Source organism: Aethalodelphis obliquidens, unplaced genomic scaffold (assembly GCF_003676395.1).
Source record: "Aethalodelphis obliquidens isolate GAN/ISIS:26980383/991018 unplaced genomic scaffold, ASM367639v1 scaffold7, whole genome shotgun sequence".
NCBI classification, from domain to species: domain Eukaryota; kingdom Metazoa; phylum Chordata; class Mammalia; order Artiodactyla; family Delphinidae; genus Aethalodelphis; species Aethalodelphis obliquidens.
The window spans coordinates 36,072,715-36,216,273 of record NW_020837951.1 but is presented as its reverse complement, the minus strand read 5'-3'; the positions used below and the strand labels follow the sequence as shown (position 1 = coordinate 36,216,273).

Sequence of the window (143,559 nt, the reverse complement as noted above, 5' to 3'; positions counted from 1 at the left end):
CTCCAGGGGAGTACCCTTCTGCCTGCAGGGGAGACCCTGACCCACCGGCCCAATTACATTTCCTCCTGTGGGTGTTTCAGGAGCCAGACTTGCGGTGGGATGAAGGTGTGGTCTCCCGGAAACTCAGAGCATCATTAGAAGCCCTTGGAGTACGTTGCATTCAACCCGATTGTACAGAACGGGGCAGGCCTTGCCCAGGATTACACAGTGAATTAGTGTCAGGGCAGGGACACAGATGCTGGTCCCCTGACCTCAGGCCAGGGCTCTTTCCAACCCCTAACAAGGCCCTCCCTGCAGCCTGGATGTGCTCATGGGCAGGAGTCCCCATGTCAGCTCGTTGGTGCTTTATGAGACATCTAACTGTGGGATGGGTGCTTTGGGGTTAATGGGAGGAGATGGAAGGAATAGGGAGTCGGTTGATTTTGCTGCTGAGTTTTAAACTTTATTTTCCATACAGGAAAGGAGGTGGCTGATAGATGGTACAGTGAAATAAAGAACTACAACTTTCAGCAGCCTGGCTTCACTTCCGGGACAGGTGAGTGACATGGTCACACCAGTGACCCGGCCCTGGGCTGGGTTGCAGTTTGGGTCTGACTTCAGAGAGGAACTAACCCTCTGAAAATCAATTATTTCTCTCCTGTTTCACCTCTTCCATATTTCTGTGGTTTGACTTTGCCCAGAGGGCAAAACCCTCTTTCCCCAACACCTCTCCCAACACACACACACACACACACACACACACACACACACACACACACACACCCCCTCCATCCAAGAGCACCCAAGCTGCCAATTCAAAGCTCTTCACCTGACTGGAGTGTGATAAGGAGGCTGTGGATTTCAAAGGTCGCTGAGTGTTTCTCTCCAGGAGTGATGCCTCAGCGCTTTTAACCTGTCATCCCGCTTCTGCTCCAGCCTGCTCCCCAGCAGCCAGAATATTCTAAGACCCTTTCTGCCCACGCTGCTCTCCTGCTTAAGCTGCCAGTGGCTTCCTGGGGCCGTTGAGAAAACGGCCAAGCTGCTGGCTCTTCTGGTCTGAGCTCCCTCCTCCCCCCACACCCTCACATCCTTCCTCTCTGCACCTCACTCCTCACAGCCTCCCAGGCATTCTCCCTTCACCTTTATACTCGAGTTTGTCATTCAGGAGAGCCTGGAATGCAGAAAGCTTGGATCTAGTCTCAGCTCTGGCACTATTAGTTGTGTGAACTAGGGTCGACTCCCTGTTCTTCCCTGTCCCCAAGGGAGAGGGACAAAGCGGAGGCCTCTATGGGACGTTCTGAGAGCCAGTATTTAGATGCAGGGAACTGGCCAGGGACCATCAGCCTTTGCATAGGCCTCCCCGGTGAGCAGTAAATGGTTAGCTTACTAAGCCCCGGGCAGCCGCTCCAAGCTCTGGGCTCCCCCCTGCCCCTCAGCAGCGATCACCAGGCTCCTGTCTTTCCTCAGGACCGACTCACATGCACCCGGGGCCCAGGATGGGTTGGAAGGGGCTGTGCATTTCTCTGACCAGAAGGCACCAGGGAAACTGGAAAGGGGGTTCTCTGTCCACCCCCCATTCCTCTGCCCCACCCCATCCCACCCATGGATGGAGCCACTTATGGCTTCTTACCCCCTGGAGGCTTCTTCAGAAGCAGGAAGTGACATGTTCTCAGAGCCAGTCACCGTTTCCTGTGGTTTGTGCTCACCCCTTTGGGCAGGGGTTCTTGCAGTCGTGTGGGGAGAGGTAGAAGCGTCTGCCCTGCGGGGCAGGACAAGGAGGCCACTGTCAGGCCCTGAGTGAGAATTGCTGGTTCTGTGGCAATTAGATTTGAGAGGTGAGGGAGGGAACAGTGACAACCTCCTACCAGTGATTAAGGACGTGTAGGCAGAACCTGGTCTTCTTTTCATAAAGATCAGTGTCCAGAAGACGTTTTATTTCACAGCGTCTGGACGTCCTTTTCCGTTGAGCAAGATTCTTGGGCAATCAGACATGTGTCAGAGCAAGTGATTGGCGTTGCTCGTGTGTGCACGCCACTTGACAGTGAAAAGCATCTCTGTCTCCATGGCCACGTAACCCTGCAACACCATTTGAAGGTGGGGCTTTATTCCACCCGTTTGCAGAAGAGAAACTGAGGCCCAGAAAGGGGAAGAGACTCCTGTTTACCTTCTATCCTCAATCTGATGCTTTTTACATGGCCCCTGCTCCAAGGTGGGAATCTCTCAAGTGTCAGAACTGGAGATGGGACTCAACTTTCCATGACCACTGGCCCACTGTGATCCTGTCTGTTGCCCCACATCTCCCAGCCCTAAAGAGGAAAACCCCAGAGCCTCCAGCCCCTATGCCATCCCAGGTGCCAGTGGACAATGCCTGGGTCACACAGAGCCTGATCCTCAGACAGGAGCACAGCTTTGGGTGGTGATATAAGCGGGGCTCGCAAGACCCTTAAAGATGCTCAGGCCCATCCCCCATGAGTCAGCCTCCCCCAGAGCTGCTTCTTGCTGCACCATGGTTCAGGGGTTCCCTGACCTGAGTCCATGTTGCAGGTGCAAAGGCCTTTGAAATATCCTATAATCTGTCCCTACCGCACCCCACCTGGGTCAAAGTCTTGTGATGAAGGACACAGTTCTATGCTTTGTGCTGAGCGGAGAAAAATAGCTTCCTGCAGTCCCTTTATGTTTTCTTTTAATGAGTAGGCTTTGTTTATTCTGAATAAATAATACTTTTATATGACACGAAATTTGCAAGCTGTATAAGGTGGAAAGTCTTCCTTCCGTTCCTGGCCTCCAGCGCTTTCCCTCCCAACCAGTAATACCAGTTTCTTGTGGCTCATTCTAGAGATGTTCTGAACCAGCAGTTGTGTAAATGCTCTCTTTTCCCTTTTTTATACTCTGGTGTCAGATAGATGATCCGTTTTGCACTTGCTTTGTCCTCACAGCAGCTTGGCAGAGATTGTTCCATATCAATACAGAAAGAGATTCCTCTTTCTTATGCATTATTCTCTTGCAAGGATGTACTGTAACTTACTCAACTTGTTTTTCAAATGCATATTCTAGGAAGTTTGGGTCCATAGCAGGAAAGAGGATGTGATCCCTTTAGGAAAAAAAAAGAAAAAGAAGGAAGCTGTTAGTAGTTTAGGGTTAGAAACCAGTGTGTATCTGATGGTTGCTAAGGAAGTTGTGTCCTTTAATTCATCTCTAAATACCCAGGCTTAATTATCTCTGCAGACAGAAACCTCTCCAGTCAGAAGAAGGATTACTTAGTCTCATCTATTTGGAATAGGCTTCCACGGGCATTCACACTGCTGGTGCGCATGTGGTATCTGTAATTATTTTCTTGGCAACCAGTGGATAAATGGCAGCTCTTCCTTGTCTGGGTGACAGAGAGAGTGGGTGGGTCAGTGGCCAAAGCATGTGGTCTCTTGGAGAAAAGCTTTGTATGAAAAAGGGCCTGAGCCTTAATGAAAAGACAGTCTAAGGGACTTCTCTGGCAGTCCAGTGGTTAAGACTCCATGCTTCCAATGCAAGGGGCTTGGGTTCAGTCCCTGGTTGGGGAACTAAGATCCCACATGCCTCATGGTGTGGCCAAATTAGAAAAAACAAAAGAGAAAAGAAGAAGAAGAAAAGACAACACAGTCTATAGAAGCAGTGACACCTGCTGACAGCCTGGAGATGGGAAAGAAATGTGACTCAAAAGTGTAAGGACCCAAAAAAAAAAAGTGTAAGGACCAAGGGTGAATTGGAAGGTAGTGTTTCTTCTTTTCTGAGGTGAGAATCAAAGTGTATTGAGCAGCAGTTAACACGAGGTTAAGGATAAGTGGTCAGGATGCATAATCGTACTTAGTGTTTGTTTTCTTTTAATTCTTGCTTTGATTGTATCGTATTAACCCTACTGATTAGTGTTTATGTTTGCTTATTTTCATAAAGAATTTAGTAAACTCAAATCTTTTAGGGATGTAGACAAAGAAATAAACTATACCTAAATTTCAAAATTATAAAAATGGAGTTCATTTATAGGGGGAAAAACACAATTTAATTAATGATGGTTTATTTAGTCCTTACCAAATACAAGACACAATGGGAAATACCAACTCTGTCTCTTCCCTGAATGGAAGAGTGTGGGTACCAGCCTGTCTCTTTCCTTCCTTCCTTTCTTCCTCTTTCTTTCTCTTTCTTTCTTTATTTTGTGGTGAAATACACTTAACATAAATTTACCGTTTTAACCATTTTTAAGCATACAGTTCAGTGGGATTAAGTACATTCATGTCGTTGTGCACTCATCACCCCCATCCATCTGCTGAACTTTTTCATCATCCCAAATTGAAACTCTAAACCCATTAAACAATAACTCTTATCCTTTCCTACCACCCCCAGCCCAAGCCTTGGTAACTACTATTCTACTTTCTGTCTCCATGAATTTGACTATTCTACCTATATAGGTAAGAATCCTACAATATTTATCCTTTTGTGTCTGGCTTATTTCACTTAGCATAATACCCTCAAGGTTCATCCATGTTGTAGCATATGTTGGAATTTTATTTCTTTTTTAAAGCTGAGTAATATTCCATTGTGTATACATACAACATTTTGTTTATCCATTCATCTGTCGACGGGCAGTTGTTTTCTTTCCCCCTTTTGGCTGTTGTAAATAATATTGCCATGAACACTGGTGTACAAATATTTGAGTTCTGCTTTCAGTTCTTTTGGGTGTATGCCTAGAAGTGGAATTACCAGATTATACGGTAATTCCGTATTTAATTATTTTAGGAACTGCCGTACTGTCTCCCACAGTGGCTGCACCATCTTACATTCCCATCAGCAAAGCAAAAGGGATCCAATTTCTCCCCATCCTCACCAACATTTGTTATTTGGTTTTGTTTTTTAAATAATTTCCATCTTAATAGGTATAAAGCAGTTGCCCTCTTTCTTTCCTAACCAGCCACTGGAAGCTTAGCTACTCTGATCACAATTTTCCTCCTTCCCTCTGTCTCTTCCTTTCTTCATCAGATATTAATTGGGCATCTACTATGTGCCAAGCCCAATGGTCAATAAGACAGATATGGTGCCTGCCCTCAAAGAGGAAATATAATATCTTTGGGGTTGTTTTCGAAAATGAATGCCATTCTGTGACATGGCGGTAAATATCCCATTGACCTGTCAAAGGATCTCTATGAGAAAGGTGCAAAGGATGAACTCCCAGTCTCTACTCCCAGGAGATGAGAATTTATGGTCATTGAGCAAAGAGTATGTTACAGCATCAGCTGTTTGACCCCAAAGCAGGAGGGGAGTTAGAAGCTAAGCTATGTTAGCAGTTTGAAAATACCAGTGAGTGAGGGGCAGGCAGCCTGAACAGTGAGAGAATGATGCTGGGAAGCTTTGGCAAGCCACAGAAGCACCTGGAGGGGCAGGCAGTAGCTTGAGAAGGAACTGGGCTATTTGGCTCAGAGCAGAGGGAACTGAAGGAGGCTCTAACTTGTGAAGGTCTCAAAGAGCTCAAACTGTAGAAAGCCTGCATTTCCAGTGGTGGCAGAACTTAGTCCAAGATGGTTCTTCCATATGCTTTTCATTCATTCACTCATGCATTCCATTCATTCATTCAACAAAGGTTTATTTTACATTTTCCATGTGTCAGGCTGTGCCAGGGCACTGCATGTACTTTGATGAATAGATCAATTTGGTTCCTGCCCACGTGGGGCTCATGGCCTAGTGAAGGAGCCAAACAATTAGCAAATAATCAGATACACCATTGCAAATGGTAAGAATGATACGAGGGGGAAAATGGTGCAATAAGACTCAGGGGAGGGAGGTGTTCAGGAAATAAGAGTGATTGTGAAAGGCCTTTCTGAAAAAGTGACTTTTTTTTTTTTTTTTGCGGTACGCGGGCCTCTCACTGTTGTGGCCACTCCCGTCGTGGAGCACAGGCTCCAGACGCGCAGGCTCAGTGGCCATGGCTCACGGGCCCAGCCGCTCCGCGGCATGTGGGATCCTCCCGGACCGGGGCACGAAGCCGTGTCCCCTGCATCGGCAGGCTGACTCCCAACCACTGCGCCACCAGGGAAGCCCCTGAAAAAGTGACATTTGGGCTGACACCTAAGGGACAAGAAAACGCTGGTCATCAGAAGAGCGTTGCATACAGCGGCCAGTGTGTGCAAAGGCTTTATAGTCAGAAATAACCGGATGTGTTCAAGGAATGGAAACGAGGCCACTGGGGCAAAGCATTCACTCTCGTTTTAGGTACGACTAAACAATGGAAGGATTTTTAAGCAGAGAAGTAAACAGATATGACTTATGTCTCAAAATGATCACTCTGGCTATGTCAGTGGAAAGTGAATTGAGGCAGCAAGGGTGGCTTCTGGAGAGCCAGGCGAAGGCTGTTGCAGTGGTCCCAAGTGAGAAAAGTTTGCGGTTGAGACCACAGTTTGGGGAGTGGATGGACTAGAGATGTATTTTGGAGTTAGATTCTTCAGGATTTTTTTTTTTTAACAGCTTTATTGGAGTATAATTGCTTTACAATGGTGTGTTAGTTTCTGCTTTATAACAAAGTGAATCAGTTATACATATACATACGTTCCCATATCTCTTCCCTCTTGCGTCTCCCTCCCTCCCACCGTCCCTATCCCACCCCTCTAGGCAGTCACAAAGCACCGAGCTGATCTCCCTGTGCTATGCGGCTGCTTCCCACTAGCTATCTGTTTTACGTTTGGTAGTGTATATATGTCCATGCCACTCTCTCACTTTGTCACAGCTTACCCTTCCGATTCTTCAGGATTGAATGATGGGTTGTTGTGAGGAAATGAGCAGGAGGGAGGAATACAGAGCCACCCTGAGGATTTTGTGCACAGAGGTACCAGACGTGGAAATGGGAGGGACCAAAATCAAGAGTGAGGTTTGGGCAGGTTAAATTTGAGAGGCCTGTGACTCACCCAAGTGGCAATGTCAAGTAAGTGGTTGTGTTTGGAACACAGAGGAGAGATTTGGGCTGGAGAAAGATATTTGGGAGCCAGGGAAAGATGAAATCGCCTGAAGAGTGCAAAAAGAAAAGATAAGAGAGCCCAGGATTGAGCCTTGGGAAATGCGGGTCCTCTGATATTCACAAGTGAGATAGAGGAGGAAGAGGAAGAGGCAGTGACATGGGAGGAATGCCAAGAGAGGAAACCAAAAGAGGAGAGTCCTTTGAAAAGCGGAGGAGTCGACTCCATTAATGTTCCTGAGATGTCAAGTAAGATGAAGGCAAAAGGTGACCATTGGGAAGGAACATGGAGATCATTGGTGACCTTGAAGAGTACAGTTCGGGGGGAGGGGTGGAAGCAGGTGCCGGGTAGGGTGGCATCCTAATTGTTGGGGTCTCTGGGCTTTGCCGTGATCTCTGGGAGACCATGAAACCTTTGGGCATCAGAGAGTGAGATGAGTAGGGTCTTTGTGGCTGACTGAGAGGACCCGATGCATTAGAAAATTGGTCAGTGTTTTGTGTCCCCTTCCTCTGATCGGTGGCTGAAGATCAAGCCTCTCACAGCATGGCAGGACGGCACAGGGGTTCAAGAGTCCCTTGCAACACCATTCTCCAGGCTTTGCTAACTAATCTGTTTCCCTCTCCCCATGACTGCTCCCCTACAGGACATTTCACTGCCATGGTATGGAAGAATACAAAGAAGATGGGAGTGGGGAAGGCATCTGCAGGTGATGGGTCCTCCTTCGTGGTGGCTAGATACTTCCCAGCAGGGAATGTCGTCAACCAGGGCTTCTTTGAAGAAAATGTCCTGCCTCCAAAGAAGTAATTTGGCCAATGTAACGGGCAGGTGGCAGACGTAAGAACTTGGATTTGTAGTGCCTAGAACAACAAAAACTCAGCTGTGTGTCTGTCCCTGTGGGTGTATGTGCTTGCTCGTGTGATGCTGTGAGTCTCTTGAGCGCACACTCGGTTTTACAGTTCTGCATGAATTCATTCTTACCAAAGAAATGAGCATATGAAGCCTTTACCTTGATGGTTCCCTAGACTACAATTATTTGGACTTTGGGGGGGGGAATCAATTTTTAAACTTTAAAAAATTTTTTTAAGCAAACTCCTTTTGTACCTTTCTTACTTATAATATCCATCCCTGGACTTTCTGTATTCCAAATGTTTGTGATGCTGAGAAAATGAAGTTCATTTTATGTGACCTTCATGCATTGTAATCTACTTTTGGTAGATATTTAAGAATATTAAACCCTCATTAAATGTGATACAAGATACAGCTTTAAACACATAAATATAAAGCAGCTTCCATCGGAAACACGGGGTAGGCAGGGGCTCCATTTCACAGAATTACTGAGATTTCTCCGTTGTAAGCCATGATGTCATCTGCACGCCTCCTGGAATTCTCTGGTGGGATTGCCAAAGAACAAATGGAGAAAAAAGCTTTACTTCCTTGCATTTTTCTACCTTCCACCGCCCCTTGCCCACCCACCACCCTCCCTTTTTTCTTAAAATCCACGGGCATTTCAGAGTTCAATACGCCCCCCAGCACCACCTTGGTTTCCAGGGAGCTGGGCTAGGCCTGCGATTCACCCATCCCCCACTCAGCCTGGTGGCCCAGGGCCTGTTCTGGGAGAAAGCCCCTCACACCGCCTGGGCTCTTGGCCAAGCAGCCTTGGAGGATGAAGTCAGTGAGCGTGGGGGTGAGGGTGAGCTCACTCAGGGCCCCCGGAGGAAGCCCTCCAGCCTCTGCCCTCCCCCCAGCACACAGGGTGGGAGCCCGGGGCGTGTTCCTGGCAGCTGTGGCTGCAGCTGTGTTGCTGCTCCCTCCAGGAATGTGTGACAGGCCCAAATGTTCCAGGAAGATGTCTCCCATGCGGGGGCTTAGCGTCGCTAATTTAGTTCTGTGTTTTGCCTCAAACTACACAAAGTCCTCTTGAATAACGACTTCACGTGGTCCATGTGGGAGGGACCAACCCAGGTGCCAAGCTGTGTGTCCCTGAAACTGTGGCATCTCCAGGTGGTGAGATAGGCAGGGCTGGGAGTCTGTGCAGGCCAGTCTTTGAAGGTCTCTGTGGCACTGTGAACACAGGCTCATTCTGTGCCCTTCATTTCACCCAGGGATATTGATAAAATCTTTTTTGTTTGTGTAATATCTTACTCCCATGTGATTCATGCCCGATTCTGTATCAGTGACTAAGGTAATCCATAACTCTGAGTTCCCATCTTAGGTAACTCAAGATTCTGAATACCTCCAACCTCTCCCCTGTAGACCGTGCTCCTTAGGTGGCTATGTTTTGAATCACGTGACCTACCATCACACAGCTGACTGGTCTAGAGTGGACATGTGATCCAAGGGCAGCCAATCCCTAGGCTGGCCATGGACTGGGAATTTGAGCCAAGAAATATGGAGTGAATTTACCAGTGGAACTGAAAAAATACGGATGCCATGAGTTTGAATTAAGGCCACGGCAAGCCAAAGCTATGTGCAAGCCCTGTTATGAGTTGGAAATATATAGAAGTGAGAAAGCCAGTTGTCAGAGGTATAAAACAGGTGGAAATACGGAAAGACTCTTCTTGACCTTTCTAGTTCCAGGCCAAATCTGTATCTTTAAAACATACCCTTCATTTTCTTCAGGGCTTCCCAACAAGTTGATATATCAGCTGATGGTCCCCAGAAGATTAGAATATTAGAGTCCCCTCCCTTAGGGAGTTTCCGTGAACAGAAAATGCTGAGCTGGGCAGGAAGCTGAGGATGGATGGAGTAAAGAGACCCAGCTGAGGGCCTTGAGATGAGGTCTTATTCTGGCCACACCTGGGCAGCTACCACGAACAACACAAACTTAATGACCAGTCATTGAATTTCCTGGGGCTCCTAGGGACACACTCTACCCAATACACACATACATAACAAGGTGGTGGACACTGGCAGGCTGCCAGCCTCTTTAGGCTGGAGTCTGTTTCCTCAGTTGGCTGGAGTAAGGAACAAGCTGACCAGGGGAGATTTCCAGGCTGAAGACAAGCCAGACAACAAAGCTGGCTGAGCGGGTGGGCACAAATCTAACTTCTTTAATGGATTTCTTAAAGATGGCAACTCCCACAAGTTCAACAGGAGAAGAAGACAAGCCAGATTGCCGGCTCTCCTTTGCAGCCAGAGGGCAGAGGAAGGAGCTGGGAACCCTGGCTCCCAGCCCTAGCTCTGCGAACTGAGTTGGACGAGCCCCTTCCCCCCTCTGGTCCCCAGTTTGTCCATCTGTACAAGGTCTGGCACATGGAGTTAAGTCTACTGGATGCTCTCAGGTCTCCATGACAGCCCATAAGCCCAACTTTCTTAACTGGAAGGAAGCATCTGATGAAAGACCTTCCCTCCATGGTGTTCTGGGACCTGAAACAAAAACAGAGGGGCATGGCCACCTCCTCCACCAAAGTGGGTGTGCGGACAAAGGAGTGGTGAAGCACCAGGGCCTGACCCTGGGTGGGCAGGCCTGGAAGCCAATGGGAGTGACAAGGGTCTGACAGCAGCACCAAGAGACCTCATCCTCCTCTGCCTGAGTCACCGCTGCCTCTCGCCGCCCCTCTCCAGAGATCAGAGCTGGAGAAGCAATTAAAGCTCAATTATCCTCACAGGGAGAGAACGGACCAGGTGGAACTCACCTCAGCCACACAGCTAGTCTGTGGAGGGGCTGAAAGCCAAGCTTTGTTCCTTTGGGGAAAACAGAAAGTCTTAGTCCTGTGCAGACACATATCTCCAGAGACTGAGTGCCTCTAACCCTGAAGACATCAAGGTGAACAAATTCAGCATTAAAAGGTAGGTACTTTAAAATAATTTTCGAATTAAGAAAAAGCCAGGTCTGGAATGAAAGGATGAGGGGGAGACAGTGAATGATAATGAGAACTTGACTACACGAGGGAGGGAAAGACCTGGCAGGCTCACATTCCCCAGGCTGCAATGGCAGTTTTCCTAGCAGGGACGCTAAGGACGGCCTGAGGGTCAGGACTGGGGCTCAGGGCCCAGGTTGGAGGAGATCAAGGACGCGGCCCGAGGCCAGGTCCTCGCTGCACGACCACGCCAAGGCCGCCAGGGTCTGCGTGTTGAGCCCCTTCCTGGGGGCCCCCAAAGGCTGGTCCGGGTGGGGCCCGCAGGAGCCAGCCCTCCTCCGTGGGAGGCTCCGACTGGTCCTTATCCCCTCCTGGGTACAGCCGCGCCTCGGGAACCCCGAGGGACCCACGCCCGCTCGGAGGCGGGGAGTGCAGTGGACGTGAGAGCTGGCCGAGCCCGCGAGCACCCCACCCCGCGGGGCGCCGAGGGGGACGCCCGGTCTGGATGGCTCCTCTCTGGCCGCCCGGCCCTGCGCCCGCAGTCTGGGGCTCAATGCCCCTTTCTGGAAAATGGGCACAGTTGTGTTTTGTGTTGATTGTAGGAGGCCCGGCTACAGGGAGGAGGGGGTGGGGGGCGGTGCGCCGCTCCCAGGCGGGAGATGACCCTCTAGCGCCACCGCGTGGCCGAGGGAGCGCATGGAGCCCGGCCGGAGCGGATGGGGATTGCAGACTTCCCAACCACTGCAAACTGGGAACCACCACAAGGGTTTTCGAAGGGAGCAGCCAGCCAGGGACGCCGGAGTTTGGCGAACTGGTGTAATATTAAAGTAATGGCGGCTAGCAACTATTGAAGGTTTGTTACGAGGCAAACACTGTGCTTAACACTTCTAGTCCTTTTCTCTTGTAAACTCGTATTAATCTTTTTTTTTAATTAATTAACTTATTTATTTTTGGCTGCGTTGGGTTTTCGTTGCTGTGCGCGGGCTTTCTCTAGTTGTGGTGAGCGGGGGGGGGGGGGGCTACTTTTTGTTGCGGTGCGCGGGCTTCTTATCGCGGTGGCTTCTCTTGTTGCGCAGCACGGAATCTAGGGTGCTCAGGCTCAATGGTTGTGGCGCACGGGCTTCGTTGCTCCGCGGCATGTGGGATCCTCCCGGACCAGGGCTCGAACCCGTGTCCCCTGCACTGGCAGACGGACCCTCAACCACTGCGCCACCAGGGAAGCCCTCTTATTAGTCTTTGAAGCGGGTACTATTATTATTCCCATCTCACAGAGGAGGAAACTGAGGTTTAGAGAGAAGTCCACACTTGATGGAGAGAGCAGACCCATCACAACCCCCAATATTTTACAAGCTAGAGACTTGGAAATGTGGAGAGAATGTCTCAGTTTTCGGTGGAACTGAAATAATCAGGGCTTTGAAGGCCCCCCCCCCCCAGTATGCAGCTTACTCCTGTGTCCCTGCTCCTGAGAGTGGCCTCTGCCTCTCCCTCTATTTTATAAAGAATGGTATCTGTAACCACAAAGGTCAGAAGCCAAAGGACAGAGCTTTTCTTCTCTGATATCCAGGAGCCTTAGCAGAGGAATGTGCTTTGGGGCTTGAGAATCAGAGACAGAGGAAAGCTGAGCATCCTGGAAGGGTGGGAAAAATCCTACATTACAGAAGGCCTGGGTTCCAGGCCCTGCTCTGCTTGCAACTGGCTATGTGATCTTGGGCAAGTCCCTTCTCTTCTCTGGGCCTCAGTTTCCCTCCTGTACAATGTACATTCTTCTAGATGATCTAATAATCCCTTTCCTTCCCCCCACCCCCGGCCTTCCTAACCCTCTCCACACCATCCCTGCCCAAACTGGCTCTGACATTCCGGAAGCAGCCCTGAACTGAGGTTGAAGGTCCCAGGTGGGAGTTGTGACCCATCTCTGAGTTTCCTCCTGAGTTCTCGGCCCTGACACTAGGCCCTCGCAGGGCATCTGGCCTTGGCAGCTCAGGGCCATCAGAGGGGAGAAAAGCCCTGTGCCTCTGAGAAAGGCCTCTGGGGGCCCTGCATTGTGATGACCTCATCCACTCTGTGACATCATCCTCTCTCCCACCCCCACTCCTCCCTGATCAACTGCTCTGCAAACAACCATCAGTCTGAATCCCAAAGGCCTGAGAAAGTCTGTTCTCCAGTACCTGCTGCAGATCTTCTGCCTCAGCCAGCAAGAGGCGCCATGAAATTGGAGTTCACCGAGAAAAACTACAACAGCTTCGTGCTTCAGAACCTGAACAAACAGAGAAAGCGCAAAGAGTACTGGGACATGGCCCTGACTGTGGACCACCATGTCTTCTTTGCACATCGCAACGTGCTGGCCGCGGTCTCTCCACTGGTGAAGAGTCTCATCTCCAACCACGACATGAAGACCACTGATGAGCTCTTTATCACCATTGACCCCAACTACCTGAGTCCGACCACGGTGGACCAGCTCCTGGACTACTTCTACAGCGGAAGGGTGGTAATCTCAGAGAAGAATGTGGAGGAGCTGCTTCGTGGGGCCCAGTATTTCAACACACCACGCCTTCGAATTCACTGCAGTGACTTCCTGATTAAGTCCATCCGCCGTGCCAACTGCTTGCGCTACCTCTTCTTGGCTGAGTTTTTTGAGCTCAAAGAGATATCAGACTTGGCCTACTCTGGCATTCGCGACAACTTCCACTACTGGGCCAGTCCTGAGGCCTCCATGCAGTTCATGCGCTGTCCACCTGTCATCTTCAGCCGCCTGCTCCGAGATGAAAACTTGCATGTGCTCAATGAGGACCAGGCTCTCAATGCACTCATCAATTGGGTATACTTCCAGAAGGATGAGCGGGAGAAGTATTTCAAGAAGTTCTTCAATTACATCAATCTTAATGCTGTCTCCAACAAGACGCTGATGTCTGCCAGCAACAAGCTGACGGGCATGGAGGACAGCTCAGCCCACGCAACCCTGATTGAGAGTGTCCTTGTGGACCGCAGGCAGGAGAGGCCAACCAGCCTGCTGAGCTACCAGCGGAAAGGGGCCCTGCTTGATTCAGTGGTCATCCTAGGTGGCCAAAAGGCCCACGGCAAGTTCAACGATGGAGTGTTTGCTTATATCATTCAGGAGAACCTGTGGTTGAAGCTCTCAGAAATGCCCTATCGGGCAGCAGCACTTAGTGCCACCTCTGCTGGTCGCTACATCTACATCTCTGGTGGTACCACTGAGCAGATTTCAGGGCTGAAGACGGCTTGGCGGTATGACATGGATGACAACTCCTGGACCAAGTTGCCCGACCTGCCAATTGGGCTTGTCTTCCACACCATGGTGACCTGCGGGGGGACAGTGTACTCAGTGGGTGGGAGCATTGCCCCAAGGAGGTATGTCTCTAACATCTATCGCTATGATGAGCGCAAGGAGGCCTGGTACCTGGCAGGGAAGATGAGCATCCCTATGGACGGCACAGCCGTGATCACCAAGGGTGACCGGAACCTGTACATTGTCACTGGGCGGTGCTTGGTTAAGGGCTACATCTCACGGGTCGGGGTGGTGGACTGCTTTGACACCAACTCTGGGGACGTGGTCCAGTGTATCACCTTCCCCATTGAGTTCAACCACCGGCCCCTGCTCTCTTTTCATCAGGACAACATCCTCTGCGTGTACAGCCACCGGCAGAGTGTGGAAATCAACCTGCAGAAGATAAAGGCCAACAAGACAACTACCTTAGTGCCTCTCTTGCCCAACAACTGCCCCTTGGATGTGTCCCATGCTATATGCTCCATTGGAGACAACAAGGTGTTTGTATGTGGAGGTGTCACCACAGCCAGTGATGTCCAGACAAAGGACTACACCATCAGTCCAAACGCCTACATGCTGGACCAAAACGCAGGTGAGTGGAAGACCCTGGCCCCCCCACCAGAGGCCCTGGACTGTCCTGCCTGCTGTCTAGCCAAGCTACCTTGCAAGATTCTTCAAAGGATTTAAATGGCTTTTTAAGTGGGAGAATAAGTAAATGCATTATTATTCACAATTTAATGAGAGCGAGAAAGAGAAGAAGATGGCCTGTTGGTTCCTTCTTAGTCTTTGTTTGGCCCTAAAGGTGGAGATGCTGGGCTACAGCTACCCCCAGTGGGGGGAAATTCACGGCCACTCTGTCACTGGAGGGATCCAAGCTGAGGCTGGAAGAGTCCCTGATGTGTGGGATCAAGGCATCTCCTGGGTAGTGGCTCCCAGTAGGTGGAAATTCAGGGCTACTCCGTCACTGGAGAGATCCAAGCAGAGACTGGAAGGGAATCCCTGGTGGGTGAGATTGAGGCATCTCCCAGGCACTGGCCAAGGTGATGTCTGGAAGGCCCCCTATTCTATACCCCTGTAGTCACCTTGCGGGCATCTGCTAGACTGACAGTTAAAGCATTTACTTAGAGTTGTGAAGCCTCAGACTCCTCCAACACTCATTTCCCTTGAGTCTGCCTAGGAAGGCAGGGGAGGGCCAATCTCAGGTCTGGGAGAGGAGCCTCCCGGACTGGGGAGAGGGAAGGCAATGTGAGCCAGGCTCAGGGATGCGGGCAAAGGGAGTGGGGTTGGGATGGGAGGGGAGGCAGGGTTACTTGGCTGTTGTGTTTGGCCACGCAGCTATGGTGTGTTTGTGTCTCATTTGTGGGAAAGTTGGGGGTTTACTTACAATTGTTTCCAGTAAACAAGGTTCATTGGGAACTTTCTCCAGGAATACAAGTTCTGAGGAGCTGGGGGTGGAAGAGAGGTGAGTAATGCGAGAGAAAAAGGAAACTGCATCTCTGTTGGAGAGAAGATTGGCAATAAGGTGACGGGATGAGAGACAGGATGGTGTAGCAGTTAGGGGTCTGGACACTGGGGACAGATGGCCTGGTTCAAATACCAGTTCCATCACTTACTGGGTAATCCTGGGAAAGCTATTGACATCTCTGTGCCTTAGTTCCCTTATCTGTAAAAGGGGGACAATAAGAGCGCCTACCTAACAGGGTGATGTGATGTGCAAAATGCCTAGGACAGTCCCTGGCATATATTAAAGTGCTGTGGGAGTACTTTTTAAAAAGAAAAAAAAGAGGAGTGAGGCAAGGGTCTAGGTTCTTGGGTCTTTATATTAAGTTAGGTTCCATAAAATGTTCTTTGAGACTCCCTACCTCAAAGTCTTAGTGAGGTCTCCTCAATTCTAACTCCCTCTTACCTTTCATTCGTGTACTTGCGTATAATCCTCAACAGTTTAGAAGAAACTGACTCAACGATGGACGTCCTCGAACACTATATATAATCCTCATTCACCCATTCACTCATTCATTCATGAATTTACTTGTCCACTCATCAAGTCACACACACACACAAACACACACACACACACCAGTCACTGAGGCCTCTCTGTGCAGGTCCCTGTGCCAGTGTGTATTACACTTACAGCATGGCTCATTTTGGACTCACTACATACATAAAGCCCCACAAAGCTAGTGGCGACTGTATTATACAGTGCAGGATACTTTACATATCCTCATGGTTCAAATCTGCTCCATCCCCTGCCTTTTCCCACTCAGTCCTACTCCACCTGCCTCGAAGCATCTTCCTGACTTCGCTGACAGGTGGCCTCCCTCTTCAAAGCCTACCCCTCTGCCCAAGTCTTACTTTCCTCCTTGCAGGCCAGGACCTTGGACGTCACAGCTGACACGCTCTCCCCTGGAACTTCTCCCACGTTTCTCACTTCTCCAATCCTGGGCAGCCCCCGCCTCTGCTCACTTCATTGCGTCCCCCAGCTGGAAGAACAAGGTCTTAGAGACCCACGCAGCTAAGCCCAGCTGCCCCGTCAGCACCCCAGCAGGCTTGGCTGACCCCAGAGTCACCTCTTATGACACCAGATGCCATTCCCTAGTGCTGATTCTCCAACCTTCTCTGGTGTCCTGGGGCCCGGCCCTTCCTTTCTCTTTCTTCTCAGCCACTTACCTCTCATTCTGCCACCAGAACTCCAAAGAAATAGAGGTCAAGTTACCTAGCACCATAAACAATCCGTTATCCCCCAGAGCTTCTGCTTCTTTTCTGCACCTCAGAGGAAGAGGTGTCCTTCCATGATTCAAAGCTGACCCCTCCCTGTCTCTCTTTTTTTTTAAAATAAATTTATTTATTTTAATTTTTATTTATTTATTTTTGGCTGCGTTGGGTCTTCGTTGCTGCGCGCGGGCTTTCTCTAGTTGCGGCGAGCAGGGACTACTCTTGTTGTGGTGCGCGGGCTTCTCATTGCGGTGGCTTCTCTTGTTGCGGAGCACGGGCTCTAGGCACGTGGGCTTCAGTAGTTGTGGCTCATGGGCTCAGTAGTTGTGCACGGGCTCAGTAGTTGTGGCGCACAGGCTTAGTTGCTCCGTGGCATGTGGGATCTTCCCGGACCAGGGCTCGAACCCATGTCCCCTGCATTGACAGGCGGATTCTTATACCACTACGCCACCAGGGAAGCCCCCCTCCCTGTCTCTCCATTCTGTGACCTCACAACTTTTCAGGCTCCCCAGTGCCCATCTCTCTCCACATCCCCTTCCTGATGTCTTCTCTTCATCTCGTAAAGGTTCTCCTAACAAGGTTCTCCTTCTCTGGAAACAAACCCTCCTCAGTTCTGAGGTCCGCCTCTTGCTATCTGTGCATATCTCTCCTCAGCTGAGCTTCCTAAATGTTGCTTCTGCTCTCTGGCTCCAGACCAATCTCTAACCCACTCAGTCTGGCTTCTGTTCCCACCATGCCACCAAACTGTCTCCTGATGACACTGTCCTCTGTCTTTTTCTCAGCATTCTTTCTTTTCCTTGCAGTACTGGACAGTATTGGGCACTCCCATCTGCAGCAGAATCACTAGAGTGCTTGCTAAAATGGGAGATGTTTAGCATAGTGGGATTATAATTTGATATATTAACCAATGTGGCCTTTCCTTCCTCCTTCCCACATTAAAATTAGAGCATGAGGCTGAAGCATCAGGGTTTATCACCTTGAGGAGGCTGACACAGCTGAATGTAGGAATCAGAGTCCAATTCTTTTGTTGCTAGGGGAACTTTAGCAATTCATAGCAGAGATTATGGTCTTGAAAGACATGACTTTTGTACTGCAATCCAGGTCTTCAAACTGGGGTACATGAAGTCTTTCCAAGGGAAATTCAGACATTCATAGTTTTAAGGGAATCAGTTTCCAGATCCTCAACTTTTTCCTAAAATTGATCTGAGAATACACCTATGGTGGAGATTTCATTCTAGCTCCCTTTTCCCATCTTCCCTTTCAAAATTATCTGTCAAACATTTTACATACACACACACAGAGCAAACTTTAACCATCCCAAATCTTCCCAGGATGCACTTCCCCGGATGCCACATAAGGGTATAAACTGGTGACAGTGAAGTGTCGGCAAAGACTCCTTTCATCAAGACACCAATATCCAAAGAAGGGTTTATTGTATTTTTCTGGCTTTTCTAGACAGTGTTTCTGCTAAGGTGTGAAATCTGGTGTTAGAAACTGGGGTATTTTGGTCCAAGTTGGGTTTTTCAGAAATGTTAAATAGCACAATGGTACGGTGACATATTTTTAAAAGTTTTATTGAGGTGTAATTCACATACTACAATTCACCCATTTAAAGTGTAGAATTCAATGGCTTTTATATATTCACAGAGTTGTACAATCATTGCCACAATCAATTTTAGAACATTTTCATTGCTCCAAAAAGAAACCTTGTACCCCTTACCTGTAACACTCCAACCCCCTCATTTTCCCAGCCCTAGGCAACCACTAACCTACTTTCTGTCTCTATGGATTAGCCTATTCTAGACATTTCATATAAAATACGACCTTTTTTCTAGCTCTCACTTAGCATAAGGTTTTCAAGGGTCATCCATGTTGTGGCATGTGCCAGTACTTCATTCCTTCTTACAGCTGAATACTATTCCATTGTGAGGTTATACCACATTTTATGTATCCGTTTATCAGTTAGTTGATGGACATTTGGGTTGTTTCCACTTCTTGGCTATAAGAGTAGTGCTCTATGAACATTTGTGTACAAGGTTTTGTGTTCACATATGTTTTCATTTCTCTTGGGTATATACATGGGAATAGAATTTTTAGATCAAATTTTAACTCTATGTTTAACCATTTGAGGAACTGCCAGACTGTTTCCCAGAGGAGCTGCATCATTTTACATTCCCACCTACAATGTATTAGGGTTCTAATTTTTTAGTGATTTTTTTTTTTTTTTTTGCGGTATGTGGGCCTCTCACTGTTGTGGCCTCTCCCGTTGTGGAGCACAGGCTCCGGGCGCACAGGCTCAGCGGCCATGGCTCACGGGCCCAGCCGTTCTGCGGCATGTGGGATCTTCCCGGACTGGGGCACGAACCCGTGTCCCCTGCATCGGCAGGCGGACTCTCAACCACTGCGCCACCAGGGAAGCCCTCACCAGCACTTTTTATTATCTGTCTTCCCAAATATAGTCATCCTAGTGGGAGAAAGTAACATCTCATTGTGGTTTTGATTTGTATTGCCCTGATGTCTAATGATGCTGGGTATCTTTTCAGGGGCTTATTTTTGATTACAGTTGTTTAATAACCTTGCCTCTTCTGTGCTCAACTGTTAGGAGAGAAAGTATTACTCTTGAGGAAGAGTTCTGTGAAGTCGAAACAAAGATAGCATGGCTCAGAAACATGACAGTTGTAGTGCATTATTTCATTCAGTCCACAGAATCATGACAAGTCTCTATGTATTATTTCATTCAGGCCACAGAATCATGACAAGTCTCTATGCCTTCCTACCTAGCCATCTATCTTAGAATATTTAAGATTTTAAAAAGTATGTTAGAAAATATCCACTACCAAGCATGTCCTCTCTGCATTTTCACCATTCTCAGTATTAAGAAAGCACTCCCATTCTCCTGGGTCCATTTGCATATTTGGTAGCATTTAAAGGATGACATAAAAAGTTCCACATTTACTTACTTTTTAAAAAAATTTTTTAAAAATTTATTATTTAATTAATTTATTTTGGGCTGCATTGGGTTTTCGTCGCTGTGCGCGGGCTTCTCATTGCGGTGGCTTCTCTTGTTGCAGGGCGGGCTCCAGGCACGCGGGCTTCAGTAGTTGTGGCTCATGGGCTCAATAATTGTGGCTCGCGGGCTCTACAGTGCGCTCAATAGTTGTGGCTTGCGGGCTCTACAGTGCAAGCTCTGTAGTTGTGGCACACGGGCTTAGTTGCTCCGTGGCATGTGGGATCTTTCCGGACCAGGGCTCGAACCCATGTCCCCTGCATTGGCAGGTGAATTCTTAACCACTGCACCACCAGGGAAGTCCCCCACGTTTACTTTCAAAAGAACAGTGTTACATCTTTGAGCAAAAGTAAATATATCAACTGTAAGTTAGAATGCTTATTGGGAATTCCTTGGCACTCCAGTGGTTAGGACTCCGCCCTTTCACTGCTGAGGGCCCGGGTTCAATCCCTGGTCGGTGAACTGAGATCCCTCAAGTGTGCAGCATGGCCAAAAAAATTACAATTAAAATTTAAAAAGTCAAAACAGTATTTGGGACTTCCCTAGTGGTCCAGTGGTTAAGACTCTGTGCTTCCACTGCCGGGGGCATGGGTCTGATCCCTGGTCGGGAAACTAAGATCCCACATGCCGTGCAGTGTGGCCAAAAATAAATTTAAAAAATTTTATTATTAGAATGCTTTGTTCAGACTTGTAAGAAACATTTAAAACCTTTTTTATTAGGGATATAACACACATAGAAAAGTGAATATACATAATTGTATAGCTTAACGAATTTCAATATCCATGTAACCACTATTGAGTTCAAGAAATAGAATATTGCCAATACCTCAAAAGTCTCCTATGTGGCCCCCTTCCTGATTATATCCCTTCTCTCCCCTCTGACCTTTATGATAATGCCTTCCTTGCTTTTCTATATAGTTTACCATCTAAGTAAGCCTTTCTAATAAACAGATTAGTTTAGCCTGTCCTTGAAGTTTACATAAGAGAATTGTACAGTGTGAATTATTTTGTGTCTGGCTTCTTTCAGTCAAATTGTTTTCACAGTTGATCCATGTTGTTATGTAGGTGTAGTTCTTCCCATCCCTCTTCTGTATAGTTTTCTGTCATATGAACGTATCCTTTCATTTATCCAGTTTCCTGTTGATGGACATCTGGGTTGTTTCCAGTTTGGACAATTACAGGCAATGCTATTCTTGTAAATGTATCTTGGTGCACGTGTACTCAAGTTCATCTGGGACATATACCTAGCAGTGGAATTGCTGTCTTCATTTCTAGATAATGCCAAACTATTTTGCAAAGTGATTGTGCCAATTTACATTGCCATCAGCAGTACATGAGAAGTCCTGTTGTTTCTACATGCTTGCCAGTACTTGGTATTGTCCAACTTTTATTATCGCCGATCAGATTATGAAGTATTATCTCCATGCAGTTTTAATTTGCATTCTCTTGATTGATAATTATAGGTTAAGCACCTTTTAATGTTTATTGGACATTTGGATTTCCTCTTTTGTGAAATCTTTGCTTTTTTCTATTTGGTTGACTATTTTCTCTTTTTGACTTGTTGGAATTCTTAATATATACTGGATATGAGTCCTTTACCAGTTTCAAATGTGGTAAATATCTTCTTCCACTCTGTGGCTTGCCCTTTCACTCATAATGGTATATTTTAATTTTAGTTAGTCTGATTTGTCTTTTCATTTTTAGTTACTGCTCGTGATACTTGAGGAAACCATTCTCTACCCAGAGGACACGAATATCCCATATGGATATATAATTGTCCCAGTACCAATTTTCCCACTTCTCTGCAGTGCCACCTTCGTTGTAAATCACATGTCCATACGTGGGTGGACATGCTTATGAGCTCTCTTATTCCATTAGTCTATCCGTCTGACCTTATGCCAATACCACAGCCTCCATTTCTATAGCTTTAACATATCCTATACAGTTTAGAATTCATTTGTCAAGATCCCCCCCAAAAAAACTTTTGGGATTTTGGTTGTGATTGCAATGAATTTACAGATCAATTTAGGAAATTTTCATATATTTAGAATATCAGTTTTTAAAATTCACGGACTTGGTATGTTTCCATTTTGGTGAGCCTTCTTTAATTCCTCTTAAAGTTTTATACTTTGTAGAGGTCTTACACAACTTTTGTTAGATTTATTCCTAGGTACTTGATGTTTTAAAATTAACAAATATTATTAAAATATATATAGTTATGTATATTATATTCTTTTAAAAATACATAGTATTCTTTTAAAAATCCATTTCCTCTTTTTATAGTCTATAGAAATACAGTTGATTTCTGTATATTCATTATGTATTTAGCAGATTGTAGGAGATGTGTAGATATTCTAGATGTGAGCCCTTTATCAGTTGTACATGTGGTAAATATCTTCTCTCCGCTCAATATGAATCACAGCTCTAAATGTAAAATGTAAAACTACAAAACTTCTGGAAGAAAACATGGACAAAATCTTTGTAACTGGGGGTTAAGCAAAGATTTCTTAAATATGACACCAAAAGCATGATCCATTTAAAAATTGGTAAATTGGACCTCATCAAAATGAAAAACTTTTGCTCTGGGAAAGGCACTGTTAAGGGGATGAAAAGACAAGCCACATATTGAAGAAAATATTTGCAAATCACCTATCTGGCAAAGGACTTGCATCCAGAATATAGAAAGAATTTGTAATAATTTATTTGGAGATATTTCCATAGTTTCCATATACACAGTTATATCATGTATAAATAATGACTTGGTTTTTTTTAAGGAAGTTCCCTCTATTCCAAGTTGCTAAAAGATTTTATTGTGATAGATGTTGAATTATCAAATATTTTTCTGAATCTATTGAAATGAGCATGTATTTTCCTTGTTTTAGGACAATTCACTTTTATTAATTTGTCAATGTAAAACCATCCATCCATTCATTCCTGGGATAAACCTAACTTGCCTATGACATATTACATATATATTTTTATATAAAATACAATATACATTTATATAATTATTAGCCTCAGTAATTATATAATTTCTTTAAAATATTACCAGATTCCATCCACTATATGTTCACTCAGGTTTTTATTTGTAAAGTTATCATATGGAGCTATTATAAACGGTATTTTCAATTTTTTAGTTTCTAATAATACACTGCTAGTACTATATAGAAATACAATTGATTTTTGTGTGTCGACCATATACCTTGCAACTTTGCTAAACTCACTTATTTTAGGAGTTTATTGGGTAGATTTCTTGAAATTTTCTATGTAGACAATCATGTCATCTACAAATAAGGACACACTTATTTCTTCCTCTCTAATCTGTATGCCTTTTATGTCTTTTTCTTGTCTTGCTGTGCTGGCTAGGACTTCCAGTACAATGTTGAATAGGAATGATGAGTGGGAACATCCTTGACTTATCCCTGATCCTAGGGGGAGAGCATTCAGTCTTTCACCATTAAATAGGTTTTTCATAGATGTCCTTTATCAGGCTGAGGAAGTTCTGCTCCATTCGTAGTTTGCTGAGATTTTATAAAAAATGAATGTTGAATTTTGTCAAATATTTTTTCTGTGTGAATTAATATAATTATGTGAGTTTTAGTCATTAGACTGTGAATGTGGTGGATTACAATGATTTATTTTGCAAATATTGAACCAGCTTTGCATCCTGGGATAAGCTACATTTTGTCATGATATATTGTTCTTTTTATATGTTGCTAGATTCAGTTTGCTAACATTCTGTAGGATTTTTGCATCTCTGTTCTTAGGAGATGTTGATCTACAGTTTTCTTTTCTTTTTTGGTACTACCTTTGTCTACTTTTGGCATCAGAGTAATGCTTGCCCCATAAAATGAGTTGGGAAGTGCTCCTTTTTCTCTCTCTCTCTTTTTAAAAACTTTTTATTGAAATATAGTTGATTTACGATATTGTGTATTTCTCTCTTTTTTCTTTCCCCTGGAGACATTGTGTAGAATTTGTCTTTTTTAAATATTTAGTTGAACTGGCCAGCAATGCCATCTGGTCTGGAGGTTTATTTTTATGAAAGGTTTTAAGCTACAAATTCAATTTCTTAGATAGTTATAGGACTATTTAGGGTATCTATGTCATCTTTGGTGAGTTTGAGTAGCTTATGGCTTTCAGGAATTTGTCCATTTCACTTAAATTGTCAAATTTATGTGCATGGAGTTGTTCATAATATTCTCTTATTATCCTTTTAATGTTTGCCAGGCCTTTCATTCTGTGACAGTGGTAGTTTATGTCCTCTATCTTTTCTTGCCAGTCTTGCGAGAGATTTATTGAATTTTTTCAAAGAGCCAGCTTTTAATTTCATTAATTTTCTATTTTTCAGTTTTCAGTTTTATGGGTTTATACTCTTATTATTTCTTTCTTTCTGCTTGCTTTGAGTTTATTTTGCTCTTCTTTTTCTAGTTTCTTAGGTGGAAACTTAGATTAGTTACTTGAGACCTCTCTTCTTTTCGAATATAAGCATTTAATACTATAAATTTCACTCTAAAAACTACATCCCACAAATTCTATATGTTGTATTTTCACTTATTCAGTTCAAAATATTTTCCAATTCCCCTTGAGACTTTGAGTTATTTAGAAGTGTGTTGTTTAATTTCCAAAGGTTTGCAATTTTCCTAATATCGCTCTGTTTGCGATATCTACATTAATTCCATTACAATCAGAGAACATACATTGTACTTTTTCCAACTATAATTGTGGATTTGTGTTTCTCCTTTCACTTCTGTCACTTTTTGCTTCATGTATTTTGAGATTGTTGTTGCTTTACATACGTATTTAGAATTGTAATGTTTTCTTGGTGAATTGATCCTTTTATCATTATGTAATATATGCCTTTATCCTTTGTAATTCTCCTTGCTTTGAGTCTACTTTGTCTGACATGAGTGTTTGCATGATATATCTTTTTTCATCATTTTATTTTGAATCTATCTATATTATTATATTTGAAGTGAGTTTCTTATAGGCAGAATACAATTGGTTCCTGTTCTGTTATTCGTTCTAACCACCTCTGGTTTTTTTTCCATTGGTGTGTTTAAAATACATTTAATGCAATTGATCGATACATTTGGATTTAGGTCTTTTTATTTTTTCCCCCTTTTCCCTCTTTCATTCATCTGCCTTCCTTTGGGTTATTTGAAAAATTTTTTAGTATCCCATCTTAATTTATTGTGTTTTGACTATATCTCTTTGTATAAAGGCTTTATGGTTGCTTTAGGGATTACAATGTACATACTGAACTTAGTAGTCTTTAAAATTTTTTTTTATTTTATATTGGAGTATGGTTGATTTATAATGCTGTGTTACTTTCAGGTGTACAGCAAAGTGATTCAGTTATACATATACATATATTTTATTCTTTTTCAGATTCTTTTCCCATTTAGGTTATTACATAATATTGAGTAGAGTTCCCTGTGCTATATAGTAGGTCCTTGTTGATTATCTGTTTTATATATAGTACTGTGTATATGTTAATCCCAAACTCCTTATTTATCCCTCCCTCCCACCTTTCCCAATAGTCTTTTTTAAATTAATACTTTCCTACTTCAAGTGGAATATAAAAACCTTACTGCCATATAGATCCTTTTACTTCCCTTCTTTATATTATAGTTGTCTTATATATTACACCTACAAACACTGAAAACCCCATCAGACACTGTTGTTTTTTTGCTTTCAAATATCAAGCATATTTTAAAAAACTCAAGAGAAAAATAATAATCTATTATATGTACCTAGATATTTATCATTTCTGTCACTCTTTCTTCATTCCTGATGTTTCAAGTTTCCTTTTGGTGTCATTTCCCTTTTCTCTGAAAAACTTTCATTAGCACTTCTTTTGGAACATGTCAGCTGGCCATGAATTCTCTTACTTTTCCTCCTGAGAATGACTTTATCTTTATGAAATCTTCATGAAATATTCACTGAAGGTGAAATATTCTCACTGGATATAAAATTCTAGCTTGATAGTTATTTTTTCCAAAAATGTTGTGCCACTTCCTCTGGCCTTCATGGTTTCTGATGAGAATTCAACATTCATTCAAATCATTGTTCCCTTTTCAGTAATGTGTTATTTTTGTCTGGCTGCTTTCAAGATTTTTTATTTTCTTTAGCTTTCAGCTGTTTTATCATGAGTCTAGATATAAATTTCTTTGGCTTTATTTTGTTTGGGATTCACTGAGCTTTTTGAATCTGTAGATTTATGTCTTTGCCAAATTTGGTGAGTTTTCAGCTCTTATTATTTCAAATATTTTTTCCAGCTCTGCACCCTTTCTCTTTCTAGGAGTCTGATGGAACGAATGTTGGACTTTTTGTTGTGGTTCCACAAGTCCCTGGGGCTCTTGTTAGCTTTTTTCTTTTTTTCCCTCACTGTTCAGACTAATATCTACTGATCAATCTTCATGTTCAATAACTCTTACCTCTGTCATCTCCATTTTGTTTTGGAGTCTATCCAGTGAGTTTTTAAGTTTGTTTTTAAAATCTTCCAGTTCAAACATTTCCATTTTGTTATTCTTTATATTTTCCATTTCTTTACTGAAACTTTCTAGTTTTCCATTTGTTCCAAGGGTGTTTACAGTTATTTGTTACAGCATTTTTATAATAGCTGATGTAAAGATTTTGTCAGATAATGACAATATCTAAGTCATCTTGGCATTGACATGTGTTGATTGACTTTTTATTTGTGAGTTGAGATTTTCCTGGTTATTCTTATGCCAAGTAATTCTAGATTGTATCATAAATATTTTGAATACCATGACATGAGACTTGAGTCTTATTTAAATCCTATGAAGAATGTTGATGTTTTTGTATTAGTATGCAATTGACCTAATTAGTTTCAGGACATAAGTTCCAACTGACCTGTTGTGAGCTGTGGTTAGGATTTCATTTCAATCTTCAAGGATTTTGCAGTGGTATTTGGATCTGTCCCATGTTTGCACAACCCAGTGGCCAGTCTGGGACCTGGATGATGGTAAATTCAGTTCTGTAAGTCTTTTATATGCCGACTAAGACCAGATCAACCAAACTACAGGTAAGGGCTGAGCCCAGGAATTTGTAAACAATTTTTTATGGTGTCACTCTCCCAAGCTCCTCACTCTCTATGATCTCCCTTGTACTCTTCAGTTCCCCAGGGTTACTCTTTTTGATTCGCCAGCCAGAGTAAAGTAAAAGCTAGAGCTTTACTTAGCCCACTCTGCCATGCATTTTCATAGCTGTGCCTATGTCTGCAGTCAAGTGGCAGAGGACCAGAGGATAAAAAATGGTGAGCTCGTTGCCAGTTCAGAGCTCCATATTTCGGTCTTCCCCAATTTGCCAGAGTCCTTTTCAGAGTCCTCAGATAGCTTCTGCTCCATTTATTCTGGCTAGGTTTTATAGCTGCATTCAGTGGGAAAGACCAAGAGGGATGTGCTTACTCCATCCTACTCCCACTCAGGGTCTTTTCAACTATATTCATGAATGACTTCGCCTATAATTTTCCTTTCTCTTACTGTCTTTGTTGGGTTTTGTATCAAGATTATGCTTCCCATAAAACGAGTTAAGAAGTGTATTCTCCTTTTTAAAATTCTCTGGAAGAATTTGTGAAGACTGGAATTTTCACTAATGAAGCCAAATGAAATTTTCTTTGAAGTGTTTTATTAAGATGTTTTTACTAGTTATAGGAATATTCAGTTCTATTTCTCCTCGTGTTATTTTTAAGTTGTATTTTCTAGGAATTTCTCTATTTCATTTACATTTTCAAATTTATTAACATACAATTGTCTGTATATACTTTTATGATCTTTATAATGTCTTTAGACTCTTCAGTGATCCTATTTTTATTCCTGATTTGAATTTTTAAAAAACTTTTGTCAGTCTCACATAGGTACCTTTATGACCTTGGATAGCCAGTAGTTTCTTAGATATTACCAAAAACATAAAGAACCATCATAAAAATTAAAAACTTTTGTGCCTCAAAGGACACCATCAAGAAAGTGAAAAGACACAAATGGAAAAAATATTTGAAAAGCACATATATGACAAGGAACCTGTATTAGAATATATAAGGAAGTCTTACAACTCAGTAATAAAAGGGAAAAAAAGCAATTTAAAGATGGGCAAAGGATCTGAATACGTTTCCTCAAAGAAGATACACACATAGCCAACATGCACATGAAAAGATGCTCAATATCATTAGCCATCAGTGAAATACAAATCAAAACCACAATGAGATGCCACTTCATACCCACTAGGATGGTTATAATAACTTAAAAAAAAAACAGATAAGAAATATTAGTGAGAATGTGGAAAAACTGGAACCCTCAGACAATGTTGGTGGGAATGTAAAATAGTACAACCACTTTGGAAAACAGTCTGGCAATTTCTCAAATGATTAAACATGCAGTTATCATATGACCCAGTAATATATATACTGGGTATACATACCCATTAATTTCATTCCTAGGTATACATACTCAAGAGAAATAAAAACATGTATGCACACAAAAACTTGTACATGAATGTTCATAGCAGTATCATACATAATAGTTAAGAAGTGGAAATAACCCAAATGCTCCACGCATAAATAAATAAATGTAGTATATCCATATAGTGGAATACTATTAAGCCATAAAAAGGCATGAAGTACTCACACATGCTATAACATGGATGAACCTTGAAAACATTATGCTAAATGAAAGAAGCCAGTCACAAAAGACCACATGTTGTATAATTCCATTTTTATGAAATGTCCACAATAGGCAACTCTACAGAGACAGAAAATAGAAAATTAGTTGTTGCCTAGAGCTGGGGGATTTGAGAGTAGTGAGAAGTGGAGACTGAAAGTACAAAGTTTCTTTTGGGGGGTAATAAAAAGGTTCTAAAATTGATAGTAGTGATATATGCACAGTTCTGTGACTATACTAAAAGCCACTGAATTGTATACTTTAAATGGGTTAATTGTATGGTATGTGAATTTTACCTCAATAAAGTTATTAAAAAGATACCATGCCTCTGTCTTGGTCATTCTTTCTTTCTTGGATTACTCACTCTGGGGGATGTCAACTTCTGTGTCATGAGCAAACTTTTGGAGAGGCCCATGTGGCAAGGAACTGACACTTCCTGACAACAGCCATGTGAGACAACCTCATGAGAGATGCCCCTCAGATTCCTGACCCTCAAAAACTATGTGAAATAATAAATGTTTGTTATTTTAAGGTACTAAATTCTAATTACACAATAGATAATACAAGCCCATCAAGATCTTTAAGACATGAAGTTCTAATAAAATTTTACTTTTTATATTTAGTAATTATTTATAAAATTTTCTGGTATATTTTGTTGCTTTGGTTAAATGTATACTACTAATAATGATGTCAATGCAAAACAAAATTTTAACATTCAGAGCCTTATGGTCATAGGATATTTTAAAATTAATTATATTACATATTTTTGTTACCAGGAAGTATGATAGGGGCAAGTGTTGGAATGGTAGTATGTATTATGGAGAAAAAGTAAGAATCTGAAATTTAATATTAATGAAAAGCTTTATCATTTTTTAATGGATTATGGTGAGTATCAAATCACTATGGTATTTAGATGCTACCAGATACATTTAAAAGAGCAATGCAACGATTTTATTTGAAAGGATCACTATTACAAGATATGAGAAATTATATCCCTTACAACTAATTAAGTTATGAAAAAAATTAGATGTCAATTTTAAAATGCACAAGAGGCATGTAGATTTTAAACAGTTCTTTTAGGGAGCGTTTTTGGTTTTTTTTCTTTTTATCTTGTTTGGAGTTCATGGTGATTCTCTTAAATCTGTGGTTTGATTTCCTTTACCAATTTTGGGAAATTCTTAGCCATTTTCTCTTCCAACATTGCTCCATTCTTTCTCTACTCTCCTTGCTGAATTTTTTTTAAATTAATTAATTTAGTTATTTATTTTTGGCTGTGTTGGGTCTTCGTTGCTGCGTGTGGGCTTTCTCTAGTTGTAGTGAGCGGGGGGCTACTCTTTGTTGTGGTGCGTGGGCTTCTCATTGTGGTGGCTTCTCTTGTTGTGGAGCACAGGCTCTAGGCGTGTGGGCTTCAGTGGGCGTGGCATGCGGGCTCAGTAATTGTGGTTCACGGGCTCTAGAGCACAGGCTCAGTAGTTGTGGCGCACGGGCTTAGTTGCTCTGCGGCATGTGGGATCTTCCCAGACCAGAGCTTGAACCTGTGTCCCATGCATTGGCAGGCAGATTCTTAACCACTGCACCACCAGGGAAGTCCTCTCCTTGTTAAAATTACATTATAAAACCTGTCCCTCATATCCCATGTTTTTTATGCTCTTTTCTGTGGTTTTCATCCTTTTGATTCTGTTTCTGCTTGGATATTTTTCTGCTCTGTCTTCTGGTTCACTAATTCTCTTTTCAGCTATGTCTAATCCACTATTAAACCTCTCCATTGAACTCTTAATATCAGATACTGTAAATTTTAGTTCTCAAAATTTTGAACTGCTGAAATTCTCATTATTTTAATTCCTTGAAGTCTTTAATCATAGCTAGTTTAAAGTCTAGGTCTGATAACTCCATTATCTGAATCCTCTGGAATTTCTATCGTATGCCTGTCCTTGAAAATATTTCTGAACATGTTTTGTCTTTTCGTGCTTATTTATTTTTGGATGAAATTTTCTTCTGTCAGAGAGAATTTACTCTTGCTTTTGGCAGGCAGCTCTAAGGTAAGGGCACTAGAAAGCCTGGATCGATTTTATTCAGTCAAGACCTTTTCCCCCTTTATTCCTAGTAGGTAGCCCTTTGGGGTCCCAACAAAAAGCCTGGTACATTTATCAGGGCCCCTTCTTCTTGGTAGGCCCTCAACTATTCAGCTTCTCAGCCTCTGCTTTTACAACTAACAGTCTCCTTGAGAGGAAAAATGGCTCCAAATGTTAGGCTCACTTTTCTTGGTTTCCCTTCCCTTCTAGAACTTTGGCCCACAATTCCTCACTGCTTTGGTAGTCCTCTGATGCCTTCAAAGAGATTTTTAAAACTTTTTGCCCAGATCTTCTAGCTGTTTTCAGCAGAAGAGTTGGCCCAGAACAACTTGCCCACCATTGCTGGAATTAGATCCTCCTCTCTCCTGAACTTCAGACTTAGATTTCCAATATCCTTTGGAATGTTTCCTGAATATCCCACAGGTCCCTCATGCTCAATATGTCCACACTGAACTCTTCATTTGCCTCATCTCCTTCCATTCCACACAACCGGCTTTTCCTGTTGTGGCTATTTCTGTTCATGGTTTCACAAGCTATAAAAGTTATCTGTGAATCTCCTTTCTCTCTCTGTGCCTCCTCTCTCTGCTATTACTTACAAGTATTATATTATGTATATTACCTCCATTATTTTCCTTCCACCTGAGCCCACTGCTGTTTCCTAGAATATCATCCTTGGCCCCCTGCATCTCCCTCCTGAACCCCTGCAGCAGTCTTTCCTAACTGTCCTCCCTGTTTTTAGAACCCTCTGCCATGCTAACTGCCTGAGCTGCCAGAAGATTCTTCCAGAACAGGGTTCTGACAGAGTCATTGGCCAGGTAAGATCCGTCAAAGGCTCCCCACAGCTTCTGCAAATGTAGTAATAATCCTCACCTGGGCTCTCAAGTGCTCCATGATTTGACTCCAACACACTTTCTTCAGCTGTATCCATTTACTTTCCTGATCTTCCATCACCTAGCCAAATCACTTCCCAGAGCACAGCCTGCCTTTCTTCCTCTCCATCATATATATCTCACAACCCTTCTCCTTTGAGATCCATCTCAAATGCCACTCCATTCCAGCAACAAATGTTTATTGAACACTTGCTATGTGCCAGGTATAATGCTAGACCCTAAGAATACAAAGATAAGTAAGGCATACATGGCCCCTGCCCTCACCCCAGCAGATCTACCTTCAATTATTCCTCTAGTAAGCCCTTCAGGCCCAGCCAAACTAATTTACTCTCTGTCCCCCAAACATGCCAAGCTATGAGAGATAGACACTGCACTTATCTCCCGTATGAAACTTTTCTAGGACTTCTCAACCAAATATGACTTGCCTCCCTTCCGTCTTTTCAGTTCTTGCTTGCTCACCACTGCCCTCTCCACACCCATACCACATCACCATTTGCACCTATCTTAGAGTAATTTGTGTGCATTTCTTACCACCCTTCTTCTGGATCAGATACTTTTTGGCTTTAGAGAGTAGGGTCTGTGTCTTAACCTCTCAACCAAGACCCATCAGACGTCACTGTGTGGCCCTTGGTCTGGCTCTGGCAGAGTGCTGAGGAAAGACCCTGCACAGTCCAATCTCTGCCTCTCCCTAGAACCAAGGGTTCTTCCCAGCTGTGTCACCCAGTACTTCCCTCTCCCCATCTCTCCCACTCCAGCCAGGAGCTCCCCTCCTTGTGTATACTTCTAGCCACCTTCTGGATATCACCTAAATCATCTTCTCTGTCTCCTGGCAATTACTGGAACTCCCCCAGAGAGCATAAACTAGTGGCTTTGGTGATTTCAGGTATGATTTATGATCTCATCCTTTCCCCCTGCAACTCTCCCAGTCCCTACCTCTTGTGGTAGGTAGGGACTTCCCATCAGTGCTCCCCAGATCATCGAAGTCCACATCACTGCCCTGCCTGGACCTTCATCATGCCATTCCTCAACTTCTTTCCCACAGCCTCTGTTCCCATCCATCCTGCACCCAGGGATCAGATTAACCTCCTAAGCAGCACTTTGATCAAAGCATTCCTTTTTCTGGAACCTTCCATAATTTCCTATTGCTAATAAGCCTCTTTAGCATGGACTGCATTCAAGACCCCAGCATATGTCTCCATATTTACCTTCAATTATTCCTCTACTTAAGCCCTTCAGGCCCAGCCAAACTAATTTACTCTCTGTCCCCCAGACATGCCAAGCTATGAAACCTTGCACAATTGTAACATTAGGGCGCCAGGAGTAACTCTTCTAAACCTTACCCAAATATCATAACTGAACTCCAAGCCACCTCCCCTGTGAAGTCATCCCTAAACGACGAGCTGATTTCCTCAATTTTGAGTGAATAAACACTTGCTGATTTTGCATGATGAGAGATGGTGCCCCCTCTAGCAAGTGACTCTCAGGACAGCTTCCCCAGAGTTAATGCGCTTGCCCCCGAGAGAATGCTCTCTGTCCCTCAGCTACTACTGCTGTGAGCAACCAAAAGTTGTCTTCCTTGGGCCCTCTCAGGGTAGTCCCCGTCCCTTATCCTCCTAACAGGGGCAGGATATATTGTTTCAAAGAGAAGAGGAATGTGAAACTACTTCATGCATTGTTGCCAATTTCTGTTAGGGATGAGTCCATTTATGTTAGGGATGAGCATTAAAACAAAAACAGGGGGGAAACTGAGTCAGGTGCAGGCCCTAAAATTTTAAATTTCTTAAATGATTTTCTTCAAAACTTTCCTACACTTCATACTTTAAACGACTTTAAAGGTAAATACATGCTTTAAGGAAGCAATTACCCTTTTGTGTCAACAAAGATTAGTGTATATTTTTAGGACCCACTTTCTTGTCCCTTGCTGACTACCTCTGGAGGCAACTTTGACCTCTGGCTGGTTCTTTTGGTTTGTTTCTGTTTTCGACTTTTTAGGGTGGTGGTGGTGAAGGAGAAAGGTCCTTCTTTTGGCCAGTGGATAAGCCCCTCCTCAACATGAGCACGAGAAACTGGAATCACTGCATTATCCTCCCTAGGGTGTAGACAAAATTAACTAGCCATGTTATTAACATGTCCCTGATTTAAAAGAAATACTGACAGCACTTTGTTTTCTAAGCAAGTTCCTGCTGTCCTTAGGTGGGAAGGGTGCGCACATATAAGATGTTGTGGCTAGTACCATTCGGGATTGCCCAGGAGACCAGGGTTTCCTCTTGGCCACTGACTCCCTGTGGGACTGACCCCTCATGGGGGCCTCAGCTTCCCTACGAACCCGATGATCCTTAAGGAATTTTTCAGCCCTAGAAACTTCTGTCGAGCTCTGAAAAGAGTACTGGCTGCAAAAGGGCTTTGTATAAGGAGATATATTCGCCTTTTTATAACAATACTATAGGGGAGAAATGTCAGAGTGTATTTGAATTGATTACATTTAAGTCAGGCGGCTCTAGGGGAGAAAACAACCCAGACTGGGTCAATGGGTTAACAAAAATTTTTTTAGAAAGCCAGTACACAGCCGTAAAAGGAGTCAGTTTTCCCAGTAATCCTGGGAGGGAGATAGTGCAGTATTCTTGTTCCCAGTTTACAAATGAGGAAACTGAGATTCAGAAAGCCTAAGTGGCTTGACTCTTCTGCAATCGGCCAATCATCGCCGCCCTAACTTCACCTCACTTCCCGGTTCAGAGTCCTCTGTGAGGTGGCGGTCCCGGGTCGGTCCAGCCACAAAGGCGGGTCAGGCAAAGCTACTTTAAGTCACGCAGCACTTCCGCCTGCCGGGGGCCGGCCGTCCTCGGCACCCTCCTCGCAGGTGTTTCCCGAGTCACGAGCTTCACTCGGGGGCCCAACCCTCCTCCGGCTGATTGGTTAGCTCTTGAACCACTTCTGTCCTCTGATTGGTTATTACCTTTTCGGCTCTCCAACAGAGCCCAGACCGACCGGATATTGGGGCAGGGTTTCCGCTTCCGTCTTCTCCCTCCTCCCGCTTGATATCCGTCGCCACCACAGCGGCCGCTGCCGGGCGCGGAGTTGGCTGGTCGGTTGGTGTGTCTCTCAACGTCGGTGACCGTGCTGTTGAACTGCCCGCCATGGCTGAGTTAGATCCATTCGGCGCCCACGCTAGCGGCCCCGCGCTGGGGAACGGAGTGGCCGGCGAAGAGGACCCTGCCGCGGCCTTTTTGGCGCAGCAGGAGAGCGAGATTGCGGGCATAGAGAACGACGAGGCCTTCGCTATCCTGGACGGCGGCGCCCACGGGCCCCAGCCGCACGGCGAGCCGCCGGGGGGTCCGGGTGAGTGCGGGCGCGTTCGGGGCGGGAGCACTTGTCCGGAAACTCGGCCCGGAGCGGGTCTGAGAAGCTCCGTGTAAGTCTTGTACCTCGCTGAGCGAGAGGTGAAGCAAAAAGGAAACGGGACCCCGGCTCAGTCATGCAGAAACGCAGGCTCGGCAAGCCTGGTCCGTTCTGTGAATGTGTTTGAGCGCTCCCGGGCACGGGCGGGGGAAAAAGTCAAGAAAATAGGATAAGCTGAGGAGCCCGAAGAAGCCCGTTCAATGCAGGTATCTTTCATTGAGCATTTGCTGTGCCTTGAGCCTGGCCTCAGAGGCACAGCCGCATTGGCGCACTTTGGCCAGACTTACAGGCCAGTCTGAGCCTAACACAGACCAGTTAGTAGGAAGGAAGGCCGGGAAAAAAAAAAAAAGAATCGTGGTATCGTTTTCGAGACAGAAACGAAAATGGCAATGCAGTTCAGTGTTTCAGCACTTAAGGTGTACAGAATGTTGGGGTGGGGGAAGGAGGAATGAATAGGGAACGCGAGAAAGATGGTTTAGCCCTGGAGAAACTGTGGCCAAAGAGGGCAAGAGTTTTACCGCTTGTGGAAGGTATCACTGCTAGGACTTCTGGAGCTCTCCTTCCTCTGGGAAGAGCTTTGGTAGGCAGTGTTGCCTAAGCAGAACCTGAGATTAGCCTGGATCGGTCTTCCATGAGGTGAAGGAAAAAAGTAGTGTGGCCTTTCCCCAGCCAAGCTCCAGCAAAAAAGAGAAAGCGAGCACGTGGCAGGCTGCCAGTCTGACTTCTGAATGCCTTACCTGTGTGCAGTGCTTTGGATTGTGGCGGTAGGAGGAAAGGATGAGTCTAAGAGACCTTTTTAATCGTATAGGGAAGTAGGAAATGAGCTAGAAGAAACGGGACGCGGCTTTTCATTTCTTTAAAAAACTTTCCAGCTAAGGGAGAACAAGGTACAGGTGGGACAGATAGAGGTGTTTATGCTACCCTAAACTCAGACCTTAAGGGGCCAGGCAGGTAACATAAATGAGAGAAACATGCGGGCTGTGAGGTAATAAGGAGTATTGGAGACTGCGGCTTTGGTGCACTAGAGTAGTGAGTGGTCTTCGTAAAACCGTTCGGACTCCGAAATCTCAAGTCTTCAGCCAAGCAGAACCTATTTGGGGAGTGGGGGTGGGGAGACCGCTAGTTTGCAGCCTGAATTTTTATACTACATCATGCTGCCTCCTGAGCAAATCAGTTGCCCAATAAGAATCTACAGGAGAATGGGTAGTATACCTGAAAATGCAATTTATAGCAAGCAGGTTGGGCTGAACTAGGCTGTGGCCGGAAAATGAATTTGGCTTTAGGTGATTAGGGTTTCTTTGTTGTTGTCGGGAGGTCTTCAGCATTTGCCTGAGAATGGTAATATTTTTAGATTCTTCGTTTATCTCACTCATTGAATAGAAGGAGAAAACTGAGTCCTGCAGAGAAACGACTTGCTTAAGAAAAAAGGGCAAGTTAATAGCTGAGCGCCAAGTCCCCCCACCTTAGACTGTGCCATAGTCTGTTGCAGTTGTTTAAGCAGGGGTGGCGTGGGATAAGAGATTGTCATTTCTGAAAGGCAGTTGTGGTTGCCCTGGGGAGGACAGTTGAGGGTATCAGGACTCATAGAAGACTGTCCTGATTGAAGGACAGTGTTGACTCTTGCTCACTGTTGTATCCCTGGTGTCTAGCAGGGTGTCCGGCACACAGTAGGTACAAAGGAATGTGCAAAAATGTCAGGTACAGGGGTCCTGTATAGAACCAGCAGATCTTGGTGATGGGAGGGGTAAAAGGGAAAGAATAGAGCTGGACACACAGATCCCTTCTGCATCAAGCTTTCAGCAAAGGGAAGGAAGGGATAATTGCTGACTTAGTTCCTAGGAAGGACTTTCTTAGTGAACTAAGCATTTAGTGACTTAAAGCCAGATCTCTGACAGTGTAGTTGAGGTTGGTAATAGTGCAGTGGTCAGAAAAAAAATAGTGCAATGCTCAGCACTTCCTTTGAGGATTAGAGCACTAGTTGGACACTTTATCTTCTTTCTTTTTCTCTTTTCTTCTCTCTCTCTAGGGGTTAAGATTCTGTGCTGTCCTAGACTGCTTGAATGTGAGTTTAGCTTTGTGGTCTCAGACAACTTACATACCCATCGCTGCCACTGCCCTGCCTCAGTTTTCTTCTCTGTAAAAGGTGCGGATACTCACCACACAGGATTGCTAGGATTATATTGGAGAGCACCCATAAAGTGCTTACACACAGAACCTGGTATGTTATGACTACACACAGTCCCTGCCTATTATTACTTGGGAGTGAGGTGAGAAAGGTGTTACAAAGCCTATAGGCTTTGGGGTGTGCTGAAGACACAGCTTTTACGAGGGAGCTCTGTATCTGATGTGTTACCGTACAGAGATATATAGGCAGGAGAGAGGAGAGAGGAACATACCTAAACTCTCCCAGCCTTGGGGAAGACTCCCATGGAGGAGGGGCTAGGCCTGAGCCTTGGATGGCGCCCTCAGTTGTTAGGACATCCGGAGAAGAACATTAGTTTAGAGGTGGGAGGTAACCAGCTGAGTGAAGTGGCTTGGGGATACTGAGTAAGAACAAACGGTCAGGAAAGAGGCAGCTCGAGTCTAGAGCCGAGGAAAAGCCCTCAATCATGAGGGCTGAGGATGGAGGAGGCTAAGAGAGGTGATTAAGGAGCTACTGAGAGAGTATGGCAGTGAGGCACTCATCAAAGGAAGAGAGGTACATAAAGGAAAGCTTTCTGGAGGTGGAGAGTAATTTTCTTGGTAGCAGAGGGAAGTTCGGGGAAATTGCATGCATGATCCTTAGTGATACTGCACATTTGCTGTGCCCCAGGTTCTCTGTGTACTTTCAGATCCATGCAGTAACTGCAGGCAGAGTGGTAGTGTCATCCTGTTTCAGGTGAGAACTGATGGTTGTGGAAGTTAAGCCAGGTTCCTAAAGTGGCAAGCTAATGCATGACTCCACAGGAATTCAGACCCAGGTCTGCTTGACTTCCATTGGTTGGGGAACATGGGAAGTTGAAGGTGGGTTTGGGATAAAGAGTCTTTCATCTCTGGAAACTTACTCTGGCCCTTGTTTGTGTCTGGAGTTCTAGAGATGCCCTAGAAAGTTTCCTTCTGGGGCATCAAGTTGGTTAGCTTAGTTGTCCTAATAAATCAAGGCCCTGCGTGGCCTTTCTTCTACATGTTTCTATAGCAACAGATGATCCTTTGATTTGAGCCAGTTGAATGTCAGTACAGTAGTACAGTAACTAATAAAAGCTCAAAGCACTTGCCAGTGAGTCTGGATGAGTCTTCAGACCTAAAGGACAGGCAACATGCGACTTAGAAAGAGCTATGGGATGAGAATTGCTTCTGATGTTGTGTCTGGGGTAGTGACCAAGGTCTCTCCTACTGACAGTGGCCCTGGGTTGAAATAAATATTAACTGGATAGTTGGTGTGTTAGTTGTAATATATTAACCAAAACGTAGGCCTGGCCAGACTAGCCATTGTAGGCCCGAAGATTTAAAATTATCTCACTTTTTAAAATAGTATTTACTTACTTATTTATGGCTGCGTTGGGTCTTCGTTGCTGCACATGGGCTTTCTCTAGTTGTGGTGAGCAGGGGCTACTCTTTGTTGCGGTGCACAGGCTTCTTATTGTGGTGGCTTCTCTTGTTGTGGAGCATGGGCTCTAGGCATGCGGGCTTCAGCAGTTGTGGCTCTCGGGCTCTAGAGCGCAGGCTCAGTAGTTGTGGCACATGGGCTTAGTTGCTCCGCAGCATGTGGGATCTTCCCGGACCAGGGCTCGAACCCGTGTCCCGTATCTCACTTTTTAAATTTTACTCAAAAAAAATAAATTCCAGGTGGATTAAAGAGAGGCTTTTTTTTTCTTTTTTAAGTACCAGAAGAAAAGTGAATGTTTATCTTAGAGTAGGAAAGGCCTTCATCATAAATGCAGACAGAGAAATCATAAAGGAAAAAAAACCTGATAGTGTCTCATACAAGTTAAGTAGTTCTAGGCATTAACTATTGTAAACCATACAAAAAGATAATGGGGAAAATATTTGCAATGTGAGAAAACAAATAATACAGAAAGAATACTTAGAAATCAAAAGATTGCAGAAAAATGGGCAAAACTCAGGCAGTTTAGTAAAGAAGAAAATCAAATGTCAGGTGATCACCTCACAGAAGACTGGCACAACAAAGCCACCTGAAGGTTTTTTTTCCTGCTATCAGATTAGCAAAAATTTTAAAACACGCTAAAACTCAGTCTCTAGTAGCAATGAAGGTCTGAAAAATGGGGCACTCGTGGCGATGCTGGAAATACAAATGGTGGACCAAAGGGAGCAAATGTCTGGTGTTTAGAGGTCTTTAGAATATATATTCTGTGATCCATCAGTTCTATGTCAAGAAATTTATTGCTGAGGAAGGATTGAATATGCCCCCTGCAAATACTTTTATTAGTTTTTTGCTAAATTTACATTTTCAAAACTTGATAGAATATTTTAAAAATGATAGGGATAGGTGGCACAGAAACAGCTTAAAGTAGAAAAAAGCCACTAACAAAAACTACAAGAAACTCATTTTTGTACTTTTATAAATAAAGCATAGGAGTAAAACAAGTAAGGAAATTAAGAAAAGTACGAGAAATATGTTGAAATGATTGATAGATAACCAGCAAGTGAAACATGGATCAGAGCTGTGATGGGTTGGTAAGTGCTTAGATCCTGTGGTTTGTCTTCATGCCTCAGGTTATCTGATGATCCTTCCTCTGACTTCTTGCTTGCCCAGGTATTGCACCACTTTTTAAATGCTGATTATCTCATGATACATGCATTTAATGTTTTTCTTATATATCTTAAACATAAAAAATAAATTTAAGAGTGAAAATACTGTCATTAGTTATCTGCCCCTTCAAGAACACCTTACTTACCTCTCAAGGAACCAACCCTACATGTATTTTAAGGTCGTTTGTGAAGTGCTGATACATACAGATTTGTTGTGAGGATTAAACTTAATGTATAGAAAGTGTTTAACATTGTGCCTGGCACATTGGAAGCAGTAAGTAGTAGGTGTTTTCATACTAAAAAAGTTGAGAATTTAATGATATATATGAATGGATTACTAAAAAGCATCTGTTATAGGAGTCATTTTGCGGGAAGAAATTTTATGTGTATGCATTAGATAAAGTAAAAAAATAGAAACCAATAGGCTGAGTAATGAAATTATGTGGCATTTTCTTCTGTCTCCATTTTCCTTTTTTTTAAAACAATGTTTTGGTATCAGGGAGGCATGCTGGGGAAATGAAAGTTTTCAGTACTCCCAAAGCTAAGAGGAGGGTAGTTGGGAGAAGCAAGAGAACGAGGTTGATTTGGAAAATAGGCGGTTCAAGTTGGGTTTAATTAGTTAGGAACCAAGAAAACTGGAGTGGTTTGATGAAATCTTTGCCTGTTCAAAGGAAAGAATGCGACTGAGAGCACCCTGCCTCTGGCTTCTAGGAAAACCTCTGATGTTTCTGAGGGCCTTGTGATGGTGGCCCACACTAGCTGCTCTGCATTCCTTTCACTACTTGGGTTCTTATATCTTTTAGGTTCATCTCTTTTCTCCTCTTCCCTCTCCCATCCCATGCAATAACATGGTCATCATAGTTTGAAAACAATTGGACAAAATACTGTAAGTCCTACATAGTAGGCAGTAAATACGGGTCAGCCAACAGATAGAGAATACGTAGAATATGTAGGTGGACGCTGCATTTTTATGGTGCCTGTATTGAAGCTTTTAAGGGGAGGCAGAGCAGCCACTCCAAAGGGCTGGTGTGCAGCCTGGTACAGGCTGTATCAGTGGCGGCTGTTGGGTCAGGGCATGGGTTAGAAACACATGCTTATTGGGCCAGTCAGGTAACTGAATTAGTGACACACAGAATGGGTTAAAAAAAAAAAAAATGGGGCTAGTGGGGACTGGCAAATTGTCCAGAGCATGCTGCACGTAAAGCCTGCCTTCATTTAGGAATGCAGGCCCAGTGTTGCCAGATCTTCTGTCTGCACACCCACACACACACACTGGGAATCCTGATTTTGTGAAATTTCCTGATTTAGTGCTTTGTATTTTAAATAAAATATGTTCAGCCTGTGGACCACCATTTTGAACTGTATGGATTGATAATCTCTGAGTCTTAGACATTTTTCATATTTCTGAGATGGACTTTCTCATTTAGCTCATGAACAATTAATTGTGCCAATAAGATCAGATTGTATACAATTTGAGTTTTTGTAACTTGCATCCTTGAAAACACTAATTTAATTTGGTATGCCCAAAGCTTACTGTTCTGGACTAATTCCAAGTAGACTAGAGGAATTAGTAAGAAGTCGCAAGTGTAGACCCTCAGGTGCCAAACCTGTTCTAGCCAAAGGATGGAGAGTCCTGACCCCAAGAAAGCACCTTGGTTTAAATATGAAGCTGCATATCTCTGCTCGCTGTGAAGGATTCCGGGCCACCCTTATCCTTTGCCTTCTTTAGAACTTTGATAGAGAAACTGTTGCTCTGTGAGGCTCTTCTGCCGGGCTTCTAAGTGTTATCTCTAAGCTAGAAGACAATTATCAAAAGCTTTTGGACAGATTTGTCCACATTTTGGTGAAGTCATTTGTGTAAGCACATCTTGATTTCATTAAATAGAAAGTTGTCCATTATTTATCTGGTACCTAGCACAGGGATAGTAACTTAGAGTACTTACAGCACTGTGTCATACTCTGTAACCCTTTGGCCCAGCATATGACCAGCCCTGATTGACAGATTGAAATCTTATGTCTTGCAGATGCTGTTGAAGGAATCATGAATGGCGAATACTACCAGGTACAGAGTACTCTGATTATGATGCATGATAGTGTTGAGAGTCTTCCTTTCCTGTGATTTGAATTGACTGACCTGGAAAGGATCCCACTCCTTTGACTTTCCTGGATGTATTAGTTACTGGTATGTTACCTGCCAAAGTGGAAGGATTTGAAGAGAGGTAACATTGATAGAGTAGTCTTTTAAAATGTGATTGACCTGACCCTAGTGTTACCAACTTTATTCTCAAGAAATGACCCTTCATGATGATGGCAGTGGTGGTGGCAGTGGCAGTGGTGGCTGATTTTTTTTTTTTTTTTTTTTTTTTTTTGCGGTACACGGGCCTCTCACCGTTGTGGCCTCTCCCGCAGCAGAGCACAGGCTCTGGACGCGCAGGCTCAGCGGCCATGGCTCACGGGCCTAGCCTCTCCACGGCATGTGGGATCTTCCTGGACCGGGGCACGAACCCGTGTCCCCTGCATCGGCAGGCAGACTCTCAACCACTGTGCCATTAGGGAAGCCCTGGTGGCTGATTTAAACACTGTGCCATGTAGTGTCAAGCACTGTTTATATTGAATTTTCTTTAATTCTCACAACAATCTGAGGGACCTGAACTATTGTTATTCCCATTTACAGATGAATAAACTGAGGCATACAGAGGTTAAACCAGGAGTCTAAAAGTAACAAAGGTAGTATGTGGTGGGGCAGCATTGGAACTTTTCAGCTTTTAGATTGTCTTGAGGGTGGGGGGTGGCTGGTATTTGTGACAACTACCATTATTTTCCCTCTGTATCACTGAGTTTTTGGTCACCAGCCCAACTTGCATTGGCTTAAATAGAGAGAATTCACTAGCTCATATAATTGAAAGAACTCTGAGATAGGCTAGGGGTCCTCGGACCTGGATTCCGACTCAGTTCCTCTAGGACTCTGGTTCTGCCAGCTGAGTGTGCAGTTTTATACTCTTTCACGGTGGCAGAATGGCTACAGCACTTCTGGGTCTCACATGTGCATGTCATACTATCTAGAACAACATGGAGGTTTCTCCCAGCCACTCAACAAAAGTCCTGTGTTTCCCTCTTGACCAGATGGAAGTAATCACTGTAGCCTGGGGAAATAGCGTGGTGCTTTGCTTCTGCCTGGGTTTCTGCCCACCCTTCAACCAGTTAACTGTCAGGAAGGATGAGATTAGTCTAATTGGTTTAAGCCAAAGGTGGACTAACTTTTGCTGTAAAGGACCAGATAGTAAACATTTTAAGCTTTGTGGGTCATAAGGTCTCTGTCAACCTATTCTGTTGCTGTAACATGAAGGCATCTGTAGACAGTATGTAAACGAATGGGCATAGCTCTGTTTCAGTAAAATTTAATTACAAAAACAGGTGGCTGAGCTGGCTATAGTTTCCAGTCCCTGGTTTAGAGCTTGGTCTTTAGAGTGAGATGGAATGGGGTTCAGTCCTGGCTTTATCCCTTACTAGCTGTGAATTTGGACATGTCATTTCTCTGCGCCTCAGTTTAATCCCCCAACTGCTGACATGGGAATAAAAATTTGACTTGTAAGGTGTTTGGGAGATAAAGCTTTTATGTGGCTGAAACATGGAAAGTACTAACAATAAGTTAGTTACTAATACTACTGTAAATAATTTTCTTTCCATTTTTGTTTATAGTCTGGTTAAGCTGGTAATATTCCCTAGTTCAGTAGGTGAGATAATTCTATAAAGATTAGATTCTTTTTGAATCTTTATCAATTTATTTATTAGCTTCCAAATCTTAACCACTATAAAGAACCTGTGTGTCTCCCTCCCCTCCCCATACGCTGTGACTCACATTGGCCTGCCTTTTTATTTTCTTTGGTGTGACTGTAGTAACTAGACATTTTCTTTTGGACTCTCTTTTTCCTAGAATTCACTATATTTTGATTAGGTGGTATGAAGTGTACTTTTCCCTGTATTGTATAATAACATTTAGAAGTGTCAGATTCTAGGCCTTGCCGTGCTGTGTATTTACCTTTGTTACTTTGAAGATATCACAATCTCTGTGTCAAGTAAGGAAAATAAAACTGATCACACTGTTTCCTAGTAAGTCCATTACTCACTTCCCCAGCTTTCCCATCTCCCACTCAAGTCCCATTTATTAACAGGATAAGAACTACTCAGGCTCCCTTGTGGATTGCAAGGATTGAGTGCATAATGTTGAAAGCTCCCTATTGGCACGTAAGGTGGTGGTGGTGCTCGTAAGGTAATCCTTTACATTTACCACAGCCATCAGTGTTGCACATAAACAGCGGTTCTAACTTGGGTGAAGCGCATTTCTGGGAGGAGGTTTTGGTACTGATAGAGCACAACTGTGTTTTGTGTTAAGGAGAGTAATGGGCCAACAGACAGCTATGCAGCTATTTCACAAGTGGATCGATTGCAGTCAGAGCCTGAAAGTATCCGTAAATGGAGAGAAGAGCAAACGGAACGCTTGGAAGCCCTTGGTAAGGAATCCCTTTCTGTCTTTGGGTATCTGTTTTCAGTGGAATAGTTGACCTTGACTCTACTTTTATCCCTTTTTAACATGAATTAGCCATAATGTTCTTGTACAGTTTTGGGGAAGGTATCTTTCCCAACAAGGTCACAAGGCCACCACATGGAGATGCTTAATCACAGGCCGCTGTGTGAGGATTCGGGCAGCCCGGAGAGCCACAGTGCATCTCTCCTCTCAGGAAGGGCAGAGTGGTGCTGTGGAAAGAGCCTTGGACTTGGAGTGAAAGACTGGGCTCCAGGCCCTGCGGTAACTTATCAGCTGTGGGCACTTGGTTGCTCAAACCTTACAGAATCTGTTTCATCTGTGAAGTAAGATCAGTGTTATTAACCCCAAGGGTAGTCTGAGATGGTATTTATGAGAGTGCTTTGTAAACCTGAAGGTATCATATCCATGTGAGGGACTGCACAGTCCATTTACCATTTGAAGGCTGGATTTAAAGTAATGCTTGAGAGGAAAATGTGAAAGATGTTAGGTAATATGTACAATTTGGTTTTCTTACCCTAATATTCCTGTAAGTTTTTACTTTTTATGGGTGAGGAAAGTGAGGATCAGAGGAAGAGTAAGTTTTTGGATCACCACGGCTATAAGTGGTGGAGTCAGAATTTCAGCTTAAGTCTGCTCTGCTTCAGAATCCATACCCATCCCTTCAGCCGCATTGCATTTAGTGTACGCCATCTTGAGGGGCAGGCTGAGCCTGAGAATCAGTGCTAGCCAGCCTGGCCTTTGCTGAAGAGCCTTCTCCATGGAGTGTCAGCTGTTGGTCAAGATCGGGAGAGACTTGGTATCTGTACATGTGGGTTGGAAAGGTGTGGCAGAGGTGGGGGGGGGGTGTTATCCAGAGGGTATTCTTTTCTCAATTTTTTATTAAAATTTCAGACACAGAATAGAGTAAAACAAACATGTGTGCCCCTTCCTCCAGATTCAGTAATGAACATTTTGCCATATTGGGTTGTCTTTGTATAAATGAGGCATGTATGTGTATGTTTTATACACTCAACATGTGCATACATTTATATGTGTATTGTGAATATACACATAATTTTTTTCCTGATTCACTTTAAGATATAGACACCACCACATACATCATGCCTAAATATTTTATTGTACAACTAGAAATAGCAACATGCTTCTATATTACCACAGTGTCAGCATTATTACTCCTTCTTGAGAATCGCTGAACTAGTGAAAACATGACTTAGATGGTGTAGAAATAGGAAAGGACACCTAGAAATAGGAAAGGAATTGACCCAGATAATACAGCCAATTAGTGTCTGTCCAGCCCAGTTTCTGTGGCTTTCAGAACAGAGGGCACACTTACGTTTAACCTTTACAGCAGTATCCAATAGTAGTTTCTTTGATGATGGAAATGTTCTATATCTGTGCTGTTCTGTATGGTAGCCACTAACTGTATGTGGCTATTATGTCTGAGAAACTGAGTTTTAAATTTTATTTAATTTTAATAAATTTAAATGGCCACATGAGGCTAGTAGCCACTGTACTGGATAGTGCAGCTTTAGAAAGATGAAGATAGGTATTCATGGTGCAGACAGCCTTGGTCCTTGCTTGTTCTTCTTTGAGCATCTCTTCTGAGTAGACTTAGAGGCAAGACTTAGCATGTATTAGTACTACTGGAGTCTTTTTCATGATGCAGAACCCAGCTTTATCTTTTCTCTTTCCCCAAAGTTTAGCAAAGTTGTCTTCTCCATGGAGGAGCATACACTTTGGTGTCTGGAAAAATATCATTTTCTTTTTCAGTTATCAAATTGGGCCCTTTGGGAATATTCCATGAAGTGCTATTTTCTTAACTCATGTTGCCTTCCTGAGGGAAGTCAAACATTTGGCCTCGCATTCCAGTAGAATCGAATTAAACTGGTCCGTGAATTAGGTGTTTCTGCAGTTTCACATTTTTCTGTTGCAAGAACTGTGAGAAAGTGCAAGATGCTAAAAATAGAGAAGCAATGTCCATGGTCTTAAGCTTAGCTGTGTGCTACGTTTTCCAATAATTTTCTGTGAACATTAATGCGTATGGCCAGAGAAGACAGCTGTCAGTGTACCCTGCTCTCTAAGAGGATTTTTCACCCTCTCCTCTCCCTTCTCCCTCCCAGATTCAGAGACGCTGTATTACAGCTTGGATCTTTGTTCCATCAAGCTAAGTGTTTAAGAATTCTAAATTCTTATTGCCAGTGTCACTTCATAAATTTATAAAAGAAGACGATTTAAAGGAACTATTTTATGCAGTAAAATGATCATTAGACTATACAGAAAGAAAATACTCTCCAATCAAAAAGTAATTCTTTGGAAGTAATTTCACAACTCCTGAAAAGGAGACCTTATTCTTTAAAGTTTTTTCAGTTTCTTGTCCGCAGGGCACCATCGGCCCACAGCATCTCTCCCTGCATCACAGCACCCTCCATTCCACATACACTTAATGCCATGGACAGACACACATCACAAGTTTACTGTGTATACTTGAGTCATCAGTGGAAAATTTGAGTGAAATAATTCTCCTCCTGAGCCAGTATGTCACCTTCTGATAAGTTAGATAACAGGGTAAAAAGTTCTTTATAATCTGAAAGTTTGCGGGAGTTTCTAGCTGCTACTAGGTTATTTCTAGTAGTTACAAAGTCTTCTGCAGGTTGTTACTACAAGACCTTTCTTGCAAAGGCCCTAAAATTGCCCCTGAATGCTTACTTTCTTCCCTTCAAGAAGTTGTTTGCTTTGTACTTTGCTCCTCAAGGACACTCATTACAGGTTGGGCTCTGGATCACTGATGCCCATCTGCTGGTCACACCTGTGACTGTTGCTGGGCCTGCCTCCCTTTCCGTCCCTCGTCCCTCTCTTTGGAGGCAGCACAGTGAAGTAAGAATGTGTGAGCTTTAGAGTCAGACCTGGGTGTGAATCTTGGCTCTGCCACTTATTATAACCTTTGGGAACGTTACTCAAACTTGCGGAGCTGTAGCTTTTCTCACTGCTGAATATGGGACTAGTTTACCTTCTTGGGATTGTTGTAAAGATTAAATGAGATGTCTGTAAAACACCTGCCAGAGAGGACATCCTTAAGAATGTGCTTAAAGTTTAGGTATTAGGGTGACTTCCGGTGTCAACTGTGGCAAAAGTATGACCTGTATTTCCTTCTCTCTACCATTTACTGACAAGTTTCTTTTAGTATCTTAGGGAAACTCGTATTTAGTCCTGAGAAACTTTGTGGGTGAGAACCCAATCTGGCACACCTGCTAGGTGTGCTTTTTCTCTCTCACCTAGAACCTTTTGGATAGCTGTTAATGACGACCCTCACCTCTCCCCCCACAGTTCTCCGCATTGGAGTTTCTCCTTTAGTTCTGCCCTAGCTCTGCCACAGACTCGCTCTGTGGCCTAAGCGGGAGTAGATATTTTGTGCTCCCCTCAATTCCATCTATACCCTACTGTTTCCTGCTTCTGGAATCATCTCTACCTCTGATAATTTTTCTCATAGCTCCTTGCTTCATAGTTGTGCATCTACCATTAATTGTCCAACCTGTGTGGAATATAGTTTGTGAGGAGATTTTATTAAAAGATTATTTAATATGAATAGTCCACCCTGAACTGGCAGCATCATTAAAGAATCACCTGTAATTGCTTTTTCCCCAGTTGGTGTCCCAAAAGCCTTTTTTAAAATTAAAAGTCAGTATTTCCACCTCTCCCCCACCTCAAAAAAAAAACCCCAAACTAGTGATCCACTAACGTGTAGGTGGACTGGGATAAATGGTGGTGAAACACTTTGGATAGAATTGCTGAGATCGAGAGCTGGACATACAATCAGGGAAAAGAGAATTTTATCTTCCCTCCCGAGTGTTCTCCCTCCAACACACATATGCGCCTGCACACAGCATGAGATTAATAAGCCCAAATACACGGTGAAGCGGACTTCAATTTGCATTTCGCCTCATTTGTATCGTCTTTCTTTTCCTTCCCTTCAAAGATGCCAATTCTCGGAAGCAGGAAGCAGAGTGGAAAGAAAAAGCAATAAAGGAGCTGGATGAGTGGTATGCGAGGCAGGACGAGCAGCTACAGAAGACGAAAGCGAATAACAGGTCAGTCCGTACTGCTTCTAGAACAGCTCGTTTGCCAAGACAAAATCAGGTCCGTTTCCACCAGCCAGTGTAGGTTTTCAGCTGCCGCGTCTTTTAGTGTGAAATGTCTTTGCAGGTTTTCAAAAATATACTTGAAACGTAAGGGTTACAAGTCTCTTGGATCTTGTGAGTAATTCAGCCTGTTTTTTTGCCACACTAGTTGTAGTGAGTCTAGCTCTGCAGCTGAGAGTTTGGTTAGTATGCACTGCCTGTAATGGTATGATTCTGCAGAAGAAGTGTCATCTCACGGGATCAAGTCCACGTGTAAAAAATGTAACCCTGGAATGAAAGGCCACTTTCAGGACTATTCCAGGATCTCAGTACTTTGGAGGAGATTATAGACTCAGTCATGTCGCATCCCCTGCCTCTGAGGGCTGCTCCCCAAAGGGTCCAGTAGTAGGGATGTGTGTTTCGTCATTAGGTAGCCAAGATTTTCCAACACAGTGACTTCAGAATTAAGGGTTCTCTGGGTGCTTATTATCTGTGTCTAAGAAAATCTTGAGTTGACTTTTTAAAAATGCTCTTTTCAGAATTTACTCACTTACTGAAGGTTAAGTAGTTGTAGGGAGTAAACAGTGTCATTCTCCTTCACCACCGACCAGCAGCTGTGGTCTTTAAATGCTCCGTGCTCAGAGTTCACTTGGAAGCAGCTCAGAAAGAGAGATGGGGGCAGCACTGCTCACCTGGGCACAGGCCGATGGGCTTGCTTCCCCTGTGAGACTGGAGACTGGGAACTGGCTTTCACTTCATAGTCACTCCACCCACTTAAGTGTAAAAGATAGGTTAGACTCGGCCTGGGGCTGTTTGTAATTTTCATGGTAAAGAGCCTTGGGTCCTTGTTCTCAGAGGCAGGAGTGGGTTTAAGTACCCTTGTCTCTGGCAGCTCTTAAGTGGAAATCTGCCAGAAGAGAGGGAGCTAACCTCTTTGCCAGACAGTTTCTGCTGTCGTGGGGCGGCTACGGCAGAACAGATGGACTGTGCAGCAGCCTTCGACTACCTGTCTCCCGTTGCCCATTCTTGGTTCTGTCACTGCCTCGAGCCTCTGTCCTGGCCACCTTCCTATGGGGCATGCGTGCCTGTTAGGTTCCATTTGAAGTTTTGTGACAAGTATGGTGGGGCGGCCCTCTGGTCGGGGTTGAGTTGCTGAGGGTAGTAGCGTTAGCTGCCGGGGCTTCTGCTGTGAGATTGTGGTCAGTTTGAAGTGCTGACAGGTCCAGGTTCCTTAATCCTGTGCTCATTCAGGATGATTTCCCCCAGATGCAAGTTCAGATTTCTAAAGAAGGATGGATGGGTGCTTGGTGCAGGAACCCTGTGAGGCCCTATTTACCTTGGCGAGTTGCCTCAGGCCGTGCATGTGCTCCGAAGTACTTGGTAAAACCAGGCTGACCCTCCAGGTGTGGAGTCCCCTTCCTGCCTTGCCTGAGGATTGCTGCTTTCAGTCCGCTCTAAGTAGGTGGAAGGGCCAGCTGAGTTTTCGTGTGTGGTTTCCCTTTTGTTCTGGGGCTGTAGCCTCGATGGAGCTGTGCTGTCCTGTCACCAACAGCTCCTTCCTCTCGGGCTAGCTGCAAAGGAGCAAAAGCCTGACAGCAAGCTTTTGTTGTCTCAGTAATGCTTTGAACAGGAGTCATTAAACCTTTATTCTCTCCCAGCAGAGGCAAGCACAAGTTGAAATTGACTAGGTTTAGCCCTGTGTGTAAACTAAAAGGATTATGGGTTTACAAGCTGGCCTGCCTTTCCTTTCCCTCCCACTCATTGTGCCCACAAACTACTCTGTTTTCCTGCTGACTTATTTGGAGTTACAATCAGGCTGTTCTTTTTGCTTTCTCTAAATTTCCACAAAACACCTCCTATGTATAAACCAGAATGGGAGAGAAGCAAGGGTATGTGAGTTTAAAAATAAAATTACTAGAATTTCCCTTCAAATAAATATGGGAGCTTAGGTTAATGACCAGGCATGACTGTCCTTAAAGGGTTCCTCCCACTCCTGTGCCCCAAACCCACTGGGCAAAGGAGAGGGTAAGACTCATTGAGGGAGGTTCCCTGCCCACCCATGCTGGATGAGGGGGGCTGGCTGGGCCCAGGGATTCAGCCTGTCCCCTGCTTTGTGAACTTGTCCACCCAGCTTGCCCCCCTTTCCTTCTTGTCCCAGAGTTGCCATTTTTGTCCATTCCCATGTGAGAGTGAAGGGGGGATGAAGTTCTGGCTTCTGGGCTGTACGTTGTCAAAGCAGATGAGTCTGGCAGGGACTGAGCGGACTGACGGTTGTGTTCAGGGACACACAGTACGCCAGAGCCAGGACCCTTGTCTGCAGGTCTTCTCACTGCTCGCCTCCAGCTCCTCTTTTTTTCAAAGGTGGGCATTTTGAAATGACCATCTATGTTCCCAGGATACTGGCAGTTGGTCCCAGCTAGTCAGTGTGGGGAAGCAGTAGTCGGATAATCCAAGATTAAGCTGGCTTTGGGCCCTAGCGTTCCTGGTGTCTGGCAGCGTTTGTGCCCCGTGGTGTTTACTGAGGCTGGTGGGAAGGAGGCGTGGCCTCCCGAGCGCACACCAGCTGGGGAGCAGCAGTAACTTACGGTGAAAAGAGCCAGACCGCCTTGGTTGTGAGTTCTGCCACCCCTGTTGCTACTTGTTGCCAAACAGGTTGCTTCATCTTGAGGCCTCCCTTCCCTATCACGTCATCTGTAAAGTGCGGGGAGAACACTCAGCGTCCTGGGTTGTTTGGGGTTGAGGATGAAATGGACACAATGTCTATCAGAGGGCTCAGCCCATAAGTGGGTACCTAGGAAATGCTGGTGGTTGCTGGGGTAAGGCCTGGGGATGAAGCTGGCAGCACTTACCCTGGAGAATCCCGCGGGGAAGGCCAGTAGGAAGCCTCACCTGCTGGAGTGTCTGGTGCTGGAAGCCTCACTCAGTTAGGATGGAGCCTTGGGAGCAGCTCCCCAGAGCACAGTCGTGCCTCTATTGTGGATTTGAGATGTTTCTGCTTCTCAATGTTCTCTCTTTTTTCCTGCCTGCTTGCCTGCCTTTTGGACCTCTTGCTGTCTAGGGTGGCAGATGAAGCTTTCTACAAACAACCCTTCGCTGACGTGATTGGTTATGTGTATGTTGCAAAACTAATTCCTTTTCTTGTCTTGTTTCTACTTTTTGTTTATAGTTAATGCTCCTTTTATGTCACAAGTTGCTTTGCTTTTAAAATTATTTCAAACTGGCACTGTGGGGGCTGCCTAAGAGTTGATAAGCTGCGGGAATGTTCCATTGATTGTCTCACAGAACCACGACTCCCTGCAACTCTGGTTGCCATTTTTCATTTTGGGGTTTGGAGGGAAGGAAGCTAACTCACTTTCAAAATGTGAGTCATTCGTGATCTCGTCTGGGAAGGCTTTGGGACTGGGGAGGGCTCTGACCTCTTGTTGCTGCTGCCACTGCTGCCTCCCTGCCCCAGGTGGGAAGGGGGAGTGTCCCCACCTGGGGAGGGGGAAGAAGCCCTGGGTTAGGAACCAGTGCAAGCAGCATTTTCTACACTGGGTTCCTTTGAAGAATGTGGGGTTGGGGCAGAAGAGTCAGCAGAGGGGGCAGTCTCCCGTGGGGTCTGTAATTGTTCCTCTGTGGTCTCCTACCAGAAATTGTTGTTTAGTGGCCAGCTTCTGATGCCCTGTCCCCCACTGTGGCATAAAGAGACCCCCAGCTTTGAGGTCGAGATAGCCAGAGCTGTATGACACAGGCCACTGTGGCTTTTCCTCCTAAAGAAAACTGCAACCTCTCTGGAAAAGTGTTGTTTTGTTTTGGTTTAAGGATTTCTGTTGTCAAAGCAGTATTGCTGAATTGCTTGTTTCCTCCTTGAAAATTAGGACTAGCCTTTTGATGTAAGGGAGATGAGGGTGGAATGAAGGAAGTGAGGAACTTGTGGGAAGACTAGACAACAGGCTCAGGTCTGTAGAGCCTCTTACGGTGCATGACCTTGAGCCCTTCATCCCGTTAGGAGATAGAGCTGGGTTTCCTGGGCCCGTGGGTGCATTTGCAATGAGACTTGTGAAATGCTGGACTTACAGGTGGTGTTGGATTTACTTTTTGCACATTCTCTCTGGAGTAGAAATGGAGACTGGAAAAGTCAAGTCTGGGTTTGCTGGGCAGCAGGGTGGCCCAGCAAAGCCAGCCGCACGTCCCCAAGAGTACAGAGTGGCAAGGGCATGTCTAGCTTACTGACCATCTGCATTGAGCTCATTCTCATTTTCTGTATCTGACCTAAAGTTTTTCTTATTTCTTTTCTTCTCTTCACCTTTAAGCACAAACATAAACCATCCTTGCTACAGCCTAGAACAGTTAAGTAAACCTTTCTCACTGCCCCTGTGTGTGCCATGAAGTCGCAGTGTTGTAGTGGCTCTGGGCTTCAGCGGTGTTTGCCACGGCCATCCCTGTGAGAGTGCCACCCCTCTGTCCCCACAGACCAGTCATCTCCATTGCTTTCGCTTTGCCTGTGATGCCTGTTGGAGTAGATGAAGTAGTGTGTCTTCCCTCCTCTTAGCATTGTCCTTTTAGGCTGTAGCTCCTACAAGTTAGCTCCCAACTGGGGATGGGCTGACCTTGGTGTGAAAAAATGTTGGAGCAGCATCCTACCAAAAAGCAGTTCACACTGCTTGGCTCTCAGCCATTGGGCGCCCACCCCTGCCAGAGTGCCCCAAGAGGCCCATGGTACCCGGCTGGAGGGAAAATGGCAAACTTTTGGCTGAGGAGAATGTCCTAACAAACCCCTTCCAGAATGGCTTTAGTCTCTAGTGCCTGCTAGCATGGGAGCTTTGTCTTGAATTCCTTTTGAGCTGCCCTATTTCTCTCCAGCCTTAGGAATAAATCCAGAGGCTATTGTGCAGTGACCTGTGGGCTTCTTTGGAGGTCTCTAAATTTACTTGAAACTCAGTACAGCCCAACATAAACTGCTGTTCAAGTTCTTGGCCAGCCTGCTGCTTTGCCCTTGCTCATGAAGGCAGTGAGTAGCTGGCTAAGGACTGGCTTTTTAAATTCTCTGTATCAACAGAGAGAGTGAGTCCTGAACCAAACACCTGTATTCCAACATTTTACACAGCAGTCCGGGCCCCCTGTGCCTAGGAAAGCTGGCCATGTGTATGCTCCCGAGTCTGACCTGGGCCAGGGGCTGTTACTCTTTGGAAAACCAGAATGCCATCAAGTCAGGCATAAAGAGGCAGTTGCTTTCATAACAGGGCAGCTGCCAGGTAGCTACCAAGGATTCTACATTAAACCAACATCTTTTGTTGCTTCCAGGGCAGCAGAAGAAGCCTTTGTAAATGACATTGAAGAGTCGTCCCCAGGCACTGAGTGGGAGCGGGTGGCCCGGCTGTGTGACTTTAACCCCAAGTCCAGCAAGCAGGCCAAAGATGTCTCCCGCATGCGTTCTGTCCTCATCTCCCTCAAGCAGGCCCCCCTGGTGCACTGAAGAGCCGCCCTGTGGAAACACTACATCTGCAATATCTTAATCCTACTCAGTGAAGCTCTTCACGGTAATTGGATTAATTATGTTGAGTTCTTTTGGACCAAACCTTTTGTCTTTAGAGTTGATCATTGTTTGTGATTGCATGTTTCCTTCAACTGTGTTGTCCCTGGCATTCAAAGAGGAGGGGAGGTGGCGGAGGAAGGGAGGGGAAGCCTCCCAATGGCAGCCTCAACCTATGCTTTCGTGCGTTACTCTGAGAATAAATTTCTGTTTCAGACAATAAACAAACATGAAGCTTCATTATTGACCACAAGATATGCTGCAGTTGGGAGTGAGGTTGGTGAGGAATTTCCTTTTATCCTTTCTAGGGCTGAGGCACAGCCACTGGGTGCCAACCCCTGCCTTGAACTAAAATAGCTCTGAGTTTCTATTGTCTATAGTAGGAGTCTGTTGTCTATAGTAGGAGTCTGTGGAAGTTTCCATTGAAAAGGGAGTTCCTTGGCTAAAAGTTAACCCCTTATTGCCCACCAAAGATAGAGCTTTGAATCCCCACACCACCCTAGACATTTTCTCCCAGGTGGCTCTTGTTTGTCACGGTCCCTTACCGGAGGATCTTGGATAGTATATTTCAGCAGGGGTCTCTCTGGGAAATAAAGCTAGTGAGACCCTTACTCCTCTGGATTCAGCCAGTAAACCTGAGTCAGGATGGCATGAATGTGGCTGGCCCCATTAACTCGGAATCCCTGTAGCACACACTGGGATCTGTGCCATCCTTAGCACTTTGCTAATATTTCTATTGTCAAGTCCTTCATCTAGACCTTGCTGGCCAGTACAGTAGCCACAGGTGGCTATTTAAGTCAATCAGAATTAAAAATACAATTCTAGCCCCTAGCTCCATTTCATATGCTCTGTGGCCACATGTAGTTAGGTAGCATTCGGACTGCACAGGGCAGATTATAGAACATTTACATCATCATAGAATGTTCTGGACCACACTGATCCACACAATAGGTGCCTGTAGGAGACTGTGTTCCATTCAGGCATCAACACATTCATTATTTGCTCTCAGAACCTATCACATTTTAGGTGATGGTTCGAGTGACTGATAAAGCTGTATTTCAGAAATCTGCTATTAATGGTTACCTGATACTAGTCCAAGTTGGAGATTGATGTAATGCCACATTCAGGAGGTGGAGCAGGGGTAGGTCTTGCCATTGCCGAGAAGGAAAGTCCACCATCTCTATGGTAATTATGTCTGGAAGGGAGAGGAACATTTACTTTTCTGCCTACCTTCCCCTCTCCAAGCGTCTTAGTTGGGCATTCCTTGATCTGGCCCGCATTTCTGGCCTCTTTGCTATTCCTCCCCTTTAGCCACCTCTGCTTGCAATCAAGCAATCACTTGCTGTTGTTCACCAACCATTAGTTGCTCCTGGGCCTTGCTTAATGCCCTTGAAAATGTTGAAATCTGGTTTAAGAACTAGCTGAAAGGCCACCTCCGTAATGCCTTTCCTTTCCCCTGAGCTCCCATGGCCCTCTACGTGCAACAGCTTACCTTTTGATATTGTCTTGGTGTCATTTGGACTTGTCTTGCCTCCCACACAGGATGGGCTTCTTGAGGGTGGATGTGGCCGTTAATCAGATGTCAGTAAAGTCTGACTTTCTCGAAATCAAGAGGTGACTGGATAATATGACAAAAGTAATGCTATATGCATCCAAGGCTAGGTTGTAAAAGGCAACACAGCTTACGGCTGGTTTGTTGGAACACACAAGCTGGTAGTCCTTGAGCCACCATGTAAAAAGTTCTACAATCCTGAAGCCACCATGCTATGAGGAAGCCCAAATCAACCAACGTGGAGAGACCTGGAAACTACAAGCAAAGAGAGATGCATGGCCAGCCCTATTCCAACCTCCTATTCCAGCTCCAGCCACTGTCTAACTGCACGTGCATCTGATGCCCTGAGTCGGAATTGCCAGGTAAAGCCTTTCCAAAATTCCTGACCCACAGAAACCATGAGAGAAAATGATTACCGTGTAAGCCTCTTAAGTTTTGAGGTGGCAGTAGTAGCTTTGGATTGTTTCTAATGCCTACATTACTCACATGGGGCTTCATAAAAAGGAAGGAGTTGGTTCAGAAACTCAGTGAGTGCTCAGTATTTAGTTTCAAACCTCTTTCTTGGGACCACTTTGATTTTTATGTCAAATTTTAAATGGATTCAACATAGTATTGGAAGTACTAGCCAGAGCGCTTAGGCAAGAAAATAAAAGGCATCCACGTTGGAAAGGAAGAAATAAAACTGTCACTATTTGCAGATTACATGATTTTATATATAAAAAACCCTAAAGACTCCACCAAAAACCTGTTACTAATAACTACTAATAAATGAATTACGTTGTAAGATACAAAATTAGTATACAGAAATTTGTTGCATTTCTGTACACTAATAACGAACTATCAGAAAGAGAAGAAAACAGTCCCGTTTACAATTACATCAAAAAGAATAGAACACCTAGGAATAAGTATAACCAAGGAGGTGAAAAAACTGTACACTGAAAAGTATCAGACACCGATGAAAGAAACTAAAGACAGACCCCAAGCTCATGGATTGGAAAAATTAATAAACTCAAAATGGATTAAAGACTTGACTATAAGGCCTGAAACCATAAAAATCCTAGAAGACACAGGCAGTATAAGCTCCCTGACATCAGTCTTGTGATGATTTTTTTGGATTTGATGCCAAAAGCAAAGGCAACAAGAGCAAAAATAACTGGGACTACATCAAACTAAAAAGCTTCTGCACAGCAAAAGAAACCATCGACAAAACGAAAAGACAGCCTACTAAAAGGGAGAAAATATTTGCAAATCATACATACAGTGAAGGGTTCATATCCAAAATATGTGAAGAATTCATACAACTCAATAGCATAAAAACAATCCAATTTAAAAATAAGAGGATTTGAATAGACATTTATCCAAAGAAGCCAAACAGCTGGCCAATGGGTAAATGAAAAGGTGCTCAACATCACTAATCACCAGGGAAAATGAAAATCAAAACCACAATGAGATACCACCTCACATTTCTTAGAATAGCTGTTATCAAAAAGACAAATAAGTGTTGGAGAGGAGGTGGAGAAAGGGAACCCTTGTGCACTGCTGGTGGGAATGTAAACTGGTGCAGCCACTATGGAAAACAGAATGGAGGTTCCTCAAAAAATTATAATGAAATTCCCATATGATCCAGCAATTCCAGTTCTGGGTATTTATCTGAAGAAAACACAAACATTAACTCAAAAAGATATATGCACTCTTACATGCAGCATTATTTACATAGCCAAGGTAATGGAAACAACCTAAGTGTCCATCAGTGGATGAATGGATAAATAAAATGTGTAAATATATATGACAGAATAGTATTTAGCCATTAGAAAAAAAATGAAATCTTGCCATTTGTGAAACATGGCTAGACCTTGAGGGCATTATGCTAAGTGAAATAAATCAGACTGAGAAAGACAAATACTGTATGATCTCACTTATATGTAGAATGTTAAAAAAACAAAACCAAGCTCAGAGAGAACAGATCGGTGGTTGCCACAGGTGGGGGTTTGGGAGGTGGGGAGTTGGGAGGTGGGGAGTGGGTGAAGAGGGTCAAAAGGTACAAACTTCCAGTTATAAGTCATGGGGATGTAATGTACAGCATGGCGACTATAGTTGATAATACTATATGGCATATTTGAAAGTTGCTATGAAAGTAGATCTTAACAAGGGAAAAAAACTCTTAACTATGTATTGTGACGATATTAGCTAGACAGTGTGGTGATCATTTTGCAATATATATTTTAAAGTTATATAACAATGCTTTCTATTAACAAAGTTTTTTGGTGGGGTGGTTGTTAAATCAATATTAAATGCCTTAAAGAAGTTATATGACCTTCAGAAAGTAAGGAGCACAACAAATCTCTTTTGGGAAGGGGAATGCTTTTAGCTAATGAGCTAATTAAGAACAAAACAAAATACAGAAATGGCAGGATTTCCACAAGGAAATACATTTATTTTTTTAGAATTTGGCTCAGAACAGTAAAATAAAAATATTTACATTAAAATAAATTAAGATGTGATCATTTAGCTATATGTAATAATTATGTTGGAATATATTAGCCTTTCCATGAATTTAATAAAAACTAAGATTTGGTTTTAGATTCAATACCATCCTTCCAAATATTTGGTATGAAACTTGGTAGCAGTGCAACTGTCTGGTGTATGCAGTGGTTGTAGGTTTTATCAAAGAACAGCTGATGCCCCTTCACGGTATACCGACCCGCCCCAGACACTGATGGCCAAGCCAACTAGCTTCCTTCCCAGGAATCAACCAGGACCTGGAGATTATTTCAGAGCTGACAGAGTTCTAAGAATCAGCCAACCTAGCTTTTCACATTAACCCACCAGGAAGGAAGTAATTCAAATGCAAACTTGATTCCTTCATTTTATATGTGAACACAGAAATAATGCTGTAGAAACCTTCAGGTTTTCCTAAAATAATAAACAATCTGAAAAACATATGCATGTCCTTTTTAAGGTCATCTAAAAGTACCCATAAAAACCTGTCACTAGACCAAATACTGTGCTGGCAAAATTACCACAGCATACAGGAATATTTTATTAAATTCACCACTGAGAGATAGTGTCAAGGATGAATCGATTCATTTGCTAATAAGATATTCTTGTGAAAGCTCTTGGTAGCCTGGAATAAATTAGAATATATTTGCACTTTGGAAGTTTTTGATATGAAGAGAGGTTTGTGTGGCTTAGCAGAAAAAACACAGAGGGACCTGGGTCAAACCCTGTCTTTAAGACTCATTAGCCACGCGGCTTTAGGCACACCACTTGACTTAGTTTGGGGTTCTATAAAATGGGAATTAAAACACCTACCTTACTGGTTGTGAGAATTTAGAATAATGCATATGAAGCACCAAGTTCAGAGCCTGGCACACAGTAGGCACTTAATAAATGGTGGCTATCAGTATTTCTTCCAGGTTGAAATTAATAGCAAGAACCTTGGCCTTTGTTATCTTGACACCAATTCGAGCGTGCAATCTTATTTAGCCAGAATCCAGATTTCACAGATGTGGGCTCTAGGTATGACACACAACAAACACTGCCTTAATCAACACTCCAGGGTCATATTCAACGTAGTATGAAAAGCTATTGAAGGGAGAGGTGTCTGCTTGTCAGTAGCAAGGATCCTTCTGGGATGGTTAATCTTTCAGAGGCTGTAAGTCCTAGTGGCTTCTCAGCTGGCCTTAAGAAGATAAGGACAAGGTCACTAAGGCCACTGTAATTCAGATCCCTGATCTAAAGTTGCTCAAGATTCTGAGAGAGTAATAGCAAATAACATCTTTCAACAAGTAATGTTTGGGGGTGAGAGATACATACACCTGATGTCCTGATCGTGGCCATGGTTTCATAGGTATATATATGTCAAAACTCAACCAAGTTGTGCACTTTAAAAAATACCTCAATAAAACTGCTTTAAAAAGGTTTTACTTAAGCCCTTCATGGTGAGATTTCCTTCTGTTCCCTGACTGGATCCCTTTCTGTGTTCTGAACTTAGGGTCAGAGGAGGAAGGATTAATAATCCAAACTCCAGTATCAAGGTCACACCCCAAGCAAGGCCTGCAGGTCTAAGTGGTACATCTAGTAAGCAGAGTCCTAAGGCTTCCTCGGCTACTACTGTAGCTCCTTTTGGCACAGAAGATTGTGACAAGGTTTGAGCTGAAATGACCGCACAAGGAGCAGCATCTACAAAAACGGGTTGGGAAAAGTGACTCTGGAAGAGACTAAAAGCAAAAACTCTGCCAAAGTTGCCTGCCAAATAAATTGAAATACCAAATTTGCCTTTTAAGAAATGCTCATCTAGAAGACAACCTGATTCTGCCAAGGAGCTCTTGAATCTCGGTCCACGTCCACTCTTCGGAGGACTAGTAGATCCTGCGAGTCGTGTAGTCCAGAACCATGCTGGCCGCGCCGAGCAGGGCGGGTTCCACCAAATCCGAAACCACCACGTCCACGTCCTGAACCGAGGACAAGGCTTGCTGGCGGATGACGTCTTTGACAGTGTGGATATAGTGACTGGCTAGGACTCCAGAGAGGATCACAAGGGAAGGATTCATAGTGTGGAGGATGTTCACAACCGCAAGACCCAACGCTGTTCCAGCTACAGGAAAACAAAAATTAAAAACAAGTTTTCGGGGAGAGAGCCAAATCCAAAGTCAAAGAGGAAGGTGGAAAAGAGCACCAGCCAGGAATAGTTCGTTCACACTACCTCATGGAAGCAGTACTTTTAAAGCTGTTTATATGATTTATCCTTAATATGAAAAAATGATTATGTGATACTTTGAAATGAAAAGAGCTGGGTATAAAACTGTACATATACTATACTATATGATCTCAACTATGTAAAAAAAAAATAGACTGGAAGGAAATGTTAATAGTTGATATCTCTGAACAGTAAAACTAAAAGATACTTTTCCTTACTCTCCTGTATTTCTCTAAATTTCCAGAAAATGAACAAGTAGTTTTTTCATAGTTGTAAAACAAAACAAAAACCTGTTTAAAAAGGCAACACTGCCAAATACCTTGAACAGTAAGTAGGAAAATTACCTCTGCACTGGTCCTGAGGGCTGGGCATTTGTCGGAGCCCTGGGCTGTCAGAGCTGCCCAGACCCGCGTGCTCACCTGTTCTCAAGATGCTCTGGGCCTTTGCATTGCCAAGTTTCGCAGCTTGGATGAGATGGAGTGCGCCCACAGCTTCGTCTTTTGGCACTGACATCCCTTCCACCAAGAGCTGGTCTTCTGTTTGAGCAGAGGTGAGAAGGAGAAGCAGTCATTCATGAGCTTCGGAAGGCCAAGCTCATAATTATGCCTGTGGGCGGCAAGCCTCCAAGTGGGAAGATGATAATCTCTTTTCACATTTGCAAAGCTTTTTATCATTCGTAAATATCCATATACATTTGCCAGAGGGCTTTGCTGCCTGCTTATACATCATCCAGAACTTCTCTAACTGGAAATCCTCAACTCTGACCAGAGCCTCCTTCACTTCCCCCTTCCATATTAAACAATCTTGAAGTGTTTTTTTCCCCCAAAATTACCAGAACTCCTCTGCATTCATCTCCTCCCTTATCTATGCCAGATGCAAGGCTGCATTATTTGCCAGTGACCCACAGTGGCAGGAAGGCACAGCACCTCAGAAACGGACAGACCTGGGTTCAGCTGTCAGCTCTACCACCACGGGCTGCACTACCCTGCCCATGTCACCTCCACGTGTTTCTCTTCTAAGACTGGGGTAATGATACCTACCCTAGCAGGATTCCTTTAGGGATTAAATGAGAAAATGGACTTAAGTACTCAAGTTAAGTGCTGGCCAGAGTAAATGCTAAATGAATGGTAGATATTTCTGTAGTTATCTGTAGTCCTTGACTTTCTGCCCCTCACACTGCCAGCCACCAACCCAGATTCAAACTCCTTCCTCATCTGCTATTACTTGGGCTCTGATGGGAGAAAATCCCAACCAAGCAGACGGTTACCTAGACACCAAGTGGTGGTCTCCTGTCTTCCAGGGGCCCTCACAGCTGCTCTGGCCACTCTCTCCCATTCCCGTTCATTGCCCTTCTCAGCCTTCATCTCCTCAGACCGTCTATCCCAGCTCCCGCCACCAAGAGATTTCCCCATTTCTGACCTCTCAGATAAAGGATGCCTCCAGGTAGAACTCCCTTACTCCTCTGCCCCGGCTTATAAACAGGTCTGTGTTCGCAAATCCCGCTGCTCTCCCTCTCTCGCCCCTCCACCAGGGCTTCACAGCTCATCTCTCCCTCTCTCCCCAGGGGCCTTTTTGTAAGGGCTCCTCCACCCTTCCCCTCCTGCGTTCTCAACCCTCACTTCTGCTCCTACTCAGGGTAGTTAGGCTTCTGCTCCCACTTGACTGAACTTCTTTAAGATATGCATTTACCCCCATGGGGGCAAAAACTGGTTCTTGTGGGCAAAAAAATTCTTACTCTTTTTATACAGACAGTAACAACAGATAAACAATGTATCTGTGGTATTAAAGTTTCATGGGGTTGAATGATTAGGAAAAATTGTCTAAACATTTAGGCTCCTTAGTGGGGGGGGTGTTGATAAAAATGAGACTGAAAAATAAACACTGTTTTCAGGGCTTCAAATGATGTCCTTCCTCAGGGTCAAAGCCAATTAACTTTCTGGTTTCCTCTTACTCAGCACTTGACACTACCCACTACCCTCCCTGAAACACTCCCTTTTTGGTTCCTGTGACTTTACCCTTTCCTGGTTTTCCTCCCTGCCCTCAAGTGCTGACATTTCACAGGATTCCACCCTGGACTTTCATCTCACTGCAAGTCTCATTCACAGGTTTAATGGCCACCTCAGTGCCCATGATTCCCAATCCTGACTTCAGTCCTGTCCCCTCTCCTGAGCATCAGACCCCTGCAGCCAGCTGCCTCCTGCACGCTCCCACCTGCATGTCCCACTGGTTCCCAACCGTCAGCTTCTGCCAAGCCCTGTTCCTCCTCTCATGTCCCTACCCCCAAAGGTGTCCACCCAGAAAACTGGAAGTCACTCTAGAACTGTCCCCCTTAAAGCCAGCCTCCATTCAACTACCATTTTCCTGCTAGAAAAAAAAAGTGTGGTGAAAAATCTAAAATTTGGATCTATGTCTTTACCCTAAAATTTTTCAGTGGTTTTTCCATTAGCTGCTGGTCCTGGCTTACCTCTTGCTACACTATACCCTGCCTTGCCCTTATGCACCAACACCACTGTTTCCTATGCTTGGAAATGCTCCCTGGCTCATCCAAACTTGCCTCAATAATTCTGTTTACCCTCTTGACTCTCAACTCCCAGGACAGCACCCTAACGCTCCCTTCCCTGTATGGAGAGGGCGGGGAGGGAACACTGGTGTCCTTCCTATATGCATCTATGTTCCTTGGCCATCGTTCTCATTCCACTTGACACACCATGTTGTAATGATATTAAACGACTCCCTCTTGAATTAGACTAGAAACCATCCTGACATTAATAACATGTCCAGAAATAGGTGTAATTCAAATAAACCTCTCAGTTGAAAAACTGTAATATGTTCATCCATTTAATTCTCCATTAAAATCTCTATTAAGTACCCAACCTGTGCTAGGGGCTGAGAAGGCAAAAATGAAAGACATCTCCCCTGCTATCCTGGAGCTCAAGACCCCGGCCCTCCCAGTGCTGGAGAGGAAGGGTATTAATACGGGTCAGGACCAAGAAGACTTTGAGCTGCAGTATGTGGAGCCCTGATTTTCCTCTAGGGAGTGAAAAGGTTAAAAGTTCTGGTGTCAGCGTTCAGCTCTCTTTGGAATATCTACTTTGAAGTACTTGTCTACCATTTGGCTATTTAATTCCTCAGGTGAAAGAAACCGACCATCATGTAGCTTTTTTGCTTCCCTCTGCAAGGCCATTCCAGAGGCATATGCTTCAATACACCCATGGCTTCCACAGGAACAGTCAGGCCCATCCAGGGACACCACAATGTGGCCAAGCTCTGCAGCGCAGAAGGAGCTGCCATGGATCAGTTCATGCTGATGGATGATCCCCCCGCCAATTCCTATAGTGAGAGACGACAATCACTGAAGTGGCTCTGCACCTGAAACAGAAAACTGCTATGGCAACGCCTCCTCTGTTTAGCAAAGCTTTGGAATGTGAGGTTCTATATGGTGCCTACTTTCCTAGATAGCTGAAATTTACTAAGTACCAAAGCTTTACCTGGAATCATTTTGTATGGAAATATTTTTAGCTGATCCTCCAATGCCCTGTGTTGCATCTCCTTGGCTCACTATGATTTCAACTTGGTTCTCACCAAGGCCTTCTCCAACACTCAAGTAAGAGCCTAGTAGCCATGCACACACAGTTGCCCAGAAGCAGCTGTCAACCAAGGAGAGACAGGAGCCAGCAGATTAAGTGGACAACTCTGGGTAGATTTCAACCCCCACTGTCCTCAAGGCAACTTTGATAATACATCCTCTAATGGCTCCCCTGCTCTGTCCCACTCTTCCCACTCCCTCACTCCTGCTTCTCAGAATCACCTCCAAAATAAAATACCCACACTGAACTCCTTGTCTCAGGCTCTGCTGTGGGAGAAACCCAAGATAAGACAATCTTTCTGAAAGGTTTCATACACTACCTGCTTTTTTTTTTTTTTTTTTTTTTTTTTTTTTTTTGCAGTACGCGGGCCTCTCTCACTGTTGTGGCCTCTCCCGTTGCGGAGCACAGGCTCCGGACGCACAGGCCCAGCGGCCATGGCTCATGGGCCCAGCCGCTCCACGGCATGTGGGATCTTCCCGGACCGGGGCACGAACCCGCGTCCCCTGCATCGGCAGGCAGACTCTCAACCACTGTGCCACCAGGGAAGCCCCCACCTGCTTTCTTAAACAGAGAATATGAAACATGGTTTTGCCTCTTCATAATGCCACCATGTCTAAAAATCTATGATTCAATAATTTTGAATATCGATGAGTACTTTTTGTTACGGAGTTGAGGAGCTAGTAAGGGGTAAAGGGCGTTTTGCTTTAATAGGGTCTGCATTTTAGAGTTGTCCTGCCATCTCTTACTTCTTGTGGCACCTACTCATCAACCCTCACTCCTCTAATTTGCAGGTTATTACTGCTCTGAACTAGGAAATGATATCCAAGCTTGCTAAAACTGTGTCCGAGACTAAGAGAAGTGCATGAGCTCAGCATTAGGGAGGTAGTATAACGTGGAGTTTAAGAGCACACACAGTTTTATACATATTAGGATAGCGCAGGGAACTCCACTGTACAGTAGAAACACAACATTGTAAAACAGCTATACCCTAATTAAAAACAAAAAAAAGAGCACGCACGGTTTGAAGTTAGGCATATGTGGGACCAAGTGCTGCCTCGAACACTGACTACCTGAGCCCGTCTTCTCATTTAAAAAAAAAATTGGGGGCTTCCCTGGTGGCGCAGTGGTTGAGAGTCCGCCTGCCGATGCAGGGGACACGGGTTCGTGCCCCAGTTCTGGGAAGATCCCACATGCCGCGGAGCAGCTGGGCCCGTGAGCCATGGCCGCTGAGCCTGCGCGTCCGGAGCCTGTGCTCCGCAACGGGAGAGGCCACAACAGTGAGAGGCCCGCGTACCACAAAATAAAACAAAACAAAACAAAACAAAACAAATTGAGACATCAGCAAAAGTGGCAGAGTAGGGAACTCCAAAAGCCCATCCCTTCACTAAAGCAATGAACAAACTGGCAAAAACTGTCAGAATCGAGTTTTTTGGAACTCTGGAAACTAACCAAAACCTTACAACAACCAGGGGAACAATTAATCAAGAAAAAACCGGCTGAATCTTAGTAAGAGATTTCTGGCATTTTCTGGTCCCATCACGCCCACCCCTCACCCCCCAGTTTGGCGATGGCCTAGAATAATAGCCTACATTGCCAGTACAGATGGCAATATGGAGAGAGCAGAATGAACCTTCTTCTCAAAGAATTGTGGTGGTTTGTTTTGACCTGCTTGGTGGCTCCCAGAGGACCAGCTCAAAGGGCTTGCCTTTATCTCACCTACCCCAGAACTTTCCCAGGGCTGAGGGGGCTATCCAGGGGGCACTCACCAAAAACATTTAAAGGCAAAATATAGTTATTAGTCTCTACTGCCTAGGGCAATGGACAACAGTTGTGACAAACAATATACTAACCAAAGAGAGTAGGAGGAAATCCTGGAGAATGAGCAATGAGAAGCTTTGGGGAATAAGGGCTTTGAATAGCTCAGACGATTCCTGGGAAGTTAGAAGGCCAATGCATGCACAGGGCGGGGCACATGCTCAGAAAAGACCTGGGCGGGCCCTCACTCTCACCTTCAGGCTCTACTCAAGCAGGAAGTGAAGGTGAAAGCTGACTTGTAAACTGCCTGGCTGAGTGGTAAAGGCACGTGCCCCAACACACACCCTAGCTCCTGAAGCAGCCATCTCTACTCCTCTTACCTGTGCCTGTGATAAGTGTCACAAAGTTTTCAAGGCCCTTTCCTTGGCCAAATTTCCTTTCTGCAAGGGCAGCACAGTTGCCATCATTGTCTACCCATACGGGGAGATGCAAAGTGTCAGACAGGGGGGTCCTGAGATCCACAGAGTTCCACTCTTGAATCAGTTTGGTTGAATGCAGCACAATTCCTTCCCGAGGATTTACACGGCCACCTGTGGAAATGCCTGGGCTCCACCACAAACACAAGGAAAATGATTCTAATGAGCAATCTCAGAAAAGTGTGCTGACTTTCTGGGCTTGGAACACTAATTCACCCAAGATCTCCTAAAACAAACATTACCAAGGACTGCAAGGAAATGTAAGGCAGTTCTGAGCTAAATCTGTGGCTCCCCATAGGTTGACAGTTCCATCAATGCTTCTCTCACAATGTTTGTTGGGGTCCCAGGAAGGCCCCATGCTTGGGGCCCACAGACAGGACCTGGAACCATCTACACACAGGGCAGACAGTGACCTGATGTTCCATCATGCATCAGAACTCAGCAAACTGTACATTAAAATGAACATTGCTTAGGTATGTAATTTACAATCTCACCTACTCCCAAAATTCTGCAGTTCAGTTTTACAGCTTCTGCTGCAGCTTCTACACACATCTGTAGGATTAAATTAATCCTCTCTTCATAGGTTTTAGGATTGAACTGAGTATACTTCTTAACTATTTCACCCTGAAAGAGAAAAAACAGATCTGTCTCATGGGTCTCAGCTAAGGAGCATACACTGAATCTTTGACCTTTTTCACAATAAATCAGACATTACTCTAGGACAGTACTGCAGAGTCAGATGACTGCTGGGGAAGGGATCCACTGTCTGGCTTGGGCCAGCCCTGGGATACACTCAGGTAGTTTCCTGGGAAGACAACCTAGCATATGGCCGTTGAAGCAATGACAACTCCACAGCCAACCAGATGGGCCCTCTCTTAAACATAAGGTGAATGTTGGCTAATCTGAATCGTCATTAGAAGGTCATTTTTAACTCTTTCAGGTTGACAAAATTTCCTTGTTTAAATACTGAAGCAACTAAATAAATATCCTAAGTCATTAAGCTTTAATCATCTGCCATAACTGAAGTCAATAATGGTATGGAACCATGATGTTTAAATTACTGTGCTTAGTGATATGTTTTAATACCAATCAGGGACAGTCCCTCCTAATTATTCTTGTTTTTAAATTTCTTTGCTCTTCTCACTTGTGTATTATTTTAAGTAAATTTCAGAATAATGTGGTTAAACTTTAAAAAGCCTCACTGAAATTGACTAGAATTACGTTAAACTCATAATTCAATTTGGAAAGTGCTGACATTTAAAAAAATACTCAGCACTCCTAACCAGGATATTTTTCAAGCCTTTATATTTTAAAGTTTTTAGATTTTCTTTTTATAGATCATATAGTTTTCTGGTTTAGGAAACCAGAAAACTTTATTTTATAAGTTCTGTTGTTCTAAATAGGATCACTTTTTCCATTCTTCTGTTATTAATGGATTTTTGTCCATTTACAAGGGTTAAAGCTGTCACTAATGACTGTCATTAAAAATAAACCTAGTTGTGCTTCTCCGCCTTCACTGTGCATCAGAATCACCTGGGCAGCTTTGAACAAATATTGATGCCTAGTCCCTACCCCCAGAGACTGGCATCTAACTAGTCTGGGGTGGGAGCCAGGCATCCATATATTTTTTAAAGCTTCCAGGTAACACTAATGTGCAATCAGGGTTGACAAATACTCACCTACAGAAAAATTCAAATCTTTACCTACAATTTCATATAAGTAAAAAGGTATTGATATTTATATATTTATCATATCTAGCCATTTTACTCAATTGTGTTATTCTACAAGCTTGTTGGTTTATTCGTATTGTCTATAACATTTTTTGTTTTACCCTGTCCACAATCGCCATTTTTGCTATTCGTTCCTTGCTTTATTCCCTTCCTAACTTTGAGAATTATGTTAAATGGTGCAGAAAACATCCTTCTTTTCCACTTGATTTTAATAGGAATAGCTATAGAAATGCCGCTACAGAGGGTGTTCACCATTGATATGGAATATATCTTTATGTTAAGAAAATATTTTTCTATTAATACTTTTTAAAGAGTATTTATAAAGGAGTCTTTGTCTTCACTAAAATTATGTTTTGTTTTGCTTTTATTTGATCTAAACAACTTTGTATTTAAAATCCTCTGTATTTCTCATGGATTCCTGAAACTTCACACATCTACAATGCTTCAAACAAAGATTTTTCTGTTAGGTTTATTCTTCCTTGTTAAGTCATCAGAGATCTTTTTTTTTTTTTTTTTTTGCGGTACACGGACCTCTCACTGTTGTGGCCTCTCCCGTTGCGGAGCACAGGCTCCGGACGCGCAGGCTCAGCGGCCATGGCTCACAGCTGCTCTGCGGCATGTGGGATCTTCCCGGACCGGGGCACGAACCTGTGTCCCCTGCATCGGCAGGCGGACTCTCAACCACTGCGCCACCAGGGAAGCCCCAGAGATCATTTTAACATGGACAGTTTGGTGTTTTATAAAGGTTCTGTCAACACTGTGGTGATGGTTTGGTTAAGAGATTGAAGGTATGCTGTATGCAACTGAAATCATGATCTAGAGGAGAAGCAATTCCCCTCACCATTTGCAGACGCCCTCCCCTGGGTAGTGAGAGTAATCAACATACTCCATGCTCCAAGCTGTTACCAAGTATAGAATATCAGGTCTCCTGGGTGGCAGATGCTCTCTCTGATGCCTAATGGGTCTCCCATTGTCAACTCAAGTCTACTAACTTGGATTCCCTGAGAACTTTACTTCTTTAAAATGTTAGTGAGGGCTTCCCTGGTGGCGCAGTGGTTGAGAGTCCGCCTGCCGATGCAGGGGACATGGGTTCGTGCCCCAGTCCAGAAAGATCCCACATGCCGCAGAGCGGCTGGGCCCGTGAGCCATGGCCACGGAGTCTGCGCGTCCGGAGCCTGTGCTCCGCAACGGGAGAGGCCACAACAGTGAGAGGCCCGCGTACCAGGAAAAAAAAAAAAAAAAATGTTAGTGATTAGTAAAATAGTGAGACACACATTGTAATGGAACCAAAAGTCAATACTGTGGGCAAATGATTACAAGCTCTTGTGTATGTTTCTAGTCCTACCTTCCAACCACACTTTTTAAAAATCAACTACTCGTATGGGATATAAAGTTAAAACCTTAACAGTTATTTTACCTTCATGCTGACTATTGCAACTCGGAGGTTCGTCCCACCAAGATCAACAGCCAAGGCACTTAGAGTTTCAAGAATATGGTCAATATCTTGGGAGATGTTATCCTTCACAGGAGGAAAACAGAATTTCTTTTGTAGTGGCTCTTGAAGATCAATAGATTTGAGAAACTTCAAAATCCTCGGAACAGCATTTCCATCCCCATATATCTTTGAACTGCAATGTCCAAAAAGTCAATTAAATTGTTTCTCTTGTACATATTAAATTATATTGAGGACACAGTATTATTGGAATCTGAAATTTCGGGTAATAAATAGTTTGGGCTTCTTCTTTTAAAATAACAACATCTGGATCTCTTCAGCCACACTCTAACTAAATACCTTCATATTATCAATAGAATATCTAAAACCATTGTTGATTGCAATACAACTATTTCCTCCTGAGATATCATTAACAAATTGCCTGTAAGATCAAAGAAAAATTATCTTTGTTAAGCCAATTTCAGAATATATCATAGTTTGGGACAGTAAAAAAATTTTTTTTGCTTTTTTGGTTTTCATCTTTACTTTTGTAAGGAAAAAATTATTTTCAGAAAAAAAGAATCAAATAAAGGAAAATCTGATTAATTTGAAACAGAAAGGATAGTCTAAATTAAAATGCTGAACTATACTATTTTTAAAGAAAATCGTTACATTACTTTCTAATACTTACAGAAATTCAAAATAGGCTAAAGCAGTAGTTCCTAGCAGAAGTGCTGTATTAACTGAGACAAATTATTCTCCACTGGAACCCTTGGTAGAGTAACAGCGGGTAGATTAGCAAGCCCTGTCTCACCAGCAGATAGGGACCTCTAAGGATGCAGAATGAGAGCACCATTAGGGCGACTACACAGCTTGAAAATGGTGCCCAAAACAGCTCCTGTTTTAAATCACTTTAAAAATATACACTCACCAAGGGTACTGTTTACCAAACTGAAGGTGCAGCGCTTGCAATATTTTGTCTTGGGTATCAGCATCCCGGACATGAAGGACATTCTCCCCTAGGTAAATCCAGTGCCGTATAGTGATTCGGAAGTGGGAGAAACCAAAGAATATAGAAATGAGCAGTGTGTCGTGCTTATAAGTAGCCCTATAACCCAGAAGGCTTCAAACAAGTCTTCTATTAGAGAGACGAACTTTTCTACTTTATACCTTTTAAAGCACTCTCAGCAAGATCTCCATATATCAGATAAGTAAGGAGCCGTAGGTTCCTTTATTCCCAAAGAGAATAAATCAAGCTCTTGTTTGTTTATTGGAATAAATAAGGTAATTAATCCAGTATCCACTTGCCACTCATCTGTTCATCCAGCGTGTCCACTCTTTCCATCTGCCCTACCTTCCATCTACTCAGCCAGTTGTGGGATCAACTGGTCAGGCCAGGTTGCCAGTTAGTCAACTGGCCAGTCAGCTGTTGATGCAGTCACTTCCTTTCCATACATTTTCTGACCAATTTGAGGGAGTAAATACAGTGACAATGACATGTTTTTTCAATAGACTTGGCTATGAAGAGGAGAAAAGCAGAAGGGTGGTGGCTGGGGAGAGGTTGTTTTGTACTGTTTTGTTTTGAAGATACCAGAGACTTAGGCATGTTTAAATGCCAAGGAGGCTAAAGATACATGGAAGAGAAACGTCCTTGAGAAGCCAATAGGGGTGGGGATTTAGAACACAGGTAGAAGGCAGAGCAGTGGACAGGCAGGGGTGACCCCACACCCTCCAATGTAAAGAAGGTAAGAAGGAAAGGATAGAGGGGCATGTGTTTGTGTAAGTGTGGTGGCAGAAAGGACAGACTGCCTTTTTTTTTTAAGAGAAATCTTTTTTTTAAATAAATTTATTTATTTTTGGCTGCATTGGGTCTTTGTTGCTGCAGGCAGGCTTTCTCTAGTTGAGGTGAGCGGGGGCTGCTCTTCGTTGCGGTGCGCAGGCTTCTCATTGCGGTGGCTTCTCTTGTTGTGGAGCACAGGCTCTAGGCGTGCAGACTTCAGCAGTTGTTGCATGCAGGCTCAGTAGTTGTGGCTCGCGGGCTCTAGAGCACAGGCTCAGTAGTTGTGGTGCATGGGCTTAGTTGCTCTGCGGCATGTGGGATCTTCCTGGACCAGGGATCGAACCCGTGTCCCCTGCCTTGGCAGGTGGATTCTTAACCACTGCGCCACCAGGGAAGTCCCAGGACAGACTGCTTTTGATAGAAGACCCTGGTACCAAATCCAATGTTCACATCTTATTTGAACTCTCAGCATCATTCAACACCATCTCCTTGAAACCCTTTCTTTTCTGGGCTTTAATAATATCACACTCCCGGTTTTCTGGCAGTTCCTTTTCAGTCTTCCCTCCTGGCCCTTCCCTCCTCATCAGAAGGGCTCCAGAGTTTGGTCCTAGGCTCCATTCTCTTCCCTATTTACATGTTCCCCCTGGGTAATCTCATTTCATCCCTTGGTTTTAAATACCATTTCTGGCACAGTGTGTCATTATCCTCAATATCCTTTGTACAGTAGCAGAATTTTTAGCTTGGCATCTAATCACCCAGCTAAAGGGTATATGTATTCTTCAGCTACCCTTGCAGCTGGATGTGGCCATGTGACGACATTCTGATAGGATGTATGAAGAAATACTTGCAACTTCCAAGTTGTGCTTTTAGAGGGAAGGACATCTTCCCCTCTCCTCCTTTCCCAGTGGCTAAAATGTGCACTTGGCAGCAAGAGATGGAGCAACCATCAAGAAGATAGATGGAGGCTAAGTCTCTGATGACTTACAGTGAGAAACAAAGAAAATCTAACTTATTTGAGGCACTCTTATTTTGGGTCTCTCTGTTACAGCAGCTGAACTGATATCCTAACTAAACACCATCTATACGCCATCACTCTCAAATCTGTATCTTCAACTTCAACTCTCCCTGGAACAACATAGCTGCCAACCTGCCATCTCCACTCATATCTAATAGGCATCTCAAACTTAACATGGCCATTAGAGAACTCTTAATTCTACCCACTCCCAAATTATTCCGTCCTCAGGGTACTCCGTATCAGGAAAGAACACCCCCACTACTCAAACCAAAAGTGTAAGAATTATTGTTGATTCCCTTCTTCATTTTACTGGGCACAGGAAAACGAAAGACTGGCATTCATATAACACATTCAACCACATTCTCTCTTAAACACAGCCATCAAAGACCATAATTAACTAAGAAACTCTTAGCTCTGATATTACAAAGACAATAAAAAATTTGGTAATCAGTGTGTGCTACCTATAGGTTTCAGGCTACAATTGGTCATTAACCTCATTCACTCACTTACTGATAAACACATATGCCGGCACCGATACGTGCATACTTTATAATAACTCATACAAATGTATTAAGCTTAGTCAGTTGAAATATAAGCAAAGGTAAATACCTGTTTCTCTTCCAATCTGACGTGTTCCTAGGTTGATCACAGGTGTTCCAAAAGCTCCAACCTCTCGTACCCCACAGCTGCTGTTCCCAATCATACAACCAGCATGGGCAACCAGCTGTATAAACTGGTCAAATGGGACATGTTTAACTGCACGAAAATTGGGATGATGCTCAATGCCCTTCTTCCGCATCACTCGAACCATTTCTTTGCTCCCTGTGAAAATGAAAAGAACCAACTGTTAAATGGTTTACGAGATAAAGGAACAATTTTCATCGGCAAGTATAGCCCCACTTAAAGAAATATCTCTCATAAAAACTCATAACAGTTATTAGGGAAACAGTCCTTTTAATTACTGATCTTTTCATGAATGATGAACATCCAAAACATCTGGTCAGCCCTGTGTTTCAACTCGTCTAGAAACTTTAAACAGCAGCAGTGGGTCTCTTCAAACAGCACTCCACAAAGCAAATACTAACACCCCAGTAAAAGCTCTTACCTTACCAATTAAGAGGCTCAAGACAGTCCAACAGTCTCTATCTCTTAAGCCAGGAGTTCCTAAATGGAAAGGTCTCGGGCTCCACGTACCAAGCTGATCGAGGGCCTCTGCCTCAGCTATGCTCACATCTACAGTAACGACAGCTCAGTGGGACAGCAAGCGCTCCCACTTACGTGGACTAAACAAGCTCTAAGCAAATACAGATTCTGATACTGTGGCTGATATTTTACTTTACATGCATGACTTTGTTTTGAAAAGTTACAGATGTATGAGGGGGAGATGATATTCAGTGTCCCTCTGCTTGCCTCTCTACTCACCCTTTGCTAGTGGCTGTGACCAAGGCGGGCAAGGAGGCTAATCTGATCAGTTACAAGGCAGGACGACGACCACACTGTGTCCACTGGTGTGCAGGAGCCGCGAATTTAACAGAAGCTGGGCATGCATGTGTTCTCCTTTTAACTTTCTCCATGGCAAGGCAGGCAACAGACTCAGGGGCTAACTCCTTAGAGCAGGCCCGGCCACTTCTCTCCTGCCAGAACATGCCAGTCATTACCTAGAACTCGTGTAGTGCAGGGCACGCCAGAAGCTGCTACTATTCCAAGGTTCAGATTTGGGTTCAACTGAAGGCTTCTCTTTGGCCCTATACAAAAGGCACTAAACCTGTTTTCCAGAAAAGCCTACATTAGGGAATGGGGCACTAAGTCAGATAATGAGAAAGTGATGCCTTGATTCTTATTTCCCTCTTGTTCCTTGTGTATATTTTATCAAAAACCCTGTGAAAAGGAGAGGCGAGTGGCAGACATGATTTAGGCATTCCTGGGACCCTTTCCTTTCATAGGGGTAAAAAATCTCAAATTCTAAAGTATATACAATAAGGAAGGTATATTACAAACAGAATATCACTGACAATGAATACTGAAGAACAGATATAATTACATTATAAATATTTATGCAAAAATGTAAGGGATTAGAAAAGAATAAATATTAAGGTTTTTGAAATATTGATACATAACCTGGATGAAATCTGGGTTGGGGGGTCTTAAAGTTTTTTTCCTACTAACACCCTACTTTGTTCCCCCTAACGGAAAAGATTATTCAAGACACACTAAGGGAAGGATTCTTTCAGTGTAAGATGGTGACATCTTGGCACTGCAGAGAAGGGATCCTGCCTCCTTTACCAAAAAATGCCTAAGAGCTCAGCAATGAGTGGTATCAGCTAATAATAACCAGTATCTGAAAATCCCTCAGTATCAGGCCCTGCTCTGGCATTTCCCATTTATATATCCCTACCATTAACCTAAGGTCTTACTAGCACTGGTTCCACCCACCAGTAGGTGATCAATCAGGTTAGGCTTAAGGATCAACTGGTTGGGAGCTAGAGATCTAAATTGCTTAAGCTCAAGATTAAATTAAGGTATAGCTAACATAAATAAGAGAACAAGAAATAAAAATAATGGCTATTTTACTGCAGTCAGTAGGATCATTACTTTCCTAGAGACACTCTTTCAGCTTCTAAGGTTTATATCTCTTGGCTATTGCATTTTTTTTTAACATCTTTATTGGAGTATAATTGCTTTACAATGGTGTGTTAGTTTCTGCTTTATAACAAATCAGCTATACATATACATATATCCCCATTATCCCCTCCCTCTTGTGTCTCCCTCCCTAGAGTCTGTCATACAGAGTGAAGTGAGTCAGAAAGAGAAAAACAAATACCATATGCTAACACATATATATGGAATCTAAAAAAAAAAAAGGTTTTGGCTATTGCATTTTCTCATTGATGGAAAATGGAGGGAAGAGACTAAACATGAAACTAGAATGGAGATTTGAGATTTTTTTTAAGTATTTATTTCTTTCCTATTAAGTTTCTACTAGACTGAATAATATCACAAACTCCTCAATCTACTGCAAAATCGGTGATCCTTTGAAAATCAGAATGCATTTCAGAATAGAATGGCCTTCAATGATAAGATGAGCAAGATAGGAAGGTCGGTCAAAAGAAGACATAATAGAAACATAAAACTGGAAAGGTAGGTGGCATACTTTCATTTTCAAGTTAAATTACCTGCATCAATATTTGGAAACAGAACTAGGGTCCGCTTGTTAAATGAGATAAGTGCATCCAATGTTAGTTCGAACATTTTTAGGGAATGCTTAATGTCCGTGGTCACAGGGTGCTGTAGTGCAACAATGTAATCTTTAGATTTTACATCATCACCTGTTTAAAGAAAAATCAAACCACATTGCTTCATTAGTTAAGAATCTTAAAGGAGGAAGAAGCAAATTCTAAAAAGCAAGACCCCAAAGTCTATGTTTTAAAATTCTGAGGAAAAAACAATTTGTCACATTCTAAGCAGGGCATCCAAATTCGGATCAAAGGATAAGAACTTACAGCAACAAGTCCAAGGATTCTTCACGGAACTTAACGTTTTACAAAGGTGCTTGCTACCACAAACAAAATATATAATTTTAAATAGTAGACACTAGACTTCATTGTCTTAAAATTCACAATATTTCAAAGCGTTAGAAAAATGTGACTCTTCCCAATTTCTAACTAGTGTTTCTAATGAATTATCAGCAATATTAATGAGTAATAATGTGTTGCAAATCAGGGCATTTAGAGATTGATTGAGCATGAAATAAATTTCGTATAATGCATAGGCATTTCCCCACTATCGCCCACCAGATTCAACAAAACAGTGTTTCTAACTCTGTTCAAAGGCCTAGAAAGGCTTCACTCATCCCCAGGCTGGGATCCCAAGGACAGTTCCTCAGCAAAAATGTAAAGTGTAAAAGATTTGGGTGGACAGTGCCATGCCAAATAACACAAAGAATTCTGCAACAGGGCCTATATTATCCTATAAAACTGAAGATGAGCTCTACTCACTTATTTTTTTGTTTGTTTTGTTGTTTTCTTCTACTCTTTTTTTTTTTGTTGCGGTACGTGGGCCTCTCACTGTTGTGGCCTCTCCCGTTGCAGAGCACAGGCTCCGGACGCACAGGCTCAGCGGCCATGGCTCACGGGCCCAGCCGTTCCGCGGCATGTGCGACCTTCCCGGAACGGGGCACGAACCTGTGTCCCCTGCATCGGCAGGCGGACTCTCAACCACTGCGCCACCAGGGAAGCCCCCTACTCACTTATTTTTAATGAAAGGATATATTTATTTGTGATATTAATTTTAATGATCAACTTTATCATGAATTATGTTTATCATTAATCCAAATTCAATCAGTAGCAGTTACTCTTTTAAATTTATTAATTTTTTTTTTTTGTGTGGTACATGGGCCTCTCACTGTTGTGGCCTCTCTCGCTGCGGAGCACAGGCTCCAGACGCGCAGGCTCAGCGGCCATGGCTCACGGGCCCAGCTGCTCCGCGGCATGTGGGATCTTCCCGGACCGGGGCACAAACCCGTGTCCCCTGCATCGGCAGGCGGACTCTCAACCACTGTGCCACCAGGGAAGCCCAGCAGTTACTTTTTATGATTTAATGGTAACAGAAATTTTTTACTAAGAATCTTCAGTAGTATTTGATTTAAAAGACTACAGGCTCCAAAATTTTATTTTAAAAAATGACTGGTCCCATATCATGTTCTAAACTGGGGGTGGGGTGGGGATATAATTACTAAATTTTTGTTCAAAGTAGTAAAAAGGAACAGTGAAAAAGAAAACACAGAGCGATGAGCTGGAGCTACCCATCCCTGGCAATAATACATTTTGTGCAAAGCCTGCACCTGGTCCTCGATGTATGACTTCTGACATTTATCTGCCTTTGTCTCCATAACTCAGCAGCTTCAGCCCTTCCACACAACCGTTTCCATTACGGTACCATTACTTGGTTTTGGGTCAAAAAGTTCTATATTTACTGTGGTATTTCTTTCAGTATTAGGAATGTAACATGTCTTTTTAACTTTGCTAATATTTTTATTAGGACTGTTATTTATTAATGTTCTGGTTACAAAGCTGCATGTTCTGAGTGGCTTACCCAATACTATTTTTCTTATAAGCAGAAGGATAACGTCAGAAATTGCAGGTTGAGAAGCAGGTACAGGCTTTGCACAAAAGGTATTATTGCCAGGGACAGGTGGCTTTGGCTCAATGTCTTTTTCCCCCCCCACTGGTTTAAAAAAAAAAATCTAGTTTTTGCTAGAATCGTCATTCTTCTTTTCACAAACTGCTTAAAAGGTTCCAAAGAGAACCTTAAGCCCTACAAGTACAATTTTGCTGTATTCTGCTTTATAAGGGTTATTTTCTATTCATTACAAGTTTTTCAGAAATACAAAGTTTTTCAGAAGACATAGTGAGCTAACACTATAATCAGAACAGAATGCAAGAATGTTTACTTAGAAGCATGCAGAAAGGGGAGATTGAAGAGACAGAAGCCTGTTCCATCAGCATTATCTTGACAGGTTCCCTGATAGCTATGAATCTGTCCAAGGATAAGAAATATATAGAATGGATTAACTTATATAGTAGAAAAACCCAATTTATTTCCTGTTCTAATGTGATCTGGATTTAAAATATACACAATCACTTTGATTACACAATCACCAAATTAATTTACTATTAACTTCATTATTCAACAGATCTACCTCTTCACAGAGGAAAGTCCTAAATACCTAAATAGACGATTAGTCCTGATTGGCCCTCTAAATAGTACTCTCACTATAAATTAACTAATAGACATTGTGTGTAAACCTATTTTCTTTGCCTCTGAGTAGCAAAAATAATTTCCAGGAATCTAGATCATTGATCATTGAAGATTTCAGACCTTAAGGCTTACTTACAGAGGTAACAATCTCTAATGGTACAACTATGACTTCTGCTTTTTAATAATAATCATAATCCCTTATAACTGCTTTCAACATCCATTATCTCATCTGAGTATTCCAACAAGCCCATAAGAAAGGCATTAAAATTAAAAATAACAATTTGTTTCATTGAGCTAAAAAGCAAAATAAAGGAAAAAAAAAACCTTAATTCTACTAACCAGAAGTGAATATTATAAATGACTTGGTGCACATACTTACCGACCTTTCTACGTTACTGTTTTTATAAAAATGTATCATTATACGTATAATTTTATAGCTTGCTTTTTTTTCCTTTTTGATATATCAGGATCGGTCCCTGTAACTAATATTCACCTATAACGTTATATTTAATGGATTAAAAGCATTCCATTGTATAAAAATAGCACAGATTTAAAAAATTCAATCCATTAAGTCTATTTTATAGAAAAGGTGAGTCTCAGAGAGGTGAAGTCATACCATAGGGCGAGATCTATGAACTAAAAACCTTGGCCTTCTGATTGCTAATGGAACATTCTACCCACAGTAGTTTCCAAAGGACAGAAGCATACCCAAACTTTCGGACAAAAGCAACCATTAGACTGAATGAAGTCTGATACGTACCTAACCACATCCGAATGATGCTCATGTAGTCTTTGTTCTTGGCGGAGAGAAGTTTGTCATAGGAAGGGCAGCCTGCCAACAAGATGCGATCATGGTCCTCACACATGGATATCAGGTGTTGCTCTGCACTTCGGGTGCAGCACACATGATAATGAGCCAGTTTCGTTATAGCGTGTCTGATAGAGTCGTCAATGGTCCCACTGACTTCCCCCCCTTCAATGTGAAGGATTCGGATGTTCATCAAGGCAGCAGACGTAGCCAGAGCCAGGGCATCAAACCTGTCTCCATGAACAATCATGATATCAGGCTTCAGGCGGTTAAGAACATCTGGTAGCTTCACAAGGGCCAGGCCCACTGACTCCACCATGGCTGCCTCATCTTCCCCTCTGACAATTGTGTGTAGTCTGGTGTTAATGTCAAAGTCATCTTGTTCAATCATGCGATATGTGTTTCTAAAGCAGGAGAGAAATAACAATGTGAGAGCATGTTCTTAAGTATAGGGCTATAAAAACATCAACATTAACCCTGAAGGGAGAAATGTTTCACAAAATTTCCTTGTTAAAATAAATGAACTGAAGTGTAACTTACACACAAAAATAAAAGCACAGACCATAAATATACGGATCACTTAATTAATTTTTCTACACAAACACCCCTCTAGCCACCACCCAGATCAACACATCCCGCACCTGGGAGGTCTCACTTGTGCCCCCTTCAGTGAGCACCTGGAGGGAGAAATATTGGAGGGAGAATGTTTTTATCAGGAAAAGAGAGAGTAAATTTTACAGTGGTCACAACTATTTCTTTCTTTTTTAAAATATATATAAATTTTTAAAAAGAAATATGCTACTTAATAGAAAAAAATTACTTATAAAAGCAGAGCTCATTAAAAAAATAGTATGGAACCAGGATACCTGACATGTCACTATATATAAATTTCTGAATGATGGAAATTATCTCCTGAATTCTCTTTGTATGTTACCATTAATGCAGCATAATTCTGACTGGGGTGAAAATGTACGTTTTTAAATTGGCTGTGAAATGCAGTTTCAGGTCTGTTTCATGCTTCAGTAACAACAGCAATTCTCAATGCCTTAAAGTTTCCTGCCTGTTATGACTAGATTTTAAAAGATCTGACTTTTTTTTCTAAATATACATTTATTGTTTAAAAATTGGAAAACACAGAAAATTATCATGCATAAACCTACCACTCGGCAATATCAGTATTACCATTTTGATTTCTTTCTAGCCATTTTATGCATAGTATTTCAACATGGTTGAGAACACATCATAGTACAATTCTGTAATCTAGTTAATCCATTTAACACTATATTTTCTCAGATCATGAAGGATTCTTTACATACATCATACTGATGCCTTAGTAGTCATTTTATAGATTCCTTTGGATTTTCCTACAAAAGCTATGATGTCATCTGTAAATAAAGACAATCTTGTGCCTTTATTTATATCTCGTTTCATTGCACTGGCTGTTACATGCAGTACACAGAGAAGGGTGAAAGTGGATGTCCTTACCTTGTTACCAATCTTTGGAGAAAAGCACAAATTTTATGTTAGCTATAGGTTTTTCACAGGTGGTCTTTATCAGACTGAGGAATTTCCTTTCTATTCCAAGTTTGCTAAAGGTTTTACCATAACTAGTTGTTGAATTTTGTCAAATGCTTTTTTAATATCTATTGAGATGAATGTGTTGGTCCCCCCACCCACCGCCTTTTTTCTTAATTGGGGTATAGTTGTTTTACAATGTTGTGTTAGTTTCTACTGTACAGTGAAGTGGAGTTTCCTGTGCTATAGAGCAGGTTCTCATTAGTTATCTATTTTATACATATTAGTGTATATATGTCAATCCCAATATCCCAATTCATCCCACCCCCACTTTCCCCCCTTGGTGTCCATAAGTTTGTTCTCTACATCTGTGTCTCTATTTCTGCCTTGCAAACTGGTTCATCTGTACCATTTGATTTCCCACTTTACTCTGTTAATACGTGAATCACACGAATTGATTTTCAAATGTTAAATCAATCTTGAATTCCTGAGATAAACCCACTTGGTCATGACATATTATCTGTTTTTGTATATCGCTGGATATGATTTGCTAATTTTTTGTTTAAAATTTTTATGTCTAATTCATGAGGGATACTGATCTGAATTTTCTTATAATGTCTTTCTCAGGTTTTGATATCAGGATTATGCTGACCTTATTAAATAATCTAGGAAGTCCCATGGCTCCTCTATTTTCTGAAAAAGTTTATATAGGATCTTAAAAGTTTGATAGAATTCAAAAGTGCAGCCAACTTGGTAGGAAGTTATTTTTATAGGAAGTGTTTGATAATGAATTCAATTTCTTTAATATAGAGCTATCGAGATTTTCTATTTTTTTCTGTCAATTTTGGTAAGTGGTGTTTTTCAAGGAGTTTGTCCATTTCATCTAAATTGACTGTCAAATTTACTGGCCTAATATTCTCCTTTTATTCTTTTAATGGCTGTAACATCAAGATGATATCCTCTTTGTTATCCTATATTGGTAAATACTGTGTTCCCTTTTTCTTGTTCTGCAGGAGCTTGTCAATTTTATTATTTTAAAGAAATAACTTTTGCCTCGATTAATTTTCTCTACTGTTTAATCTACTCTTACATTTCATTGATTTCCACTCTACCGTTCCTCCCTTCTACTTACTTTGGGCTTAATTTTCTTTTTCCTGTTTGTTAAAGTGGAAATGGATCCTTGACTCTAAATTTCTCTTTTTTCACGTAAGTATTTAAAGCTATAAATTTCCCCATAAGCACTGCTTAATCTATACCCACAAATTTTGAAATACTGTAATATTTGTTTTTAATTTAAATTTATTTATTTATTTTTGACTGCATTGGGTCTTCGTTGCTTTGCACGGGCTTTCTCTAGTTGCAGTGAGCAGGGGCTACTCTTCATTGCAGTGCGCAGGCTTCTCACTGCAGTGGCTTCTCTTGTCGCGGAGCATGGGCTCTCAGTGCACGGACTTCAGTAGTTGTGGCTCATGGGCTCTAGAGCGCAGGATCAGTAGTTGTGACACACAGGCTTAGTTGCTCTGTGGCACATGGGATCTTCTCCGACCAGGGCTCGAACCCATGTCCCCTGCATTGGCAGGTGGATTCTTAACCACTGCACCACCAGGGAAGTCTGATATACTGCAATATTTATTATCCAATTCAAAACATTTTCTAATTTCCCTTAGGATTTCTTGTTTGACCCCTAAGCTTAAAACTCAACAATAAAAAACCCGATTTAAAAATGGGCTAAAGGGGCTTCCCTGGTGGCACAGTGGTTAAGAGTCCGCCTGCTGATGCAGGGGACGCGGGTTCGCGCTCCGGTCCGGGAAGATCCCACATGCCGCGAAGTGGCTGGGCCCATGAGCCAAGGCCACTGAGCCTGCACGTCCGGAGCCTGTGCTCCGCAACGGGAGAGGCCACAGCAGGGAGAGGCCCGCGTATTGCAAAAATAAATAAATAAATAAAAATAAAAATAAAAATGGGCTAAAGGGCTTCCCCGGTGGCACAGTGGTTAAGAATCCGCCTGCCGGGCTTCCCTGGTGGCGCAGTGGTTGAGAATCTGCCTGGCAATGCAGGGGACATGGGTTCGAGCCCCGGTCTGGGAAGATCCCACATGCCACAGAGCAACTAGGCTCGTGAGCCACAACTACTGAGCCTGCGCGTCTGGAGCCTGTGCTCCGCAACAAAAATGGCCACGATAGTGAGAGGCCCACGCACCGCAATGAAGAGTGGCCCCCGCTCACCACAACTAGAGAAAGCCCTCACACAGAAACAAAGACCCAACACAGCCAAAAATTAAAAAATAAATTTAAAAAAACATTGAAATAAATCACATTTCACTTTAAAAAAAAGAATCTGCCTGCCAATGCAGGGGACATGGGTTCGAGCCCTGGTCCGGGGAGATCCCATGTGCTGCGGAGCAATGAAGCCTGTGCGCCACAACTACTGAGCCTGCGCTCTAGAGCCTGCGCGCCACAACTACTGAAGCCCATACTAGAGCCCATGCTCTGTAACAAGAGAAGCCACTGCTATGAGAAGCCCGCGCACCACAATGAAGAGTAGCTCCCGCTCGCCGCAACTAGAGAAAGCCCGCGCACAGCGAAGAAGACCCAACACAGCCAAAAATGAAAAAAAATAAATTTACTTAAAAATAAATAAAAATGGCCTAAGACCTTAACATACACCTCACCAAAGATGATATAAGGATAGCAAATAAGCATATGAAAAGATACTCCACATTATATGTCATCAAGGAAATGCAAATTAAAACGAGATACTGCTACACACCTATTAGAATGGCCAAAATCCAGAACACTGACAACACTAAATGCTGGCAAGGATGTGGAGCAACAGGAACTCTCATTCACTGTTGCGGGGAATACAAAATGATACAGCCACTTTGGAAGACAGTTTGGCAGTTTATTGCAAAAGTAAACATGCTCTTACCATACGATCTAGCAATCATGCTCCTTCGTTTACCTAAACGAGCGGAAAACTTATGTCACACAAAAATCTGCAAAATGAATGTTTATAGCAGCTTTATTCATAATTGCCAAAACTTGGAAGCAACCAAAATATCCTTCAGTAAGGGAATGGAGAAATAAACTATCATACATCCACACAATGGAATATCATTCAGTGAAAAAAGAAATGACTATCAAGCTATGAAAATACATGAAGGAAACTTAAATGCGTATTACTAAATGAAAGAAGCAAATCTGAAGAGGCTACATAATATGTGATTCCAACTATATGACATTCTGGAAAAGGCAAAAATCTATGGAAATGGTGAAAACATCACTGATTGCCAGGAGACTGTTGGGGGGGAGGGATGAATAGGTAGAGGAGAAGACTTGGGGGGCAGTGAAATGACTCTGTGTGATACTATAATGGTAGATACATGCCATTATACATTTGTCCAAACCCAGAGAACTTACACCACCAAGCTGAATCCTAATGTAAACTATGGACTTTGGGTGATAACAGTGTGTCAGTGGAAGTTCATCAATTGTAAAAAACGTACCACTGAAGTGTGGTAGGGGATGTTGATAATGGGGATGCTATGCATGTATAGGGGAAGAGAGGTATACGGGAAACTTCTGTACCTTCTGCTCAATTTTGCTGTTAGAGCTAAAACTGTTCTAAAAAATTAGGTCTATTTTTTAAAGACATTCTTTCTTTTATATATATGCATGTACTTTACCATTTCTAGTCACTCCTTTCTGTAGATCTAAGTTCCCAACAGGTATCATTTCTCTTCAGTTTGAAGAATCTGCCTTAGCATTTTTTTGTAGTATATACCTGATGGTGATAATTTGCTTAGCTTTTCTCTTCAACTTTATTTTTGAAAGATATTTTCACAGATAAAAAATTCTGGGTTAACAGGAGTTATTTTTCCCCCTTTGAGCACATTAAAGATGCTCCACTGTCTTCTGGCCTCCACTGTCAGACAGTGAGTTAGTTAGTTATCATTCATATCATTGTTCCCCTGTAAGAAATGTAATTTTTGTCTTGTTGCTTTCAAGATTTTCTTGTTTTCAGCAAATTGACTATGATTTTGTCTACAGGTAGTTTTCTTAGTATTTATCTGTTAGGGGTTGTTGACCTTTCTGGATCTGTACATCGATGTTTTTTCGTTTGTTTTTTTACCAAATTTGGAAACCTCTGGCCAGTATTTCTTCTAAGATTGCAACATAGCTTTAATTCTGAGACTGTCCCGCCTACAGAATGTTCATACCTAACTGTTTGAATCAGGAACCAGAATCAGAATTCCCTTGAAATAGCATCTCAAAAAACAAAACACTATGTCCCATAACACCAAATATACTTGAAGAATTTGCTAAGCCCTGAATTAAACTGAAATATTGAGTTTATTTTTAAACTAAGTTCTGTATTAAACATGTATTAAACAAACATGTTTTAAGTATTTAGTCTGAACTGCTGCCAAACTTGAACATTTTCAAAAACTATGGGACTGTAACAAAACTAGGCCACCGATATAATCTCTAAATGAAATTAGACTTGATCCAGTGCATTTGTCTTAAGTCCCCAAACTGAACCTCTTCACAGCAGTAGGGGCTGTCATGGTACCCACACCACCACAACCAATCTTCTCATTAATCTTTACTGATAGTATCTCTCCTCCTCCTCTTAAATAACCTTGTCTCTAATTTGGAAGCATCATTCTTAGATGAAAATCAGTTGAATGATCTATCGGTTGTTGTTTTCTGATTATTTTTCTTTGTGCTGTTGCATATTAAAAGTATAAAGAAATATGATTAGCAGTTCTCAAACTTCACCTCTCCAATAGCAGAAGGAATCTGATCCTTGAGGGATTTAAGTTTTCTCCTCAGCTTTTACATTTGGGATGGTCCCCCTACCATGTCTCTTCCTGCAGAAAAATGCTCAGACAGCTGCATAAAGAGTGCCAACTATCTGCTGTCTTGAGATACCAAAGTTATACATAATTGTGCTGAAGATACTTATTCTGTTAGAGTCAACTAGACTTAAAAATTACTCAATTCCTCCAGAGAAGATACTCCCACCTCCACAATTAATTAGCATGTTTGACAGTCTTATTCTAAGTTTTTCACCTTAATTTGTTTTTATTTTCACTTTCTATCCAGCACAACTTCCTTTAGTTATTAGAATATTAATCCTTCTGAGTCTACGACAGTCATTTTTAACCCTCTCTAAATGAGAAACTAGTTGGTCTGGGAAAGTCTTCACAATGCAATGAGCACCAGTTGAGCATACAGTGCAGGGCACTCTATCTGTGTTAAATACTGTGTGTTGAGAGAGAGAAAGAAGAGAGAGAAAGAAGGTTATTTACTTACACACACAGAAAAGAAAGTACAGCAGATTTTTGCATGCATGACTTTAAAATTCTCAAGCATTCCTGAAATACCAAGTCATGGAGTCATGAAGTCATGTGCAATTTTGCTAAGCATGAATTTGAATCCCACCTATTTGACATTAACCTTAATAGGAGAGCAAGTCACTTAGCTAATGATTAAGCCAACCTTTCAGACCAAAATACAACATTGTTCCCATCATTTTCTTCATGTTTCTGTGGGGGAAATACCATAGAGCAAGGTCTCTCAATGTCAGCAGTATTGACATTTTAGGCCAGACAGATTCTTTGTCGTGGAGGGCTGACCCATGAACTGTAGGATGTTTAGAAACATCCCTAGCCTCTTAAAAAAATGTGCTGAGATCGGATCAAACTGGAGGAGTAGGATGTGGAGTTCACCTTCTCCACAAATATGGGATTGGCCAAAAAGTTCATTCGGGTTTTTCCGTAACATCTTATGGAAGATATTACAGAAAATACATATCAAAATGTTTAAATCAAAATATATCTACATGTGGAACGATTCTCACAAAACATCTACTGAATGCTGGCAGAAGACCTCAGACTTCCAAAAGGGCAAGAAAATCTCCATGTAATTGGGGAGGACAAAAGAAAAAAGAAAAATAAAGAGAGAAAGGAATCAGGATGGGACCTGCGCCGCTGGGAAGGACCAGTAAAAAAAGGAAAGGTTTCCACACACTGGAAGTCCCCTCACTGGTGGGGAGATCAGCCGGGATGGGAGGGGGAACTTCAGAGCCTCAGAAGAGAGCGCAGCAACCGGCCTGTGGAGGGTAGAAGGGAGAGAGAACTGCACCGAATGTCAGTGCTGCTGCCCGACACTCCCCAGCCTGAGACGCTGGTCCGCTGGGCCGGGTGGGGGCTGGGAGCTGAGGCTCAGGCTTCAGAGGTCACTCCACGGGGAGAGGACTGGGGTTGGCTGCGTGGAGACAGCCTGAGGGGACTAGGGTGTCGTATGGGAGAAGGCCTGGGCCCGCCAGAGAGGCAGGGTGCCATTGCTGGGTGGCACACAAGGAGACGGGCGGGACCGCCATAGGAGCTTCTTTCTCTGCTCACACACTAGCCAGCGGCAGGGCACTGCCTACATGAGCCCCAGGGGTAGGCGAGAGCCTCCACTACCATCTCGGACTCTAGAAGCAGGCACAGACCGCTGCTGCCGCTGAGGGTCCTGTGAGCAGGCGCTGGTCACTGCCCCCACCTTCCTGGGAGCGTGCGTGGCCTGCTGCCACTGCTGCCAAGAATCCCTCAACCAGGTGCCACCCGCTGCCCCCACCTTCCCAGGAGCGCACACGGGCCGTACACCTGCACACCCCCTATCAAGGGGATAACAGTGAGCACATGCTGAGGAAAGAGATGGCAAGCATCCAAACTAAAAACAGCCCTCACACCAAAAAAAAATTAAATCCACACAAGCTATGCAGGGACGCTGCCACATATAAATAGCCCTCCAAGACCAGGGTAGATAATTTTCCACCTAAACTCACAGAGTAAAAGAAATATAAGCAAAATGAAGAAGGAGAGAAAGCACTCCCAGTTAAAAGACCAAGAGTATTCCCCTGAAAGAACAAACAATGAAACAGACCTCTTCAGTCTAACAGACACCAAGTTCAAAAAGGAGGTAATGAAAATACTGAAGGAATTAAGAAAGGCTATCACAGAAATGCAGAGTACTGTAAAAAGGAACTAAAAACTATAAGGTGGAGCCCAGAAAAATTAGAAAGTTCATTTGCCGAGATGAAAGCTAAGCTAAAAGCAAAGAATAGCAGGATGAATAATGCAGAAGAAAGAGTAAGTGATTTGGAAGATAGAATAATGGAAATTACCCAATCAAAACAGCAGACAGAAAGCCAACAACAACAAAAAAACGAAGAAAGCAATATAAGAGACCTATGGGATAATATACAGCATGCCAATCTATGTATAATAGGAATTCCAGAAGAAGAAGAAAGAGAAAAGGGGATTGAAAATGTATTTGAAGAAATTATGGCTGAAAACTTCCCAAACCTAAAGAAGGAAACAGATATCCAGATATAGGAAGCACAGAGGGTCCCAAACAAGATGAACCCAAACAGAGCTACACCAAGACATATCATAATAAAAATGGCAAAAGTTGGGGCTTCCCTGGTGGTGCAGTGGTTGAGAGTCCGCCTGCCGATGCAGGGGACACGGGTTCGTGCCCCGGTCCGGGAGGATCCCACATGCCGCAGAGTGGCTGGGCCCGTGAGCCATGGCCGCTGAGCCTGTGCGTCCGGAACCTGTGCTCCACGACGGGAGAGACCACAACAGTGAGAGGCCCGTACCGCAAAACAAAAAACAAAACAAAACAAAACAAAATGGCAAAAGTTAGAGAGAGGATTCTAAAGGCAGCAAGAGAAAAACAGAGTTAATTACAAGGGAACCCTCATAAAGCTATCAGCTAGTTTATCTACAGAAACACTGCAGGCCAGTAGGGAGTGGCAAAGTACATTCAAAGTCTTGAAAGGGAAAAATCTGCAACCTAGAATACTCTACCCAGCAAGATTATCATTTAGGAGGAGAAATAAAGAATTTCTCAGACAAGCAAAAACTAAAAGAATACAGCAATACTAAACCTATCCTAAAAGGAATATTGAGAGGTCTTCTCTAAATAGAAAAGAAGCAAGAAGATATAGGAAGGAGGAAATCACAGTAGGAAAGTAAATCACTTAAGCCAATATACAGATTTTTTTTAAAAAGCCTATTTGTGAAAGTGACGATAAACACAAGGAACGGCAAAAGGATAAACGTGAAGTTGGAAAAAAGGAAATCAAAATCACAAAATGTGGGGAAGGAGAGTAAGAAAATGTAGATTGCTTTTTTTTTTTAAGAATGTGTCTGATCCTATATGACTATCAGTCTAAAGCAAGCAAATATAGGAAGGGGTTAACATACTTGAAAAACAGGGCAACCACAAATCACAAACATAAAACAGATTCACAAAACCAAAAAGAAGAAAACACAAGCATAAAAGAAAAGGAAATCATCAAACCACTAAAGGAAAAAGAAAGGAACAAAGAAGAAACATAGAATCAACTGGAAAACAAGGTTTAAAATGGCAATAAATACATATGTATGAATAATTACCTTAAATGTCAATGGGCTGAGTGCTCCAATTGAAAGACACAGAGTGGCAGACTGGATTAAAAATCAAGGGCCAACAATACACTGCCTACAAGAGACCCACCTTAGGGCAAAGGACACACATCGATTGAAAGTGAGGGGATGGAAAAAGATGTTTCATGCAAACAGAAATGACAAGAAAACAGGAGTTGCAATACTCATATCAGACAAAACAGACTTTAAAACAAAGGCCATCAAGAAAGATAAAGAAGGACACTATATAATGATAAAAGGATCAATACAAGAAGAGGATTTTACACTTGTCAACATATGTGTACCTAACATAGGAGCACCCAAATACTTAAAACAAATATTAACAGACATAAAGGAAGACATTGATGAGAATACAATAATAGTAGGAGACTTTTGGGTTTTTTTTTGCGATACGTGGGCCTCTCACTGTTGTGGCCCCTCCCGTTGCAGAGCACAGGCTCCAGACACGCAGGCTCAGCGGCCATGGCTCATGGGCCCAGCCACTCCGCGGCACGTGGGATCTTCCCGGACCGGGGCATGAACCCGTGTCCCCTGCATCGGCAGGCGGACTCTCAACCACTGCACCACCAGGGAAGCCCTATAGTAGGAGCCTTTAACACCCCACTCACATCAATGCACAGATCTTCTACACAGAAAATCAATAAGGCAACAGAGATCCTAAATGATACAATAGAACAAGTTTGACTTAACTGATATTTTCAGGACAGTTTTTACATCCAAAAAACCCAGAATACACATTCTTTTCAAGTGCACATGGAACACTCTCTAGGACTGACCACATACTAGGGCACAAAACTCACCTCGGGACTTCCCTGGTGGCGCAGTGGTTACGAATCCGCCTGTCAATGCAAGGGACATGGGTTCAAGCCCTAGTCCAGGAAGATTCCCACATGCCGTGGAGCAACTAAGCCCATGTGCCACAGCTACTGAGCCTGCACTCTAGAGCCCATGAGCCACAACTACTGAGCCCCCATGCCACAGCTACTGCAGCCCACACCCCTAGAGCCTGTGCTCCACAACAAGAGAAGCCACTGCAATGAGAAGCCCACGCACCACAGCAAATAGTAGCCCCCGCTCACTGCAAGTGGAGAAAGCCTTGGTGCGGCCGCAAAGACCCAACACAGTCAAAAATAAATAAATAAATATTTTAAAAAAACAAAAAACAACTCACCTCAACAAATTTAAAAGTATAGAAGTTATTTCAAGCATCTTCTCTGACTACAAAGGCATGAAACTAGAAATCAACCACAGGAAAAGAAATGAGAAAAAAACAATTACATGGAGACTAAACAACATGCTACTAAAAAACCAATGAGTCAGTAAGGAAATCAAAACAGAAATTTAAAAATACCGTGAGACAAATGACAATGAATGCACAACCATACAAAATCTACGGGATGCAGCAAAAGCAGTTCTTAGAGGGAAGTTTATAGCAATACAGGCCTTCCTCAAAAAAACAAGAAAAACCTCAAATAAACAACCTAACCTACCACCTAAAAGTATTAGAAAAAGAAGAACAAACAAAACCTAAAGTCAGCAGAAGGAAGGAAATAATAAAGATCAGAGAGGAAATAAATAAAATAGAGATTAAAAAATAGAAAAAAATCAATACAACCAAGAGTTGGTTCTTTGAAAGGGTAAACAACATTGACAAACCTCTGGCCAGGCTCACCAAGAAAAAAAGAGAGAGAACCCAAATAAACAAAATAAGAAAGGAAAAAGGAGAAATCTCAAATGATACCACAGAAATACAAAAAACCATAAGAGAACACTATGAAAAATTATTTGCCAACAAATTTGACCACCTAGAAGAAATGGACAACTTTCTAGAAACATACAGCCCACCAAAACTGAATCAAGAAAAAATAGATAATTCAGGGAACTCCCGGGTGGTCCAGTGGTTAGGACTTGGCACTTTCACTGCCACGGCCCAGGTTCAATCTCTGGTCGGGGAACTAAGATCCCACAAGCCGCATGGTGTGGCCAAATAAATTAAATTAAATTAAATTAAATATGGCACAAATGAATCTATCTACAAGACAAAAACAGACTCACAAACAGAGAACAGATTTGTGGTTGCCTAGGGGGTGGGGGGGGAGGGAGAGGGATGAACTGGGAGTTAGGGGTTAGTAGATGCAAACTATGACATTTAGAATGGACATGCCACAGCAACTAAGCCCGTGCACCACAACTACTGAGCCTGTGCTCTAGAGCCCATGAGCCACAACTACTGAGCTCGCGTGCCACAACTACTGAAGCCTGCGTGCCTAGAGCCCGTGCTCCGGAACAAGAGAAACCACCGCAATGAGAAGCCCGCACACCACAACAAAGAGTAGCCCCTGCTCGCTGCAACTAGAGAAGCCCCGCATGCAGCAACGAAGACCCAACACAGCCATAAATAAACAAATAAATAGATAAATAAAACAAAACTCAAGATACAAAAGCTTGTACAGTGAAAAGGCTACTTCTCACTTCTGTTTTACCAGTTATCCAGTTCTTCTCCCCAGAAGCAACCAATTTCTTGTGCTAGAATGCACTGTAGACATACATTTCCATTAAGTACTAGTCAAGTTTCCATTTCAGCAGTCTCACCTGACAAATACTACCTTCCCCGCTTAATTACTGTGGTAGGCAGATAAGAAACCTACCACAATCTCCTTGAAAGCCTCTCCCCGACTAGTCTTCTGCCAAACTTTTCTCACAGAAGTAAAAGAACACACTTAGACTTTCCCCTCAGGCTCTAGCTAAAATTTCTCCTTTACTTTGTCCTATCTCTGTTCAATAATGTAAGAAAACCCAAGTGGATTTTCTTAGACAGCCAGAATTCATTTCACATTTTAAAAATCTGTGAACTTTTGAGCTCTCCATAAGTTTCTTCTCTTGTCTTTAAAAGTATTTTCTTAGAGCAAATTGCTAAACTGGTTTTGGGGGGCAGGTTTTTATTTGTTTTTGCTGTTATTATCTTATTGTTAAAGGACATTTAAAAAGACAATTTTACCTTAACACAAGCTTCTTTCATATTCAATACTTTGGAGGCTGCATTAATGTTTTCATGCCACAAGGGTGTACTAAATGCCACTTTATTACATGTAACAAAATGTTCACCTTTGGTTTATACACCTGCTCCCTCAAAGATTTCCCAAGTTTCGTTTTTCATATTTAGAGTGTGATCAATAACAAACCTAATGTCACCGAAGTAAGAATTAATGGTAACGGTATTATAAAATTCTACTTTATCTTGTGGATCAAGTAGATTTTTAAAATCTTGTTCCATATCTACTACGTTATATGCATTTTTAATATAGGATTAGCATTAGAACTCACAAAACAGATTACATAGAATCACGTTATAGTCACACAACATATATTTATAAATGGCATTTCCGGATGTAATACCAAATAAAAGTAATAATAATAATAGCTATAATTTACCAACCATCTAACAGGCAGCATCCCTGTATAGATACTTTATGTCACTATCTCCATTCTTCACAATAACCTACAACACAAGTTTTCACTCCATTTTATAACTGAGGAACCTGAGGCTCAGAGATGCTAGGCAACTTCTCCAAGGCTACCTAAAACCTAAGTGGTAGAATTGGGATTTGAAGCCGGGTCCACACAGCTCCAAGACCAAAGTTCTCACCGGTACATCGTGTTGCAATGAAGAATATCATAAGAAAATGCTTTCATCTTACCCATAGTCATCTATCAGGTGAGAGCCAAGTACCACCACGTCAAGTTCAAAGAACTCAGGTTCCATTTTAATGCCAAACATGATTGGGGCGAGTTTAGAATAATCAGCACGGTTGCAAGTAGCAACACAGACCCGAAGCTTTCGGTTATTCTCCTTCTTCTCCATGACTTGTTTTCTTTTTGAGAGGTTCTTAAAATAGAGTTCCTGAAGTTGCAAAAATAAAAATTAGTATCCTATGATAAACCATAATGCAAAAGAATATGAAAAACAATGTATATATATGTATAAATGAGTCACTTTGCTGTACAGCAGTAATTAATACAACATTGTAGTTCAACTATACTTCAGTAAAAAATAAATTTAAAAAAGACATTATAGACACAAAAAATAAAAATTCTTTATAATCAGAATGATAGGTCCTAGATATAAACGTAAAATTTTGCCATCTTAAGTCCTTAAGCACCATTTAGTATAGTGATTCTTAACTTTTCCACCCCGCTTCTGTGTGACACACCCACTGGTATATCAAGTTATGAAATTCCAGCAGACCAACTATGACTCCACCCTTTTCTCTTAAGAAAGCATGCTGGAATGCAATTTAAAAAGAGTTTAATATAAATCAACTCTCATTTAAAAGGCAAGCAAACATCAGCTCTTTATTATTAACTAAAAATTACTTGCCATTCCTCACAACTGATCCCAACATACAAGATTAGAGCGAAAGTTTGGTTGAGAACCACTGATCTAGTTCAACTCCCCCACTTACAGAAAGAGAAAAACACAAGTCTTAAGAGAGGAAATTACTTCCCCAACATTCAAGATCACATCCTATAAGCAATGTGAGCTATTCACCCTCATGCTACACACTATATACAAAGCACTGTGATTAGTGCTAAGGAAAAGATGAGTAAGATGAAACAAAAACCCCTACCTTCAAGGCCTCATTAGCATCCATAGCCAGTACCTACACACTTGACAACTCCAAATATCTACCAGCTATCTCCGGTCCCATAGGCATGTCAAAGTCACTGTCCCAAACTGAACTCACTTTCTTTTCCAAACCTGTTCCTCCTTCCTTATTCTCTAACTCTGTTATGAACTTCCATTCATCCAAATGCCTTGACATCCTTGTCTTCTCTGCTCCTCACCCTGTACCTCCTCAGTCCTGTCAGTTCAACCTCCGGAATGAATATCTTTCAAATCAATCTCCTCTCCATCCCCACCCACCAGAACATCCCCTAGTCCAATCCCTGATCTTAGGTCAGAGCTATTCTAACAGCTGTCAAAGTGGTTTGCCTGTCTCTAGTCTTGCCCTGCCTCCCAAAAACTTTCAGGGTGATCTTTCCAAAGTTTATAAATCTGATTACATTGCTAAACAGGATATACCACCTATGGATAAATTGCAAATTGCTGATCTGGACCTAGTTCATCCTTCCAACCATTTGTCCCCTTACAACTATCCTCACTCTGAACCAAAGCCATGCCAAAGTGCCTGCAGTTCAACCAGTGGGTCTCCATATCTCTGTGCCTTTGTAGATGCAAGCTCCTCTACCTAAAACTTCCTTTCCCTCTTGCCTGGATTCTTCCTCATCCTTTAAAACTCAGGCTAAGTGTCATCTCTTCTGGAAAGCCTTCGCGTAAACCTCAGTTCCTCCTTACTCCACCCCTCTTCGTGGCTGCCTCCCTCTGAGCACTGTGGTCCCATAATATACACATATACTATTGCTCAACTCCTTTTCCCACCCATCCCCCCACAATTCTATACCCTCCTTTCAAAAAGTAAAAACCAGGGGCAAGGGATAAGAGCTATGTTTCAAGGAGCTTTTAAAACTTCCTTATATCAATGTAAAATTTCACTTCACGGACTGATCTCAATGCTTATGTCTCTGGAAGTGTATCAATATTTAGAATTTGCAATCAGGAATCCAGAGAAGCTTTAGTAAGGATGCCAATAAAAGGGAAGCTGCCTTTTCAATCAGGGCAGACTCTGAAACTCAGTGGAAATCTCGTCAGTAGCCTTCTGCTGTTGATATCTCATCTCTCGTAGGCTAGAACTTCTATAATCACACAAATTGCCCATCATTAGGCCCATTCAGAATTTATAATCTCCAGTAAGAGCTAATTCCACCCAATGGAAAGCATTTGTAAGGTAGTGAAGCGAGCATTCTGTCAAGTGAGTTGTATTTGTGAGATCTAAGCACTACCTAACCAAAGAGACAAAAATATTTTTCCAAAAACAGTTGTCCTAAGTGTTCTTGTACATAAATCTTTTCCCACTCATCATTAAATGTGATCTGAATAAATTGTTGGTGATATTTAATTTGCTGGGTGAGGCAAAGCAAATCATTCATGGTTGATAAATTTGTATTTATTTTAAGAGAATAGTAAACTTTCCATTGGGCAATTCTAAAATGTTTAGTATTTACCAAGTAACTCAAAGGTTATTATACCAAAACTGAAAGTAAGGTAGCCATATACACAAACTATGAAAAATAAAACAATGTTACTAAGGCCAAAACTTTTTTAAGGAATAAAGTTAAATCTTAGAAAAAAAATAATAATGGTAAAAATCCTTTGTTAAGAGGAGAATTCTTGGGCTTCCCTGGGGGTGCAGTGGTTGAGAGTCCGCCTGCCGATGCAGGGGACGCGCGTTCGTGCCCCAGTCCGAGAGGATCCCACGTGCCACAGAGCGGCTGGGCCCATGAGCCATGGCCACTGGGCCTGCACATCCGGAGCCTGTGCTCCATAACGGGAGAGGCCACAACAGTGAGAGGCCCGCGTACAGCAAAAAGAAAAAAAAAAAATTTTATTTAACTTTTTTTTAATTAGGTAGTACATTCACATGGTTTAAAACTGAAAAGGCACAGGAGGCTATAGAGCAAAACGTCTTCTCATCTGTGTTCCCAGACATGTAGTTCTTCTCCCTGAATGCTTAGAATTACTAGTTTCTTATCTATCCTTCTGCAGATAAACTATGCGTATACAAATAAATACACAGTTCTTCACACATATAAATACAAATATATTTTATAAATACATAGAGTGTGTATCATGCAATTAGTAACTTATACTACACTGTTGTTGCATACCTTGTTTTTTAACTGCTCTTAATTATGTTTCTGAATTAAGTGGTAAAATGGGAAAGTTAAAAGGCATTAGAAATATCAAACCTAAAAGTGCAATTTTGAAAATTGCTGGCCATCAACTTTTCAAATATATGTAGGGTTATGAGAGCCCTGGAAGTAAAAATGACCAATGTCACAAACGCTTATTGAGAACTGACTCTGTGCAGAGCACTGTAAAGAAAACTGAGAGGGACTTCCCTGGCAGTCCAGTGGTTAAGACTCCACGCTTCCAATGCAGGCGGCGGGGGTTTGATCCCTGCTTGGGGAACCAAGATCCCACATGCCACATGGCATGGCCAAAAAACAAAACAAAACAAAACAAAAACTGAGAGACAGAGCTGAGAAAGACCTCACCTCTGATTTTTAGGAACTTACAATCTAGTACATGACACCTGGCCACATAATAGATCTTTACCAGTTCACTTTCCCAAACAGAAGCACCAGGAACAAAATTAACAAATTTTCTTTCTCCGCCTAGTATACATTATTATTTGTTCTGTATAAAATGTCATGCCTGGGCTTCCCTGGTGGCGCAGTGGTTGAGAGTCCGCCTGCCGATGCAGGGGACGCGCGTTCGTGTCCCGGTCTGGGAAGATCCCCCCCCAAAAAACAAAAAAAAAACCATTAAAATGTCATGCCCAAGGATCCATTTTTTTTTTTTTTTTTTGTGGTACGCGGGCCTCTCACCGCTGTGGCCTCTCCCGTTGCGGAGCACAGGCTCGGGACGCGCAGGCTCAGCAGCCATGGCTCACGGGCCCAGCCGCTCCGCGGCATGTGGGATCCTCCTGGACCGGGGCACGAACCCGTGTCCCCTGCATTGGCAGGCGGACTCTCAACCACTGCGCCACCAGGGGAGCCCCCCAAGGATCTATTTTTATACTAAGAACTGTAACCAAAGTCTCCATGATCAGTATGGAATGAATAAATGTGACATAATGGACTTAAACTATGATAGGAGGATTTAAGTTGCATAAAGTGCAATGTAAAACAAGATAAAACTAGCTTCTTTACACAGTGGAATCCTAGGCAGCAATGAAAACAAATGGACTATGTCTAAATGTGTCAATACTGATAAACCTCAAAAACATAACATTAGAGGAAAACAGAAAATTCTAAAAAGTTAGATAAAAAAGGGCCATTTTTTAAAATATGTAAAACATTACTGTATGTTGTTTATTGATCTGTAATAAAATTACACAGCAACTAAGGAAAGTAGTTACGTCTGAAGGAGGAGGGAAGGGAAAGGAAAAGAGGGCCTAAAGGGTTTTTGTTGTCTATGTAAACATTTTTAAAATAACATAAGTAGAGGTCTGAAACTAACATGGTAACATGTTAATATGTCTTCAATCTTGATGATTGGTAGAGTGTCGTATTGTTCTGTCCTTTTCGGCATTTTTTTTTTTTTTTTTTTTTTTTTGCGGTACGCGGGCCTCTCACTGTTGTGGCCTCTCCCGTTGCGGAGCACAGGCTCCGGACGCGTAGGCTCAGCAGCCATGGCTCACGGGCCCAGCCGCTCTGCGGCATGTGGGATCTTCTTGGACCGGGGCATGAACCCGTGTCCCCTGCAACGGCAGGTGGACTCTCAACCACTGTGCCACCAGGGAAGCCCCCTTTTCAGCATATTTGAAATATTTTATTAAAAACAAGAAATCTTTTAAATGGACACTGAAGCTGCACTGTCCACAGTCCTTAAAGCCTAAAGCTCAGAAAGCAGATGGATTGGATATTTACATCCATTTCACTCAATTCCCTAATAGTTAGTAACCAGAGCCACTAAAACCAGAAAAATACCCGAAAAATACAACTTCACCTTGATCTCACTGGCAATCTCTGAGAAACCTGCATTCTCTCAACTCAAGACTGACCATTATTAATACTGACAAAAGGTGAGTGACCCTGTCCAGAAAAATAAATACTGTTGTCCCACTCAACTATAGAAAAAGACAAACACTTGGCTCAAGCAGTCTCTGAGCAGAGGAAACCATCAAAGTAAACAATTGCCAGGCACTGTGTTAAGAGCTTCACAAGCATTAACTCACTTCTTCCTCACAGCCCTATCTTATTAGCCCCATTTCACAAATGGGCACAATGAGGTACAGTGAAAACCAATTTACTTGCCCCAAATCACAGTTAACAATTACCAGAACCAAACACCAAATCAGCATTCAAGATAGTGCCCATATCCAGTGTTTGCCTGTGTCTGTTCATTTCATAAACACCCATGAGTGAGAACCTTCCTTATGCCTGGTCCTGCCAGGCACCATGGAAATGAAGGGAACATATGATGTATCACTCTCTTCCCTCAGTGCAGACGGGATGACACAGGAATCAGGAGGGTCTGAAATTCACAACTCTATCCTGAGCTATACTCTGGTGTGACTTCTTCCTGAGCTCCCACAACCGGGTTAACCAGTTATCTCTAAATGCCAAGCTGTACCCCACCCCTCTTCTCCATTAGAATTCCAAAAAAAAAAAAAAACTTTTTCGTGCTTTTTTACAAGTGTGCTCCGGATTGGAGGGAAAATAAACGCATATCAAGCTTCCAAGAAAGCCCAGACTCAGAATACAGTCAGGGTGGGGCGTAGACCCTCAAGATGATCTTTCAGTCCAACCCTTTACACCCCGGGGCCACTTGTCCGTCACGGAGCTCTCCGCCCTCTCCTGCACACCTCCGCGACGGGATGCTTGCTATCTTTCAGGACAGCCGGTGGGATGGAGTGCAGCTGGCCTCCCTCTAACACCCCGCGCCCCACTCCCGGTTATTCACCCGGGGCCCGCACTCAACCCGTCTGCTCCACGGGCCAAAGGCTGAGCCCACTTAGGAACTAAAGAGCGGCCCTGGCGTGCAGGCCCGCGGGAGACAGAGCCAGGCCCGGGCCGGGTGCGGAGCCTCTGGCCGGGGAGCTGAGGCCTCAGGGTGCGGGCCCGGAGGCTGCGCTCCCCGAGCCCGCCTCCCCCGAGTCCCCGGCGGGCGCGCGGTTCTCACCAGGCGCCGATCCGCTGTTCCTCCCGCGTTGCCGCTGCCGCCGCCGGGCCTCGTGGACAAGAGCTGAGCGCCGCGCCGTAAAGCAGGCTGGCGTGAGACCGCCCCCTTGGCTTCCGCCACTCGGCCCCGCGGGCGATGACGCGCCTCGACCCCAACCCCGCACACCCCGCGCGCCCTGCGTTCCCACCCGAATCTGCCGACGTGCCTTACGTAAGCGGGGACGAATTCTGCGATTGGCTGTGCGAGGAGGCCGGGGCGGGGTGGCGCCTTCCGTGGTCGTGGCACAGCCCCGGGCGGCCGGCCAGTGTCCCGCCCCTGAGGGGCTCGTTTGCGTGCCACGTGAAAGTTCGGAAGCCGAGCGCCGCACGAGGCAATTGTTTTGGCCTTGGGCCCGAGATGCAATTTCTTAACGCCTTCCAGCCACGCGGTCATTTCATAGGCATGACCAAAACAATACGGTCGTCTCGGGGTCGACCCAGAGCCCTGTCCTGAGTGAAGCTGTGCAACTCCAGAACCGTGTCTGCTAGAGGGCTCAGTGGAGTGCTGATGATGACCCAGGCAAGGCAGAGACCAGCTGATCCTTATAATGAGCTCAGCCTCGGCCTCCGCTGCAGGGAACACCCAGGCCTTCCTGCTCCAGGGAGGAGCACAGAGGTGGCCAAGAAACTGTCGGGAAAGGCCTCACACAGCTCCTGATGAAGACTTTCTAATGATCGTTTCGAATTCCTAGTCACCATTGACAAGAAGCTTTGAATTGGTGATACAGAACATTAAAATATTTTTTTTACAACCATTAAAGAATTTATCGCAGGTGAAACTATTTAAACAGCCTAACAATTCACTGACGGTTCTTGCTATAAAGTGAACTTCAAGTCCAATCAAACTTTTGCACTTGATGTATTTCAGTTAATGATGCTTTAATTTGCAGAATAGTTGTGAACTGTTAGTTCCCCTGCAGCTAGCTTGGAGCCACCAAAAGATCATATCAGCCACAAAAGGACAGACATTAGGGGTTTCGTGCAAGGAAGTGCCAGGAGATTTCTTTTTTTAAATATCACTTTGGCTGTTCTGTGGAGAAGGGATTGGGTGAGAGTCAAGAATGGTAGCAGTGGAAAAAAAAAAAGCCTCTGAAAGATACACACACACACACACACACACACACACACACACACAAACATACACATACAAACAACCTGGTACCACTGATTGCATCTGGAAGGGCTGCGAGGAGATAGACGTTTCACTGAATTCCTACTTATATCTTTTGTATTTTGTAGTATATGCACACATTCCATATTAAAGAGAATAAAATAAAAAAAATAGAATAAAATAAAAGTAATTGTAAAAAAAATGGTGGCAGTGAAACTCATTTGAAGTGGATCGATATGATATTTAGTTTGGAAGTAGAATTGTTGCAACTTCATTATAGATTGGGTATGAGACGATGACAGAGAAAAACGAAGGAAACAAGGTTGACTTCCAGATGTCTGGCATTAGTAGTTGGGTGATTGGTGCCATTTACCAAGATGAGAAAAGCTGAAGGAGTGATCAGGTTTGGGGAGTTAAAAAATAAAGGTTTAATTTGTGATGTTAGGTTTGAGATGCCTATGAGATAGCCACATGAAGCTCTTAGATAGGCAATAAGATATATGATTCTGGACACAGATTCATCAGACTCCAGATGGTGTATTAGTTTCCTACTGCTGCTGTAACAAATTACATAAAACTTAGTGGCTTAAAAATACAATTGTATTATCTTCCAGTTCTGGAGGTTAGGAGTCTGAAATGGGTTTTGAGGGGCTAAAATCAAAGAAGCAGTGTAGAGATCATCGCAAGAAAAAAATTTTATAACTATGTGTGGTGATCAATGTTAACTAGATTTATTGTGGTGATCATTTCATAAGATATACATATGTCAAACCCTTGTGTTGTACACCTGAGCCTAATATAATGTTATATGTCAATTATATCTCAATTAAAAAAAACAAAGGTATCAGTAGTTTTGTCTTCCTTAGGCTGCAGGGGAGAATCTGCTTCCTTGCCTTTTCCATTTTCTAGAGGCTACCCACATTCCTTGCCTTATGCTCTTTCTGGCATCTGCTTCCCTTGTCACATCTCCTTCTCTGACTCTCCTGCCTGCCTCTTTTACTTAAAAAGACCCTTATAATTTATTACATTGGATCCACTCAGATGGTTCAGGATAATCTTCCCATCTCAGAATCCTTAATTCAATCACACCTGCAAAGACTCTTTTGGTATGTAAGGAAACATATTCACAGGTTCTGGGGATTAGGACACGGATATCGTTAGAAAGCTATTATTTTGTCTACCACAAATGATATTGAAAGTCCCAGACGGGGGACTTCCCTGGTGGTCCAGTTGTTAAGCATCCGCCTTACAATGCAGGGGACGTGAGTTTGATCCCTGGTCTGGGAACTAAGATCCCACATGCTGTGGGGCAACTAAGCCTGCGCACTCTAGAGCCCGTGCAACACATTTAGAGAGCACAAATGCTACTACTACCTAGTCTACGTGCTCTGGAGCCCGCGAGCCACAACTAGAGAGAAGCCTATGCACCAAAACGAATAAATAAATGTGAAAACAAAACAAAAAAAAAATAGAAAGTCCCAGAAGATGTTCAATATGGGTATGTTGCTTTTAAAGTTACATGGCATGCCACCAAGTATCCAGAATAGAACATTAATTTTTTCCTCTTGAAAGTGAATAAAAAATTTCAAAACAGTGTTAATGTTCAGTTTTTATCTAGGGGCTTATTACATGGGTATGTGTAGTTTGTAAAAATTCATATTGTCCACCTAAGATATATGCACTTTTTTGTATGTATATTGTAAGTATAATATGTTTCTAAAATACTTAATGCTTGGGCTTCCCTGGTGGCACAGTGGTTGAGAGTCTGCCTGCCGATGCAGGGGACACGGCTTCGTGCCCCGGTCCAGGAAGATCCCACATGCCGCGGAGCGGCTGGGCCTGTGAGCCATGGCTGCTGAGCCTGTGCGTCCGGAGCCTGTGCTCCGCAACGAGAGAGGCTACAACAGTGAGAGACCCGCGTAATGCAAAAAAAAAAAGTCTAAAATATTTAATGCTTAAGATTATAGCTAGGAAAATAATAACTAGAAATATAAATACTTGTAATAATAGGAAATACAATTTTGAGAATTTGTACACTTATTAAGCCACTTGGAGATTTTGTGTTTGTTTGACCAATATTGAGAATTTTATATTTCCATATATAGTTGAATGGTTGTGTTTGTTCATAGAATCATTTAACTCTAAATAAAGTGACCCCTTTTTAGGATTTTCTCCTATGTTCTCTTGAGATGAAGTTGTAGCAAGGAGCTGTAGGGGGCATTTTCTCCTGACTTTTTTTTTTTTTTTTTCGGTACGCGGGCCTCTCACTGTTGTGGCCTCTCCCATTGCGGAGCACAGGTTCCGGACGCGCAGGCTCAGCGGCCATGGCTCACGGGCCCAGCCGCTCCGCGGCATGTGGGATTTTCCCGGACCGGGGCACGAGCCCGTGTCCCCTGCATCGGCAGGCGGACTCTCAACCACTGCGCCACCAGGGAAGCCCCCTCCTGACTTTTTAAGATCACTTTTCTATGGGTAAATATTACATTTCTGGATCTCTGTTACTTTGCTAGTTAACAGTATGAATACATATCAAAAATCTCAAGCCATTAAGTTTTAATTTTTTTTACTTTAAATAATAATTTGCTGACTTTTTCCGAGTTTTACTGAGTTATAATTGACATACAGCACTGTATAAGTTTAAGGTGTACAATACAATGATTTGATTTACATACATCATGAAATGATGACCACAATAGGTTTAGTGAACATCCATCATCTCATATAGATGCAAAACTAAAGAAATAGAAAAAAATACATTTTTCCTTGTGATGAGAACTCTTAGGACTTACTCTTCTGACAACTTTCATTTATAACATACAACAGTGTTAATTATATTTATCATGTTGTACATTACATCTCTAGTACTTATTTATCCTGTAACTAGAAGTTTATACCTTTTGACTGTCTTCATTTAATTTCCCCTCCCCTCACCACTGGTAGTCATAAATTTGATCTCTTTTTCTATGAGTTTGTTTGTTGGTTGGTTTGTTTTTGAAGGATAATTGAATTATAACACTATGTTAGTTCCTAATATACAACATAGTGATTCAATATTGCTATACATTTCAAAACGATCACCATGATAAGTCTAGTTGTCATCTGTCACCATACAAAGATATTACCTAATTATTGACTATATTCCTCATGCTGTATATTTCATACCTATGACTCATTTATTTTGTAACTGAAAGTTTGTACCTCTTAATCTTCCCTCACTTATTTCTCTCCTCCCCCAGCCCCCTTCGCTCTGGCAACACCTGTTTGTTCTCTGTATCTATGACTGTGTTTCTGTTTTGTTACGTTTGTTCATTTGTTTTTTTGTTTTTTTTAGAGAAATTCCTTTATTTGGATGTTTTTGGTATTTAGATTCCTGGATAATCTTCTATTGTATTTTTCTTTTTCTTCTTCTGCCTTTTCAGTGAGATTTTGGGGTGTGAAAAGATGTTCAGTCCGCTGTTTCAAAATGGAAAAATGTTGTTTTTTATTTTTTAAATTTTAAAAAATATTTATTTATTTTTATTATTTATTTATTTATTTTTATTTTAGTTGCGGCAGGTGGGCTCTTTGTTGCGACACAGGCTTCTCTCTAGTTGTGGTACATGGATTCCAGAGTGCATGGGCTCACTTTCATTTGTTTTTTAGATTCTACAATAAGTGAAATTATGCAATATTTGTCTTTGTCTGTCTGACTTATATCACTTAGCATAACACCCTCTGATCCATTCATGTTGTCACAAATGGTAAAATGTTATTCTTTTTTTTTGTGGCTGAGTAATAGTCCTGTGTGTGTGTGTGTGTGTGTGTGTGTGTATCACATCTTCTTAATCATTCATCTTTTGATGGGCACTTAGGTTGTTTCCATATCTTGGCTATTGTAAATAATGTTGCAATGAATATAGGGGTGCATATAGCTTTTCTAATTAGTGTTTTCATTTTCTTCAGATAAATATACAGAAGTAGAATTTCTGGATCATATGGTAGCTCTATTTTTAATTTTTTGAGAAACCTCCTTACTGTTTTCCATAGTGGCTGCACCAATTTACATTCCCACCAAAAGTGCATGAGGGTTCCCTTTTCTCCACATCCTGGCCAACAGTTGTTATTTGTTATCTTTTATATAATAACCATTCTGACAGATGTGATGTGATATCTCATTGTGGTCTTGATTTGCATTTCCCTGATGACAAGTGAAGTTCAGGATCCTTTTCACATGCCTGTTGGCCATCTGTATGTTTTCTTTGGAAAAATGTCCATCCAGGATCTCTGGCCATTTTAAAATTGGGTTGTTTGTTCTTCGATGTTGAGTTGTATGAGTTCTTTGTGTATTTTGGATATTAATCCCTTATTGAATATATCATTTGCAAGTAGGTTCTCCCATTCAGTAGATGGCCTTATAATTTTGCTGATAGTTTCCTTCACTGTGCAAAACTTTATAGTTTGATGTAGTTCCATTTTTAAATTTTTGCTTTTGTTGCCCTTGCCTGGAGATATATGAAAAAAAAATGTATTGCTAAGACCAATGTCAAAGAGAGTACTGCCTATTTTTCTTTCAGGAGTTTATGGTTTCAGGTCTTACATTTAAGTCTTTAATCCATTTTGAGTTTATTTTTTATATGGTATGAGAAAGTAGTCCCATTTGATTCTTCTGCATGTAGTTGCCCAATTTTCTCAACACCATTTATTGAAGACATTGTTTTTCTCCATCATATATTCTTGTCTCCTTTGTCATAGACTAATTGCCCATATAAGAGTGGGTTCATGGACTTCCCTGGCGGTCCAGTGGTTAGGTCTTTGTCTTCCATTGCAGGGGATGTGGGTTTGATCCTGGTAGGGGAGCTAAAATCTCACATGCCTAGCGGCCAAAAAACCAAAACATAAAACAGAAGCAATATTGTAACAAATTCAATAAAGACTTTAAAAATGGTCCACATCAAAAAAATCTTGAGGACTTCCCTGGTAGCGCAGTGGTTAAGAATCTGCCCGGGATCCCCGGTGGCACAGTGGTTGAGAGTCCGCCTGCCAATGCAGGGGACACGGGTTTGGAACACGGGTTCGTGCCCCGGTCCGGGAGGATCCCACGTGCCGCGGAGCAGCTGGCCCCGTGAGCCATGGCCACTGGGCCTGCGGGTCCGGAGCTTGTGCTCTGCAACGGGAGAGGCCACAACAGTGAGAGGCCCGCGTAACGCAAAAAAACCCAAAAAAACAACAAAAAAATAATCCGCCTGCCAATGCAGGGGACGTGGGTTCGAGCCCTGGTCCAGGAAGATCCCACATGCCGTGGAGCAGCTAAGCCTGTGTGCCACAACTACTGAGCCTGCATGCCACAACTACTGAAGCCCATGCACCTAGAGCCCATGCTCTGCAACAAGAGAAGCAACAAGAGAAGCCACCGCAATGAGAAGCCTGCACACTGCAATGAAGAGTAGCCCCCGCTCACTGCAACTAGAGAGAGCCCACGCACAGCAACGAAGACCCAACACAGCCATAAATAAATAAATAATTTTTTTTTTTTAATCTTAAAAAAAAAGAATGAGTTCATTTCTGGGCTGTCTTTTTGGTTCCATTGATCTGTATGTCTGTTTTTTTATGCCAGTACCATACTGTTTTGATTACTGTAGCTTTGTAGTATAGTCTGAAGTCAGGGAGCATGATTCCTCCAGCTTTGTTCTTTCTCAAGATTATTTTGGCTATTTTGTGTTTGTATTTTTGTGTTTCCATACAAATTTTAAAAGTTTTTGTTCTAGTTGTGTGACAAGTACCATTGGTATTTTGATAGGGCTTGCATTGAATTTATATATTGCCTTGGGTAGTATGGTCCTTTTAACAGTATTCTTCCAGGGAATTCCCTGGCGATCCAGTGGTTAGGACTCTGCGCTTCCACTGCAGAGGGCACAGGTTCGATTCCTGGTCGGGCAACTAAGATCCTGCATGCTGTGTGGCACAGCCAAAAAAAAAAAATCCAATCCATGAACACAGTGTGTCTTTCCATCTGTGTCGTCTTCAATTTCTTTCATCAGTGTCTTATCAAGTACAGGTCTTTTACCTACTTAGGTTTATTCCTAGGTATTTTATTCTTTTTGATGTGATGGTAAATGGGATTGTTTTCCTTAATTTCTCTTTCTGATAGTTTGCTGTTCACATATAGAATGGCAACAGATTTCTGTATATTAATCTTGTATCCTGAAACTTTACCAAATTCAAATTGATGAGCTTTAGTAGTTTTCTTGTGGTGCCTTTAGGATTTTCTATGTATAGTACCATGTCGTCTGAAAATAGTGACAGTTTTACTTCTTCCTTTCCAATTTGGCTTCCTTTTATTTCTTTTTCCTATCTGATTTATGTGGCTAGAACTTCCAATACTATGTTAAATAAACGTGGTGAGAATGGGCATCCTTCTCTTGTTCCCAATCTTAGAGGAAATGCTTTCAGCTTTTCACCACGTGTATGATGTTAGCTGTGGGTTTGTTATATATGGCCTTTATTATGTTGAGGTAGATTCCCTTTATATCCACTTTCTGGAGAGTTTTTTATCATAAATGGATGTTGAATTTTGTCAAAAGCTTTTTCTGCATCTATTGAGATAATCATATGATTTTTATTCTTCAGTTTGTTAATGTAGTGTATCATATTGATTGATTTGCAGATCTTGAACCATCCTGGGATAAATCCCACTTGATCATGGTGTATAATCCTTCTAATATATTGTTGAATTTGGTTTGGTTTGCTAATATTTGGCTTGCTGATATTTTGTTGAGGATTTTTGCATCTATGTTTATCAGTGATATTGGCCTGTAATTTTCTTTTTTGTGATATCTTTGTCTGGTATTGGTATCAGGGTGATGCTGGCCTCACAGAATGAGTTCAGGAGTGTTGCTTCCTCTTCAATTTTTTGAAATAGCTTGGGAGGACAGATGTTAACTCTTCTCTAAATGTTTGGTAGAATTCAGCTGTGAAAACATCTGGCCCTGGACTTTTGTTTGTTGGAATTTTTTTAAATTGCTGATTCAATTTCATTACTGGTAATTGGTCTGTTCATATTTTCTATTTCTTCCCGATTCAATCTTGGGAGACTGTACACTTCTAGGTTGTCCATTTTATTGGCATATAATTGTTCATAGTAATCTCTTATGATCCTTTGTATTTCTATGGTGTTGATTGTAAATTCTCTGTTTTCATTTCTGATTCTATTGACTTGGGTTCTTTTTTTTTTTTTTTCTTGATGAAACAGCTAACAGCTTATTGATTTTGTTTCTTTTCAAAGAATGAGCTCTTAGTTTTTATTAATATTTTCTATTGTTTTTTAGTCTGTATTTCATTTATTTCTGCTTAAATCCTTATGATCTCTTTCCTTCTACTAACTTTGGGTGTTGTTTGATCTTTAGTTCATTTAGGTCTAAATTTAGGTTGTTTATTTGAGATTTTTCTTGTTTCCTGAGGTAAGCTTTTATCAGCATAACCTTCCCTCTTAGAAATGCTTTTGCTGCATCTTGTAGATTTTGGGTCATTGTCTTTTCATTTTTCTCCAGATTTTTTTTTTTATTTCTTCAATTTCTTCAGTGAGCCATTCGTTGTTTAGTAGTATTTGTTTAGCCTCCATGTGTTTGTGTTTTTTGTACTTATTTTCTTACAGTTGATTTCTAGTCTCATAGGTTTGTGATCAGAAAGAGGCTTGATATAACTTCAATCTTCTTAAACTTACTGAGACTCGTTTTGTGGCCTAGCATATGATCTACCCTGGAGAACATTCCATGTGCACTTGAAAAGAATATGTATTCTGCAGCTTTTGGATGAAATGTTCTATGTATATCTATTAAGTCCACCTAATCTAATGTGTTGTTTAAGGCCAGTGTTTCCTTATTGATTTTCTCCCTGGAAGAGCTGTCCATTGCTATCTGTGGGTTGTTAAAGTCCCCTATTATTGTTTTACTGTCAATTTCTCCCTTTATGTCTATTAATATTTGCTCTTTGTATTTAAATTCTCCTCTGCTGGGACTTCCCTGCTGGCACAGTGGTTAAGAATCTGCCTGCCAGTGCAGGGGACATGGGTTCAAGCCCTGGTCTGGGAAGATCCCACGTGCCACGGAGCAACTAAGCCCATGTGCCACAACTCCTGAACCTGTGCTCTAGAGCCGACTAGCCACAACTACTGAGCCCATGTGCCACAACAACTGAAGCCCACGCGCCTACAGCCCATGCTCTGCAACAAGAGAAGCCCCCACAATGAGAAGCCTGTGCACAGCAATGAAGAGTAGCCCCCACTCACTGCAACTAGAGAAAGCCCATGTGCAGCAATGAAGACCCAACACAGCCAAAAATAAATAAAATAATAAATAAATAAATTTTAAAATAAGTAAATACATGCTCCTGTGCTGAGTCCATATATATTTCCAATTGTTATATCTTCTCGTTGGATTGATCTCTTGATCATTATATAATGTCTTTCTTTGTCTCTTGTTACGATATTTGTTTTAAGGTCTATTTGGTCTGATATAAACATTGCTACCTTGGCTTTATTTTTGTTTCTATTTGTATAAAATACCTTTTTCCATCCCCTCACTTTCAGTCTGTGTGTGTCTTTAGATCTTAACTGAGTCTTTTGTAGGCAGCATATATGTGGGTCTTGTTTTTGTAGCCGTTCTATGTCTTTGATTGGAGCATTTAGTCCAATTATATTTAAAGTAGTTATTTGCCTTTACTGATGAGCTTTTTCATTTTGTAATTTTCATGTTCCTAGTTGTGGCCTTCTCTTTTTTTGCTCAGAGAAGTCCCTTTAACATTTCTTGTAACACTGGTTTGGTGATGCCAAACTCTTTTAACTTTTGCTTATCTGTAAAACTTTTGATCTCTCCATCAAATCTGAATGAGAGTCTTGCTGGGTGGAGTATTCTTGGTTGTAGGTTTTTCCTTTTCATCATTTTAAATATATTGTGTCACTCCCTTCTGGCCTGCAGAGTTTCTGCTGAAAAGCCAGCTGATAGCCTTACAGGAGTTCCTTTGTATGTAACTTGCTGCTTTTCCCTTGGTGCTTTTAATATTTTCTATTTATCTTTAATTTTCACCATTTTAATTACAATGTGTCTTGGTGTGGTTCTCTTTCAGTCGATCATGTTGAGACTCACTGTGCTTCCTGGATCTGGATGTCTTTTTCCCTTTCCCAGGAAGGGATGTTTTCAGCTATTATGTCTTCAAATATTTCTCTGCCCCCTTCTCTCTCTCTTCTCCTTCTGGAACCCCTATTATGTGAATGTTAGTATGCTTGATGTTGTCCCAGAGGTTTCTTAAACTGTCCTCATTTCTTTTTATTATTTTTTTCAGTTCAGTTTCAGTAATTTCAGACAGTAATTACTCTATCTTCCAAATCACTGATCTGTTCCTCTATATTATCTAATCTACTGTTGATTCCTTCTAGTATATTTTTAATTTCAGTTATTGAATTATTCACTTCTGTTTGGTTCTTCTTTATATTTTCTAACTCTTTGTTAAAAACTTCTAACTTCTCTCTCTTTTCATTCATTCTTCTCCCAAGTTCTTCGAGCATCTTTTTTTCCCCCACAGCAACTAACGATATTTATTTAGTACTCATTTTATATTTTCACAGTTCTCAGAACTTTTTCATTTAATCCTCACCAAAAATCCACAGAGAGAGGTTCTGATTTTACACACATTTTCAGATGGGAAAACTGAAACTCAGAGAGGATAAGTTAACTTGGTAGAATCACCCAGCCAGGAAGTGGCTTAACTGGTATTCAGATCTGGGGCCTCTGACTTCAAAACTCAAATTTATTCAGTCTCCTCCTAAGGAAGCATTTCTAAGCTTAGCCAGAGCACACTGAGGGAGGCAGGTATCATCCTGGGCTTAGGAGACCAAGGAAGCTGTAGAGCCAGATCCAGTTAATTAGCACAGCTTCCTCCCCACCTGTGGTTCTGTCAAGAGCCACCTCTCCAGGCAACCATTGACCCCTCTGTCCGGCCCCTCCTGCTTTCCTTTATACCTTCCCTGAGACCAGAGGAGGGCCTTACAAGGTGATATGATTTTCTGTGAATAACTTTCCCACAAGATAGGAGCCACCTGCAGGATGTTTCAAGGGTCTTACAGGATGAGAGAGACAGAAGGAGGCTCTTCTTTGAGCATCTTTATGATCATTGCCTTGAACTCTCTATCAAGTAGATTCGCTTATCTGCACTTCACTTAGTTCTTCTTTGGAGGTTTTTTCTTTTCCTTTATTTGGAATATATTTCTCTGTTGCCTCATTTTGTCTAATTTCCTGTTTTTATTTCTATGTATTTAGTTGGTTGGTTATGTTTCCCAATCTTGGAGAAGTGACCGTATGCAGGACACGTCCTGTGGGGCCTGGCAGCACACTCTCCTGTGGTTACCAGAGCTACTTGCTTTAGGGGTGCCCTCTTATGTGGGCTGCTTGGGACCTTCTGTTGTGGTCGGCTGACTACTGTGGACGTGCTGGTAGGTGTTGCTGGTTGTCATTCCAGTTGGTTGTAAGGCTCTGTTTTGTTCAGTCTGGGTCTTGGCATGGCTGACTGCACAGCGAGGGGTGTCCTGGTCCTGGTGCCAGCTCACCAGTGGGCAGGCCCAGGTCATGAGGCAACTGTCTACAGATCCCGCCCGGGGGTCCCAGGGATAGTGCTAGCCCATTGGTGGGTGGAGCTCGGTCCCAGAGTGGCTGAATGCTGGGCTGGGGGTCCCGGAGCTAGTGTTGGCCTACTGATGGGCGGGGCCATGGCCCAGGAGTGTCCTGGGGCTGGTGTGGGACGCTGGTGGGTGGGGCTGCTTCTTGATATGGCTGGCTGAGGGTCCCAGGTGACCCAGCGCTGGTGATGGCTCACTGTTTGGTGGGGCCGGATCCTAACATGGATGGCTGAGGGGCCCAAAGTGTCCTAGAGCTGCTTTTGTCCTCCCATTGGTCAGGGCCAGGACCCAGGGCATCCTGGAGTGACGCTGGCCTGCTAATGGGTGGGTGTGGTCTTGACATGGCTGGCAGTGGGTCTGTGTGGTCCTGGGGTTTGGTCAGCCCACTGGTGGGTGGGGTTTGGGCCCAGGGGGGTCCCAGGGCTGATGCCCATCCACTAGTGGGCAAGGCCAGGTCCTGGGGCTACTGCTAGCCCACTAATGGGTGGAGATGGGTCCTGGGGTCTCTGGCTGTGGGGGCCAGGGGTTGCAGATTTGGTGCTGGCCCGCAGGTGGGCAGGGCCAGGGCCCTGGTGCTCCTGGAGTTGGTGTTAGCTTGCTGATGAATGCACCGGGTCCTGACACAGCTGGCTGGAGGGTCTTGGTGTTCATGGGGCTGGTGTCCCCCCACTGGTGGGTGAGGCCTATTCCCAAGGCTAGTGTCAGCCCACTGGTGGACCTGGGTCCTGGGGTCTCTGACTGAGGGGCTGGAGGTTCCAGAGCTGGTGTAGGCCCACTAGTTGGGTGGGGCTGGGTCCTGGGTCATCTGGTAGGTGAGGGTGTGTCCTGGGGCAGGGCTGGGGCCTCAGGGGGTCCTTTCTGCTGGTGAGTGAGGTCGTGTCCCTGCCCATCTGGGACAGCTGGCCTGGGGCCTCCTAGGAGGATGCTGACTGGCTGGTGGGCAGGTAGGTTCCAGCACTAATAAGCTAGAGGGAGGATTCCAGTGGTGCTTACCAGTGCCAGTGTCCTCATGGTGGGTTGAACTCCCAAAAATGGCGGCTGCTGGCATCTATGTCCCCAGGGTGAATTTCAGTTGCCTCCTGCCTCTTCAGGAGGCTCTCCAAGGTCAGCAAGTGGGTTTGATCCAGCCTCCTTTCAAATTACTGCTTCTTCCCTGGGTCTTGGAGTGTGTGAGATTTTGTGTGTGCCGTTTAAGAGTGGGGTCTCTATTTCCCACAGACCTCTGGGTCTCCCTACACTGGCCTTCAAAGCCAAATGTTCCCGGGGCTTGTCTCCCCAGTGCAGGATCCGTGGGATGGGAAGCCCAGTGTGGGGCTTGGACCCCTTGCTTTTGCGGGAGAACTTCTGCAACTGTAATTATCCTCCCATTCATGTGTCACCTACCTGGTGGGCATGAGTCTTGACTAATTGCATCTCTGTCCCTTCTCCCCTTCTCATTGTGCTTCCTTCTTTGTAACTGTCAGCTCTTAAAAGACCTTTTTTGCTAGTCTTCAGGTTGCTCTCATGGATACTTTGTCTATAAATAGATGCAATTTTGGTGTGCCTCTGGGAGGAGGTGAGCTCAGGGTCTTTCTGCTCCACCATCTTGGCCACTCCTCAAGTCATTAAGTTTTGTTCATTTGGTTTGATTGCCTTTGGCTTTAATCTGAGGGCTGTACAGGCTGCAAAAAAAGTACTGATGGCTTTGTAGTATAATAAAATCAGATTTTAAAAAAATTAGCAAACAACTTCCTGCAAACAAAGCAAGGAAGTTACCTTGATATTGTTGGCAGATTACTGAAGGTGTATATTCCTGTTGGGCCTAATGTATATTTCAGATGATGTGTAAAGGCAGGTGTTCGTTTTAAAGACCAAACGAAGCAGCCAAATCTCTGTTTCTTTCTTCTTTCTTCAGTTTTACAGGTCGGTGTTTTTCTCTAGGTTGTGGCTATGTATCTTTCTCATGTTTTCACCCAACATTGGAAAGATGAGCTACTGGCTTTCCAAGTCCTCAGATGTTTCCAAAGCATGCCCATTTTGTTAATGGGTGACCCCGTCTCCTCTTGGCAAGTAATTCTATAGAATTACTCCATAAGCAGAATTATAACTTCAAGTATTTAGGGCACAATTAAACTGACAAAGAATCCTAGACCTTGAGAGACCATCTAATCCAACCTTCTCATTAAAGGAAGGGACCTCTTTACAGCATCCCTGACAGATGTTCATCTGGCCACTCTGGGGACATTTCTTCTAACAGGGACTTGTCTTGCTCTTTAACTTGGTGATTTAATTATAAAGTACTCTGCCACTCTACAAATTCTCCCTGCATATTAGTGGCCTACTTTTCTGAACACTATGTTCACTCAGTACTCTAAGCCATCTTAAGATGCAGACTCTATCACTCCCATTTTATTGATAGAAAAACTGAGGCACGGAAAGAAAAGTTCCCTAAGGTCAAACAGCTATTAAGCAGAAGAGCCCAGCCCTTGATCCCACATGCTTAGCCTGTATTTCCTCTCTATACTAAACAGAACCCTCACACATTATGACAGAAACCTATATTCAGGTTGATCTTGATTGTCAATTTTTGGATAAGTTGTTCCACTAGTTAAGAATTCACATAACTCTTCTACTATCCAGCCCACATCTCTCTGAACTGCACATACGGTCTTAGGAAATTTTAAAAGATGTCTTCTTTAAGATGAACATATATGTCTATGACATCCTCCTGATGTACTAGTTTGATAAAGCCTTCAAAAAAGAAAATGAGATCAGTTTGCCACAACTGTTTTTAGAAAAATAAACTTATTAAAATATAACAAAGAAACTTGCACATAAGAAGCACGTGTTGAATTTTGAATTTTCATGAAGTGAACACACCTGGATAACTACCACTAAGATAAAGAAAGCATTACCAGTATCCATGGGCTGCCTACCCAAGGGCTGCCTATTCATGACCCATGACAAAACCTGGCACCAAGGCTACGCTTAGTAATAGACACAATGGTAATTAACGAAGCATGTTAAATTAGCTCTCTGAAGCATTTAGACTGTGGAATACAAAGAGGATTGGCCAGTTGGGAAATGAGGGCACATTAAAAACAGAGACACAGATATGTTATGAGAGGTTGAACAGGTGGACCATAGGGTGAGAATCCAGTCTCTGACTTGCCTTGGATCCTGAACAACTCTCTGACTCCAAACTATGTGTATCCTTAAAATAAATCCTCTTTTTCTTAAGGTTCCCTGTTCCTTGTAATCAGAAGATACTAACACCAGAACTGTAAGCCACAAAGAATCCCCAACCTCATAATTTCAATTCCCCACTTGAACCAACTGGTAGTGGCTGCCTGGAGAACCATGGAAAATGAGTCTGAGGCTGAGTTCAATGGAAAAGAGTATTGTGGTGTCTGCCATGCGGGCTTTTTTTTTTTTTTTTTTTTGGTGGGGGCGGGGGTGTGTGTGGAAGAGAGGCAGGGATGGTGCCATGAACTTGCTATTCCTGTTCTTAGCCCATATGATGAAGAAATCAATAGACGGGAAAAACTGAGTAATTAATCACCATATTAAGCTGGATATTTCAGTTTAATAAATATCCTTCCCTTAGCTGTTCCCCTCGCCCCACTCTATATCTCAGCCACAACATTTTTATTTTTTTCTTTTTATTCTGCTTATTTGTTAGAAATAACACATTCTGAACTGAAATGAACTTACCATCATTTCAAGTGTGTACTGGTTACAACTTAGCAAACATCCTTTTCAGGATGGGGGTCATTTTATAAAGAAGATGGACTGTCCAGTGGAATGATTTTATTTTATCAATAAAAGTGAGACTTTTAAATGCCTTTATTATCATTGTACTGTATGATATAGACTATCATTTTTTTTTTTTTTTTTTTTTGCGTTATGTGGGCCTCTCACTGTCGTGGCCTCTCTCGTTGCGGAGCACAGGCTCCGGACATGCTGGCTCAGCGGCCATGGCTCATGGGCCCAGCCGCTCTGCGGCATGTGGGATCCTCCCGGACCAGGGCACGAACCTGTGTCCCCTGCATCGGCAGGCGGACTCTCAACCACTGCGCCACCAGGGAAGCCCTAGACTATCATTTTGTATCACATTATTCAAGATAAATTTCAGAAACATCGGAGCCTCGCACACCTATGAGTATCTCAGAGCCAACTAGGCATGAACAGAGGAAGTAATACAATTGCTTTTGTTAATGTTCTCATGCAACAGGCGGAGGCGGTCAATGTTAGACCTGGTAAAACACATCTAGCTCTAGGTGAAATCTGAGAGAAGATGCAGCAACAAGAAAGCAGCACCGACTGAGCATGCTCCTATTCAGGCAGAGACAGGAAGGGAGTGGACGTACTGTAGAAGCTGGCCATTACGTAGTTTTGGCAGGGATCACCAGTAAACTCATTTGGGCACTTGCACAAGTATCTTGAGGGGTTTGAAAGGTCTTTCACCATGAAGCACTTGCCTAAATTCACACAGAAAGTTTTCTCCTTCTGGCACGCTTGACAAGATGGCTTGTCCCAGTGGTAGATGTAGATGTGGATGAAGAAGTATTTGCTCCTTCTGTTGATACTGATATTCTAATGGGAGACTCTGAGGACACACACGTTGTCTCAGTTGAGGCTGAGACATGCCAGTGATGATCTCATTTGAGTCCACAATGGTGATACTGGCAGAGGCACTGTCATTTCCTAATCTGCTGATCACTTTGCACATACATTCTCCAGAATCAGCCAGTGATGCTTTGTTAATGCGAAGTTCTCACTTCTCTGGCCTTTTTTGTATCTTGATGTTTTGTGGTTCGTTCTTGGGTTTAATTCATTCCCATTCTTGAACCATTTGAATTTGAGAGAGGAGTATTCAGAACTGGTCTCTCACCGAAGCACTAGTTTCGAATCTGCTGCAGACTCCTGACTTTTCATCTCTTCCAAACGGGGAGGCAAGGCGCACCGCTTGCACAGCACCTGGCAGACCTCCTTCTTGAGGTTCCGGCCCGTCTCGAGAGGGGGGAAGGATGCTCGGAAGGCGGCCGCTGCTGTTGGCATCGGGCTCCATGAAGAAGATATATCTGCTGTCCTCCTTGAGCCGCCCGCAGGAGGGGAACGCGGGGTGGCCCCAGGCGCCCAGGCGTCCAGGCGCACGCTGAGCAGCGAGTCCTTCTTCAAGCTCCCGGCTTTCACCGCCCACTCCTGGTGCACCTTCACCAGATAGGGCGCCTCGTCTCCGGGCTCGGCGGCGCTGGGCGCGGGGCCCGTGGGCCAGGAGGGCACGGTCCCGGGCCCACGGCTGGCGGCTGGCGCTCGCCTCCCCGCGCCCCTGCCTCGCCCGCCGCCCCCTTCCTGTCGAGTGCCCCCCTGCTGCAGCCGCAGCGGGTGCGCATTTCCCTCCATCACCACCGCGGCGCGCTGAGCCAGCTCCTGCACCGAGCCCACGCTGGGCGGGGACGCCTAGCACACTGAGGCCCCCGCGGGAGCCGCCTCCTCGCCGGCGGCCTCCCCCTGGCGCCACGGCCGCGGTCCACAGCAGCGGCAGCGGCGGGGCCGGGGCGCGGGGCCGGGGCGCGTGACCCAGTGACCGGTCGTCCTGGAGCGGTGCGGGGCGCGTCGCCGTCTCAGGGTGCGAGGTGCGTGCGGGCTCCTGGCTGTCGGTTCGGACTCTCCAGCCACAACATGTTTAACGGCCAGTCTCTTGAGCATATAAAGAGGTAAGGCACATCTTACAAACCAGATATGACTGCATAAGCCAGATGTTTTACAGCCTAGCCAAGTCATATGGGCACTTCCCCACAAGAGAGAGAATTGTTCCTGTTACACTGATGAGGCTTCACTACACAGAGGGGAAAGCACTTCTGTTCCTCTTGGGAAAGGCATGTGAGGATTAAGTTTACACTAGCTGAAAATAATTCAGTAACAATCTAAACTGTATGGGTCAACTTCAGGTTTGTAAGAGCATGAGATTGAAAGATATGCTTACAAACGTCCTGATTAAGATACTCATGACAAGAAGAGAAGCCTTTTTGAAATTTGTATTTCGGGATCATATATCACAATTCATATTCCCAATTACTAATCATGTCAGCCAATCAGCTTTTTAGAGCTCCTGTGATGGTGAGACATGCCTGTGCTAGCTCTCCCAATTATAGAAGAAAACTACAAAAAAATTCAATGACTATGTGTTTGTTTCTGTGAAATACTGCCCTTCACTGGACAATTTTTAAATGTATTTTTATGGGCTATGAAAGAATCAGATTTTAAACCAATAAATAATTTTATTTCTTATCTGTCTGCTAGGGAAATAAGGTAAGACAGAGAGAACTAAGTCATCCCTGACTAACAGGGGTTCAGAAAGTTTAACTGGCACAGCTATTCCAGCTGAACTGGTTAAGTGCTAAAAACTAGTTTGCCTTTAACTTTGACTCTATTATAAAAAGTTGGGCCGGGGCTTCCCTGGTGGCGCAGTGGTTGAGAGTCTGCCTGCCGATGCAGGGGACACAGGTTCGTGCCCCGGTCCGGGAAGATCCCACATGCCGTGGAGTGGCTGGGCCCGTGAGCCATGGCCGCTGAACCTGCGTGTCCGGAGCCTGTGCTCCACAACAGGAGAGGCCACAACAGTGAGAGGCCTGCGTACCGCAAAAAAAAAAAAAAAAAAAAGTTGGGTCAACAAAATTACATTCTTAAATAACTGCTCATTAAAGAGCTAGGTGGGAAGTACGTTCTTTTGGACTTTATAGGATCTGGCTAAGATTAACTGCACATGATACTAGCAACAAGCCTTTGGAGAAATTTCATGATTGCTCGACAAAGGCTGAGGAACCAGCCAAGGTACTGGTCCAGAACTACTGGAGCTGAGGAATAGCCCACAGTTAGTAGTCAGCATCCAGCTAAGGCTGAAGGCGGGGGCCCAAGCGAACATTGCTTTGGAATACTGCAGTGGGCTTCTGCACACCAGTGTGAAGGCTTAAGGCACACCCAAATGCACACGATGAGCACCCATAAATCCTAGGCATGAATATAAGGCTTCAACCTCCCTCTTCTCGTGGCTTTCATGCCCCTACTATGGAATGAATCTAATTCAACCTTTCAGAACATTTCTGGTTTTCTTCCTTACCCTGCTTCCTGTCCCGAAACGTGGGTACTCCCTTGCGATTACACCTCTGCCCCGGTTCTCTACGTGCTTGACCTTTCAGAATGTCATTCACTCTCAGACCTTCCATTCTGACTTGTGTGTAGCTAATTCCTTGGATAATAGATCCAAGATCTATTATCTAGAAAGATCTAGCCTGATCTTTCTTCCTAGTTCTAAGCCCATATCTTCAACTGTCTATTAGATATTTCCTCACCTCCAACTCAATACATAAAATTTAGTTTGGTTCTTTTACCTCTTGACTTCCCCATTTCTTTTAATGGTACCAACTTGGCACTTTCATTCAGACTCAAAACCATGGAGTCATATTTTAATCTTCTCTCTCTGACTTTTAACATCCAAATTCTCAAATTCTTCAAGATTTGTTTAATCTTGTTGCATCTACTCTTCCCTTCTCATTCCCACCAACACCACCTTAGTTCAGATCTTCATCTTATTTCCTTAATTCTAAGATGCCTACATTTTTGTAATTTTACATACTTAAAAATAAAGATTTGTTTTATAATCAGTGTATACGTTTAATGTGAGTTTTTTATTACAAAAATCTATCATGTTGGGCTTCCCTCGTGGCGCAGTGGTTGAAAATCTGCCTGCTAATGCAGGGGACACGGGTTCGAGCCCTGATCTGGGAGGATCCCACATGCCGCGGAGCAACTAGGCCCATGAGCCACAACTACTGAGCCTGCGCGTCTGGAGCCTGTGCTCCGCAACAAGAGAGGCCGCGATAGTGAGAGGCCTGCGCACCGCGATGAAGAGTGAACCCAGCTTGCCACAACTAGAGAAAGCCCTCGCACAGAAACGAAGACCCAACACAGCAAAAATAAATTAATTAATTAATAAACTCCTACCCCCAACATCTTCAAAAAAAAAAAATCTATCATGTCAATAGTCTTAGAATCAAAATCTATGGCATCTCAGACCCAGATAACTGCTTCTACTTGTTCTTCTGGCCTGCATTCCCTTGCTTTTCTAATCTGTCCTGCACACTATTGCCTGATTAATCTCCTTAAAAGACTGCATTCATTGTGTCCAGTGGTTAAGACTCCACGCTTCCGCTGCAGGGGCACGGGTTTATCCCTGGTGGAGAACTAAGATCCCGCATGACGTGCGACGCAGCAAAAACAAAAACAAGAACAAACAACTTCAGTGGTTCCCATTCCCTGATAGGTAAAGTATGCAAGTATGCCTAGGGGATCAAGCTGGGCATCGAAGGGACACCACAATCACACCCTGATGTCTTCCTGTCCTTACCAACATTATTCCCCTACCCAGATCTTTCTGCCGTGAACACATCCTCCTCTGTCTCTGTTTGTGTCATTCCCCACAATTAGAAGGCTATTCCTCCTGCTACGTACACCCTACTCAGGCTTCAAGTCCTATGTCTGTTGTGAAACGTTATCTGAACACCCCATCCCGAAGTAATCTCTTCCTCCTCTAAATTCCTGTAGGACTTGTCTTGACTACTTATTTCACACTTATTATTAATTATCTGGTATCTTTGAATGTCTGTATATGTTTATGAGTGTAAAGCAATGAATCCAATGTTTTATAATGAATGGGAAAAAATCAATCACATTAGTTCACATTCTATATGTCTTATTTCTCTCATCAGATCATAAATTCCTTGCAGTTAGCTCTATTGGGTATACTTGTCTCCCTTGAATTGTGATTTATTTAAGAAATATAGGGCTTCCCTGGTGGCGCAGTGGTTGAGAGTCCGCCTGCCGATGCAGGGGACACGGGTTCGTGCCCCAGTCCGGGAGGATCCCACATGCTGCGGAGCGGCTGGGCCCGTGAGCCATGGCCGCTGAGCCTGTGCGTCCGGAGCCTGTGCACCGCAACGGGAGAGGCCACGACAGTGAGAGGCCCGGGTACCGCAAAAAAAAAAAAAAAAGAAAAAAGAAATATAGTCTACTAAGCACTGAGTTCAATGGGGGGATCACACCTCTCATCAGAGAGGCACCGCTACCCCTATTCTTTTCTCTATGGCTGCTCCAAATCACTTATATTCAACTTCTCCCGTCTGCCCTCCTCCAGCACCCAAGCTTATGATCGTAGTAGCACAAGACTTGCTCAGGCTTTAGAGTGAATCAAGCGTCAAGGAGCGGGTGGGTTGAAGAACAAGGAGAAACTTCGTGGTGTTCTAAGACAGATGTGTGGAGGCAGAAGGTCACTGCGATGCAGCGAAGGTGAGGGGGCAAGGCCAGGTTGGCAGGGGCCTCGCATGATGTCATGCTAAGGAGGTCAGACCTTCTTTCTCCTCACTGGAATTGGGAGATTTTTTTAACCAGTGGAGGGATGTGAGCAGATTTGCTTTCTTAGAGTTGTGGAGGTGGACTGGGAAGAGGAGGAGAGACTAGAAGAAGGTAGGCCAGTTAGGAATCCTATTTCAGGACCTGGATACAGTGGCAGCTGTGGTGGTGGGAATGAAAAGCAAGAAGATGGAATCAAAAGAAGGTGGAGAAAGAATAGACAGAACTTGATGACAGAGATGAGACCGGAGGGATGACGATGGAAGAGAATGAGTGACAGAGGTTTCCACTTCAGTCTACAGCGTGGCTCCAGTGCTATTCCCTGAAATAGAGGAGAAGCAGGTTGGGGAGGGGCTGGAGTAGGTGAGAAGACAGTGAGACCTGATTTGCATATGTTGAATTTGTAGCCTCTAAAGGACATTTGCATGAGATTGGGGACATGGGGATATGGGTTGGAGAGACGGACTTGTGATAGGCACAACTCACTCAATAAAATGTATATCTGTCTTGAAATACCCTGCTCACTCTTAGCCCGAGGCATCCAACTACATTTCTTGTCCTACCTGTTTCACCAGATTTTTATAATGTTCCTGGCTCCCAGTTTGTTATACTTTTACTCTTGGCCAGTTCAGAACTCTTTTTATAATATTTTACGTATAGTAGTTATCTAAGTCTTAGACAATCAGACTCTTAGACATCACTTAATTTAATTTCATAGAGAGTGAAGTTCTATGGAAGCTCAGGGACTTCAGTTTACTGCACTTTATGTTAAACATTCCATGGTGTTTCCTGGCCATGTTCCCCCTTTTCCAGCTCACTTCATCCAACTGCTCATGCACATAATCTTTTCTGCCCTCCAGCTTCTATGCTCTCAACCCCTTCTTTACACTTTTGGCCACTGCTTTATTCTTAAAACTTTCTTTTTTTTTTTTTAATTAATTAATTTATTTTTGGCTGCGTTGGGTCTTCATTGCCATGCGCAGGCTTTCTCTAGTTGCAGTGAGCGGGGGCTACTCTGCTGCGGTGCGCGGGCTTCTCATTGCGGTGGCTTCTCTTGTTGCAGAGCACGGGCTCTAGGTGTGCAGGCTTCAGTAGTTGTGGCGCATGGGCTTAGCTGCTCCGCGGCATGTGGGATCTTCCCAGACCAGGGCTCGAACCCGTGTCCCCTGCATTGGCAGGAGGATTCTTAACCACTGCGCCACCAGGGAAGCCCAAAACTTTCTTTTTCCCGGGCTTCATGACATCTCCCGATTTCCCGCCTACCTCCAACCTCTCTGGCTGCTATACTTCCCCAAATGCCCACTTAAAAGTTAATGTTTCCTAGGATTCCCTATTAAGCCTTCCCTTCATCTCATTTTAGTACACACTTAGTGTGACCTCATCCACTTGCATGGCTTAACAAACAACCACTAATATTATTTCTAAATTTGAATGTCTAGCCCAGTCTTCTCAGTCCAAACCCAAATATCCAGCTCTTTTTAGGACACCTTTATTCGGATGTGTTCCACAGACGTTTCAAATCAACTTGCCACAGTGAATTTTCCTCTTCTTCCTCTTCTGTATCGGTGATGGTATTGTCACCCTCCCAGTAACCTGTGAGCCATCCCTGACTTCTCCTCCTTTCTCTTTCAAACTCAGTCTGCCAGGAAATCTGCCTATTTCATGTTTTAAATGAGCATTTTCCTAGATGAGAACACAGTGTGGTTGAAGATAACAAAAAGGGAGTGAGACTAGCCTCGTGGGAGAAGTTTTGTTGAGAAACATTGGGGAAAATGGTTGGATTATTAAGTGGGAGAGTACCTTGGAAGGTAACATTAAGGCCGCACAGAATATTTCAGAGTTGATGTGGTTGGAGAACCACCAAACATTAGGCAGATGGATGAAATGGTAATTTCAAGGTGCATTTTTTAAAAAGTCAGTCACTTGAAAAAAGGGAGTCAGAGCAACTATTACCTTTGTAACTAGGAGACAACCATTTCTTACACTTCATTGACGACATGAGGAAAAAAACCTGAAGAAGTTACAACTAGAAGCTCAGAAAATCTGACCCTGAATTTAAATGAAGTACAAGTGCTACTAAAAAATAAAAATAATAAGTTCTCTTTGAAGAAGACAAATTGAAATTACTCATTAGTGATATAACTAGAAGTAGACTGTGTTGAAAATAAGTGCAAGAATGACATCATTTGATTGAAAAGTGCTTATAAGCCAATTCCTTAACTGTAAATAATTTTAAAATCGAATACACATAGACATCTTTTAAAAAAATCACCAGGCTTCCTTGATGGCACAGTGGTTAAGAATCCACCGGCCAGTGCAGGGGACACGGGTTCGAGCCCTGGTCCAGGAAGATCCCACATGCCGCGGAGCAACTAAGCCCGTGTGCCACAACTCCTGAGCCTGTGCTCTAGAGCTGGCAAGCCACAACTACTGAGCCTACATGCCACAATTACTGAAGCCTGTGTGCCTAGAGCCCGAGCTCAACAACAAGAGAAGCCACCGCAATGAGAAGCCTGCACACTGCAACGAAGAGTAGCCCCCGCTCACCGCAACTAGAGAAAGCCCATGCGCAGCAACGAAGACCCAATGCAGCCAAAAATAAATACATAAAATAAATAAATTTTTAAAAACTCACCAAATTGAAATGTAATGATGATTTCCTAAAACATCTGGATTTCCATATGCCTCAATAAAAATTTTAGGCTAAATAAACTCTTATAATATAATACACTATATGACATATTTATATATTGATAAACATGGTAATTTCCAGTTAATTTGGCTTAGATACTAATTAACTCAAAATAAATGCACTCCCCTCATCAATGTAGTAAGTCAATAGGTAAATAGCTGGGAGAAAAAGTACTCCAAGCCAGGCAGCTCTGTATGTTTCAGAAGCAAAGGAAAAAATAAAAACAGTCACAGTAAACACTGCATTTCTGGAAATAAACTACATTTATGAAGCAGAAGATTCAAAAAGTAAAAGCTAACCCTCTTCATGTGGTGAAAGCATCACTGAGAAACAAATAGCACCCAGAGAGTGACTACCAGTAGTTAGCAGTAAAAAAAATGACATTAGAAAAAAATGGCAGATGTGACAGATTTAAAACCAAAGCTTTCCTCTTACTCCTTGTCATTTTCTCCTTTTTTCCTGATTGCAGTTTCAGTGATAAAGGTCTATTGATTGCTAAGTTACTTACATGAGGGCCTGGAAAGCACAACACTCGGTGAGGAGACACATTGATTTCCATCCTGTGGCACAAGCTCCGTACCTCGTGTTGTTCGAATCAATGAGGAGGGCAGCTATTTGTCCTCTTGGTGTAATTGCCACAGAGCAGTGATAAATAGGCATCTGATTTCCAGACTAAATCTTCAGCCCCGGCTCTCTGAAAAGGAAGAAAAAAAAAAGATGACTCTAAACTCTTCCTGTATTTCTGGACAGTAGCTTGAAAGTAGGACAGTCAGTGTCTGAGTGTTACTTTCCGGTCTTTGATACACAATTCTACCTGATAATTTTATTTTCCACCAGGAAAATTATTTTCTTCTCAGTTTCTTGAAGGTAGAAACAAAAATCTACAATCAAAATCTCAATAGTCCTTTTCACGTTGTTTTCACACAGGTTCATTTAAAACATTTATTGATATGCTACTTAGAGGAAAGAACTAAAAGAGATTAAACTAGAGGATTTAAGGTTCTTTAATAGTCACAGGCCTCAACATACTTAGAACCCTTAGTTTCTTGAGATTGAAGGGAAAATCAATATTGTTGCACTTTATCTAAGCTACATTAGGATAGAAAACTGTTGCTACATTTTATAAAGGAGGAACCTTATACTTTTGGTGCTCAGGGACCCCACAGCCAGATTGGTGGCAAGGGATATAGGCTGATAATCTGCTTATTTTGATTTCATTGATATATGTTCATTTGAACACATCACCATCCTAGCCTTTTCTACCACATAACATTACATTCTACTTAAGGAAAGCTAAAATTAAAAGTGATCCATTTTCTACTGTATAGCACAGGGAACTCTGCTCAATATTATGTAACAACCTAAATGGGAAAAGAATTTGAAAAAGAATAGATACATGTAACGTGTATAACTGAATCACTTTGCTGTATACCTGAAACTGTCACAACATTGTTAATCAAGTATACCCCAATATAAAAAAAAAGTTAAAAAAAAAAGAGTAATCCATTTTTGGGAATTCCCTGGTGGTCCAGTTGTTAGGGCTCAGTGCTTTCACTGCGGGGGCCGGGGTTCAATCCCTGATGGGGGAACTTAGATCCCACAAGCCTCTTGGACAAAAAAAAAAAAAAAAGTAACCCATTTTTAGGAAGAGAACATGCTATACTGCCGTTTTTAAAAACTAATGAACAGAATGGGGAGCATATAGCCTAGCACAGGCTAACACATTTACTGAACTAGCACAGGCTGGCACAAACCAAAATATGAAATTGACTTAAAGAATCCTAAATAAAATATTAGTAAATAAAATCTAACTATGTATGAAAAGAATAATACCTAAATGACCTAATAATGTTTGTCTCTGGACTGTGAGGATGATCCAGCTTTAGAAGTCTTTTGATATAATATGTTATATTAACAAAAAAGAAAAACTAAATAAATTAGACTTTGAAAAAGCGTTTGCTTCACCCATTTCTAATTGAAAAAAAAAAAACAAGACAAAAGCTCTTTTTGTCATATAGGATATCTGGAAACTTCCTTAACTCATTAAAGTACAACTACCAAAATCTGTAGCAAGCCTCACATGTGATGGTGAAACAAAAAACCTCTCATGCTATTGCCACCACTATTCACATTGCATTGAAGGTTGTAACCAGTGCAACAAGAAAAATATGACATATAAATATTGGAAAGTAAGAATTAAAGCTATTATTATTTGTAGATTATGTGGTTGTCTACCTAGCTATCCCAAGAGGATCAAATAAAATAACTCTTATAATGAATGAGAGGTTACTGAGGTGACTAGATACAAAATCCCTAGTAATAACGAATAAGAAAATGTAACTGGAAAAAGAAATCCCATTCACAAGGACCACAAAGACAACTGAGTACTTGGAACTAACCTAATAAAAATTGTGCAAGACTTATATGAGGAAAACTTACAGGAAGAATGTTGATTCTTCCCCAATAATCTACACATTCAGTGGGGAGCCCAATGAAAATTTTCACAGGATTTTTAATTGAACATGAAAAGCTGCTTATCAAGTTCTTCTAGAATAGAAAATAAACAAAAATAACCAAAAAACAGAAATTGAGGAAAAAAATGAGGTGGAGAATTTGCCCTACCAGATATGAAAACAATCTATAAAACTACAGTAATTAAAACAATGGAGTGTCAGAGAACAAATAAACATATGGATTAATGAAAGAGAATAGAGTCCAGAAACTGACCCATGTATTCAAAGGAATTTAGCATATGATAAAGGTGGAATTTCCAAACAGTGGGAAAATGAAAGATTACTCTAAAAATAGTACTAGGACAGTGGGAGCCATAAGGAAAAAAAAAAATAAAGTGAATCACTTCCTCATCCCATACTCAGAAAAAAATCCAGATTGACTCAAGATCTGCATTTACAAAAGTATAGAAGAAAACACCAGACAATACGTTTATAATCATGGGGTGGGAAAGACTCAGTCGTCAAGAAAAACCAGACAAATTTTATTAAACAGAAATTTAAAACTCCTCAGAGCAAAAGACTGGGAAAAATATTTGCAACATATACCACAGACAAATGCTTAATAACTGTAATATATATCTAGAATTCCTACAGAGATGTGACAAAACATAAGCAAGCTAATGGAGAAAAAAGGCAGGGGAGAAAAACATAATTCTTAGAAGAGGAAATAGAAATATTTCTATAAATATTTGAAAAGATGCTCAACCTCACTAGCACTTAGGGAAATATACATGAAAACAAACAAAGAGGAATTATTTTTTGTCCATCAAATCTTACAAAGCTAAAAGGACTGATAATGTATAATAATGGTGATGGTGTTGGGGAAGAAAACTCTCATACTCTGTTGATGAGAGTATAAATGGTTGGAGGAACAATTTGGCAACATCTATCAGAATTTGTAATGTACATACTCTGACTCACTTCCACTTCAAGTCATCTATCATACATGTATACCTGCTAACGTGTACAAAGATATATGTACAATTACGATCATTGCACCTTTAAAAAATTGGAGATAACCTAAATAACTCTCACTAGGAGACTGGTTAAATAAATATAGAATATCCATACTGTAAAATACCATGTACTTGTTAAAAGGAATACCTAAGTATTCCTTTGTATCAGTATGGAATGTATCAGTATGGAATACTTCCTAAGGCATATTACTAAATGAAAAAGCAGCATCAAAACTATATGAATGGGCTTCCCTGGTGGCGCAGTGGTTGAGAGTCCGCCTGCCGATGCAGGGGACACGGGTTCGTGACCCGGTCCGGGAAGATCCCACATGCCGCAGAGCGGCTGGGCCCGTGAGCCATGGCTGCTGAGCCTGCGCGTCCGGAACCTGTGCTCCGCAACGGGAGAGGCCACAACAGTGAGAGGCCCGCGTACCGTAAAAAAAAAAAAACGATGTGAAGGGACTTCCCTGATGCTCCAGTGGTAAAGAATCCACCTTGCAATGCAGGAGACGTGGGTTCGACCCCTGGTCAGTGAACTAAGATCCCACATGCCGCAGGGCAACTAAGCCCAAGTGCCACAAATACTGAGCCCACGCCTCAACTACAGAGCCTGCGTGCTGCAAACTACACAGCCCACACGCCCTGGAGCCTGTGCACCACAACTACAGAGCCCACGCACCCTGGAGCCTGTGCACCACAACTAGAGAAGAAAAAACACGCCCCACAACTAGAGAGAAGCCTGCGCACCACAACGAAGAGCCCGCATGCCTCAACAAAGATCCCGTGTGCCACAGCCAAGACCCGATGAAGCCAAAAATAAATAAATTAAATAAATAAATAATAAATAAATCTTTTAAAAAGCTATATGAAGTGTGATCCCACGTATGTAAAAAATTATCTAATCTATATTCTATGCATTTTATAGACAAGTATGGATGTGTAACTAACCATATTGTAGTCATTAAACCACATGTTTTATTCCTGAAGCAATTCAACATTCAAAAAAGCACAATTCAGACAGGATTTCCAATCTTCATTTATGCCTCTTAAAAACTTAGAGAATTCAGATATATAGTCTTTACTATTTTAACTATTTTACTATTATGACACCCTATTCTTTGCTTTTCCATATAAATTTTAGGATCAACTTGCCAAGTTCCATGAGAGACTCCATTTGGGATTTTTATTGGTTTAATTAATTTTTAAAATTTCTCTGTCCCTGTAGACTGAAAACTGCTTGATGACAAGAGACCACGCCTGTCTTGTTCTTACTGTGTTCACAGCACCTAGCCAGTGCCTAGAGGATAGTAAGTACTCAATAAACTCATTCTAGAATGGTTGGATGAATGAATAAATGACCTACAATAGCATAATGATAATATAAAATGTTTTATAGGCGTTAAAATTTTATTTTGGGGCTTCCCTGGTGGCGCAGTGGTTAAGAATCCTCCTGCCAATGCAGGCGACAAGGGTTTGAGCCCTGGTCCGGGAAGATCCCACATGCCACGGAGCAACTAAGACCGTGAGCCACAACTACTGAGCCTGTGCTCTAGAGCCTGTGAGCCACAACTACTGAGACCACGTACCCCAACTACTGAAGCCCACACACCTAGAGCCAGTGCTCCACAACAAGACAAGCCACCATAATGAGAAGCCCACGCACCACAACCAAGAGTAGCCCCCGCTCGCCACAGCTAGAGAAAGCCCGCGTGCAGCAACGAAGACCCAAGGCAGCCAAAAATTTTAAAAATTAAAATTTTTTTTAAAAAGAAGGTATGCGCATGCATTGTTTTAAAAATTTTATTTTCAAACTATAGTAAATTATGGGAAAATGTTCACAATGTATTAAGTGAAAAAAGTAGGCTTCAAAAATTTTTAAATAAAATGATCCTAATATTGTAAAAAAAAAATCTATCTGTTTATATATACTATACATAAAGTTTATGTATGCATTAAAAAAACTAAGAAGGAAATAGAAAATAACACTGGTTGGGTGGTAAAATTGCAGATTGTAATTTTCTTATTTATACTTTTCTAAATTTTCTATAATTAGCATACAGTACTTTTACAATAGAATAATAGACATAATTTTAAATGATTAACAAAAGAAAATATCACAATATTTAAAGTTTCTGGGATAGTATGAGAGGGAAGTGCTAATTTGATAAGTTCAGGTGATTAGGTTGAGTTACTGTATTCTAGTTAAGGCTGGAGTTTTGTTAGTGGACCAAAGGAAAATTTTAAACTTTTTTTTTTCACTTGGAGTAGAACACATATACAAAAAAGGGGCAGAAATCATAAGGTGTACAGCTCATGAATCGTTACAAGGTGAACACACTGTGTCACCATTGCCCAGGTGAAAATGGACTGTTAGCAGCATCCCGAAGCCCCTTTCCAAGCACTGCTTCCTCCCTCCTCCATAGAAGCTGCTCACTGGGTTTTGCAGGACCTCCAGGCTCAGGTTGCCAGGCAAATTCAGGGAGGTCCACTGGGGAAGCGGGTAGAAATACCTCTGGGCGAGGGGAAGAACCTTACCACCACCCCAGCCTCCCTCCCAAACTGGGAGCCCCGGCCACTGCCAAAGTGTGATACCAAGATTTTCGAAAGGTAGAATGCAACAACACCTAAAATAAAAATTTTAAATGCCTCCAGACTCACTCTCTCCTGTCTTCCTCCACTGCATCTGCCATTGTGACCCCAGGGATGGGGAGAAGTCAAACGCCACCACAGCAAGGAGATGAGGCAGGGGAAATTCATGCGAAAGAGGAAAAGTCCACTTCTTGCAGCCCCATTGGATGGCGGGAGGAAGGTGGGAGTGGGGCGGGGAGACAGTGTTCAGGGGAGCCTGACTTGCATTCCCCCTCTCTAGGCTGAAATCTGGAATGTGCTCTGGGGTGTTGACAGGTTAAAAGGGATAACAAAAATAGAGGAGATTTGACCCAACTTGCCATTTGGGACCTGGGATGCCTTAGTCTGTTTGAGCTGCTGTAACAAACTACCAGAGCACTACCATAACACATAGTGGTTTATAAACAACAGAAATTTATTTCTCACAGTTCTGGAGACTGAATGTCCAAGATCAGGGTGGCAGCGTGCTGAAGACCTGATGAGGGCTCTCTTTCGAGGTGCAGACTATGGACATCTCCACTTCTTGTGGTACCTTCACGTGGCGGAGAGCAGAAGGAAAGCCAGTGCTCCGCTCACTTTTTTTTTTTTTTTTTTTTTTTTGTGTGTTTGGTGTTCGTTGTTGCTCTCAGGCTTTCTCTAGTTGTGGCGAGCAGGGGCTGCTCTTTGTTGCGGTGCGCGGGCATCTCACTGTGGTGGCTTCTCTTGTTGCAGAGCACAGGCTCTATGTGCGTGGGCTTCAGTAGTTGCAGCACGGGGGCTCAGCAGTTGTGACACTTGGGCCCTAGAGTGTGCGGGCTTCAGTAGTTGCAGCACGTGGGCTCAGTAGTTGCGGCACACGAGCTCCAGTAGTTGTGCATGGGCTCAGTTGTGGCTCGCGGGCTCTAGAGCACAGGCTCAGTAGTTGTGGCGCACGGGTTTAGCTGCTCCGCAGCATGTAGGATCTTCCCGGACCAGGGATTGAACCTGTGTCCCCTGCATTGGCAGGCGGATTCTCAACCACTGTGCCACCAGGGAAGTCCTCCCCTCACTGTTATAGGGGCACTAGTTCCATTCATGAGGGGCTCCACTCTCACGGTCTCAATCAATCCTAGTTATGTCCTGAAGGTCCCACTTCCTAATACATCATATTTGGGGGGGGGTTTCCAACATATGAATTTGGGGGGGACACAAACGTTTAGTTCATAACATTGCCTCTCAGTATGGGCCCCCTTCACCAGGCCCCATCAACATGGGGTAGCTGCAGGAGTGAAGTAAACAGTATAAGTTTAGGCAGAGGGAGGCTTGGGCTGAATTTCCCAGATATTCTCCATCTTCTCCTGGATGGCAGTCATTCTCAAGGGAGGCAATTCCATACACAAAAGGGGTATATTCCAAAATGTGTACGGGGGCAGGTAATCTTTAGCTGTCACAATGAAGAACAGGTGCTTTTGGTTTCACTGGGTAAAAAGAACTTTCTTGCAATGCCAGAAACTGTCCTGCACACTAAAAAATTCTGCCCCAAATGGCAGGAATATTTCCACTGAGAATTCTGCTAAAGTATTATGCCCACTCTCCTTTCACCATATGTAGAAAGCTTAAGGAATTTGCAGTTCCATAAAAAATAATAGAATTGTCTTCTGCAGTTTGGTTGGGAAGTTCAAGAGGGTTAGGCATCATGGATCTCCCTCCAGGCACAGAAATTCCTAGTTAATCATTATATATTTACAGACTATGAAGCAAGCCATGGTCTGAACTTGTAGCAGTGTTGCAATTGGAGAAATCAGCTGGGCCACAAAAGAGTAATTTTTAAATAACTCAAAATTTTTCTTACATTTCCCAAATACGATGAAGGGTATACATAACCCTCAGCAGCATTTTTTTTGTTAACTGTCCACTCTTCATTCCCATCCATTTCCTCACATCCAGTTTGCTTTTCCTCACTTAACTAAAAACTCTATTTTAAAAAGCACTCTCCCTCCTTTTCTAGTCTCTGTCACTAAAGCTCAGCTCTGAGGGCTGACTCGGAGAATGTTCTGGGTATCTGGGGGCCGGACGGCTCAGCCATGAGCAGAGTCCCTGTGCAGGGCACCCAGGCGACAGCTGCCCATTGGTTGCTCATAGTTGTCAAGCACACAGCAGGCCGAAGACGGGGCCTGACCAGATGAAGAGTAAAGATACAACAAGCCACTTTTATGGTGCCAACTCCCTTGGGCCTTGTCACACACACCAAACAGGACAACACAGAGACGAAAAGGGCCCATTGACTGCAGTGTGAGATGTGGGACACCCCATTGCTGTGGAGCCTATTCTAGGCTACAGCAAGGAGTTTCACATTCTGCAGCCCTATTTTGAGGGGACTGGGGCAGGAAGCCCCTTCCTCCTCAGAACCTGGAGGGCCTAAGAAATCATGCCATGATATCCTCCCGGGGAAGGTAGGGAGGTAGGTGGGAGACGGGTTACAAGTCTCCCATTCTCTCACGTTAAAGTGTCTTTTAAACAGAAACACACACCAAACAAGGTTATATATTGACCAGTGGACAAAAATGTTGTGACCAGGGGCTCACAGGAACCTAAGTTCATGTTTCTCTTAGGGGTGATAAACAGTTCGGTATTCACTAACTCGCCGTTTCACAGCAACCGTATAGACCCTACGTACTGCAAAAAAATGAGAATAGGCTGTATTATGATGAACACAGCAGTATGTTTGGGCTTCACACACAGCCCATCTCAGGGACCCCTCCTCCCTTCCCGGCGGACCCCAGACCACACTTTGAGAACCGCTGCTCCAGTGCACGACAGTTCAACAGGCTGGCACTGGGAGTACACTGTAAACTCCATTAGGGTCACCACAGCTATTTTGTTCATCTTTGTATTTCCAGAATCTTGCATAGTGCCAAGCACATAGTAGGCACTCAATATGTGAATTAAATTAAAATGGGTTGGGATGAGGTATTTATGAGAAGGCTGAAGAAACCTGAGAAAGGCAGAATGGTCTCTTTGGTGCTGAAGGTCAGCTCAGTCTTTTTTTTTTTTTTTGCCGTACGCGGGCCTCTCACTATTGTGGCCTCTCCCCTTGCGGAGCACAGGCTCCGGACGCGCAGGCTCAGCGGCCATGGCTCACGGGCCCAGCCGTTCTGCGGCATGTGGGATCCTCCCGGACCGGGGCACAAACCCGCATCCCCTGCATCGGCAGGCGGACTCTCAACCACTGTGCCACCAGGGAAGCCCTGTTCCTTATCTTTTCTTATACAAACACAACTAAGCATTGGGTCCATGGCTTTGATGAAATAATGACTGGTAACTCCATGTGTCAAATTCAGCCTCTGCCTTACTTCCATTTGGCCTATGGCTTCTTCCACAGCAAAGACCAAAAAATGACACCGTGTACATTTTTAAGAGGGTCCACAGTTAAATTCTGGTTCTAATATCCCGCACAATGGGACCCTTGCACCCAGAAAGTAGAGGAGGGGCAGGCACTAAGCAGATTGCTAGAAACTGGTGGCAATTGCTAGAAACTCCTTCTTGTGTGTGCAGGTGCAAGGGTGAGGAACCACAGCACAGAAGTGAGGGAGAGGAGCCTCTCACCATTGTCCAGCTGAATTAGTTTCCCATGGCAGCCGTAACAAGTCACTGCAAGCTGGGTGGCTTCAAACAACAGGAATGTATCCCCTCACAGTCTAGAGGCCAGAAGTCCAAGGTGGTGGCAGGGTTGCAACCCCTCTGGAGGCTCTAGGGAAGGATCGTTTTTTTGCCTCTTCTCACTCCTAGTGGCTTATTTGGCTGTGGCTACATCACTCTCGTCTCCTGTCTGTCTCCACGTGGCCTTTCTCCGTCCTGTGCATCTCCCCTCTGTGTGTCTCTTGTAAGGACGCTTGTCATTGGATTAAGGGCTTACCTGGATGATCCAGGATGATCTCTCCATCTCAAGATACCTAATTCCAGAAACTCTTTTTCCAGATAAGGTAACATTCACTGGTTCCAGGAATTTGACAGGGGGGATATGATGGTGAATTTTATGTGTCAGTTTTGCTGGGCCATGGTGCCCAGATATGTGCTCAAACATTATTCACGGATTGTCCTCCATATTGTGGGTGGGCCTCACCCAATCAGTTGAAGGCCTGAATAAAACAAAGGCTGACCTCCCCAGAGCACGAGGGAATTCTGCCAGCAGACAGCCTTTGGACTTCATCTGCAATATTTGTTCTTCCTGGGTCTCCAGCCTAACTGCCTTTCGACTCAAACTACAACTCTTTCCTGAGTCTCCAGCCTGCTGCCTCCCCCATCAGATTTTGGACTTGCCAAGCCCCCATAATCATGTGATCCGATTCCTTAAAATAAACCTCTTTCTCTCTATATATATTTACATCCTATTGGTTCCGTTTCTCTGGTGAACCCTAACTAACACAGCGGACCACCATTCAACCCACTACACGAGCATCTACCCAAGGGGAGGGGAGGATTTGTGAAAACTTGAGACTTCCCTTGAATGTGGGGATAAGTGTAAAGGTATCTTGCAGTGGACAAATCCATTATTAGTTCCTGACGTGGGGTGCCATGGGTGTTACACACTCTCTAAGTGTCTTCCTTTCCCAGTTCTTTTAATTTTCTATAAGTCAGGGTGATTTCTTATCAAATTCCGCACAGTGGCTCAGCAGATGGACTCACCACTGACTTCATGGAGACAGAGAACCTTCCAAGGAAACTCCCTCCTGCTTCCTACCCTAAGCTGAACATTTGCTATAGACTGACTCACCCTTCTCCCTGCTTGGCGGATAATGAAAGGAGCAGGGCTGTGAAGTCAGCCAGAGCTGTGCTTGAATTCTGCTCTGCCATTTACAGTTGATTGATCTTGGACAAGTTACTTAACTTTTCTAAGGCTGACAGTACTTTTGAAGAGATAATACTCAGAGGGCTGGTACCAGGTTGAAGGAGACACTGATGCAAATGTATACCCAGTACCTGACACTCAGTGAATTTCTTTCCTTTCCCCCAACCAGGACAGAATGGTGACAAGGCCCTCATGAGCAATGCAGGCAATGAGGGAAACAGTGCATCTTGGTCTGATGACTGCCCTATCTGCTTGTAATGTTATTTTACTTATATTTTTTCCTGAAATTAAATCAATTCTTTTTTTTAATTAGCCTTGTCCTAGACACTTGTGAAATCATGGGTTTAACTTGCTAATTATATATATATTTTTTAAATTAATTAATTAATTAATTTATTTTTGGCTGTGTTGGGTCTTCGTTGCTGTGCGTGGGCTTTCTCTAGTTGCGGTAAGCAGGGGCTACTCTTCATTGTGGTGTGTGGGCTTCTCATTGCAGTGGCTTCTCTTGTTGCAGAGCACGAGCACTAGGTGCACGGGCTTCAGTAGTTGTGGTGCACGGGCTTAGTTGCTCTGCGGCATGTGGGATCTTCCCGGACCAGGGCTTGAACCCGTGTCCCCTGCATTGGCAGGCGGATGCTTAACCCCTGCGCCACCAGGGAAGCCCTACATATTTTTTCCAAGGCACAGTAAATACACTTAGTCACTCATTCAAGGGTGCCTTTTATGATCTCAGTAGGGTTGACAGGCTAGTTATAAATCTTTCTTCTAATACGCAATAGATGAATACGTTCAGGTAGTCATTCATTCAGCAGGTATTAGAGCATCTTTTTTTGTGCCAACAGCCTGGCACAGCTCTAGGCTCTGAGCACCCAGGCAAGGCAGTTGACTCCAGACGCCACTCATTCCCAGGGGTGAGAGGGTCAGTCGCACTGGTTAGGAAGCTCTGTCAAGCGTTTACCAAGGTACCTAGTTGGGGTGTACTAAATCCCAGGCCTCGAGTCAGAGGCTTTCTTCTGCTCTGCATTTGCCCCCATGCAATGGGAGGGAGGTAAGAAAGGGCGGTGGATCTATTTTAGACCCTGGGTGTCTTCTTGCCTTCCATCTGATTCTTCCTTATAGGTGACTGAAAGAAAAACTGACTCATGCCTGCTCTGTGGGTTTGTCCATCGTGTGTGTGTGTGTGTGTGTGTGTGTGTGTGTGTTTTCTCTCCCTTTGTTTCCCCTTTCAGGGCAGCTGCATGAGTAAATGGGCTCAGGACCTCACAGTGACTGGCCAGCCAGCCACACTCCCTCTCTTCCTTTTCCTCAGGGGTCCACATTCTTCTCACAAGGCTGCCCTGGGCTGCAGGACCAGGCCCCCTTAAGATGGCAAGACTCAGATTTGGGGATAGCGTAGGAGAGGCCACCTTTCGGCTGAGCCAAGAGCCCCAGCCCAGCTTTACCTGTGCCCATCAGAGACGCACCCAGGGTTCCACACGCTGTCTGCCCTCCCACAGTGCCTCCCACCTCCAGCGTGATCTGGGGACTCGGCTTTGTCAATACCTTTTCAGTCTGTACCTTTCTCCAAGGGCTTCCTCTCTGAGTACCAGAATGTTTCTCTATGGCAAAACCAAACACAACCCGTGCAGACCAGTTCTCCCTGTTACGTGCCCCTCGCATGTCAGTGCTGTGCCTCTGCTTCCTCACGACAGCATGCTGGGAGAAGGGGGTACACTTAGGGTCTCTGTCTGCCAGCCACCTGCTCGTTCCTGACTTTCCCTGGTCTGTTCTCAGGCCCCACCACCCTACTGAAATGGCTCTCCTAAGAGTTGGCAGTGACCTTCCCAGGCTCCTCATGGACCCCAGCAGGCTGGGGCACGTGGACCCTCCCTGGCCGCCAGCACGTGCTGCCCCATCTCAAGACTCCCGGACCCATCTCCTCCTCCCCACAGGACAAGGGCCCTCCTGTCTCACCACCCTCGTCCACCCCTGCAGCAGCCCCGTCTGTGCCCCCTGCCCTTCCGCCCTGCGTCAGGCCCTCGGCCTCCACGAGAGAAAGGCTGCCGTGCTTGGCTGTCCTCCTTCCTTCTTGGAGCCCAGAACTAAAAATAGAAATGGCCAAAGCCTCATGACCAGGCTTCTGGGAAGTCCGGTGGGAACAGCTCAGGGTTTCAGAAAGGAAGCGTAACGTGAGCCCGGGAGTCAGGCGGCCCAGAAGAACGAGGAGATTCCTAAAGAACAGGGCGCGACAGGCCTGCCGTCCTGCCCGCTGTTAACAGGGAGCCAACTGGTGAGTTGCCAGGGCCGAGTGCAGACCTGGGCGCCTGGGTCAGAGGGGCATCAGTCACAGCTTATCATCATAGACTATGGACGAGAAGGCAACATGGGCGCCAGGTGAGGGTGAAGTCAACCTCTCACTTTTAACACCTGTGGATGGAGCCCAGGGAGAAGGCAGGGCTCCTGAGGCACCACACTGTGTCAGGGTGACCTGAGCCTCCTCTGGTAATGGTGACGGGAAAATAGAGGCCCCGGGAAGTGCTCCAGGGACGGCGGGTGAGCAGGGCCCCCTCCCTGCTGCTGCTTCAGGCTCCCTCAACCACCCACGCTGCACAGACCTGGAGGCCCTTACAGATAGATGCTCCTTTTATCAGGCAATGGCGATACCTGTTTTAAACATCAGCGGGTTCTGAATGCAGCCGGCAGAGAGCTCTCCACTGTTCAGGAAATAGGCGCCCCGGGCAGGAACGAAGGCTACTTTCCCAGAACTGCGCTCAAGTGCTGCTGGAGAAGCCCAAGCTCTTTCAAACTCCTTGGGCAGACGCACCGGAATGTGATGAGGAAGTAGAAACAGGTGGCTCCCACCTACCTGTTTACGATTACAGCAGCAGCTTCCAGAGGCAGAGGGGATGAGTTAGCATCAGGCATAACTGGGCAGGAAGCCCCAGGCTGTGGTTTTTACCAACAAATACTTGTACATAAGTTGCAGAACCCCTAACACACTGGTCTGGGCTGTGTATGTGTGCGTGTGTGTGTGTCTGTGTGTGTGAGATGGGGGACACATTTATGAGAATATAAAATAAAGCATGCAGACACAGAGGGGAGGAATAGAAGAGACGGATGGTAGAGTGGAGGGAGACCTGCAGTCGGGACCCGAGAGCCAGAGGAGGAGATGAGGCCTGAAGAGACTCTTGTGGCCTAAAGCAGCAGATCTTATCCTTGAAGGATCTCCAGGAGCTGTCCTGTACTTCCTAAGAGACGGTGTCCAAAAGCAGGAGGCATCTGTCAAGTAGAAGACAAAAAGGGCTGTTGACCAGCAGGCCAGACACGGATGAGAAGAGCCAGTGGTCTGGGAGCAGCGGGGGCAGCACCAGATCCCCAGGGCTTGTTAAGCGCACCTGGCACCGTCCCTGCTCTCCCTCTGCCTCTGTTTCTGCTGTTAGAGCATGGCTCAAAATCAAAACAAATAAGTTAAACCTCTTTCCCTCCAGATTCTCCTTTTCTTCTTAATGATAAACTTATTTTGTATGAAATATAAGAGGCAATTAGAGAAGAATATAACAACCCAGGTTTAAAATTTTAGCATTATGCCATTTTGCATCAGATCTTATTCAGAGAGAAAGTATCACAGACGCAGTGGATCTGTGGATCCAATCTTTCTAAGAAGCTGCTTCATTGCCATCAGCCCCATGGTCAGTGGGGCTGCCTCGTGGGAGTGGACAACACATCCCTTTGAGAGTGATGTAGGAAGGCAGGAGCTGAAGTGGTCCCTAAATTCACTCTCTCTTCTCAGGAAGGAGGGCAGATGGCAGAGGGTGGGTGTGTGGGCAGGTCTGTTGTTAAATGAGGTCTAAAGAAACAGGATATCTGAAGAAGGCTTCAAGCTGTACCCATGTAATTAAGAGCTCCGGCCCAAGCACTGGCACCAATTTTTCTTGTTTAGGACTTTAGTCTTGCTGGTTATCCTTTCACTCACATCTTTATTGAATTTTATACCCTTATTTACCATGTGCCCTTTTAACTGCCAGGGTTCATGAACCATTACTGTAATTTTCCACTTACGTGACTTGATCTGCAGATGGGTGCTACCATACTTAATCAAATATTTCCTGTTTACTCACCTGCAAAATTAGGACAATAGGGCTTCCCTGGTGGCACAGTGGTTGAGAGTCCGCCTGCCGATGCAGGGGACACGGGTTCGTGCCCCGGTCCGGGAAGATCCCACACGCCGCAGAGCGGCCAGGCCCGTGAGCCATGGCCGCTGAGCCTGCGCGTCCGGAGCCTGTGCTCCACAACGGGAGAAGCCACAACAGTGAGAGGCTCGCGTACCACAAAAAAAAAAAAAAAAATTAGGACAATAATACCTATTTCAAAAATTTCCCAAGGGTTGAGATAATATATGTAAATCACCTAGCACAGTAATTGGCAATATAATAGTAAATGTTTTCTTCCTTTTTCTTTCTAAATTCTCATAAAGCATCTGTTTGAGAACTCCATTTAGGATTCTCAAAGAATTGCCAACGAGCACCACAGTTAGAATTTCTGGAAACTACTTTTGGCTCAGTAATGGAAATTGTGGCAATTCCTTTCTTCTGATTAACCTAGATGCTGGAAAACCTGCAGGAGTTAACAGTGTTAAAGTATGATTTTTTAAAATGTAAAAATATAACGGTTACACAGTTATAAAATGAATGAGTCAAAGATTAGTTAGTGGGTATCACACTGGTACCCATTAATTAATGAAGACACCAGTAAGATGTTAAGACTGTTTCAAAGGAGAATTTGAGAAACAGAGAGGCAATGACAAAAGATAAAATGGTTTTGCTAATACACGCAAAACTGGTTAATATTCTCATGCAATAAAATATGTTTGGGGTTACCTTTTCTACAGAGGAGAAATCAATTGTATCTTCACCAGACAAAATTCACTTGCATTGCTAAGGACAAGAACCTTTTGCATTACTATAAACTTTTTTACAAATTTACTTCAACTCCTCCAGAGATGGAAAATAGCCTGGCCAATAAGAAATCAATTTGCATAAACCTGTAGAATCAGAAAATGACAAGAGATTCCAGCAGGCAACAATAAGCATTCCACTGAAAGGAAACCTAGTAATCTCTCTTGTCCATTTCCAAATCTTGGACAGTTTTCCCCAGTGATACCTGTACAATTAGACTGATCTAGGAGGGAGGCTTTGGAATTTTCTCACCCTGAATCGTGGGACCAGGCCCCTGTTACAGCCAGTGCCTCCCTCTCAGTCTCTGATTACAGGAATTCTCCTCTCCCTGAGCCATGATGTGGATTAGGGTGAGGGTGCTGAGGCAGCCGGTTCCGACATTAACCATTTTGTTCCTGTGTTCTGTAGCTCAAGGGCTAGCTATATATGTAGCACCACAAACTGCTCCAACTGGCTTCCCAGACTGCTCTCCAACTTTACCCTTGCAAACCCTCAACCCAAGCCCGAGAGATAATTAACAGACCCTGAGGGACTTCCCTGGTGGCTCAGTGGTTAAGAATCCACCTGCCAATGCAGGGGACACGGGTTCGAGCCCTGGTCTGGGAAGATCCCACATGCCGCGGAGCAACTAAGCCAGTGCGCCACAACTACTGAGCCTGTGCTCTAGAGCCTGTGAGCCACAACTACTGAGCCCACACACCACAACTATTGAAGCCCACATGTCTAGAGCCCGTGCTCAGCAACAAGAGAAGCCACTGCAATGAGAAGCCTGCGCACCGCAATGAAGGTAGCCCCCGCTCACCAGAACTAGAGAAAGCCTGCATGCAGCAACGAAGACCCAACGCAGCCAAAAATAAAATACATAAATAAAATTTTTAAAAAAGCATCTGCCCTCCAATGCAGGGGACACGGGTTCAATCCCAGGTCAGGGAACTAAGATCCCACAGGCCGTGGGGCAACTGAGCCTGAGCGCCACAACTACTGAGCCCACAAGCTCTGGAGCCCATGCACTCTAGAGCCCGTGCGCGCCACGACGAGAGCGCCTATGTGTGGCAACTACTGAGCCTGTAAATTCTAGACCCTGCGTGCCACAACTAGAGAGAAGCCTGCGTGCTGCAACGAAAGATTCCATGTGCCACAACTAAGACCCAATGCAGCCAAGTAAATAAATAAATAAATACTAAAAAAAAAGGAAGAAATGCTTCTCAAAAACACACACACATACAAAATAACAGACCCTGAAATTTGCCAAATTTCACAAAATGGTTTGTTGAACAATTTAGCATGTACTGCCTTGGAACACCTTTTGTGTCATATTTTTTAACTTGTCTACAATTTTTTTTAACATCTTTATTGGAGTATAATTGCTTTAAAATGGTGTGTTAGTTTCTGCTGTATAACAAAGTGAGTCAGCTATACATATACATACATCCCCATATCTCTTCCCTCTTGCGTCTCCCTCCCACCCTCCCTATCCCACCCCTCTAGGTGGTCACAAAGCACCGAGCTGACCTCCCTGTGCTATGCGGCTGCTTCCCACTAGCTATTTTCCATTTGGTAGTGTATATATGTCAATGCAACTCTCTCACTTCGTCCCAGCTTTGTATACAATTTTTAAAAGTGATTTCTTCTGTCATCAATTAAGGTATACTTATTTGATAGCAGAAACGATCCCCCTCTACCAGCACCCAATATTAGGTGTCCAAACAGGTGTTTAATTAGATGTTAAACAAATATTGATTGAAGGGATAGACAGAAGGTGTTAGAATAGAGAACTTCCCTGCTCAGAAAAACTCTGACTTCCCAGCGCCTTCAGAATAACATGCAAACTTATCAGAGACCTTACCTTCCCCATCCACGTTGTCTACCTACTCCTGCCAGCCGGATGCTTACTCCCAATACATTTCTTTTTTTTTTTTTTTTTAGCATCTCTGTATCTCCTCTCTCAACCTGGAATGCTCTTTCCCTTCACCTTCAGGGCTTAACTAAAATACCGTCTCTTCCACGAAGCCGTCCCTGATCCCCTAGATGTGACCTCATCACTTGCCTTGTCCTCTCAGCAGCTGGAGTGAGACCATGAACGATGAAAGCTGTGGAGCCAGGTGGCCTGAATCCACTTAGTTTTGTGACCTTTGGTGAGTGACGAAACTATTCTGTGCCTGAATTTTCTAAGGTAAATTTGGGGAGAATACTACTGCTCACCTCAGGGTTTTTGTGAAGATTAAATAAACGAATACACTTAGAAGACACCTGGGGACTTCCCTTGTGGTCCAGTGGTAAAGAATCCACCTTACAATGCAGGGGACGCAGGTTCGATCCCTTGTCAGGGAATTAAGATCCCACATGTCGCGGGACAAATAAGCCCGCACACCACAAATACTGAGCTTGCGTGCCTCAACTAGAGAGGCTGCGTGCTGCAAACTACAGAGGCCACACACTCTGGAGCCTGCGCGCCACAACTAGAGAAGAGAAAACCTGCACACCACAACTAGAGATAAGCCCGCACACCACAACGAAGAGCCTACACGTCGCAACAAAAGATCCCACATGCCTCAACGAAGATCCAGCATGCCTCAACTAAGACCTGACGCAGCCAAAAATAAATTAAGTAAATAAATAAATTTTAAAAAGACGATTTACAATTTAAAAAAAAAAGAAAATAAGAAGACGCCTGGAACGTAGTCAGTGCCCAGGAAGATTAGTTATTATTATTCCTTTTGGATGCTCTCCTAATTCTATACTGGAGCCTCGTCCAGTTAGTTCATTCTGTCTCACATAGATTTTATTTACTGGTTACTCTTCTGACCCATGGCTGAAGTAAGCTCCTCAAGGGATGTTTAGGGAACATTTGCTGAATGAATGAACAAATTAAAGAATAAATGAATGGTTAAATCCTGCCCTGGCTTTCAGTAAATAACTCCTCATCAAAAAGCAGATTTTTTCCTCATGGTATGTGGGACTTTTCTTTTAAACCACCAAAACTTTTGAGCTTCTTTTTTGCAATTTCAGGCCTCTGTTTGCTCTGAAGTGTAATGTTTGCATAGATGTGACACCTCCTACAGCACCAGGATCTTTCCGGCATAAACCATACTGGGCATATTTGTTTTCTGGGTGTAATTCAGAGTAGTAACTTGATAGTCAATTTGTCTCGCCTTATAAAATTCACACATATAGTTAATTTTTTCCTATTGCAAGTCCTAGGTTGGAAGGAAGGAATATTACTGATGGCAAGTTTTGTTACCTTGAGCAATTCACTTCCACAACCTTTCTATTTCCTTAGTTTTGAGAGGAGGTGATTTCACTGCTTATGAGGAGTGAATGGTTTGCACCACACATCTAGCCGCCCAACTTTTTTTTTCCACATAGAAATCTGTATTTTCACCTTATTTGGAAAATTGAAAAATTTGACAACTCTGAACCTTTATTCCCTCTAAGAAATATTGGCTGGCACTGAACAGGAGTTGTGAGTTGGGTAGGCACTCTCCAGACTGTCACCATGCCACCACTCCAAGTTGTCTCCATGACACCCCTTCACTTCTCTATGTTATTTTCCTATGGCTGCTGCAACAAATTACCACCAACTTAGTGGCTTAAAACAACACATACTTATTATTTAACTCACATATTTCAGAGTTCTAGAAGTCAGAAGTCCAAAATGGGTCTCACTGGGTTAAAAACAAGGTGTCTAGCCCCCCAACTTTTAAGACTCCCACCTGAGGGACAGGCCCGCAAAACACCTAGCTCTGAAAGACAATGGGGCCGGTGTCCACAAGACCCACAGTACTATAGCAAACAAACGAACCGTTCCTTATCCGTGCCTGAGCGTTCCCCGCAGCTATCCCTGCACAGGGCTCAGCACAGAGGGAGCTCAAAAAAACGCCCACCTCCTAGGCTTTCCATGAAAGAGGTTTGATTGCTTACTTTACAAGCTGCTGCCTGAGGGTCTGGGTTCTAATTTAGCCCACAACGAGGGGCTGGCTACGATCCTTCCTAGAGTCCAGAGTCTGGAGTTTAGGAAAGCTGGTGGGCGCTTCCCCTGCCTTCTCCAACCAGTTGCTCCAACAATAACATTGTCATCAGTACCTCCCTAGAAGGAGTTTGTCCACACCCCAATTTTTAGGGCTGCCACCCGAAGGACAGTCCCCCAGATCACCCAGCTCTGAGAGCCAAGAGGGCTTGCATCCACGAGGCCCCCAGGACAATAGCAAACAAAGAAGCAGGTTTTTTTGTTTTTTTGTTTTTTTGTTTTGCGGTACACGGGCCTCTCACTGTGGTGGCCTCTCCCGTTGCGGAGCACAGGCTCCGGACCCGCAGGCTCAGTGGCCATGGCTCACAGGCCCAGCCGCTCCGCAGCATGTGGGATCTTCCCAGACCGGGGCACGAACCCATGTCCCCTGCATCGGCAGGTGGACTCTTAACCACTGTGCCACCAGGGAAGCCCAAAGAAGCAGTTTTTAAGTGGGCTACCCCAAACTATCTATAGGTTCAATGTAATCCCTCTAGAGATTCCAATGGAATTTTCACAGAAAAAAAAATTCTAAAATTTGTATGGAACAAGAAAAGACTCCAAATAACCAAAGCAATCTTGAGGAAGAACAAAGCTGGAGGCATCTTGCACCCTGATTTCAAACTATATTACAAAGCTATAGTAATCAAAACAGTATGGTATTGACATGAAAATGGACATAGACCAATGGAACAAACTAGAGAGGCCAGAAATAAACCCATGCATATATGGTCAATTACTTTTTGACAAAGGAGCCAAGAACATATAATGGGGAAAGGATAGTTTCTTCAATAAAGGGTGTTGGGAAAACTAGCCTGCCACATGCAAAAGAATGAAATTGGACCACTGTCTTAAAAAATACACAAAAAATAACTCAAAATGGGTTAAAGACTTGACCTGAAACTGTAAAACCTCTGGAAGAAAACGTAGGGACTAAGCTCCTTAACACTGGTCTTGAGATGATTTTTTTGGGAGTTGACACCAAAAGAAAAGGCAGCAAAAGCAAAAATAAACAAGCAGCACTACATCAAGCTGAGAAGCTTCTGTAAAGGAAAGGAAACCATCAACAAAATGAAAAGGTAGGGACTTCCCTGGTGGTGCAGTGGTTAAGAATCTGCCTGCCAGGGGTTCCCTGGTGGCACAGTGGTTGAGAGTCTGCCTGCCGATGCAGGGGACATGGGTTCGTGCCCCAGTCCAGGAGGATCCCACATGCCGCAGAGCGGCTGGGCCCGTGAGCCATGGCTGCTGAGCCTGCACGTTCGGAGCCTGTGCTCCGCAACAGGAGAGGACACAACAGTGAGAGGCCCGCGTACCGCAAAACAAAAAACAACAAAAAAAGAATCTGCCTGCCAGTGCAGGGGACACAGGTTCGAGCCCTGGTCCCTGAAGACCCCATATGCCATGGAGCAACTAAGCCCGTGCGCCACAACTACTGAGCCTGCACTCTAGAGCCCGCAAGCCACAACTACTGAGCCCACGGGCCACAACTACTGCAGCCCATGTGCCTGGAGCCTGTGCTCCACAACAAAGAGAAGCCACCACAATGAGAAGCCCACACACTGCAACAAAGAGTAGCCCCCGCTCATCGCAACTAGAGAAAGCTCGCGCACAGCAATGAAGACCAAACGCAGCCAAAAAATAATAAATTAAAAAAAAAAAAAAGTTAAAAAAACAAAATGAAAAGGCAACCTATGGAATGAGAGAAAATATTTGCAAACCACATATCTGTG

General features: G+C 43.3%; 4 protein-coding genes, 1 long non-coding RNA gene, 1 other non-coding gene and 1 pseudogene across 10 annotated transcripts in view; 5 read left to right on the top strand and 2 right to left on the bottom strand.

Moving 5' to 3' along the window:
• Positions 1–8,196, top strand: part of GLIPR2 (GLI pathogenesis related 2) — a 19,929-nt gene extending 11,733 nt beyond the window's left edge. Inside the window, exons 4-5 of one of the 2 annotated variants that reach the window (XM_027105521.1) lie at positions 458–535; positions 7,591–8,196. In XM_027105521.1, the coding sequence (XP_026961322.1) occupies positions 458–535; positions 7,591–7,751 (239 nt within the window). In that variant the 3' untranslated portion in view covers positions 7,752–8,196. The remainder of the gene's footprint in view (positions 1–457; positions 536–7,590) is intronic. The other variant, XM_027105522.1, reaches the window with a different exon arrangement.
• Positions 8,197–12,373: 4,177 nt separating this feature from the next.
• Positions 12,374–14,808, top strand: CCIN (calicin). The gene has a single exon (XM_027105989.1). It carries the CDS (start codon positions 12,951–12,953, stop codon positions 14,715–14,717), a length of 1,767 nt encoding a protein of 588 aa, XP_026961790.1. The 5' UTR covers positions 12,374–12,950; the 3' UTR covers positions 14,718–14,808.
• Positions 14,809–34,334: 19,526 nt separating this feature from the next.
• CLTA (clathrin light chain A) lies at positions 34,335–53,950 on the top strand. Of its 2 annotated transcripts, none has more exons than XM_027105519.1 (5): positions 34,335–34,725; positions 41,559–41,596; positions 43,928–44,045; positions 48,054–48,165; positions 53,482–53,950. In XM_027105519.1, the coding sequence occupies exons 1-5, from the start codon at positions 34,524–34,526 to the stop codon at positions 53,651–53,653; spliced, it is 642 nt and encodes a 213-aa protein (XP_026961320.1). In that variant the 5' UTR covers positions 34,335–34,523; the 3' UTR covers positions 53,654–53,950. The 2 variants fall into 2 exon arrangements, with proteins under 2 accessions (XP_026961320.1, XP_026961321.1); XM_027105520.1 differs by lacking the exon at positions 53,482–53,950 and adding an exon at positions 52,491–53,350.
• Positions 53,951–55,395: 1,445 nt separating this feature from the next.
• On the top strand, positions 55,396–59,423 carry LOC113619958 (uncharacterized). The gene is made up of 2 exons (XR_003432601.1): positions 55,396–55,624; positions 59,257–59,423. It is a non-coding gene; the product is annotated as an uncharacterized LOC113619958 (long non-coding RNA).
• On the bottom strand, positions 57,668–98,277 carry GNE (glucosamine (UDP-N-acetyl)-2-epimerase/N-acetylmannosamine kinase). 3 transcript variants are annotated; one of them, XM_027105515.1, is made up of 12 exons: positions 98,110–98,268; positions 92,000–92,202; positions 78,254–78,705; positions 74,910–75,062; positions 72,346–72,558; positions 69,873–69,960; positions 68,927–69,137; positions 66,274–66,403; positions 65,684–65,905; positions 63,109–63,291; positions 60,381–60,497; positions 57,668–59,859 (listed from the first exon to the last, which is right to left on the bottom strand). In XM_027105515.1, exons 2-12 carry the CDS (start codon positions 92,161–92,163, stop codon positions 59,624–59,626), a joined length of 2,169 nt encoding a protein of 722 aa, XP_026961316.1. In that variant the 5' UTR covers positions 92,164–92,202; positions 98,110–98,268; the 3' UTR covers positions 57,668–59,623. The 3 variants fall into 3 exon arrangements, with proteins under 3 accessions (XP_026961316.1, XP_026961318.1, XP_026961317.1); XM_027105517.1 differs by lacking the exons at positions 92,000–92,202; positions 98,110–98,268 and adding exons at positions 82,745–82,777; positions 83,502–85,643; XM_027105516.1 differs by lacking the exon at positions 63,109–63,291 and having other exon boundaries at positions 98,110–98,277.
• On the top strand, positions 90,185–90,256 carry TRNAE-UUC (transfer RNA glutamic acid (anticodon UUC)). The gene has a single exon. It is a non-coding gene; the product is annotated as a tRNA-Glu (tRNA).
• Positions 98,278–113,981: 15,704 nt separating the features above from the next.
• LOC113619955 (pro-neuregulin-2, membrane-bound isoform-like) lies at positions 113,982–115,559 on the bottom strand (annotated as a pseudogene).
• Between the last annotated feature and the right edge of the window lie 28,000 nt (positions 115,560–143,559).

Excerpts from the sequence above, each read along its gene's own strand:
- CLTA (XM_027105519.1), top strand. The coding sequence starts at position 34,524 with ATGGCTGAGTTAGATCCATTCGGCGCCCACGCTAGCGGCCCCGCGCTG. Across the intron at positions 41,597-43,927 it reads TGAATGGCGAATACTACCAG|GAGAGTAATGGGCCAACAGA; the intron begins GTACAGAGTACT and ends TTTTGTGTTAAG. Across the intron at positions 44,046-48,053 it reads GGAACGCTTGGAAGCCCTTG|ATGCCAATTCTCGGAAGCAG; the intron begins GTAAGGAATCCC and ends TTCCCTTCAAAG.
- CCIN (XM_027105989.1), top strand. The coding sequence starts at position 12,951 with ATGAAATTGGAGTTCACCGAGAAAAACTACAACAGCTTCGTGCTTCAG.
- GNE (XM_027105515.1), bottom strand. The coding sequence starts at position 92,163 with ATGGAGAAGAAGGAGAATAACCGAAAGCTTCGGGTCTGTGTTGCTACT. Across the intron at positions 63,292-65,683 it reads GACACTTATCACAGGCACAG|GAATTGGCGGGGGGATCATC; the intron begins GTAAGAGGAGTA and ends CTCTCACTATAG. Across the intron at positions 59,860-60,380 it reads CCAGAGCATCTTGAGAACAG|CTGGAACAGCGTTGGGTCTT; the intron begins GTGAGCACGCGG and ends GTTTTCCTGTAG.